Source organism: Liolophura sinensis, chromosome 1 (genome assembly GCF_032854445.1).
Source record: "Liolophura sinensis isolate JHLJ2023 chromosome 1, CUHK_Ljap_v2, whole genome shotgun sequence".
In the NCBI taxonomy this organism is placed as follows: Eukaryota; Metazoa; Mollusca; class Polyplacophora; order Chitonida; family Chitonidae; genus Liolophura; species Liolophura sinensis.
The window spans coordinates 67,849,465-67,974,601 of record NC_088295.1 but is presented as its reverse complement, the minus strand read 5'-3'; the positions used below and the strand labels follow the sequence as shown (position 1 = coordinate 67,974,601).

Genomic DNA, 125,137 nt, shown 5'->3' with positions numbered 1-125,137 from the left:
GAGAGGAAGTAAACCTAACTTCCTTGTCTCAAGTTTGGGCTACACTCCTCAGGAACCAAAGCAGTAATAAACATGCGAGCAAGAAAAAGCTTAGGCCACACTCCCAAGGAAATACGCAATTAGCATACGAGCAATAAAATATGTACACATTTTTTTTATTTCATTAAATATAGTGGTGAATTCAGAAAACAAGTCCAGAAAACAAACAAATCTCTTTATCTCTCCTTATATGCTCATTAATGTGTAATGTCATTAATTAATGTCCCACTGTTGCTGGGCGCTCGATGGCCGATTCCGATAACATACCACTAGCTACTACGTCTTTTGTTACAAGTTACAAGATAGTCATTTACAATTGCCATCCTGTCACTTTCATTAGAATGTACCAATGTATCCTATCTTTTTTGATTTCTTCCTCATGTTTGACTAAGTGTTTTTTTTTGCTGTAGTCACTGAGACCTTAACCAATGATGTGGTGTCCTTGAAACATGGCCCCAGCGGTTACACGAAGCACTCTTAACGTTATACGTTCACTTAACAACCACAGCAACCAGTGCTGTAGGCATTACATCGTCATGGTAGTTGCAAGCTCGTAATGTTAAGGGAGCTTCATGAAACTGGGCACAGGATCACAAACCTTTCTTAAACCTAAATCAGACGTAGTTTTAACATCAAGACGGACTCAAGTCTAAGACAGCTTCTTAATCCATAGGCCAGGTCCCGTACGTTTGATTAAGCTGTGGCTTAAACTCAAGAAATTTGTCATGTATGTGGCGAGGGGCTGTGTTTTTGTTTTGGCTCGATACTGTTCGGTTTCCTACAACCAGTCAACTCTATGCACCTGACCACTGTCACAGAAATTGAAGTCTTGAGTGCGGTGTTAAGCTCCAATTAATATTCCATGACCATTTCTGCAAGAGAGGAAATAGTACTACCTATTATCAATCCTTGAACTTACTAAATGAAAGTGAAAACTCTGGTCTTTGAATTATACAGTTACTGTGACTGGACTTTTCTTTCACAATTTGTCTCATCAACTCCATGCAAACTGATAAAAAGGTTTTCCCAAATCTTACTGTAAACCATATTATAGTATCCTTTTGTGATGATGTTTTTTGGAAACTTAATCTGACAATGGTATGTAGAAAAAATTGTAGGCCTATGTACATTTGGGGTTTGGGGGCTTTCTTCAGTTATATGACAAGAAGTCGTCATTCGGTGTGTGCATGTATACTGTGTCTTCTTCTGGCAGGGTGAATCTATGTCGCTGAAGTGCTGCCATCACCAGACATCACATCCCACCCTGTCACATTATCCTGACATGGCTCTGCTCCCTTGTTCAAACCTCCAGCAATGACATGACTGAGCACCAAACGAGGTACCATATTTTAAGTCTTTGGTTTGTCCCAGCCAAGGTTTGATTCCAGATCTTCCGATTCTGAGATGCACACTCTAACCACAAGTCCACTGAAGCAGTCCTTTACAAAAAAATTGAGTCCCATTGACAAAAAACACACATTATGCATTGTATGGTACCATTACTGTCCCTACTATCTACAGGCCATCTTGATAGACAGTACACTAGTTTACAATTTTGACACTTATTGCGACACTGATGAATTTAGGAATTTTTAAAATAACACTCTGTGATGGACAACCAGTACCACTGACTCAGATCATTATTAGGGCCTATATGATAACTCATATGTAGATTGTCATGTAGTCTGTAGGCCAGTATGCACATCAATTTTAGTCAAAATTTAATGTTTGAATACAAAGCCTTCAGTGAAACTCAACGTTCAAACTCTTCAGACTGCTGACAGAGTGCCAGGAAATCAAGCAGAAATTGAAGACCCCGCACATACAATCAGTTTTGCAGCACACAACCGGAACCACTGCACGTTACTGGGGAGCGGGGAAATGATCATTTGATATCTGGCGCCAGTATTCGTATTTGAACTACAATAGATTTTTCATGAACGGGTTCATTTTTGTCACCACCAACAGAAAAATTGCATAGAAATAATTCATCTGCCTCGACTTAAAACAAATTTTCCATCACTGCCTCTGTAAACTTTGATTAATAACATACGGATTTCTGTAGGCACATGTTCACTTACCAGTCAGTCGATCACGTTTTTCTCACACTCACAATGGAACTGTAAGGGAGATAACTTATGATATAGTTTGGCGCTTGACTTCCTGTTGTTGATTTTATATGCTGAACAGTCGGGTTAAAACTTTTCTACAAATTTATTCAGTTTTGAGCAAAATGTCCACTTTACAAGACCAATGAGCGAGTTTTTAATACTGCTCAAACATGAAGATTACCTCCCCTTAAAGCAATCTTAAGAAAGGGAGGTAGAAACGTGTATGGCGGGAAAAAGCACAGCGTCTCAGCTTGGCGAGAAAAAAAATGTTGCAGGCGGGACTATCGCTTAAATAAGTTACATGTCGAACCCATAAACGCCTCTTTAGATTACAGAAACATTGATCTTAGTGAAAAGTTAAATGTCGGCGATATTCCTAACGCCGTCCTCACAACACCGTACGACTTCAGTATTCAGCCCAACACCGAAACAGACTGGACACCAGTTACTAACACAATGATCTCATTGGTATGGATAAATGGGCCTGTTCGTTAGCAGCAGCGGATTTGAATGTATTCCCCAGAAAGAAATAGAACACCGAGTGAAAGTGATTTGAGACATGGTAAAATATAATAACTTACATGAGAAAACTATTAGTATTCTACATTTATCTGAAGAAAGTAGTGGTTGAACACTTTGATATAGTTTCTGCTACTGTATATGTATTATTATTGCTTTTTTTAAAATCAGAATTACATTTCAGTTCTCAGTGAGATGAAAAATTAAATGTCTATTTTCAGTGTTTTCTGATAAAACTGAGCAGAGTGAGATGTAATCTTTGGATATTAGTGCTGCTCCATTAGTTTGATTGAGCATTGCATTAACTGAGTATAGTTAAAATTAGGATAAAGGGTACATTCTTAAAATTTATTAAGTAAATATTTATTAATATTTTGGAAGATTCATGTAAAAATGAATACTATTCATTTGACAGGAAATCTTGCCAGGTGACACACATGTTCAGGAGTGTCCAGTTTCTGCCACAAGTCCAGTTCAGAAAAAATTCAAGTTGGACTGTTCTGTTGACTGGAGAAAATCTACCAAGGCCATTGACTTTGTAGAAGGATATAATGTTTACAAGCATGATAAGGATACAAAGACAGCCACAGACTTGGTAGATAATGTGGATGAACCTGAAGCACAGAGTCTTCAGGGACAGATAACTCCATTAGATACAGTTGAACAGACGATGCATGGTATGAAAGAAAAGAAACTTACCACCAAAACTGTGGGTTTAAAGGTCACACCAGACTTTTTCTACAGTGACCTCAATATTAACAACTTCGGCAAATTGGAAACAAAATTTAGTGATGTCACAATAAATGCTGTAATTTGTCATGAAACAAAACATTTGGATGTTACATATTCTTCCAATGATCATCTTGGTGCGAAGTCCTGTGAACATTTAGCGATGCAAAATGATTTACTACATCAAGCAAATGGTGAAAGTGACATATTTGGGAGTCATTCCTGTTGTACCAATGAAAGGGGAGATGTGTGCGATACAATTTCACCAATGTCAAATATTGTCTTTGATGAAAATACTGTCAAAGTGTGCCAAGAAGCCACAGTATTGACACATTGTGTGGAGAATGTGCTGAGCAGTGTTAACAAAGCATTAACAAATGATCGAGAGGAATGCAAATTGGATAAAGATGACCATATTTCAGAGTATGTGGCTTGTGAAAGTATCAAAATGCTTGAAACTGACAAGCAAACATCCTTAACGTGTGTTAAAAGCTGTATGCCAGTGTGTTCTTCTGAAGGAAAGCCTGAACAAGCTCCATGCGGAGTGAACGGTTGTAATATTGTGACATATCAAGAGAAACAATCCATTCCAGAAGTTAATCAGACGGGCACTACAAAAAAATATGGCCCAGTGAGAGGTGGACGTACTGTTGTGTATGTACACAGTGATGAATACATGCAACTGTGTGACGCCATGATTAGGGTGCCTGGAAGGGTAGGTATTGTACAGAGGCTCTGTATACTGTGTGACGCCATGATTAGGGTGCCTGGCAGGGTAGGTTTTCTACAGAGGCTCTGTACTGTGTGACGCCATGATTAGGGTGCCTGGCAGAGGAGGTTTTCTACAGAGACTCTGTACTGTGTTACGCCATGATTAGGGTGCCTGTTAGTGTAGGTATTGTAGAGAAGCTTTATATACTGTGTGACGCCATGGTTAGGGTGCCTGGGAGCGTAGGTATTGTACAGAAGCTTCATGTACTGTGTGACGCCATGATTAGGGTGCCTGGGAAGGGTAGGTATGGTATAGAGGCTCCGTACTAAATGAGGCCATGATTAGGGTGCCTGGGAAGGGTAGGTATGGTATAGAGGCTGTGTACTGTGTGAGACCATGATTAGGGTGCCTGGGAAGGGTAGGTATGGTATAGAGGCTCTGTACTAAATGAGGCCATGATTAGGGTGCCTGGGAAGGGTAGGTATGGTATAGAGGCTCTGTATACTGCTTGATGCCATGATTAGGGTGCCTGGGAAGGGTGGGTATGGTATAGAGGCTGTGTACTGTGTGATGCCATGATTAGGGTGCCTGGGAAGGGTAGGTATTGTACAGAGGCTCTGTATACTGTGTGATGCCATGATTAGGGTGCCTGGGATTGTAGGTATTGCGCAGAAATTGTGCTGAAATTTCCATTATGGTATGAAAGTAATGTGTGTGTGAAAGATCAAATTTTATGTTTAAAACATTTTTGATAATTGCATATTTAAAAGGGTTATCATATATTTGTGGCCCGCCTGATATGTCACAAAAAAGGAAATTACACACAAAAACTCACCAAGGAAAAGGGGATGAACTTGCTGGCAAACCTCACTCGAGGAATCTACATCAGTACGTGGAAAGTATTTGTACTTCTATGTAGAAAATTTTATGCAAAGTCTTACATGAGATTACGAAATTTTATAAGCAGATAATAGTGGCACATGTACCCATAAGTTTGTTTATTGTATCAGCATTTTTCTTGGTTGATGGAATGTGATATAATGATGCCTTGTGTTGTAGGCATGCATGGTACACAGGCTGATCGAGGCTTACGGATTACTGAAATACCTCTGGTAACTATGGAAAATTTATCTTTAATGTGAATGAAATTTAGTGTCAAAACTGACGAAAAAATATAGAAAGTCTTAGATTCACAGTTTTGAAAATGGAAGTAGGCAGTTAATATTAATATTGAAAATGGAGAAAAACCGAATTTTTCTTTTTTGTTTTAGCATTGTTCCTCCATCCAAGTTGACCAGAGAAGAAATCCTGAAGTTCCACAGTGAGGAGTATGTGGATGTGTTAGAGAGGCTGGACAGGGATGGAGAGGAGGGTTACGATGAGCAAGCTCAGAGATGTGGACTAGGTGAGGAGTATGTGGGTGTGTTAGAGAGGCTGGACAAGGATGGGGAGGAGGGGTATGATGAGCAGGCACAGAGATGTGGACTAGGTGAGGAATATGTGGATGTGTTAGAGAGACTGAACAAGGATGGAGAGGAAGTGTGAGATGAGCAGGCACAGAGGTGTGGACTAGGTGAGGGGTATGTGGATGTGTTAGAGAGGCTGGACAGGGATGGAGAGGAGGGTTACGATGAGCAAGCTCAGAGATGTGGACTAGGTGAGGAGTATGTGGGTGTGTTAGAGAGGCTGGACAAGGATGGGGAGGAGGGGTATGATGAGCAGGCACAGAGATGTGGACTAGGTGAGGAGTATGTGGATGTGTTAGAGAGACTGAACAAGGATGGGGAGGAGAGGTATGATGAGCAGGCACAGAGGTGTGGACTAGGTGAGGAGTATGTGGGTGTGTTAGAGAGGCTGGACAAGGATGGGGATGATAGGTACGATGAGCAGGCACAGAGGTGTGGACTAGGTGAGGAGTATGTGGATGTGTGAGAAAGACTGGACAAGGATGGGGAATAGGGGTATGATGAGCAGGAACAGAGATGTGGACTAGGTGAGGAGTATGTGGATGTGTTAGAGAGGCTGGACAGGGATGGGGAGGAGGGGTATGATGAGCAGGCCTAGAGGTGTGGACTAGGTGAGGAGTATGTGGATGTGTTGGAAAGACTGGAAAAGAATGGTGAGGAGGGATATGATGAGCAGGCTCAGAGATGTGGACTAGGTGAGGAGTATGTGGGTGTGTTAGAGAGACTGAACAAGGATGGGGAGGAGGGGTATGATGAGCAGGCCCAGGGGTGTGGACTAGGTGAGGAGTGTGTGGGTGTGTTAGAGAGACTAGCCAAGGATGGGGAGGAGGGATATGATGAGCAGGCTCAGAGATGTGGACTAGGTGAGGAGTATGTGGGTGTGTTAGAGAGACTAGCCAAGGATGGGGAGGAGGGGTATGATGAGCAGGCCCAGAGGTGTGGACTAGGTGAGGAGTATGTGGGTGTGTTAGAGAGACTAGCCAAGGATGGGGAGGAGGGATATGATGAGCAGGCTCAGAGGTGTGGACTAGGTGAGGAGTATGTGGGTGTGTTAGAGAGACTAGCCAAGGATGGGGAGGAGGGTTATGATGAGCAGGCTCAGAGGTGTGGACTAGGTGAGGAGTATGTGGGTGTGTTATAGAGACTGAACAAGGATGGGGAGGAGGGGTATGATGAGCAGGCCCAGAGGTGTGGACTAGGTGAGGAGTATGTGGGTGTGTTAGAGAGACTAGCCAAGGATGGGGAGGAGGGATATGATGAGCAGGCTCAGAGGTGTGGACTAGGTGAGGAGTATGTGGGTGTGTTAGAGAGACTAGCCAAGGATGGGGAGGAGGGATATGATGAGCAGGCTCAGAGGTGTGGACTAGGTGAGGAGTATGTGGGTGTGTTAGAGAGACTAGCCAAGGATGGGGAGGAGGGATATGATGAGCAGGCTCAGAGGTGTGGACTAGGTGAGGAGTATGTGGGTGTGTTAGAGAGACTAGCCAAGGATGGGGAGGAGGGGCATGATGAGCAGGCACAGAGCTGTGTATCACAGGGAGAGTTACAAAGCTACTGAAGTAAATCACCTAAAACACTCAAATGTTTCAGGCTATGACTGCCCTGCAGAACCAGGGGTGTATGAATATGCTACCTCTGTAGCTGGAGCCACTGTCACAGCTGCTCAGTGCTTGATGGAGGGCAAATGTACAGTGGCCATTAACTGGTTTGGAGGATGGCATCATGCAAAAAAGTAAGATTAATATTATTTATTTCCTCCTGTGTGTTTGTTGTTCAGTTTGTTGTTCTGTATGGACAAAAAATTTTGACAACATTTTCAATGAAATTTCCTGGAAAATATGATGTGGGTAATATAAGAACTCAAAACAAGTAAATAAATGAATAAATGAAAGATGTTTAATATTTTAACCATATTAGAAGTGTTTGTTTTATGTGGTATTTAAGGGATCAAGCTTCTGGATTTTGCTATGTGAATGATATTGTACTGGGGATTCTCAAATTGAGGGAAAAATACCAGAGAGTCCTGTACATTGACCTTGACCTTCATCATGGCGATGGTATGAACACTTACTTTTTATCCTCACAAATCAGTTTTCTGTATAGGCTGCGGCAGGGCATTGCTTTTGTGTTTTTCTAAGTTGGGTAAATGTAATGAGTTCCAGGTTTAAAACATACATAAATATATGTCACGACATCTAAAAATGTACACAAGTTTTATTATTGCTTCAAATTGAAAGAGCGTTCAGTTTGTATATTTTATGTTGATACAGTTTTTTGTAACTTATGAGTTCCACCTTAGCTCACAGATTTTTAATACTTTTTATGTATTAAGTTCCATTTACATCTGTTTATATGTACTTTTGTGTGTTCCAAAATGCTTAGAACTCATCTGTGGATGTCTTACATATCAGGTTCTTGCTTCCTGGAGGAGCCTGGACCCTCATCTATAATAGGCTGGCATTGTCATTGGATAAAATTATACACACGCTGTCTATTGTATTTACTCAGGAGTTGAAGATGCCTTTTCAGCAACCTCCAAAGTCTTCACACTGTCTTTCCACAAGTACTCTGCTGGATTTTTCCCTGGTAGGTCATTTTAGAAAAAACATTTAGCATGGTTTGCTTTCCAGTGAATGTAGCATTTTTTAAAACTTTTCTAATTGTTATATATTACAACAGTGCTTGAAGATTTGAAACATAGAAAAAAAGTAAGGTTGTTTTGATTAACACACAATTATCATGACAGTCATCATTTCTAAGGGATAATTATGATGCATAAGATGAAAGACCAAGCACTGGCCAGACAGGCGTCAGTCATGTGTGATTGAGTGGAGCATGACTTTTCAGTGAAGCAGTATTCATGAGACTGTGCACTGCTATTATTAGGTGACACCATTGTTTGTGACAGACTTAATGTTGAAAGCAAGTAAACATAAAAGCAGTGTGACACACAGAAATGAATATATGATCCTATCACTGCATAATTTTCAGTCAGAATATTGATGCACAGAAATGAATATATGATCCTATCACCGCATAATTTTCAGTCAGAATATTGATACACAGAAATGAATATATGATTCTATCACTACCTAATTTTCATTCAGAATATTGATACCCAGAGATGAATATATGATCCTATCACCGCATAATTTTCATTCAGAATATTGATACACAGAAATGAATATATGATCCTATCACTGCATAATTTTCAGTCAGAATATTGTTACCCAGAGATGAATATATGATCCTATCACTGCATAATTTTCAGTCAGAATATTGTTACCCAGAGATGAATATATGATCCTATCACTGCATAATTTTCAGTCAGAATATTGTTACCCAGAGATGAATATATGATCCTATCACCGCATAATTTTCATTCAGAATATTGATACCCAGAGATGAATATATGATCCTATCACTGCCTAATTTTCAGTCAGAATATTGATACACAGAAATGAATATATGATCCTATCACTGCAAAATTTTCAGTCAGAATATTGATACACAGAAATGAATATATGATCCTATCACCGCATAATTCTCAGTCAGAATATTGATACACAGAAATGAATATATGATCCTATCACCGCATAATTTTCAGTCAGAATATTGTTACCCAGAGATGAATATATGATCCTATCACCGCATAATTTTCAGTCAGAATATTGTTACCCAGAGATGAATATATGATCCTATCACTGCATAATTTTCAGTCAGAATATTGTTACCCAGAGATGAATATATGATCCTATCACCGCATAATTTTCATTCAGAATATTGTTACCCAGAGATGAATATATGATCCTATCACTGCCTAATTTTCAGTCAGAATATTGATACACAGAAATGAATATATGATCCTATCACTGCAAAATTTTCAGTCAGAATATTGATACACAGAAATGAATATATGATCCTATCACTGCAAAATTTTCATTCAGAATATTTATACACAGAAATGAACATATGATCCTATCACTGCAAAATTTTCATTCAGAATATTGATTCACAGAAATGAATATATGATCCTATCACTGCATAATTTTCAGTCAGAATATTGATACCCAGAGATGAATATATGATCCTATCACTGCCTAATTTTCATTCAGAATATTGATACCCAGAGATGAGTATATGATCCTATCACCGCATAATTTTCAGTCAGAATATTGATACACAGAAATGAATGTATGATTCTATCACTACCTAATTTTCATTCAGAATATTGATACCCAGAGATGAATATATGATCCTATCACCGCATAATTTTCATTCAGAATATTGATACACAGAAATGAATATATGATCCTATCACTGCCTAATTTTCAGTCAGAATATTGATACCCAGAGATGAATATATGATCCTATCACCGCATAATTTTCATTCAGAATATTGATACACAGAAATGAATATATGATCTTATCACTGCATAATTTTCAGTCAGAATATTGATACACAGAAATGAATGTATGATTCTATCACTGCCTAATTTTCAGTCAGAATATTGATACACAGAAATGAATATATGATCCTATCACTGCCTAATTTTCAGTCAGAATATTGATACACAGAAATGAACATATGATCCTATCACTCTATAATTTTCACTCAGAATATTGATACACAGAAATGAATATATGATCCTATCACTGCCTAATTTTCAGTCAGAATATTGATACCCAGAGATGAATATATGATCCTATCACCGCATAATTTTCATTCAGAATATTGATACACAGAAATGAATGTATGATTCTATCACTACCTAATTTTCATTCAGAATATTGATACCCAGAGATGAATATATGATCCTATCACCGCATAATTTTCATTCAGAATATTGATACACAGAAATGAATATATGATCCTATCACTGCCTAATTTTCAGTCAGAATATTGATACCCAGAGATGAATATATGATCCTATCACCGCATAATTTTCATTCAGAATGTTGATACACAGAAATGAATATATGATCTTATCACTGCATAATTTTCAGTCAGAATATTGATACACAGAAATGAATGTATGATTCTATCACTGCCTAATTTTCAGTCAGAATATTGATACACAGAAATGAATATATGATCCTATCACTGCCTAATTTTCAGTCAGAATATTGATACACAGAAATGAATATATGATCCTATCACTGCCTAATTTTCAGTCAGAATATTGATACACAAAAAATGAACATATGATCCTATCACTCTATAATTTTCAGTCAGAATATTGATACACAGAAATGAATATATGATCCTATCACTGCCTAATTTTCAGTCAGAATATTGATACACAGAAATGAATATATGATCCTATCACTGCAAAATTTTCAGTCAGAATATTGATACACAGAAATGAATATATGATCCTATCACTGCCTAATTTTCATTCAGAATATTGATACACAGAAATGAATATATGATCCTATCACCGCATAATTTTCAGTCAGAATATTGATACACAGAAATGAATATATGATCCTATCACCGCATAATTTTCATTCAGAATATTGATACACAGAAATGAATATATGATCCTATCACCGCATAATTTTCAGTCAGAATATTGATACACAGAAATGAATATATGATCCTATCACTGCCTAATTTTCAGTCAGAATATTGATACACAGAAATGAATATATGATCCTATCACCGCATAATTTTCATTCAGAATATTGATACACAGAAATGAACATATGATCCTATCACTCTATAATTTTCAGTCAGAATATTGATACACAGAAATGAACATATGATCCTATCACCGCATAATTTTCAGTCAGAATATTGTAATTCGCTTTGAAGAGCCTAAAATGAAAATGATGACTTTAAATTGACCTTGAATCATGCAGATCTTCATAATTTTAGACACATAAATGATTATTAGTGATAATTTACCTACATCCATGTTGTGTTACATTTCTAAATGGTATCCAATACATTTTGCACCTATGAAAGACATTGGATGACTGCAGTTTTTGTCAAGATCTCTGAAGAGCTCAAAATATGAAACTTATATTATCTCTACCTTTTGTACCAAGACAAACAGCATTAACTGTTTTCTTTTGTTGAAAATGAAGATTTTGGGGTTTCGAGTGTATTGTATGGAAATAGGTTAGAGTGTTATTAATGATATCAATCGTTTAATACAAATTTTCACCTTTTAACTTTAATACTAGGGACAGGCTCTGTGAAGGATGTTGGATTTGGAAAAGGTCGGTTTTTCTCCCTGAACATACCACTTCTAGATGGAATCCAAGATCAGCAATTTTTCTCTCTGTTTTTGAGGTATACTCATATCATTTGTTTTGGATTTGTGACAGATGGGAAATTAGTATCAGCAAATTTGCATGCTGCAAACTTATGCGTATATAATCTTTTGTATGCAATATTAATCACTAAATACAGTTTTTTTACTACAAAAGATTTACATGCAAGTGCTTACAAGATGTGATAATCAAACCCTGTAGTTTATTAGTGGCTGGTTGATCATCTGTTGTCTTAACCCTGATTAACCTGCTCGCTTCAAGTGTGAGATACATTGAACAAAAACTAAAATAGTTATCCGGCCAGATATGAAAGTGTTTTTGAAGTTGGCCCTGCCAGGACACTTTAGGAGCGCTTTTGTGTTTCTGTTTGTCACAGATTGTTACTAAAACATTCTAATGTCTGTGACTTTACTCTAGGGTGGTGGAGAAGGTGAGGGAAGTTTTCTCACCAGAAGCTGTTGTGTGTCAGTGTGGAGCTGACGGCCTGGCTGGAGATCCCATGAATTCCTTCAACCTGACCCACCTCAGTTTGGGACGCTGTGTGTACTCTCTCCTAAAATGGAATGTTCCATTGCTACTTCTTGGGGGAGGTGGGTCTTTGGCCATGTAATTCTTGTACTTCTGGTTTATGTTATGAAACAACTCCAGTTTGTTTTGTTGATGGGAAATATATGATTGAACTTTTGCACCCTCTTGAGAAATGCTGCATATGCATGTTTACAACAGTCTTAGCTAAAACAGATTTGTATAGTTTTCTGAATTCAGTTGGTTTTATATGATGAAAACCATATACATGCACATACAGATGCACTGAATCAATGTAACTACCATGTGATTGGATGAACTGCAGTAAAATGATAAAATCGGACAAGCTAATTTTCTTCTCGGTATAAAAATGGTCTTATCAGTATTATGGAGTGGCATATTATGAAAAAAAAAAAAAGCACTGTACATTAAAATGTAGTCTGATATGATAAAAATGCTTGCAGGTGGCTATGAGCATGCTAATACGGCTCGGTGTTGGACATTTATCACCAGTATTGCTGCGTTCAAGAAGTTACCTGAAGATATTCCAGATCATCAGGTATGTGTACTAAACTCTCGTCAGCAAACACTAAAGTTCAAAGCAAACAGTCTGTCAGTGTTATTTTACTGTGCAATTTAGGAAAAATTAATTGAGTGAAGGATATGTTTGGATCTTTTGCCTGTGATCCCAGAGTAAAACACTTCGCATATTCCAAATAATATGACATCAATTGACCATCGATCCCTTGTCTAGGGTATGGTTAACAATTTTCGCTTTGTTTTTCAAAAGTACTTTACAGAATATGGTCCAAGCTATGAGCTGGCTGTGACTGCTGGGTACAGGAAGAACCTCAACACACCAGAGTATCTGAAAGATGTCTGTCGTAAGGCTTTAGGTAGGTTTATCTAAAGCAGGATCATTTTGATTGTTGGTTGTGCTGTCTGACAGTCTGCCTGTCAGTCCACAGTTCAGATTTTATCCTTGATAGGATTTACAAAATAGAAAAACATGAACTTTGTGTGAAAATGAAAATGAAAATACATGACATAGCTAAAATTTCACTCTTGACCAAGTTGCTGATTTTGACTGATACACAGAATTTTAATGATTGTTAAAAGTTGTTGACATCCTACTTTAAAAATGTAAGTTGCAACATCAAAATAATATTTAATGATGTTCGCTGGCCTCCAGAAATGCATTTTTTTTGGTGATATTTTAGTTCATTCATCCTAGATATCACATTTTTAGGTTATTAAATCAGAAAACTGCATGTGGTTGCATTATACCATGGTTCATGTTGATGGCACTTGTAACCATGCACTTGTAAACACATTCTTGTAAATATTTTGAGGTGTATAAAAATTGTAGGCTGGACCTATCATTGTATCACGGGGCCTCTGTGGCTCAGTCGGTTAGCGCGCTAGCGCAGCATAATGACCCAGGAGTCTCTCAGCAATGCGGTGGCTTCCTCTCCGACCGTACGTGGGAAGGTTTGTCAGCAACCTGCGGATGGTCATGGGTTTCCCCTGGGCTCTGCCCGGTTTCCTCCCACCGTAATGCTGGCCGCCGTCGTATAAGTGAAATACTCTTGAGCACGGCGTAAAACACCAATCAAATAAATAAATAAATAAATCATTGTATCACATATCACACATAATCTGTTAACCCCCTACCCCTCCCTGCATGATGACTGCTACAATAAAGCAGGGCCTTTTTCTGCCCCCACATATCCCCCCCCAAGGGCCGATAATAGGGCCTGGGTAGTCTTTAGTCATATGAAAATAAATGTTTTAAGGTTTTAAGAATTATCAACGTGTACGTAATTTGAACATTTACAATGAATTCAACTGGTTACATTGTACATTTATTGTATATAGGTGGTTGGAGGGGGGGGGGGGGGGGTGCAGAAATGTGTATTTTTAACAATTATTTCATTTTTTGATGTTAATTAACTTTCCTGTTTTTTGACAGTGGGATCTGAAGTGATGTACATTTTTGTATTTCAGGTATTTTGCAGAAAACCTCCAAGATCTTGGCCTATAATGAGGTTGTTTAATGTGTAATCACACCTTTTCCAGTATTACTGTAAGTGAATGTTGGAGAATTGGAAGAAAAATGTTTAATTCAAGAATTCCCAAGACAGTGAATTTATCTGTACAAGTGTGAAAACTATGTTTAAATAAGCTGGTTTGGAGCATGCTGTTTTTGTCAGTTTTGTGTATTGATGAGTTCTAATTTAATTTAAAAGGACTGTTGTACATCTGTATTTAGGATATAATGTTAAATTGTACAAGTTTACGTTTGTCAGGAAATTTAAGCATTTAAATTAAAGATGATTTAATGGCAGGATGGTAAATAAAGCATGACTTTTTTCAATTTTTGGTGAAATATACGATATAATCAGTGAACTGCATGTACAGTGGAATTTTATAAAATATAAAATAAAGTGTACAAGGACAATATTATGTTTATCTTATCTCGTTGATACTCCAGGACCAATATTGGCTTATTGGTATTGTAGCAGTTGCTGCCTGTTTGCCTGTCTGTTTGTCCACCTATCCAAATTGGGGGCGCTAAGCCAAAATCACGTCATTTCCGAACATTCCAATCATTGACACAAAATATGCGTAAAACAGAGGGGTTATTAAGAATTGTAAGCTATGCTTCAAGAAAAGAAATGTTACAGGGGGAAGTCACTACAGTAGCTCACTACTGTACCAAACCATAATCCATATGGTTTGTTAGAAGGGGAAAACACTAGACTTCATCACATACATGTATACATGTACAAAACCATCTTCTGTTTGGTGAGAACGGGAAGCCATTAGTCTCCCACGCATACCATAGAAACTATCTAGTGAAATATTCAGCTGAGCCATGTAGTGCTGCAGTGAAGTAAAATTTCCACAATGTAAGTCTTTTATTGCGTGACACTGGATACAATGGCTTATATGGTCTACTCACCCTGACTGCCCTGTTGAAGCCGCAGTGTCACACTTCAGACTTCTGCCAACATCCCACTGATAGTGTTAAGAGGTAAAAATTCTCGATATTGATAAAAGATTTACCTATTTATTTGATGTATAAATTTCATTGGAGTTTTACACTGTACTTGCGAATATTTAACTGATACGAAAGAGGCCAGCATTATGGGGGTGGAAACGGGACAGAACCTCGAGGAAACCCATGATCATCCACAGATTGCTGCCATATCTTTCCTCTTGACTGGAGAAGAAGCCAACACGAGCTGGGGGGCACCCGTGACTGAGTGGGTAAGCACGCCAGTGCGGCACAATGACCAGAAGCCTCTCACCAATGTTATCAGTGGGAGTTAAAGTCCAGCTCATTCTGGCTTCGACTTCAGCCGCAAGTGGGAAGGTCTGCAAGCAACCTGCGAATGGTCATGGGTTTCCCCCGAGGCTCTTCTTGGTTTCCTCCCATCATAATGCTGGCCGCCGTCGTACAAGTGAAATGTTTTAGAGCACGGCGTAAAACAACATTCAAATAAATAACATGAGCTGGCTTCGGATTGATCACACTGATGTGAATACTCCCGCATCACTGTTCTATGCTAACCACTAAGCCAATTTGCTTTTTGAAAAGAAACGAACCACTGGCTTTACCAAATATCTTTACAAGAAGAATTTATCACAGAACTCAAACTGTTACAATACAATATGAAACAATTTATTGAACATCATACAATAGAACAATTGTAAACAATGTTGGGTTGGCCCCTCATGGGTCATTCCTCAGGAAGACTTTGATTGTTAAAACACATGAGCTTTGTCAATTCATTTAAAATATTACATCAACAATATTCAGGTTTATAAACTCTGTTGGAACAATGGCTCTCCTAAACTGCTGGTACAAGTAGTTCAATTCACTGCAGGGAGCTGTGAATAAATAGATTGTGTTAGCTACTGTGCTCTGCCGTTAAAGTAAAGGGATGATACTCAACTGAAGGCAAACTTATCCCAGCTTACGCAGACATCGAGACATGATCACCAAGATGTTGGGGCTACGTTGGGCAGTTTCAGCTCCTTTGATAATGATCACAGAAGTCTCAAAACAATGAAAACTTCCATTGTCTTCTGCATAAGAATGATCCTGTTCAAAATTAGTGGGTCATACTACTGCAGTCAGGCAGTTTAGACACATGTAGAGAGTGATCAACCAGCGATCAACCAGAGAGTGACCACTATCACCATGACTACCAGTTGCTGTATATGTCACCATTTTTTGAGCTTTTTCCAGAGTGCCAAGTTATGATTACTGAACAATATTATCCTTGACATTACCAGCTCAGTCCCACAAACTTACGTAAATCTATACATGCTGAAATTTTCAATGTGTTTCTCTGATGTCAAGTGAAAAATAAGTACAACTTTTACGTGTTGTGAACAGTTCTACAAGCAGAAAAAATGTGAACAAAATTCATGTACTTAGCTGGTTTTATGAAAATGTTATAATAGACAACATAATTGTATATACAGGTAAAAAAAAACACAAAGTTCAACTCTTACAGATAATGAAAGTGTATGAAGGACAAGTCTGGCTTACATTCTTATACTCTTGACTTCGATGTCAAGTCTCCCTTTAGTCCAGACTCAAGTTATTATCAGGCTCTTAAGTCACTAATTCTGCCTGAAAACTTGCCATTATTGATTGAGCCCACAGCACGAAACCCTCAACACAACACTATACCTGTCATCAGACATGCAAATATATGGCAACAAACATGACATTTTGGCCTTCACCTGTACATGGACCCAATCAACCCACTTAACTGTGACACAGCTTCAAGCTACCCACAACTAAAGTAGTCTTGTCACATTCACCTCATGGTTGTTTAACTTGCCCCAACATATTATCCCTGTGCATTTCCACACCGTGACTGTCACAACATCCAGCAATGGACAACCATGTATACTTTTACATATAGACTAAATTGTTCATGATCAACAAATTTAACTTGTTTTCAGTGTTTTTGTGATAAAGTAGTTATACATGTGTGGAAAAGCTTCAACCTTCTTGATGCAGTAAAGAACATTCCAAAATATTTTAGACTCATTTTTAACTTGTGTGTTATTAAAGTTAAGTTGTAAAGTAAATAATTATTCATGTGCAAAAAGGAAAACTGCTTGTAAAGGCCAAGTACCTTCCAACATATTTTAGACTACTCTTAACTGGTATGTAAAGTTCAGTAGGAAAGAACATAGTTTTTCATGTCTGGAAAACTTAAAATGCTCGAAACGGTCAAGAAAATTCCAAAATATTTTAGATTCCTTTTAACTTGTGTGTTCAGTTAAGTGGTGAAGTAGGCTACATTGTTATTCACGTAAGAAAAACTTGAAAACCGCTAATAACGGCCAAATATTTTCAACTACTCTTAACTTGTGTGTAAAGTTAAATGGTAAAGTTATTCACGTCTGGAAAACCTAACCTGCTTGAAAAGGCCACCTATAGTTTGTTTTCTTCTCATAAATTAGGTAATAGAACCATACACAAGGTCCCGTACCAGAAACAGAGCGTATTCAGGGATGATTCTCCCTCCCACTGTGATATGGTTGTTAGTGTATGTTCAGTCTGACTGATTGTCCCAATATTAGTTGTTTATACAATTAAACAGGTCTGTCAGGATTGTTCATAACTTAATACTATAATTGGCATTACTATAAACAAACAATCAGTACTGTCCATGTCCTTAAATGTACGTGTATGTAACTAATCTTATATCAGCCTTCAACTATGTTCAATTGACACATTTAACAATAACCCACAGTTCAATGATGTTCAATGAGAAGTACAAGAATACAAAATGAGTCCACCTCAGAGATAAGTATATCAGTGTTAAATGCCAGAATAGAAACACTAGTGACCAGTATTTTTTGTGTAACTAACACCTAAATAAAAATGCTGGTCATCATCAGCATTTCAGTTGTGTAAACAGCTGTAAAAACATTCTTCTAACCTTAGATAATGTAAAATTCAGTGAATGACCCTGCTATATACAGGTTAATTGTGATAAGCAATGTGACCTGCAAATGACAATGCCATTTGAAATGTAATTAAACATATGTTTACTTCCATATTTGACCGCTAACACTACTACATATCTTGATGATAATGTCTCTGATTCTGATAATGGTCAGGTCTGTGAGCAAGGGGAAACCAGAGCACTGTGCCAGGAACTAGTAAAATCTACTGACCATAGAAGAGCCAGCAGGAGACTGATAAAAACATATTGGTGAAGCACACAGTTATCCGAACCAATGCAATCTAGTCCACTCTTCCAGCTAGGGCTAGGGTCTGTCTACAACTTAAGTCCAATCCAAACTCCTTACCAGGACTAAAGCAAGGGATTGTGACTTTTGATGTCATGCATTCCTTTGACACGCCACATTCTGATATTTTATAAACACACATTATATACAAAGATGTACAAAAATTAAGTAGAAATTTTAATCATACATACTACATAAGTAACACAACCAAATCATAGGAGAAAGTAGTGCCTGATCTCCAATAAGCAACAATACTGGTACAAGTATGCAGATGTGATGGAATCCATCCTGAAAAGATAAGATGCCTGAAAAAACAAAAGGCCGTATCCAAAAATATGTATGACAGATACTTGGCCACACTATGTTTGTATAAACACAATATACCATGGATGCCATGACACATGGTCACGACTAAAATGGTCTTGTGTTGCTGTACTAATATCTAACCACTACAGCTTATAATGGTGACACACTATGACTGGCCAGCTAATACTTCCCGGGAGACTTTAACATGTCGTTTCATTAATGTAGTGTCTACACAATTCCAGTTCCACCAACCAATTATTTGATTTCACTTCATTGTATACCAATAAGGCAGAAAACACCAACAACAATAATATAATCTCTCATCTTGACATGCCTAAAGCATAAAAATTCCACATGTTGTTTTCCAACCTTACCTTAAAGTCAAAGTAAGATTATGTAAAGAAATAGATTAAAAAATGAAACACTATATACTTAAAAAATTTGATTTACCCTTTGGCTTTAGGAAAAATATTCTAAAATTTTCACAAATTTGGGAAAGTTTCCATTGTTCATAAAGATGTTTCCAAGTTTATCTGGTCATTTTGGGTCAACATTTTAAACACAAGGTTCAAAGCTATCAAGCATCACAAACATATGAAGGACATACATTGAAGGACAACATGCAAAGAACCATATAAACTTGAATGAGCTTGTAATTCATCTCTAATATATATTTATATATGCATAAAACACGAAAGTTTGTACCTTATGGTTTGAAGTTAAATAGAAAAAAAATTATACAAATTAAATATTTTGTACAGATGGTAAATGAGTTACACCCAGGGGCACCTTGATTGTACACATGATAAATCAATACTACAATGTTCTAGAGCTATCTGTACAACGACCAGATAAGTTCCTGTACCAGCTACGTCTGTGATGGTATGTACTTCTAATACCCTTGTTCCTGAAATCATACATGTTAAAACACATGTTTATGTATCAGATGACTTTTAATTCTGGTTAATTCTTTATTTTAATTCTGCAAGTATCCATTTCAAGTCCACAGTGTTTCAGTCTAGTACACAAAGACTGTTACATACATTCCATGAGTGTCTTCAGACTAATATGGCAAAGAACTCGTTCTTGGGAGTGTTAACACACATCATTATGAGTTGGCTTTTCAGTGATCATTTTTTATTTAACTTAGTTTGTTTTTAATTACCGGTGGATGGGAGTTGACAGATTACACAGGTGGGTATGGCAGGTTTCACTGCTTGCACGCCAGGCTTTCGGTTTAATCCAGCCATACTCCAAGGAGAGATAATGAAGTCACACAAGGAGATAACTGTTATATGTAGCTGCTCTCAAGTCCAAGGTCCGCAATGACTTCACAATGATGAATTTGATGAATTCACAACTCCTCTGGATGGATAACATACATGAAATGATGACAATGGACAAGACCACTCCAGGAGTGACAAACTTGGCACTTAGTGAAGAATCTCTGACAGGAATTCCCATACCAAGCTCACTTTTGACAGTTGACACCTACTCCATGCATTACTACACATTACACTGCCTTGGTTATCTCAGTCCAGTTCAACAAAGTCACTCGATCCTCTCCAAGGCTGGATTTCATAGCTTTCTCAGCAATGTTTATGAACGAGAATGGACATGAAATGTGAAGTCAAGCTACAACAGCCCCAGTCTTGACAATGCCATCTGCCGCCTCAGTCGAACAATCTCATTATAAACATCTTTATCTGCAAAATGGAAGAAACAATTACAAAAATTTCACCTTGAACTGATGATAATCAAAGATAATTTAAAAACAAATACAGAAATGTCTCGTTATTTGTTCATTGGTTTAGTGAAAATGGAAGACAGTGAGAGCATGCATAAATATAAATGGTCAAATGTGTGTATCTCTTAACAGACAACAGCTGTACTTATTCCACATCTATTCATACTCCATGTGTATAATAGGATAAAAATTAACAGAAATATACTGTTTTAAAAGTTTTCTCACCTTCACTTTTCACGAGGCCCTGATATATATACCTGATATAGGTATAGAAGTCACACACAGATGCTATCTGTAAGAAAGAAAAAGAAACCTTAATTATGAAAATCCTTCATTTCCTTATTAGAAATATGCTACGATTATGTGACACCTTTTGTTTTGTACCAATCATTGTTTAATCATTTATTTGACAATGCCAAAATTCCTCGACCATTTTTGAACATCCAAGAGCTACTTTCAGCGTGTGATTTATGCTCCTTCATAATTTTATTTTTGAGACAAACCTACAATGATGGGTTAACCAGTTGTGGGCTTCGCTACTAGTATACTTTAATCAGTCTACACAGAATAATGCCCTCAGAGTATGCTTTAATAAAATCATGCAAACATGCAAACGGAATGAAGAATTACAGCATCAACACATGTTTGCTATAAAGAGAAAGTACACCCTCGTACTTTCTTAAGCACAAAGCAGCATGACTTTTTACTGGGAACAGCAAAAAAGTTTCAGCACAAAAAGGAGTGTCTTATTACATCTATATACCTCTAAAACTGGCCTTTTTAGGGTGAAAGTTTATTTTATTTATGGTATTTGAGCTGTACAGACTGCTGTGTGAGATGTGTTGAGTGCTTGAGTACTTACTCTGTTTCTACAGTGTTGTGATATGGGGTACCACCGGGTGTCTTCTCCCAGCTTTATCTTATAATTGCATAACTTAGGAGAATCAGACAAGGAGCACTTTCTGTGGACAAATACACAAAGTAGTTTTATTTTGCATGACGTCAGGCCAATTTAATGACAAAGAGCCTGAGGACATGAAAACCAGCTCCTCTAGTATAAACGCATCAGGGACAAGACAAAATAAAAGTATAATAAAATAGGAGGGATTGAGTGGTGTTGGGGGATGGTAGGTGAAAGGGGACAGAAAAGACGCAACCTTGTCCAAGACAGAATACAGAACAAAGCACTTCAATGATGCTCCTTACTACTACTAGTACTACTACTACATAAGTACCTGGAGCATTTACCTGTCAGATGGAAGTTTCATGTTTTTCTGAACAATTTCAGTTATACAATAAGAGCCCAGTCTATGGGAGGAAAAACAAAAAATGTCTTCTACCACGAATACCTGACAAATTGCCTGATATAACTGTCGTTCAATAAAACCAGGTGATGTAAAGTCAACTACTGTAAATGCCTTTTTATTCGCGGGCATGAACTTTCGCGGATTGGTAAGAAGACACATTCGTGGGAATCAACTTTTGCGGGTCATAACAGAATTTTTGGACAACTGCTAAACAAAAATTAAACTTCAATACAGAAACGTCCAGTTGTAAACCAACTCAAGCATTCAAGTAAAAATGTTATCATTTAAACTTGTTTGTAGCTGTAAGATGTGACAAAAATTCTGTACAAAACAGTAACTTGATCAGACAAAGAAAGTTAATCCTCCTAATCTTTTTATCTTTTGAAGACTGTTAATCTTTATAAGACGAAGCCCTTACCTGCTGTGTGAGCAAATATTCGTGTCACTCACTTTGGGAGACGACTAGGGATTAAATGTGATATAAATAAATCCCACTGTTTAATTCTCATGCATCAGCAGTGTGAGTGAAACTTTGAGTGAACTGTGACAGATTTGAGTAAATTTCTCAGAAATCATCATTATGAAAGGAAGTTTGAAGTCCGGAAACCCCCAAGCGATGTATCTGGTGTGTCGGAAAGGTGATCTTACCGGGAGGCAAATACAGTTGATAAAAAAACAGCCGCTCTCATCGTATGTATACAGTATCACATACACACGCCCAGTACAAATTATTGATTTGTATGTCTCTAAGTGCAGCACATAAATCAACAACAACAACAAGGCCCCAATGTGGCAATACTTAGACGGAGCTAAGCATCCTTAAATGAAAACAAGATTAACTGACGATCAATTTAGCCGGATTTGTGAAAGCCGGAATACATTCTAATTAGGTATTCTAATTAACATGTTTCAAAAAGTATTAGAATGGTAGTGGTTGTTAACAAATTTATAACTGCAACGCATGCTACATTAATGAATTACTTACATGGGTTTTAAATTCGATGACACTTATTTTCGTGGAAATGTGTTTGACGGGAAATCAGTGATTGTTAGTGCAACGCGAATAAAAAGGCATTTACAGTATATAATGCACAGTAACCTACTTATACATGTAATCATAAAGGTTAAAGCTTAGGACGTTTGTAAGAAAAGATGTAAGGTGTTGGTCTCTAACCTTGGGAACGAACTGTCCCCAGAGATGGGTTCTATCGTCAGGGTGTTGTTCTCTACACATTGTTGTACCCTGGCTGCTAACTGTAAACAGGTGAAAGGGAAAACATACATACATGTATATCATTATATAAAAACTGAAAAAAAAATTGGTTAATCAATATAATGATCAATGAACACATAAACAAGCAGAACACAATCTGGTGTGCTTGGTCCAGATTACATAGATTTAGAGTCTTGTCTGACTGGAAACTGAAGTGTGGACATAGTTGTGAAAACAGAGCAGTATGTTCAAGTGGTCCATTATATGAACAAGTTCTATAATCAGTAACACCCTAAATCCTCCACCAATTCAAGCACAGGCACTGCACAGGTGTTGACATATTAGAGGAACATTGTCTGATCTGGACAGTTATTTTATAATTTCTGTGAAGTTCACATGTGCCCCCATCTAAACAATACATTTCAGTGTTCAAAATCTTATGTGTTATGTTTTCAAACTGCATCTTATATTGGTAGATTTTGTTGAAGATTTCGGGTAATGGAAATTAGTAGCCTATATAATCATCCCTTAAAGCAGGATAGAAATGGATAGATTCCATAAGCCTCATGTCCCACAACTCCCTTCTGAAAAGGTTATGGTAAATGATCTAATATTTCATAATGACATTCTTATGTTGTATATCCATAAGAATGCCTTGTCCAAGGTACTTCCATCCCAACTTCTAAATGCCACTCAAACATGTTAATATTTCACCCATGGCTAAGGTGACCATTATGCCTGATTCTTAGAGTCCCATTGATCTGAAAAGGTATTTTAAGAACTCCTTTCAAGGTAGGGTAATACCCTACAGGAAAAATGTAAGTTTGAACATTTATTTGTCTATAAAAAAAGCACTTTTGGAGGCGAAATTTTAGATCATTTACAGCAACTGTGACTTGGTTTTTGATGAAAGCTATTACAGTGCCATCATGGGGTAGAAAAATTGCACATATGCACAATTGATTTGTGATCATGCTGACTATGATTAGTCAAATTCATGTTCTTGAGTGACAGTTCGTAAATATTTATTGCATATATCTACTGCCTCTCACCTCTTTACTTGCAAAGTTTAAGCAGGGAGCAATGTCTTCAAACACAACCCGTGATAAAAACTGGCAGTTTCTGGAGAGCTGTGGACTTTGTCGCCATGACCTAAACTCCAGTATGCAGACTGGATCAACCTGCAGAAAAATACACAAAAGTAATGACAATACCCATACCCACAGAATTGATTCTGGCTTTATTTACGTGTGTTTATCTGACTGATGCTCCAGAATATTTCACTTATACGACAGCAGCCAGCGTTATGGCAGGAGGAAATCTGTTAGTGCCCAGGGAAAACCCACGAAATCTGCAGATTGCAAAAGAGACCTTCCCATGTACAACCGGAGGAAGCCAGCATGACCTGAACTTGAACTCACAGCAGCCACATTGCTGAAAGATTCCTGAGCCACTGTACTGCACTAGCATGCTAACCACCGGACCACGGAGGCCCCAAATTCTCACTTTAATAACAGTGTATATTATCACAATAGCATGTACACATGTATCTATATTTATGTTGATGGTGAAAAAACAACTTATTTTGCATCAAGTGAACATTTACTTAGGCTGAATTGGCAGCTTCTTTGAACTCCTTCTTAAAGTTTGTTTGTCGACAGTATGCTTCTCCATTATGCTGAAGACTAACTCAATTACATAAATGGTAATTTAATTTTGGGTGGAGAAAAGCCAACAGGACCAGGAGGAAGGCTAAGTATGTTGCCGGTATTTGACAAACCTACTTGGTCTAAGGTTATTGGTTCAAAACACATGTATGATACTGAAAGATTACTACAGCTTTTCTTTTTCTGGAAAAACAAGAAACAAAGATTGGTGAGCAGTCACAATCTGTGACAGATACGCTAAATGTACCCCCATGACTAAAAACAAGAAGAACATCTTCCACAATAATTCCCAAAGAGCCGCATGTTAGACATAAAAATAAAATGGCACCTCAACAATCCGTATTGACTCCTGCTGCCTTTCTTCTGCCTCTTGACGTGACTCCTTCGTAAACTCGTGATGACTAGTAGACCTCCTGTGACCTTTCCAGAAGGGGCGGCTCTCCTTCTTCTTGTGGCTGGGCTGGTCTCTATCTGGGGGTGGAGGTGTTTGTTTGGTGTGCTCGGGGTGGAGGTTAGGACAATTTGTTTGAGAGCTAGAACCTCTGCTTGCAAGACTTCAATCTGGAACAGGAAATCAGACCAAATGAAAACTTTCACTGTAACAAATGAAATGGCCAATACTGACAGAGAAAAAAAGACACCAGAAAGGATTCCAGCTGCTTCATAAATCTTCATAGTGAGTAGTTCAACTGTAAATCACAAGGAAAGCCTTAATAATGACACCGATTTTTAATGTGGATGTTTATGAACCAGACTTTATAGCATGTTCTCTGATAACTACTTCCTGGTTATAACACCCAATCCCAGCAAACACAACAGGTTGACCTTGATCTCAGAGTTTTCTTTACAAATCTTTTTTCAGTCAAAAATAATAATAATACTAGGTAACTTGCTTTCATGCCGTTACAGAGACATACATGTATGTATCAACTTCCCTCACCTTATTTGCTGCCTCAGACTGCAATTTTTCAGAATGCATTCTCTTCATATTTGCTTCTTGTACCATGTTGTTAGCCTCCTTAAGAAAGAAATATACAGATCACTTCAATGCATACTGGATTCTGAATGACTTTTTAACTCCTTTCAAAAACGTTAAAAAGAAAATTAAATATTTTATTCTGTTGAAACAGGTTGAATTTTTTTCCTTCTCTTTCTCTATATTCAACTAAATGAGAATGTTGACAGAATCAATCAATAGTCTCATGAACACGAAGGCAATGTTTTAGACATATAATGAGCTAAAGAGTTAAGAAATAAGAATAAAACTTAATGTTAACTGGGTAATATGTACGGGCCTACATACAGGTATATACCAAACAAAGAGGACACTTAGTCAGCAAACCGATAGAGGGATCTAACCTCAAAGAGACAAGCAGTCAGCTCCTCTAGTTCTTGGCACATCTGGTCTCTAACCTTAGCCAGCTTCTCACACTCCTCATCTTTCAGCTTCAGCTCCTGAAAGTACACACACAGATACATGTACAATGTACTTAACGAGTGAGAAAATTCTGTTCATTATTGCGTCAGCTACAAGACAATATTTCCGTCGAGGGTTTCTATCAAGAAATGTTCTGGGATGCATGAACTTGGGCACTCCGGAGGCCTGCCTTTATGAAGGGGCCAAATATAAAATTTCATGGTCGTATTGTATAAGCATTTTGTGTTACTTGAACTTTAAACTTCTGAACAGATTAACTGTAACAATGGATCAAGACTATCAATGATCGAGAATAAATATCTGCTGTCCCTCTTAGCTTTTCTCCTTTTTCTATTTTGTGTAGTGTACATACACATACTCAACATCATATTTTAAAGGGAAATCATCTGCTTGGACAAATACCCTTTCACGAATATGTTACAATAAAGTGATCAATACAAGCAAGTTTCATGAAGTAGAACAGTGTTAAATGACCATGTACAAAATGTGTGATACATAAATTGCCATCCATTCTGTGGAAATGGTAGTAGTCTAACGGGAATTTACAGGTACATACATTCCAATTACAGTGACCAATATTAACACTGGCTTTTAGCCTGAATTCCCTGTACATGACTTCCCAATCTCCACAGGTACAAAAACCATTTAGTCATTAATGGTCTGGAAATTGAATGAACATGGCTGAGTGTGGGATGTGCTATTGCATTAACTGGTTGGCCTGACTTGGTGTCAGGCACAGTTACTACTGGTCTAATCTGATCTGTACTGTATCCACAGCAGGCCACTCAGGACACACTGGATGACTGACAGAAATCCATGCCTTTATAAAAGTGTACTCACGTGAAAAGAAGCAAAAAAATAAGGACAATATCAAGAAGGAAGACTTTCTGAAAAGTAAGTGTTTCCTAAAATTTAAGGGATCTTAGACCCCTTATCACATTCAAGCATGCTGTATATTCACAAAATTACTATGAAATGCACACGGTCTCTCGAATTAGAAGACTCTACAGACTAGATGATCACTATTAATGGTACAGTTGTTCTATACAACATTTATTGTAGCAAATAGTAAGTTGGAGCATTAATTAAAAGCAAAGAAAAACAAAAAAATCAAAATATATGATGCCAGATATATGAATTCTTCTACTTTACTACCATAAATAAATGTTTTTGCAAGTTTTCATCTCCTATCTATTTTAAATCTTCAATAAAGGTATTAAGTGATCCCAGCATAAAAAAACTAGACGTGGATGGACAAGATGCCTTTGTCCTGATTAATCTGACCCTAAGTGCTACACTCTAAGCCAAATACAGGATTATCACACAGCACAGAGGGGTTTTCAGCATAATTCACATCATCAGAGAGGAGACGTGTTTGACAGCAGTGGAGAAATTCAATGACCAATACAATACCAGCTAGCATTTCGTTTTTCTTTGAAATTAAATTTGCCTCACAAAGATTCCAATGAGACTGGGTTTCATCCAGACCACTACAAAGAATTTCCGACCAGAAACTGGCACTTTGAGCTGTGCTTTGATTAGCCTCTCACCCTTTGAGCTTTGATGAGTTCCTCCTGCAGTCTGCCATGGGCCTGCTCCTTCACTTCCATCATTGAGGCACTGCGACGACGGTACAGCTCTGATGTCAGGATCTCAGAGCGTGTGCTCCGGAAATCCCGCGGTTTGCCGTGGCTTCGTAAAGGGACTTCTGTGTTCACAGTGTCCATGGCCTCTCCACTGAAAACAACAAAGGAAAATTAATATCTCTCCAACTACAGGCATGGGTGTATTCACATTTGTGGTTGTCATCTTTTTCTTTTAGCATTTTAAATGTACTATCTGCTAAAATCTCCTCTTCAAGAGTAAAAACCAATATACCTAGTCAAAGTAGTCAAAGTGCAGAGAGATTGTGTATCCAAGGCTTTTAATGCAATGGTACCAGACACCTGATATCATCTATGTGTTTATCTTGTACTTAGCAATAAGTGCAATGACTACTGAAATAAACTTTTGTTTCCCTTTTTGTGTCCACGTTTTGAAGCCCACAATCCTACTGTAATGTGATTATTCTTAGGCTGGTGCCAAAGTGCAAACATTTGATTGACATGTGTTTATGTTAGTAAAAGGATAAAGGACAAAGCCAATCTGTTCTGTTGGCAACATGGCATATTGTAGCCATTACAAAAAGTGCATTCTGAGAGGCAAATAAACCTCATAAAATTGCTGAAATTCATGTTTTCCCACAAGGATATCCTAAAAGTACAAGTACATATACCTTCCAAACAAACCTCAAAACATCTCTTCAAGATCAATGTAACTCTCAGAATAAGCCAAAATGATGGATAAATTTTTAGATCTAATACAGCCAGCATGTTGTTATGAGAAGCCTGATCAAAACACATATTCCAAAAAATTTAAATTACACTTTCTAGGTACAACACAGATTCCAGTGCTGAAAACTGACAGAGACTAACCCTGGTTTGAACCAATGACCTAAGAGCCTTGCACTTGAATATGAGATTTTACACTGATACCTCATAATGTAAGTAAGGTCAAGTACATGTATACTAGTAGATTAAAGTGGCACAAATATGCCAGAAATGAAGAATATAACTTGGGCAGCACAACCCATCAAACTCTACAATAGTGGTATCCTCTCAGGCAATACAAGGGCCAATAAGCTTCCACTGATTCAGCCAGGGTTTGTCAGGTACACTAGAATGTACCAGGTGCAGGGCATTGCCAGTACCTCTGTAGTTTTGTTTGCTAAACTTCATCAACATAAATCTGAGTGCTGTCATTAGCAAAATCTGACTGATAACGACATTCAACTCCAATAGCACATGGACATCACCTGTGCTTCTCGGACATCCACTGAATAACTTCCATCATGCTGAGCACCTCTCCTCAGGAATACATGTATTCTCTATCAAAGTTCTAGGTGTAAAATGTGCACGTTCCTCTCACATATACTAGTACACGTACATGTACATACAGCAGTGGTCAGTGCAGCTGTAGATGTGTTAGCAGTGCTGTATCAGTACAAGGATCAGCTGGACATGACCTGAGTGTAACTAGATCAGACAACAAACTGTATCAGACTGGTCATCAGGGCAGAAGACTATCTATATTTATGAGACAGACAGTTCCTTACCTCCTTCTATTAAGTCAACTGAAACAAACTATTCATCTAAATTTAGGCCTTCAGCCTGGAAAAAGACAGGGAAGGCTTTATTCCAAATAGAGTCTTCCTGGTCAGTGTATATGTAGGTAACTGTACAACATTCCACTGGTAAATTTGTCCTTAATGATTAGCATGTATGCTCACTACACTTCCTGGTCAGACAGATCAAGGAAACAGCCAGGTGTGTATGGTTTGAACACTGAGTCCTGTGACCTTACAGGCATGACAGCTACATGTAGGGGAGTTGAGCAGAGCATGGCAGCCCCAACACATCCTATTACCATGTCCATTGTTATGTGAACAGCCGCCTTTGACATTTTATTTGTTGGTGATGGCAACCCTTAACGGCTTGAGGCAGATCAGGTATCTGATCAACCAAATTAAGCCTACCTTCTTTTCTTCATGCTACCACCCTTTGGCCCTCTGTGGCTCACAGCGTGGAGCAGTAATCTGCAAGCCCTCTCCTCTCACAAATGACGGAGTGAGAAACAATTGCACATCTACTGTCTTCCTAATAACTAGGTGTATATATGTATACCTTGTTTTAATGGTAAGTTGTATGTCCTTCAGAGTATGCATGCCTAATGATAATATAAGAAGAAACACCCCTCCACTGTTGAATATATCACTTTGTATAGCTCTGAGATTGGTTGAACATGTTCCCAGCAAAGACATAGCTTCCACATTTACAGCTCTGAACAGTTACATTCACTAACCTGAAACTCTGTTCTATTGCTTGCAGTGTCCTCATAGTGTTAAAGTTGTATGCAACAAGTGCTGGTTTCCATGGATCTTAAACTATTTTGAATTCAAATCACCTCATTATGTGGGAGTAATAGAGCACAACATTGCAATTAACCCAAATGTAAACCGCCACTTCAACAGAAGTAGAATTTTGCAAGCAGCTCTTTTCAAATCATGTGACTCCATTGCTAGAGTGGACTCTGCTTCTCTTGAAGAAATATAGATCTTCTTCTTTTTTCACAACATGCTTATGTGACCTACAGTTCTGGCTAACTAAGGACAGCAAACCTGAGAACACCAAATTCTTGTAAGAGTACATCTCTGTATTTCTGAAAGATACATGTACATGTAAACTAAGATCATCTTCAAGACCCTTCAACCCAAAAATCTGACAGCCATCTCATAAGTGAAAACTTCTTGAGTATAGCATTAAACACTGATTAAATATATAAATAATAATATTTCCATATACATATAAATAAATGTTTTGCACCTGTATGTATACATAAACAACTCTAAAATATGAAATGAAAACTTACTAATGATTTCAATGCCCAGTCACAAACTACACACGACTGTAGTTTTAAATATACATACATTTGTACAAAGGAAATCATGAAGGGTGGAGTTCAATGCATCATACATGAACTAAAGTTTCTTGTCAACAAAGGAACTAAACAATCAGCCTTTCTCTTTTACATATAAGTACATTGACTCTCACAGCAGCTGACAACAAAAATGCATACACATGCACTGACTAACAATACAAATCTAAATTTTTCTGTAAGAAAATGAAGTCAGTCAAATATTCATGTGCTACATGTACCACATCCTGTATGCTAACCTAGATATTATATATCTCTGAGATTTCCTGTACCTATGTGATGAAATCCAGACGAAGCGTGAATAAAAAAAGCGAGAGGCCAATTAAGAAATTCTGCCTAGAGGCTAAAGTGGAGCTGTGTTTACTGCCATTTCACACCCACTTGAGGTTCCAGCCCATAAGCCTGAGTACAGAGTGTTTTCACAGAGTGCTCCGTCTCCAGTGGACCATAGTAATCAGCCTGAATAAATAATACCCTGGTTGTATCTTAGTCCTCCAATCAGTGACTCAAGCAACGTGGATGGAACTGATCAGAACTGATGTGTCAAGAGATGAAAATGGGGTCTCAATTACTGGTGAATTAGGCCTGTCCCTTTATGCAGTATTGGCCTGGTCCTGAACAGATTTTGGTTCAGGCTACAAGGATATGTGTTAGCTTAGATTTCATAATATTTACTGTACTGGTTTACATAATACATCCCTTCCGAACAGCCACCCTCACAATCAGGATGGTTTAAATGAAACAGGATGGCTTATGTATGTATGTAGAATCTAGATCAAAGTACTGTCACGGCTATTGGATTGACTAACACAAGCAGCCTACTTGTGTGAAACAGTTTTCCTGTGAATGCAGCACACAATTAATCTCAAGTACTTTATCCAATCTTAGTGAGTATATCTCCAAATAATATACCGGGAAACATTTCCTGTATATTTCCTCATTATTAAGTCCTACAATCTGTTTTACTGGTACAGTTTATGTTAGCTTCCATGTAATGCAAGACCTTTCCCCTCCTTCCCTCTCTAACATGTACAACAGGTATATGTAATGGTATCAGTTTCTTATCCCTTTATCATTACAATCTGAGTGACAGTGTAGAGAGTTTTCAAATTCTACTCCCCCATGTAATTCTAACATGTACATATATTCATAGAAATTTACTAGCTGTACGTGGAACTGAACGTGGAGGGGAAGGTCTTATATGCCTTATGCTATTTTATGATATAAATGTATATATAGCGTATACAGGCGTATGCACATACAAACACAAACATTTAGTTCAGCAACAGTTACACTTTGAGAAACCAAAAATTTACATTTGACAATGCACAATGCCAGTCTTTTAACCTTTAAAGGAGATCAGAGAAAAGGCCCTCGTGTATTAATATGTACTTACATGTACCAGCATACATTTACTAAAGTGAATTGAAATTAATCAAGTGGAGTGGACAGATTGTATGAGTTGAGTTACTCGCACTGTTCCCAGCCTTTTACATCAGACTTCTATCCTGGCTAGGACTGAGGCTATAAAAGGTCTCAGCCCTGACATTTGGCCCTGAAACCCAAGCAGAGCTGTCTCCTATGAGAACCAAGTCAACATTACAACAGAGGAGCATGTCAGGGAGGGGAGAGGGGATCAGGGGTCTGGTCAGTTGTGAACAGCCCATCAAACATACAAGTGGGCAGGGATTCTCCCTGTCACATACCCCACACAGCAGCAGTGGTCTGCACCCAGGATTAGTTCTGCACACAGACTCTGCAACTCAAATGTTACATAATCCCAATCTGTACCTGATGAGATTTCCATGTCTTCGTGGATATGTAAACCAGACGTAAAGTCATCTTGATGCATTTATACGAAATCTGCCTCACAATCTCTTACTCTTACACCCTGCATTTACATATAGCCTCATCAGGCCAATCAATCTTCATTCACTGCTTCCTGTCACTTGCCTATACATCATTTCCCACATATTCAAACATTATTTCATGTTTTGCCAGAAACTGTCTGTATTATAAAATAATGATAATGAAAATGGAAAATTGTTCAACTGTACACACTCATTTTCTAAAATATTCTGCCAGGAAACGAGCAATAAATTTTCATTAGCCTTATAGGTGTACAAGCAAATGTGTACACACATTGGAGCATGATTTTGGCAAAATGGAAAACTTCATATCTGTACCAGTGATCTAATTATAACATTTCTACAAAATATCTGTATGTTAATGTACATAGTACGTAAGCTGCAACCAGGTAAACTCTGACATATTCTTGAGAAAGACTAGTAATAGCTTAAGGACAGTCCCACATACTGTACACCTACTTTACTTTTTTTATATGTACCATGTCATGTGTCTTATAAACATATAGAGAACAATTCAACATTCCTACCTTCATCATGTGCATGCTGATCCATGTCGATGGTAGTATTACATCAGAAGGACTCCAAACACATGTAACAACATCAAACACATCGCTACAAATGCCACATTAATCCTCCTTTTTAATGAATCACAGCAATGGTTGTAAGGTTGAAGTCTTTGCAAAACCATCACTTAAGTAATTACCATTTTAATGTTAAAAAGTACACTGCCAAAGCCAATAACTGTAACCTGTCAACAAGCTGCATGCAAAAGTACTGTGGTAAGATGTACCAAGAACAGAGCATGCTCATTGACACATGCAGCTACAGCATGTGTAGCGCCTGTAATGAACAAACTAAAAGAACTTACAATAAATATCTACCTCACTCTGACTGACATGCGCCCACGCATGGATGAATTTTTCTAGCCGGGCCCAGAATGAGCCCTGCTGCTGATAAACCATGGGAAGCTCAAAAAATTCCCCTTAAAAAAAAAAAAAAAAAACGAAACTATGATAAATTTGTAGGCCTAGGGATAATGAAACTTTTCCATTGGTTGCATCAATACATTGTCCTTGCTTTCTCAGGGATCTCTTGATCGGTGCACACCGGCTGATCCATTGAGCCAGAGGCATGCACTGGAATGTTGCAATGATAAATGAACAAAGGCCAAAGGCAAAGATGTAATTCTGTACAGGACTGAGGTAAATGGGATGCGGGATAAAGCCAACATAACAGATAATACAGATGAGCAGGTGACAATTTGGGGAAAAAAATTCTACTAGTCACTGCCACAGCATTCCACAAATTCTATAATACCTAGTCTCTATTATTCCAGGAACACAAGCAACATAATAGGAATGACAAAACTGATATTAAACATACAATTCATAATTAGTAATCACTAAAACACTTGTCTCCTAGATGTACATGAAAGAAAACAGGCAAGGTGTTTGACTGATGTACCGTAATTCTTCAACCTTTTCAACAACAACTGTGACCAATATTTGGGAACATTCTGAGAAAGCTATGGGCAGTAGAGAAATAATCTGCACAGTTTATGAAGTTTGAATCTTTAGTGACACAAACGAATCATTTTCATAATAACTGTAAGCATAAATTCCACTGAAAAAAGTGCTTACGAGGTTGAAAGGTTGAAGATTTAGAGTAATGAAGAATGTACACACAGGTACAGCAGTTTAAGCATACATGCTCTCCTCTAATCACAGATAATGTACAAGGTGAAATAAAACACCTTCCATTTGCTTCAATGATATCAGCTTACCCAAAAAATGACGATGCTCTTGCAGTTAGCATCTTCTCTAAGAGACACTGTGGGAATCGAAGTTGTTAATGACAACAGTAGTTAATGTAGCACATGTGCATGTGCTACATTGGTTCCTAGTACATTTTTAGATCTATACATGATCAGAAATATAAAGGCCTCATATCATATGATAATTACAATTCTAACGATGTCAGTCTGTTCTTCTCTGAAATGACCATCAGTGTTTGGGTTGTTTTTTTTTTTTTAATTTTCTTTTCACTACATGTAATTTTATACACATGCACATGTATTTTCATTTATTTATTTACTTAAAATAAAACTACCTGGGAGCCATGCACAAATCCAAATTCAACATATTATACCAGTTATGAAGAATAACAAAGAATACATAAGAAAGGAAAAATTCATTCATCTATGCCAGGTGAAAAAAAAATTCGACCTGTATTGTTCCATGTTATGTTGCAAATACACGCCCAGGTGTCAGTCCTGCTGATGGGGCACTTTTCCTGAATCCAGTCAGACAAGTGATGTGGAAATATTGTCTGTCTATCATCACACTCACTGTTTACCTCTGAACATTGCTCACCACAGCTGACCTGTTTACCTGACCAAATTAACGAGTAATTATTAATATCTAATTAAGAGCTAAATAGTCAGTTTGTCTTGTGTATCTTGGGCGTTCAGTAACATTAGCATAACAGGGTCAAAGTGGCCAGGTCAGCAGTGTTCCCTCACAAGGCTGTTCTGTATTTGTTTACTGAACACTGTGGCCTAAAATCAGACACATTTGGAGGAAGTACTTACGGCCAGCCATGAAAGTCCAAATACTGTAATTGTTCAACTTTTTCACATGCAAGGTGTTTGTTCAAGTATATTCTGAAGCCATAATTCATATAAAATTATACATTTGTGAAGCCCTGAAACCCTGAAGACCTCCAACCAAGATACATGCAGTTTTGTCTCCACTATCAAATAAATAATGTGTATAAATTGTAGTGAAAGTTGCTCTTTAATACGTGAAAAGGGTGAGAAATTAGGGTACAACCATAGGTACATGTACAAGAATAGGTAAACCAATCAAGAAAAAACTGCACATAAACTGAAATGGTTCACATCATGGCTCTCATAAGTCTCACTTCAGTTGCGATAGATTAGTCCAAGAAAACCATGCTTGTGATGTAGCACGGTACTCTCACCATACCTTTTATTTTTTTTTATAAATGTTGTTTGTTTAAACGTTCAGTACAGGTATGTGCTGTTGCAGTGATAAGTAACGCCTTTCATGCATCTGAATCATAAGGGAGTTTCAAATACATATGTCAATGTACACATGATAATCAGTAGCATAATCTGCATGTGGTTGAATATGGTTGTTGTAGTGTAAAAAAAAAAAAACCCCAAAAAACCCACTAAACTGAGAATTTATATAGCGAACACTACTTTGCATTACAGATAAATAGATATGGACAGCAATCCAGGGCATCTACAAGAACATGTACATGACCATACACATGCACCCTATCTAAACACATGTACATGACAATATACACGCGCATTATCTAAACATATGTACATGTTGGCGAAAAACTGTGGAATACTGAACCTTTCATCCTGTACAGTATGACCACGCATTACTATTCACATCGCCATACATGTAAACACATACTGTTACTGCAGAGTACAGGGGTCATTCAGCGAGCAGGTATTTTCAAGGCAAGCTAGGTGGCGACTCCTCAGCCCCTTTGATCCAATATTTATATAGGTATCAGAACAACAGACAGCCATTTGGTAACAGGTGACATGACAAGCTAAGAAGCTGACAGGTAATGCACTGTTCAAGTGTGCATTGTCTTCCTGACAAGAAGTCTGGCTTTAAAGAGTAGCTAAAGTAATACAAGGCTGGCTAAACCCAATGTGTGTGTGTGTGTGTGTATGCTGAGATTCCTTTTTAGCCAGGTACAGCCTTTACCTTGTCTGACGACCCTCCACAGTCTGAAGCGTTCAAAACAAACAGTCAGCAGATCTGATCCTACAGGTGTCACCTCTGGCTAATTTAGCACCTGTAACAGGGGCATAGGACAGGTGTGGTCAGGTGTAGCATTCAGTTTCCTCATGAAGTTCTTATGTAACAGGGTCTCTGTACCCACAAAGCACATGTACCAGGCACTGGCCCACCCTCTCATTATTTACAGCTTACTGTCCCATTCCGTGTACAACAGTGGCTGGCCAGGTCTGCGTCTTTGACAGGGTCATGGGTTGAACCAGCAAACATACAGGTCTCAGCAGTAAACTTTGCACAGCTCCCATCTCTGCCCATGTGGTTTGTCTGATCGTGTCACTAAAGACCTGACAGCTTCAGTCCTCATACACAGATGTGGCCAATGGTGGGAAAGATCACAACTGTTAGTCTATGTGTGAATACTGAATACCAAATGTAACAGGAATGCAAGGTTTCTTACACCAGGCAAAACGTTGATGGAGATGTAATATGCCTCCTAAACTTCAGATCTGGTATGTGTTCAAGACAGTGACATTCACAATTCAATTACATGTTAAGAACAACATGTACAATAACACGGTACAGGATGAAATGTGCTGCGTAAACTTCAAGCCAAGTGCGCGCAAATATCTGTATGGGCAAAAGCTGATCAACATGTAGCTGTTTCCAAGCAATCAAGGCAATTGCATCCAGCGTTTAGTACCATGGGAGCTCTGGGAATTAGCACATCCCTCAGTTGCTACACATGTATAACTGGTACCTTGATGCATTCATTCACAACCCTGGTGTACCAGCCTGGGTGATACATTCAGAGCACAGGCTCAGTATTCCCTAGAGGAGAGGTATACAGGTCACAGCCCTGATCACACAGACATGATTTCCAGCCCCACCTAGACAGTGGATAATCTTCAGCAGACAAACATGTAGGAATACCCGATAGATGAGGATAACCCACATCATAGGGAAACCATCATTTCTCATCTACATATCTTAATGTAAATCTAAGAGGCATTGATGTCACCCAAAGGGCCATTCCTAGCTCAGTAAGCCATATACATTAGTTTACAAAGGATATCAACATGTCTCACATGTGTAGAGGAAGGCTGAGGGACATACGCAAGTACAGACAGATTCAACTATATAAGGCATCATGTATATATTAAACATGAGTAGATGGACAGAAGATGATATAAATATTATCAGAGGTACAGTACACACCCTGGGACAACCAATTATACATATCAGACATTTGGTTTTCACAGATAAATGCAGAATGCAGGAGATAGACAGATTCATCAAACCCATCTCTTATGTTTGTAGGAAAAATGTCAATAACGTATAATTCATTAGAAAAAAAAAGATAACAGATGACCTCTTTGAGCATTATTTGTATTTCTGTAACAAGACACATCCAAGCATGAAAGGTTACACAAATGTAATTAAATATCAGTTTGACATAAGAAAAATTTTTTTTTTACTAATATTGCTGTTTTTTTTTTTTGTTTTTTTTTGTTTTTACTCATAAACTCTTGTGACCTAAAAACTGTTGTTAAGCCACAGGGAGAATTTCGTCATCAAATGTGCCCAATGAGCCCTGCATACATGTAGTAAGCCGAGGCTGGGGTAAAGGTAAAATTCCCAGCCATAATTTACACTTGATCACAAGTCTAATAAGAATAATCCAATTAACCAGTTCTCAGTGTCCAGAGGTGATTGAGAAATTAAATAATCATTCTGAAATGAGAAAACTATTTATGTTCATGCCAAGTGCTACTGTAAATCTTACACTACACGTCTTTATGCAGTGTATTTTCATACTGCAAAAAGGCCAATGAAATTACAGCTTTCACGAAGCTGTTACATCAGCTAACTCAGGCATTTTACACACAAATGATTTCCTCCAACAGTAAAATCCATCATGTAAGTACACACATGAATAACCTGTGTGAGTTGATAATAAGATACAACATCTGAAAAAGTGCTTAACAACTTAGCCAATGCTATGCTCAAGAAGTTTCCACTTTTAAGATGGTACATATGGGTGAAGGACACTGGAGTGCCTGAATTTAACAACCAGCATTTGCAAAGTACCTGACAAAGCTCTTGACTTAAACCTTACTCAAGTGATTAGTTGGTGTACTTGCTGATACAATGAAAATTTCACTTTTCACTTCTTTCATTTTAACTACACAAGAATATGACTTGAGCAGAACAGAGAGAAAATCTCAAGATACATGTACATGTAAGTGTTACCCATGTACTAGTTAGCTTTACATGTAAATCAGCACTAAGGTTTTGATGAATGGGCTGACGACAAATGAACGACACAGGCTCACAGCAAATTAACACATACATGTACAAGGTAACGCAGGTTTGATGTGAGCAGGACGGACATATGTAATACCTCATCAACACACTTGCTTAAACACAGCAGAGGTGTTTGACTTCATAATTTCATTGCTAAGATCCTCAAAATGTACACAATCCCTGGTGAGCTTTAACACTATTACACAGATACATGCACATTACTTCTACATGGTACATGTATGTTTGTTCAGAAAAGTTTCCAGAGACATAGAGACCATATTACACACATGGGAATTGTGTGACACGAGGATAAGATTACTTTTAATACTTACATATAAAATACTGTTGCCTGCATGGTAAATCAGGCAATATAAGGCTCTGACTCTGACGACTACCAAACCACACAAACAAGCCGCTGGAGATGTATCCCTGCCTTTAGATCATTATCCACATAGAGCCTCTGTTTCTGGTTCTATTTGAGTGCTCAGCTCAGGAAGATATGCCAAGCTCATTTACATAGTTTAAAGTTCTATTTCTGTTGGAATGCTTGGAGGTGAGCCTGTGGCTAGCCTAGAGCCTTTCCCTGTCTCATCCCAGTGATCTGTCCCAGGTCAAATGAGCTGATCATGGCCCCTAAGTCCTACTGACACAGATTGTTCTCTCATGTAACTCCCAAATCTCCACACAATGTCAGGCATTCAGGAGAGCTTCCTTATCAGGTAAAATCATTCCTCAAATCTGACAAACACCACCTACACGCGTTAGTGATCTAGCTGCATACATCATGAAAAACTGGCAAGTTTGGCTATGACAACAGTTTGGCTATGAACAGATAACTGACTGGATATGTATCAATCACATGTAGAGTCTATACAGTACACAATACATGATAAATGCCAACAAACTATGTCTGACAAAGAATGGGCTAACCCTATTAGTACTAATAATTGTGTTAACTTCAGTTTGTCACACCTTAATTCTTGAATGAATAAGTAGACAAAGCTGCATGTTATTACCACCACAAAAAAAATCTTTCTGTTGCCAAGACAATTAGTAAATGTCTCATATTTACATTACAGCAGTATACCACAATTAGCAGCTTACAGTATGAGAACCAGTACATGTACATATAGTTAATATGGCTCGGGATGGTCATATCACTGTGAAGTAAAACTAATGAATAATTTATTATGTATGTTAGGGTACAGGATTGATTCCTACATGTAGCTCTGTCCCTGGATAAAAGAACCAGAAATACACAGACAGGAAAATGTTATTGTAATTTTTCAACCTTTTTTTACACCATGTTTACAGGGTGTTTATTCAAGCATATTCTGAAGTCATTATTCTGTGTAGACTGATAAAATTAAAATTTTTGTGAAGCCCTGAAAATGGCCAATGCACAGATGTAATTCTGTCTCTAAAATCAAAAACCAAAATGTGCATAAACTGCACTGAAAGTTGCTCTTTCATATTCAAAAAGGTTGAGGAATGGGGCAGCGCCATAATGCGTGTATTAAAATACATTCATATGTATCATTAATATATCCTTAATATGCCCATGGGCATCAAAGATGGAACATCCCCCTCAAATTAATTGCACTTTAAATGTGCGGAAAACTTGAGCTCAATACATGCAGTACATTTTAAAATACCACCAGTCACATTTATATGTATCTTAACATTGCTTTAGCTGTTACTGGAGGCTGATACCAATGCTCAGGGCTTAAATTATATATATATTTTTGTAAGACACTCACAAATGTTCATCATCTTAAATTTTCATTCTGCTCTGAAATTTGTCACAGTTGAGGATTTAGCAACTGAGCTAATAGTTCAGGAATGTAGCTAATACCTGTTGTATTAAAGACTTACGCATCAGAAGTTGGTTCTGTCCCATTGGCCTGCAGAACAGCTGATGTATCACACACATAATTAGCATCCACAACAGCCTTGTTATTGTTGTGTGCGCCGTTTGGCAAACAGTTGATGTTGTTATTTTCTCCCACTTTGACAGATCCGTTGCTGGCTGTCTGCAACAGGGTCTGTTTAGCTGCGAGTCCAGATCCTGCCTGAAAGGTCTCTGTAGATTGACCGTCGGGCTCGCTGCGTGGACAGTTACTGATGTCCTTGCTGGAGTGACCAGTCCCTTCTGAGTTACACTGCGGTTGACCCATTGGGGACAAACTCTCCTTTACAGCTCCTGCTGACATTCTCACACTTGATGATGCCCTGTGAAAAATAAAACCATTGTGTGAAATGACAGACAGACACCAAAAAACAAAAAAAAACTGACAAAGTCTACAAAGTATACAGATGTATTTCCTTAAACATAGATAAGCCACTCTAATATCAGCAAAATGATATCAAATGGATGATGCTGACATTACCTGTAATGTACAAAGATCAATTCACTTGTGTACTACATGCATAATCAGATATTTTGGTACATGTATATAATTTGTAAATTCATAAAAACAAAGTAACAGAATTAATGTTTAAATGATTTTGAGAGAGAAAAACGAAGAAACAAAACCACCACAACATATGTATACATGCAGATACAAAAATCGGTGAAAAACACTTATCAAATAAATAAATAAATAAAGTTTTTTTCTGAAGCAAATTACCCTCGAAAGATAAATCATCACATACTACTACAGCACCAGCTTTACTAAGCCATTTGCACTGAACTATTTCATGTTCTGCCAAACATGAACTCCATCACACTCCTGACGTACAAGGCAGTCTGTCATACAATGACTCTACATGAACTTGTATATGTAAATGCCCCTGAACAGATACAGGTACAGTGTATGTCAGTACACTTACATGCAACCAGAAGCAATCCAGTACACAACTGTCTACAATGTGCCTTCGTTGTAAACACATACAGTCTTTATATACATGTACAGTATAAATGCACTCTGTCACATAACTATCTGTTGCCTTACCCTACAAACTGAATCCATTTTAGAAACTGATCTCATACATATAGTTATCTATGGGTAGTACATCGGGCCAAAATCCCATTACAATGTCCACTTCAGCCGAAGTGACAGGCTTTCAGGAGCCAGTATGCATGGTAGTTGGCTTTGACCCCAGGAGACTGTCATCCCAATGTCGCCTCTCTACAAGTTGGGCTGAGTCATCCTGATTGGATCCGTCCCTTATGGTATGCTATCAAAAGTATCCCAACTACCACCATGGTGATATCAGAGTCCTCATACACTACTACTCATACTGTTCCAATGTTGATACAGATGTACATGTATTTGTGCATCTGTAACAAAATACTGGACCCAATGAAAGTATTGGTAAAGGCTATGGTAAGGAATACTGACTTAATACTACAACACCCTACTTAATTCCCATCATAGTACAACAGTGTTCTAACAGAGATTCTATGCCAGAATCTGACCAGAAATGTGACCAGAAGTGATGATATTGAACCATTTGGTAGTTTGTAATTAATACAGGTCCCAAGACACCTACATGGCAAGGTTAAGCATGGTTATTCATGAACACGTGACACCACCTGACCGGGCCAGATGCAGTTACCCTGATAATCCAAAACTGTCATTATTCCACTGGGTGCTCCAATAAACAGGCTTCCCACAGCAAACAGGAGCTCGTAGGGGCCACAGGTCAACTTGAATATGAGGGAAAATCAATAGCAGCCTTACACTTCTGCTGATTCCATGATGCCAGGAAACTCAAAAACCTAAAACACTCGTGGGTACATCCACCAGCTTCAATCCTCCAGATCCTATAATATTGTCACAGATGAACAATAGAGCGACACAAGAGCCTACTTTATTAGATCTGTGCATTCTGTCAGAATAAGTCTGAGTGTCTAATCTACAAACTCCCTCAGCTGTTATCCCGCTGGAATGTGTTATTATCGATCATTTTTGTGTCAACATACGTATCATTATCTTGGCCATTATTTGCAAGCAATGCTTTGCAATCTGCAATATATTTTCCAATTTATACTACAATATAGAAACTTGATATTAATCGGTCACTTTGATATGGTACATGTACATCTAGTATGTCCATAAATAGTTTTTTCCTTGAAAATAATTCACTTATTTTTCCTTTCTATAGTGAAATATCTTCTGCAGTATATCGCTACTTTTCAGTTTCAGAAAAGTCTGAAATAATCACCTGCGATTTTTATATGCATGTTCAGAACTCTTGAAACCACAAGGACTGTTTGCAGTGGATGACAAAAATCAAACAGGTGCTTTTCTGTTGGATTTCAATTTTCTGTGTTCTTTACTGCTGAACTTCATACTACAATGTTGAAAACATACAAGTACATGCACATGTGTACGTCCTCACTGATTCAAATGCAAAGGCTAAATCATAAATCTACGATCTTGACAAAAATAATAATGAATGCTACTAACTCTTATGTTCAATTCCCTTAATGGTTAGTATCATTCATTATTATATGAGTGACACGTGACAGGTCAATCCAGAAAGTCTACACATTTGTCTAGAGTAAATACATGACAAACAGAGGACAGCTACACAACCAAACCTCACAGCAGCCAAAACCCAAGTGTACCATGCACACAGTCTCCTGTAAGGTTAGCAGAGCAATCCCTACCTAAATGACCACTTGATGAGCCTTATAACTCAGTGAGGGTGAGTCAGAGAGTGTCTCTGTGTCCAACACTACCAAAGACATTAACATCAAGGCTTAGCACAACGGCTTGGAGGCCCTCTCCTACAGTGATGGATAGCCAATATGAGGTGTAGAAATCCTTCCTGGCCATCAAGCTCCGAACACCATTCTTGTCCAGCTATTTAGTCCTGCTGGGTTACAAATGAACTTCATTTCCTTATGAATGTGCCTTGTGTCAGTACCAAACAGCTAAAACACGGACATTAACCAGCCCTGCTCCTATCTATTACTTATGAACTTTGTTTCTTCAAAGGATTCGCTGTCTCAGCTCAACAGGAAACAATGTACATGAAACAATGTATATCATGTACATGCATTCCACAGAAAAGCAATATCAAACCTATTGGTCTGTGTACACCTCTGTGGCCATTGTCATGGCTTTCATAATAATTCTGAGTGGAACTCTTACCTTGGAAAAGTAACCGGTTTCATGGAAAAGAATTAAATGGAGTTAAATAGGAGCTTTGAGCTACCTACATGTACACATAATTTTACTGCAGTAACAGAATGCTGCTCACTTGTAACCGTCTTCTTATAAACCTCTTGCTTATATACATGCACATAAATCTGTTGACAAAATTTCAACTGAAAAGAAAATCATGTCTAGGATTATACATATACCAAAGAGACGGTGCTGACGACCAACAGTTTTATATGCTGCCTTCCACACTGCCATCTAAATAAAATACATCCATCAACATCACTTGTCTATTCTGGTAATCACATATCAGATGACTGGGTGCCTAAAGCAGGTGACACTGGTGTTTCTGTACCACATGTTTCATCTCAAAATATGTGCACAATATTCAGCTGAAAAACACACAATTACTCCCTACAATATGCCATACATTTCCCTTCATAAAGCTAAAGCTTTGCGGAACTAAAAACTCTACAGTACAAGACACAGTACTTGATTTTTAAATATAGGCTATGGCAACAGAGCCCATGGGTCAGTCAAATAATACACAAGTACAACGTCAACTATGTACACACAAGACAGAATACAGACTATAGTTGTATTTATGTTAGTCTTTATGGGTTTATTTATTTTATTTGATTGGTGTTTTACGCCGTACTCAAGAATATTTCACTTATACGACGGCGGTAGTCTTTATGGGTAGTCTGTGCCATGTAAGCAGGTGACTTTCCACACTAGTGTATCTGGATTAATACACATGTCCTCAGCAGCTGCACTTAACTGTCACTGTAATACTACACTTGTAAACCAATCACCTTTATCTGCTATATTAATTTTACCAGGATGTCACTCATGATTGAATGCCTGGCACTTCATCAAAATGTACATGTAACCACTAATTTTATCGACCTATCAAGTACAGGTCATTTGTTAGGTACTCTTGAATGGCACCTTAAAGAAAGAGCTCAGCTGAGGTCACGCCTATTTTTGTGACAATCAATCAACAAATCTCTGTTACAGGTGAAACTGTAACAGAACTGTCTCTTTAATAATATACTACTGTACCTGCATACTATTTAAAGATCATAAATTTAACAATTATGCTTCTCAATTATGCTTCTCACTCTACCCTGCAAGACCTCTTGCAGGGTAGAGTGGGTAAACTAACTAAAATAATAAGCCATAATCAATAATAATTGTTTTAATTGTGTATCCTTCATATAAGCAGACACTCCACATTTGTAACCTTCTGCCTTACAATAAAACAAATAAAAATGTTTTAAACATACATTTACATTTGCTGTAAATCTTTCTGTACTAGGATTTGTCCACTTGTTTATATTTACCATAAATCTTCAAACTTTTCAACCTCTAAAGAACAGTTGAATATATGCATACAATTATTGTTAACATGTGTTTCACTAAGAAGGCAAGCTTCATAAAGCTGCATAAATTATTTCACTACACCCCATAGTTCACTCATAATGTTTAAAAAGATTGGTTCCAGACGCAGTTGAAAAAATTGAAGAAATTAGGGTATCCTCATTCTTTTGAAGTGATCAATAAGAATAGAATCCCATACATATTTTTACGGCTATGATGTCATTTTCACAACCTTTAAGTTTTTAAAATTTTTTCTGAATCTTTCTTTTTCTTCTGAACACTTATGTGCCAGCCGCTAATCAGGCTGTAAACAAGTTGACAAGCTCTTAAAATTCTACTGTACATGAATAATACTTGTGTGAAAAATGCTATATGTATCCTCCACTCCTTACCAACACTGCCACTTGTACCACCAGCTTTTGTACTTCATGCTTAGTGTTGCTACAAATAATTGTACTTTTGTACCTTTGCATGTATTCCTATACTGCTTACATCTATCGAACATTTCTACATGTACGCCTACTCTCTACATATACATGTACTGTACAAGTAAGCTGCTATGCTGAACTCTGAAACTAATAATCTACTGGCCCCAGAATCATGAAGCGATCTTGGACTCAAGTGAAAATATCATATCACTTTAAAATTGTTACTTCTTACACAACAAAGTTAAAATACTGCTTGACAACGTATATTCTGGGTAAGCTATTGTAAAATAAATGTCAGCTAAAGTAACAGAAAGGAACAGACCAAGTTTAAAGACTGAAATTTTGAATTAAGTTTGTGATCCCGAGGCCTGTAGTTTAGTCATTTCTGTGCCAATGTCATGTATGTACATGACAGCTTTCTGTAATTCATGCGCATGTAACTTTGCATCAGTCAAAACAATTCCAACAAAACTGAATTATGCGGGGAAACAATTTTGATGTTTTCATGCCAATGTTTTGTCTTCACAACATACCGGTTAGAAAAGATATATACATATACACTGTATGTATATGAGCATATGACTCATGGTAATACAGTTTATTAAATGAACTGTGAAACCCCTACACCCTACACACTGTGTGTAAAAACCAGAAAACAAACAAAAAAACCCAACAACTTATAAATGTACATTTATTCTAAAACTCATATGTACTATATATTAGATTGTTAACTACATGTATATGTGACCTCAGTAGGTGGGGTTAATGCGTCGGCGTCTTAGTCAAACCTGCTGCTGTGAACTTGAGCATGGATGAATGGCTATGAGGGTTCCCCACGTAAAAATCTTGGTCGTAAACAAGATGCCGACATACCAGCTTCTCATAAACAAATCATTATTCACACATGTATAAAAATGAACATTAATTTTTAAATGAAGCCATATGATTTTTAAGAGATATAATTTATATTCTTTCTCCTGCTGATTTCAAAAAAAAAAAAAAAAGCATTATTCGTTCACACTCCATTTACCACAGCCAAAAAAAAAAAAAAAAATTTTTTTTAAATTAACATGAAAAAAGAAAAAAAAAGAAATAAACACATTAAAAAATAACAGAATTAGAGGAATAAAAACGATGGGTCCTGTTAGTTCACTTACACAACACTGAAACACAATATATGTGTCTGCAGATATGTATATATGTCAAAAAATCAAATTTATGTAACTGTTGTTTAACGCCATACTTTAAATGTTTACATTTATTTGATGGCAGTCAGTTTAAGCCAGAGTGCCGGAGGTAAATCACAGACTATTGGCATGTAAGCGACAAACTTTCACACCTGATTTTTTTTTTTTTTTTTTGATTGGTGTTTTACACCATACTTAAGAATATTTCACTTCTGTGACCTTAGCCAGCATTGTGGTGTGGGGAAACTCGGCATTGACACATGATATGTACTGATATGTATGCACTCCATAATGCTGGAAGACATTTTTATAGACTGTGCAAATGACCACACCAGTGTCACTGACCCGCTAAGTGTCACCAACACCCCACAGACAGTGAGTTCAGGGGAATTTACAAATTCCATGTCTAATGTCGAGAATGAACTTGTCCTAATGATTTAAAGGCAAGCATCTTGACCAAAAATTGTACCATATTAAAAGTCACATCAAATACATGTTCAAAAGGCCAAATTTGATGTTATCTGACAATGCCCATGTAGCAGTCTTACCAACATCCCATACGCAGTGAGTTCAGGGTAGTGGATATTGTGTATATTATAGTAACACAGTCTTGCCCCGAAAAAGTCATGATAAATGGCACGAAAATGTATGCATTTACTAATCTAAAACAGACCAAGTTGACATCATGTACTGGTACTGGTGTATTCTGTATGCAATCTCTTAAGAAGAGCAAACTACATGTATTTTCTTCGGGTTAACAGCCTAATACACTGACTGATACATGTACCTGTAAACAGGTAAGCAGGTCAACCTGTAATAAGCTACCTAACTAACAAAAAGTACACAGTGCAAGTGGGACAAGACATTCAGTAGGGAGTTCATCAGTGTCAAAGCATCTTTAATACAGGATGATGCTCAGACTGATGATGTCATTGCTTTAGCATGCACACATACCTGAACACATCCCTGTATAAAGCTATATTTAAACAAGTCCTTTACTTGAGGACAATCTTAATTCACAACTTACTGCTAAGAACAAGTAAGCTGTGTGTACAGATTAAGAAAGACTTGCATGTCAGACACAAAACAATTGTACAATAAATGCACTGTCTACACTGCTAGACTGGGCATGTACCTACATATTATAAATGTCAATGTGCCCTACATAGGTTACAGCCCTTCATTAACATGAATTGGTGAACACCTTATTCAGTTGTAATTTTTATTACAAAAGATGCTTATGTGGGTTCCTGAAAAATTGGGTCAGATAAATTGTGTAAACTGTATTACTAGCAAAATAAATCATTTTTCAATGTCGGATGAAACTTGAAGATAAATCTAATTTGTAGAAAGTGTGGACTATCCCAGCAAATTTTTCTGTAGAAAACTTTATTTACATGTTCACAGAAAAACAAAAACAAAGACGAATTTTCAGTTTTGGATTTATAACTGTCGGCTTGCCCCGTTGAAAAAAATAAATCCGCTGTTGCCTGCAGAACGATGACAGCCATCAAACATTTGTATTTACAGTGCCCCAGCATACACACATGTACTACAGTGTTCCAGCATACATACGTGTACTACAGTGCCCAAGCATACACACATGTACAACAGTGCCCCAGCATACATACATGAACTACAGTGCTCCAGCATACATACATACATATACTTCACACGCTTGAGATCTATGCTTACATGTACATGTACTTCATAGTTCATACATTTTTCTACATATATGTAACACAAAACTGTATTTAACAATATTCAAGTCTGCAAAACCAGTCAAGCAGAACAGCTGGTAAAAGATCGCAGGTAAAAGCTACTACAGAAAGGTGTGGGGAATATGCCAACTTCACTTACAGGTATATGTATACATGTATGTAAAGCAAGTCAGAGATGGAAGGATATGTGGAAGCCTTTCACAATTGGCACAGAGACGAGTACAGACCCTAAGACCATGTCTTATGTCACTACATTTGTGTCAACAATTGAAGAGTACATTTATACTACATTTTATACATACATGTCCATGTTGCATGTACATGTATACATTGTACTACTGACCTTTTGAAACCGCAGTTGATGTGATTAGGATATTATCCCATAGCTTAAACTTTACAGAATGATCATGCAGTAAAACAATGGCATTCTACCAAAAGCAGTCATTCCATCTGTTGTCATACAATGAATCATAACACAAAAAATATATCAATCATATCAGACATTCATTTTTACACCCACCAACAACCTGCGGATGGTTGTGGGTATCCCTCATGCTCTGCCCAATTTCATTTTACAATAATTTTGGTCGTCCTTGTATAAGTGAAAGATTCTTGGGAATGGCATGAACATAAATCAAATCAAATAAATAAACAAAATCAAAAACATACCAGCTGGCAGCTGTGGGACACCAGCTCTGAGATCAAAAACTATACTGTACATGTACATGTGTTCACTCTGATATATATAAAATACATGTTGCTGGTCATAAATAACTGGAAACTTTAGTAACAGTACTGAGTGGATACCATGGACACTATCCAACAAATATAATTTGAGTCTGAGTCAAATGCAAGGTTTTTCATGCATGTAGGCCTATACATACACTGTACACACATCCCTGTTTCTTGCACATTGTACTTCCTGTATGACAGGCCAGCTGTTTCAACTTAAGAAAATTTATATGAAGTTATTACAGTTTCAAAATACACATGTACATACAACTATTCTCTTATCAAGTTCCTCATCATCTCAAGAGCAAGTGGTGTAATCACTACTTACGCCACATAGTGCAAATATTGAGCACAAACACCATGACAAACTTCCTAATCGCTGTACTTTGTACTTTGAATTATCTACTACATGTATAAGAACTTCTGGTATAGACAATGATTTGTTGTTTTGAGCACATGTATATACTCGTGTTGTACACATGCATGTATCATAATGCATACAAAAACCTGAACATGTAACCTATGAGATACTGTAGATAAAATTCCTTGTTCAGGTGCAATATGTAAACACTAAATAGTGACTTTATTATTTGAGTTTAAAATTCCATTCAAATTCTCACCTTACACTGTTTTGTGTAATTTATATATGTAGGTAGAAAAGGTGTTTATGAATGATACATGTATGTCTTGCTAAGAAAGTTAAGCTTCAATGCTGAACATAAACTTCATGACAGCTTTGTTGCCTAGTCATCCTGAATGACCCCAGTAACATCCTGCACACAAACTTATTGTATTTCCAGTTTAGCATTTTATAAACAGACACATTTTGCTTGATTCTCATTAATTTATTCACACTATAAAACAAATTAAGAGGAACATTTAAAGGAGTGAGTGAGTGCTTGGGGTTTAATGTCGTACTTTATCAGTCTGGTAACGACGAAGGGCTCCTTATAGAGTGCATGCACATGTAATGGGCCTTCTTGTTGCAGGATGCATTTCCACTGCTCTTTTATCTAGTGCTGCTTCACTGAGAAGACTTACCGAATGCAAGTAAACCACCTCACCTGAGCCATTACACTGATACCCATCAACCAGCCATTGCACTATCCCCTTAATACTGAGTGCTAGGCGAGGAAGCTTTAAGGTTTTAGGTGTGACCCGACCCAGGATTGACCCTGGATCCGAAGTGGATGCTCTATCGGGGTAACATTTAAAGGAAACATGGCACAACAGAAATCTGCAGTTTCGACTAAGGTCAATGTCATTCATTCTTGGAGTTATCACTACGCACGGTCGAATGGGAGACAACTATATCTAAACGCACAACACCTTTGGGAAATCATTGACAGTGCAGCAGAAACGAGCAAATCAACAGATTATATATCTGTCCAGATGCCGTCTAACTCAATGTTAAAGCAACTGGATAAACATGTATTTATGAAAAAAATTTACTGCAACTGGTCAAGCCATCTAGGCTGTATGTTGCTCGTAAAATCGGCAAAATAATAATAACCCAAACGAAAACAATAGGTCTTCCGCAGCACGACCTGCGTGGACCCTTAATAAAACCCTAGTAACTGAATCCTATTCCACCACTACATGCATCTTTACACATGAATCAACATCAACAGGCAGTACATGTACACCAGACTCTGTGGTGATAAATGACACAGACTGCAGATACACATATAAATGCTAGTAACTATGATGCTGGCATAGATTTCAGTCTCTATGACAAGGCCCATGCATCAAACACCATGTTTATCCAGTTACATTCAGATCTATACTGACAGTGGTACTTCTTAGGTAATGCAAAGGTCAACATTCCTGCATGTGCATTCAATTAAGTATTACTCAATTAACATTCATCAGATATGTGATAAGGCTATGAGCAGCCAGAATCTAGGCTCAGCTGCATAACCTTCAATTACCCTTTATCAATATCAAATGTGTTTACAGTAGATTGCACACACATTATACAACTGACAGTCTCTCCATAACACTGTCACGTAAACACAGTACACAGATACATTTTTAACCAGCATCACGTCAAACTCTAGATTTCCCAAATGTCCAATGAATACTAGTTTATCTTGCATTATACACATACATGTACCAGTCACAAAGAAAAAAAATACACTGTATAACTTATGTCTTTGCATAAATTTACAATGTATTTCCCTCCTTAAATGTTGCTGAAGACAAGCATACTAGCACTATTCAGTCCTACAATAAACAAAAGCGTTGTACTATTTAGTGAACAAGCACAAAAGTTTGTCAGTTTTTGCCCATAATAGTTATTAAAAGGTAGAAGTAATACAAGGGTAATCCTGGGTACATCTGCCAAATATCAAATACTCCTATACATATATACAACAATATACGAAGGCTTTTAAGACAGCTAACGGCGTGGCAACCACGCTATTTTAAATATAACAAGGGGACTTCCCTTAGCACATGCAGATTCAAAGGTCTCCATGTTTTTAAGCATGAACATGTACAATATTCATGAGTACATTCTCAAACAAATCCAGCAGCATGTACAGCACAAACGTGTAGCTGCAAAAGTAGGATGCAAATTATGTAGGTATATATATGTATAGGGGTCAATCAATTGGAAATATACATAGTCACTAAAGAAACCGACTAGTTTAGGACATGAATTATTTATTGACTTTGGGACAAAAGTTAATTTTCACACAAATTCCTACAATAATCAGCTTTATCTCACTCTAACTGACCCTGAAGTTGAACACTGTTATGTTGTACTGCGAGTGAAAGACATCATATGATCTTGTCTGCACACATCACCACATCAGTGTAATGTAGACAAAATTCTTGTACTTACCTGATGCACAAATCAAAAAAAAATAACACTGTTTGAGATTTAATTGAGAACTTCTTCATGTACATGTACTTTAAGTTTGACTTAAAATTAATGCAATAATATTTCATTAATAATATTTAATTCTAATTATCCAGACCTAACTGACACAAGCAGACAGTTTTTTAAAAAGCTTCCTTCCAGAATTTTATGGTTAACTTGTTTGTGGAAACACTTTCTTGTATAAGCTCAAAAGTCTGGGTGACGATATGTTCATTCTTAAGTTAGTCCTCATGTCCTTTAGCAAATGTCTAAATTTTGCATTTTTGTTCCTTCTCCCTGAATGCAACATCAGGAAATAAAATTTATCATAGCTTGTTTTTTTTGTCCGTGACGACACACATAGTTGAACTCCGGATGTCATCGATCAAAGTTCTAAAAATTATGTACTCCATAATAATCGCACAAGAACCACAGAATCTGATCTATTTACCAGTTAACTGATGTGAAATACTTCCTGACACAGTTGCCATGGGATAATCGTTTATCTTAATTAACCCTGCAGTCGCAGTCTTATGCCAGTCACAGTCACTGAGTCAGTGCGGATCTCGACGACTGCGAGTGTCAAAATCAACAGTTTACTCGCAATCGCAGAAGACTGTGAATGTCCCGTTCCCGTCATTATACCGTTGTAAATTAACTACTTTCTAAATAACATGTGTCTATACTGATTCTCAACAGTCAGTTTAACATACCTTGAAACACCCTGATCTGTTTTCTGTTACTTTTATCGATATCAACAAACACAAGCAGCTACTTGAAATTCCTCCATGTTCGCCCATTAACACTGCCCCCTGGTGACATATAGGGGAAACCACTCAGTCACTTTTCAACGATAAAGCTGTTATGCGGATTGAAGAATATTAAACAATTTCTACAAGAAACTCATCATATCGAACTGGAAATTAATATAATGTTTTAGTGCCACATTTATGCTAATATTTTCCTTGCATGAGACTTTGTTTGTTGCATTCGTATATATCAGTGCAAGTGCACCGGCAATTTATAGATCTCATACTTTCATGCGTTTTCCAAAAAATTTTCACCTGAATTGTATAATATCTTTAGAAAATTGAAGACGTTCATATATTTGTTTAGCGGGGTTTTTGGAGCTCCTGTCAATTATATATCAGTAATACGACAGTGGAAAAAAACAGAGTGCCACGGGCCAAACCATACTTATGGAGTGCCAGGAATCGTACGGAGTGCCAGGGGCCAAGCCATCGGGGACACATAGTCACCGTAAAGCCTTAAAAGCAAGCTCAAGTGTATCTAAAGGCCTGTATACAAATACATACAGCTTCATCCTACACTCTGCAGAGGCTATACCGGACATGTTTAGCGCTTGATGAGCGCAAATACAACCCAGTTTCTGCTGGTTATTTTCGATCAGCCCAGATAATTACTTTTCATATAACGTCAACCTCGCCGTGCTTCGAAACTTTTTTTAACCTTAGAACGCCACATATAAAATAGTACAGGTATATTAGTTTGATATTTGCCGAAAGTGAAAAATTTTAGCTGCTCCCTATGGCAAGTACTGAAAATTTAATTTCATTGGCGAGTATGGATTTTTGGCCACAAATCTCGGGTATAGCCTCTTTAAAGTGATGTTTATTTTCGTATGTAGACAAGCCTCATATAGTTCACGGAAGAAGACCTCTATATCCAGTAACTGAAACAAAAAATGACGGAAAAAAATAAAGATTCCCATCATGTATTTTCCTCGGTATATCGCGTATACATATGCACAACCACATGCGAGTTCTGAGTAGGCTACGAATCCATGCATAAAGCCAGCTGACTGAATAGGCCTACTTATTTTTAGAGCCAAATTAACGTATGAACATTTTAACTAATAGGGGCTGAAAATTAAGAATGCTGTACAATGTTGAAATGGTTTGTTGAATCCCCCCCCCCCATAGTATATAAATCATATAGGTCTCTATACCACCGACTAACATGTGGTCATAATGGCTAATTCCGGTTATCATGCGCGAGGCGTACGGCGAATCGGCAGTGTGCATCTTACTGAACAAATATATATGAATATGTGTGTATATACTTCACAACATTATATAAATGAAACCCCGAGGAACAACAAGCATTTCAGTGGATTTATACGAAGAGGAACAAACGTGTTACAAAATGTTACTGTTATATACATTGTATATGAGTGTGTATGAAAATAAATTGTATCAAATCTGTGGTCAGATTATACTGTACTGGCATTTGTTTAACGACAAAATTACACATGTTTGTTAAATATATCCTGCATGTAATGGCTATTTACCTGCATGGTTTCAAATCAACAGGTGTCCTGTGTGAAAGATGATGAAGTATCCTACAAATCCTCAGTCAATTGAACATGTTCTTTCTGTCACTTCAGGTTTTACACAGTCTTTCTAGGCCACTGAAATATTTTTTTTCTAGCGATGCCTATTATAGAGTTGCATTATAGAGTTAAACCCAGTCTCACGGTCGTTCGTAACGGTTTATAGAATTGTTGGGAGGAGGGAAGCAAATAACGTGACGCATAGATGTCACTCACACCCACCCCCCTCCTCCCGTCCGTCCTGTTATTGTACGTATTTGTATGTGTGATGTATGAAATGCGTCGCAGATGTCTTATATGTTGCCGATCTTTACTAGCAACAAAAACAGCAGAAAGGCTTTTCACGTGGATCAGCGTGTGAAAGTGTTTTTTGAGTACAAAAGATGTTCTTCAATGAATGGACGTTAAAAATCATATTATTTATATAAGTAATGTACTATATGTAAGGATAAGTATGGCTGAGCTCTTGCCCCACATATTTGAATGTTTACAAATACAGAAGGTCTTGTATATTAACGTGATAAATAAATGCTAACAAAGGACAGAAAGAGTAAAACTGTACGCGTAGGTAGAGAAACCACTACATGACTGTATATATATATATATATATATATATATATATATATATATATATATATATATATATATATATATATATATATATATATATATATATATATATATATATATATATATATATAACAACTGAGAAAAAAAGAAAGAAAGAAAGTGAATTAAGTGGATAACACAATTAAGAAGTTAATCTATATGTATAGGCCTATATATGTATACGTGCTTTATGTACCGGTATCATGTTTTTATTGTTATATATTGATTGTTATTGTTATATCTCCGTTTGAGTATTTTCTCGTTATATTCTCGTTTTAGGTGGTGTTCTCAGCTAATGTTGGTATTCGTGCCTAGGCTAATGGTGGTTTTAGTTACATAATTTGACATCTTCAGCTTTAGCTAAAGTAGACGTTATTCTCTTGACTAAAACTGACTCTCTGTCCACCTTTTAAAGAGCAACTTCAGTCCTAAGAGGAGCTACGCGGAAATATTAAAATGATACGAAGGATACCAAAGGGAAAAGAGCTAACAACAGGGTTCAAAAAGATTTACGGCGAATAACACTATTTAACTCGTTTAAGTGAATAGTCCTCAAGTTACGCCAGGCGTTCTTGCATCACGTAGGTCACACCAGGCAAAATTGGAAACGACTGAAAACTTTTGTTTCCGTAATATCCTCCGAAACTAGTGACAGCGGTTTTAATACATTGCTATTTTTTAATAATTTAGGAAAGCAATTCGGACTATCTCAATCCTTATCATTTAACCGTCCATTTAATAGATTCAGGTCTTCACACTGTAGTAGCTCTTTAACGTTTTGAAGGCTGGCGAGGGCTGGAATTACGAGTATTCTCCCCTTAAGTTAGAAATCTTCTGGATGTTGTCGCTGTACTAAATATGGCGGTACTCCACACAGCCATGTGCGTTTTCATGTCAGAAAGCTAAATCATAACAAGAGTCAACCTTTGACAGCATGGGGAAGTCTTCACATCACAAGACAGAAAACACTTTCAAGGTGAAACAAGAGTTACTCAACATATATGATTATTTAGCGCACAAGCCTGTCTTGCTTTTACAAGAAATGTAACCGCTGCGGTTTGACACGTTGTTGTTGTCGCCTGTAGTGTTGACATTCATCAAGTGTTAGTCCAAGTGTGAAGTTATTCACACGTTAAGCTAGCTTCAGTAAATTAAGCCATTTGCAAAGTTTGCTGCCCCTGTTCTACAATTAGAGCAAGTATAGATTACAGATTGATTTTATATCATTATGTTTTTCCCGATACAGTTGAGTAGGTATTTCTTACCTGACATGATTAGCAGCAATTTATTCTTGAGTACAGCGTAAAACACCAATCAAATAAATAAATAAATAAATTCACAGCAATTCTAGACTCATGCCTTGTTGAACAGCTCAGAATACCCACAATAATCACAGATTATGGCTTACGGTAATGAAATTGTACATCACAATATTATTATACTAATTATTAGATCATTCATCATTCTCTTTCAGTTCCAATCTTTCTCAGAACGGATTGCAAATGTTAACATTGATGTCATCCACCGTATTCGATACAATGATGATCAACCTGAGGTAAGTGATTACAGGTCAAGTAGTTTATATTGGCCCGAAATTTTGTTCACGTTTTAGATTGTTAAGGTTTTATTATAGAAATTTTTTGAGGGAATGTGAGCAGTGAAGATTTCACTAAATTTCTTTTCATGTAGGAATCTGGGACATACTTTGGAGAAGCACTCAATAAATGGGCTGAATTAAACTGCACCGAGCATTTCAGTAAGTATTTTCTTTTCCTTTCATCTCTTGGTCAATGCTGGGATACAGTAAGACGGGGATAGGAAACGCTTTAGTACACAGTCAACACACATCTGAAAGCTGTTCCTCCCTATTGTTCTCGCTATTCGTGTCTCAAATCCTGAAGTCAATCAAATGTGTCATTCTCGCACAGGTCTTCGGCACAGCAGATTTCTCTGCAGGCAGCTGATTCTCCACAACATTCTAGTATGCATGCGCATCGCCACCCTATCACACCACTTTTAATTTTGTCCTTGTAACATGACATCCAGTGTTAAGGAGAAAGCGCAACTAATACTCTGAGATCAACAATCAGGCTTGTCATTTGCCATGGAGCGTAAGTCCTCGTCTTTTAAAAATGAGTTCGTCAGTTGGGACAATATAGATCTGAGTTGTTTACTTGAGGGTTTCACAGACAACGAAAATGAAGATCCGTGGAACAGTGACGGACCATCCTCAGATAACATCAAGACTATACACTCGTTAAACCCTTTTATATATATATTATATGGCATTATCTTGTAAGACTATGGTGTGCACAAGAATGTGCAGAGCTTCTAAATTTTAAACCTAAATTTTAATGCATACTATGACACAAAACAAGCCATGTGCATCCCTCTGTATTTATATCATTGGTGTTTTACGCTACACTCAAAAATATTTTCACTTACACAATGGCAGCCAGCATTATGGTGAGAGGAAACCAGACAGAGCCATAGAAGTCCCACTCACAATTTAGGAAATTTCTGACTACAGCAACTGTCAAATTACTCATCTTAAATTTACGCTTTGAAATCGGTTACATTTCTTTTGCAGTTTAATGATATAAAATATATTTGTAAAAAGCACAGGTTGGGTGCCCAACCTTACGCATGAGTGTTGTTTGTACATGTATACAAGAAATACAAAGATGTACAGGTTTTAGTCCATGCCATTGGCTTGATGATAATTAGATTAATCTTATTTGCTGGAGGTTTTATATGCGTTTTATGTATTCACTGTTTGATGACTGTTTTGAACCATTTATTGTTGGGCTATGTTTGATACAAACATCAGGATCTGACATCAGGAGACCCCTTATCCATGCACGAAGAATAACAACAACAACATGAATAAATATAAAAGTACTTCCAAGCTCAACTGTCAACCTCCAATATCAGCTAACGTATGTACACTAACGTGCTTGGCTGATTGGCCTTTCCTTACGACGTCATTACTGGATAATCCAAGGCACACAAAAATAGAGAAAAAAGCATTTAAGGGGCACTTCATATCCCTGTAATATTGCATTCCAGGTCAATGCTATATTAATATCTTTCTACAAAATGTGTTATCATATTCTTTATGTTCTCCAAATGTGAAATGATGAGTTGAATTTCTGTTTTGCAGCTAACTTCAGGACAGAAATATCTGCCCAGGTTCAGACCTTCACACAGTTAGTCCATCATGAGGTAAATATAAGCATTAGAGGCATTTTACTGTTGTAAGTAATTTGCCCCTCGATTACAACCCCGTTATTGCATGAAGAAATACATGTCTGTTGCATAAAACTTATTTTATATGCCGTTTTCTCATCAGGGAAAATAAATAAATAAATCACCGTCATAAGATCACCTGGCAATAGGCCTCCTGTGAATTGCCTCCCTTGTCAACAACAGCAGCTTTAAAGTATCATGAGATTAGTTTTTGAGGTGTGAAATTCCGAGAGGTGGGAACTCTCATATTGGAATAACAAGGAAGTAGGTCATGAGAACCAGTCTCTAGGAAATGTAAAAATGATTTCTGGAATTCTAAGAATTCCATGAATGCCAATAAAATTGACATCAGTCATGGAGAGGCGAAGATATGTTGAAAGATCTTAAATGAAGTCGATGTTTTTCAGGACTGGTAGAAAGAGTTCTCTGAAGTTTTCTGCTGTACATCAGTATATTTATTTCAGTAGAAGATTTTGAAATTTTCTCCAAAGAGCTTAAAATTATAAAATGTTTATCCTGGGCTTTTCAAATCAGTTTTGCAAAATTAAAATCTGTCTTGAAGGCAGGTCATCAACTACCTTACGCTGCTTTAGCTTCGAAATTCGACATCAGCCCTTTCCAGGGATCTCATCTAACAACAGCTTGTTCCAAAAAAAATTGGCCTTTTAAATGGGAGAGCGTCCTATAGGGAGGTAATTCAGTAGGCGCCCTATATGAGGAACAACAAATTGTGGAATTTTTACGATGAATTTGTTTCCTCAGTCTTTATACGTGCATAGATTTTAACATAATAAATGCGTGTAACACTGTTGTGGGTCCGCTTTTATCAAAACTTTCAAAATTCTTTCGTGTATATCACCATCACTTTATGGCAACAATGTCATTAATGTAAAGAAGTTTAAGAGAAATTTGATTTTCCAAGATTTGTGAATACGGATGAAAGTTTTTAAATCATGGGCTTAACTTAGTGAATCATCATATTAAATGACAAAATAAACACTTTTTTGATTATTTCAGCCAGAGATTGTTTCAGGCTTACAGAAGCATTTACAAGTTCCTAACAGTCTGGCGTTTGAGCCTTTGTTGGAGTAAGTACATGTTGATTGAATTTATATTGTGCTGGGGAATTTATAGTATTTACTTTTTAACTTTCATATGTTCCAAACACCATAATGACCATAATAATTTTATATAACTGACCACTGTGATTGTGCAATGGTTTGGCCGTGGGTTGGGGTAATATTTGAAAATATACTTAACACAAAACATGTTGTAAATGACCTAAAGTGCATGTACTGATATTTTATTATGATTGAAACTGAAGAAAACTTGAACTGTTGACGGCAGGAGCACAGACTAACCGCTCAAGCTTGTTTATTACATTCATGAACTGTCCATATAATCCCCTGACCACCCCAGATGCTCTCCCGCAGCGCTCAGTCAGTAACAACAACAGTCAAGGCAATGAATCTTGGAATACACTTTCCAAATCCCAGGGCGAAACTTTAGGTCATTTATGGTAGTGGTTATGGTATGTTTGTGTTCATAGGGGATAGCACACTGAGTGGTTAACTGGGTGATTTAACTTTTTCTGAATTGGAGGTTTCATGTCGTGTGTTTTCTCACCTCCAAATTAGTGAATTGATTGAACATTGCTTACATTCAAGAATATTTCACATAGTTTCGGTTTATTTAATAGTAGTGGATGGCAAGTCCTCTCCATTTGAACTACATGCAAGATTACCTAAAAGATTCTATGGGAATGTTGACTGCTTATTGCCTCTATTGCCCTTGATAGGCTAGCATCTCAACCCATTGGTAACATCCAACCATTAAGAACATTTAAATATGAAAGGAGATATAAATATATTTATATGATTGGTGTTTTACGCCCTACTCAGAAATATATCACTTATACAATGGCGGTCAGCGTTATGGCGGGAGGGAACTGGGCAGGGCCTGGGGGAAACTCCATCCGCAGGTTGCTGCAGATCTTCTCACTTACGGCTGTAGAGGATGCCAGCATTAGCTAGACTTGACAAATATACATATACAAAATACAATGAGGCATCAGTGAATATGATGTGTCAGAGCTATGGCAAAGGCTGTACGTTTGTGACACATGAATGTAAATCTGTGTTTCCCACACTCTAGCCTGGGCCATATCAATATGTAGAGCTATTTTGGTGGCGGAAAACATTTGGGCTCCAAAACTGATGAAGCTGTATTAAAACTGAAAAATACATTGATCAAAAATAAGATGATTTACCAATAAAAAGTTTAGTTTTCATACAAATTTCATAAAAAGTAACTTAAAAGCTCGCTGACAGTATCATGAGTTTTTCTGAATGTTTTTTATGCAATATCACCTTTAATGTCTGGGTTCAGAACCTTCAGTCTTTTTTGCTAGATATGGCCTTGATAGTTTGATATATGTATCGTCACAATATGCCCCTGATTATTTCATTTCAAGAACATGGTGAAGGGAAGAGAATTCATGAGAAGGGCATGAAGTACATGAATTGGAGACTTTTCCATCTGATTTGGTCTGAATAAAATTATCGGCCTAATCATTGTGAGAGTACAGGGGCCTCCGTGGCTCATTTGGTGAGCACGCTAGCGCAGCGTAATGACTCAGGAGTCTCTCACCAATGCGATTGCTGTGAGTTCATGCTGGCTTCCTCTCTGGTTGTAAGTGGGAAGGTCTGTCAGCAACCTGCGGATGGTCGTGGGTTCCCCCGGGCTCTGCCCGGTTTCCGCCTACCATAATGCTGGTCACTGTCGTATAAGTGAAATATTCTTGAGTACGGCGTAAAACACCAATCAGTCAAATCAAATCAATTACGACAGTACGTATGATGTTTAATTAAACATTTAATAAAACGTCATTATATGCATGAAAAGTTCTTGAGGATGGTTTTAAACAACAAACAAATCCATAAATGTGATAAAATATTACAGATAAATTTATGAATATTGCAATTGTTCATTTCAGTCTTGTTGTTCAGTTGGCCCGTGACCTTCAGTCTGACTTTTACAAGCATTTCAAGGACTTCTTCTCGATCTTGGTGGGCTTGCTTAATGGCCACCCACAAGACTCTGACCTTCTGGAGAAAATCTTTACAACTCTGTCCTACCTCTTTAAATTTCTGTGGAGATATCTTCTCAAGGATATCAAAAATGTTTATGGGTATGCAACATTTGTGAATTCCTTTAGTAGTGCTGGGTTACGAAATGCTATAAAAATTGGAGGAAACCTTACTGTGAAATGTCGTGAAGATATAGTTTTGTGTACCTTAGTTCATATCTTTCCGATATTAATAGTCTTAAGGATATCAAAAATGTCAATGGATATACAACATTTGTGAATTCCTTTACTAGTTCTGGGTTATGAAATGCTATAAAAATTGGAGGAAAACTTACTGTGAAACGTTATGAAGATAGAGTTTTGTGTGTTCTGTACCTTAATTCATGTCTTTCCGATATTAATAGTCTTAAGGATATCAAAAATGTCTATGGGTATGCAGCGTTTGTGAGAAATTTGTAAATTCCTTTAGTCTTTCTTATGAGAAGTTTATAAAAGATACTGTAAATCTATTGTTCTGTTCCCTTTTCAGTTTGTGAAACTTATTTTGCTTGATATAGTTTTGCTGTTATATTGTTATTTTTTTATGTCAGGATATTTTCAACCTTGCTGGCAAGCCCATACAAAGACTACATACAGAATTTTGCTGCTGAGAGTTTTTCATTCCTGATGAGAAAGGTAAGAATTTAGATTTTGTTTTGTATTCATTTGCTAAAATAGCACACAAAATAATCTGAATTTTGGCAGCAAAGAAAACTGCTCCCAGCTAAATAGACTGTGTTTTAGTCTTGTAATAATGGACATTTTCCTTGTAATGGTGCTTGTAGAAGAACTTAAGTTTAATAGTCCTGCTAGAGTACAGTCACTGTGTGACAGAGTAAGGCAACCCTTGCTGAAAATTTAGCCACTTTTGTAATTTTTAGTTGTCACATTAAAGTGTGATCATATGACGAAGCTTGGAGGTTCTGATTGACAAGCTCTGATATATGTAGGTTGCACTAGAAGGTAGGATCTATTCTTACATTATTAATTTTCTGTTCACAGGTTAAAAAACGAGATGATCTCCTAAATTTCTTATTTTCTTCACTGGAAAGTAACCCAGAGGTGTGTGAATAGGTTTCTTTGTTAATTATTAAAGCACGTATCCATTTCTAGAGTGAATATTTAGATATCAGTATAAGCCAAACCTGAAAAGATTGGGCAGGAGGATCAGATTATTAAATCTGTCAAGGATGTGATGTATTTGTTGGCATTTGTTTGTCTCGCTCTCTCTGACTATCAGCAACTTTATGGAAAAAGTCTTGGATGGAGATATATGAAATTTTGTTCACAGCTTGGCCCAAAGCACCAGTTCATTAAACTTTCTTGTGAACTGGATCCTGAAATTTTTTTAAACCATTCTTCACCATTGCAAGATAATAGTCACATCCAGAGTACTGTTCCCTTGTTTGTAGTGAGGAAATCTGTTAAGTCAGCTGTAGCTGAGAGTTGTCCTCATGGAGTGCCTCTGTGTTAGTTTTAAAAGGGTTTAATTTAAATGCCACCAAAGCAGAATGTGTCATCGGTTTTCACACATTTGACCGATGTTATGCTAAAATTTATATTGCTGAGCCTATCTCATGTGACTTTAAGAGCAGGAATATCATAGTGTTTAACACCACAGCATCATTTCTACCAGATTGTTGGCTAACCTTTGTTGGCCCATTCGGCTAAAACATTGTTGATGCCACGTCTGACCTTGACCTTTGAGGTTCTAAATCAGAAGTTTCGTTGGGGAACTGGTGGATGGCTTTGGTTTACTCAGGGCAAGCTGGTTTCCTACATCCATATTCCTTACCTCTGTCATATTAAATGAAAAATCATTGAGTATTACAATGAAAGAAATATCACACAAGATACATATACATGTGATGTTTTCTAAATTTTGCATTTACAGCAGTCATCTGGTGTGGGAAGACTTCTGTTTGAGATGGTGAAGGGTGTCAGAAATCAGTTTCACAGCTGCATAAATCAGGTATGGTTGACACAAGCTTACATACCAACAGAAAAGTGCTCCTGGCTCCGCTTGCAGTAGACCCCAAAATTGAGGTTACAATTGATTGTAAGACAAGTTGTGCTGCACGCTTAGAGTAATTAAGGCGGTTGTGTATTTTAAAAGTTACGATTGTGATTGTAGGCCAAATCTTGGCTTGTACATAAAGGCAGCCTGTGTAAATGTACAAGACAATAACTTTTCTTGCCTTCATTTTCAAAAGAGGTCTACATTATAATGATTCAGGAGCTAACAACAACACGGGAACATATTCTCATAACGTCTTTTTGAGGTAATTAAATTGCACATCTTTGCAGGTCAAGTCAATAAGCACTAACTAACAGTCTTCTCGGATTCAGAATCTGGACAGTTGGTGTCATTGTCATTAAGAAAACTGAATAGTCTTGAATAATTACCCCAGTCATATTTGCCACAAAAAAGTCTTGTTTTGAAATATCTTATGTCAACCCTGGTAGGAGACATACCAAGATTTGTTACTTCCTTGTTTGATTGCTCAGTTGGTAGAGTGTCTGCTTTGGAGGCGGTAGATCCAGGTTCAATTCTGGGTCAGTTTACACCTAAGACCTTGAAAGAGGAATTTGTAGCTTTCTAGTTTGGTGTTCAGCATAGGTAGAGCCTCTGCTTCAAGGGCAGGAGATCCAAGTTCAATCCTGGGTTGGTCCATACCTATAACCTTAAAAGAGGAAGTTGTAGCTTTCTTGTTTGGCGTTCAGCATCGAGGGGATAGTGCAACCACTGGTTGACCCGTATCAATATAACGGCTTGGGCGGGGTGGCTTACTTGCCTTCGGTAAGTTGTCTCAGTGAAGCAGCACTACATAAAAGAGTGGTGGAAATCTGTCCTGGGACAAGGAGGCATATTACATGTACTCATACGGACGCCTTTGTCATCATATGATTGAAAAATTGCTTAGAACGATGTTAAACCCTATGCACTCACTCACTCACTCACTCCTTGTTTGGTTCCGATCATAAGGAAGTTGATAAAGTAAATGAGCCGCTTTCACAAAACTTCATAAATCCAGCTTCTCATAATCTTTTTTTGAATAGGACTTTCTACGTTAGCATGACATAAGATTGAGTGAATTTCAAGAAAACCTATAGAAAATAGATTAAAGTTTTCACATGGCCTTTCAGTAAGGCACACTATGCTGACTCTAAAAGAGATAAAAATTGGTTTACAAGATCAAAGTTATATTTTGAAGTTATGATTCAAAACTGCTATTGATCCTTGCAGATTTTTCCTGTAATCCTGGGGAAGCTTGGACCTGTTCAGCACCAACAAGAGGGGGAGTGTCCAGTATTACCATGGCAACTGGTTCAAACAGCTATAGGTCACATGATGATGTCAATGGCAGACTACTCTACAGTTGAATATCTAGAAGAGCCTTGGAACTTTCTATTGGTATGTGCTTTACCACAAGAAGTATGCAATTTGGAATAAGAGATTTGAGTTCTTAAAGATGAAAACTGTCAAAGAGACTACAAATAAGTTATTTAAGATTAGAATGTTATCTGATAATGCTGATATAAAATTATTAAGCTGCAAATGAGAATTTTGAATTAGTATTGAGTGAAATGTCAAATCCATGTTAAGGCCTGTGAATTCACTTTCAGATGGAGCTTGAACGACTGTATGAAGTTTTTGCAAAGGGAGATAAATCTTGTAGTGCTGATGCTGCTGATCAGATAACGAGACTTCTTCATCTCGTCCATGGTTGGTTGACCTACCACAGAGGAAAGATCATCTCTGATCCAGACCATATTGCCATGGTAACTTTTTTACTCTCTACTTTTGTGATGAATTGATACTCTGTGATGAGGGTCACTCACAGACCAAACACACCCTAATTCTTCAACCTTTTCAACCGTCTCAGCAGCCAATATTTGGAAACATTCTGAGAGAACTATGGGGTGTAGAGAAACAATTTGCACAGTTTTAGGATGCTTGCTTCCTTAATGACACAAACAAATCATTTTTAGCCTTATTTTCATAATAATTGTATTTATAAATTCCAGTGAGAAAAGTGCTTTGTTGGTCGTAAAATTTGAAGATTGATAACTAACATGATTAATTAGTTCTTTCAGAAGATCAATAGGCATGGATCAGTCAGGGTGATTGTCCAAATATAGCTTTGATGTGGGTATAAATCGAGAGATTTGTGACATTCCTGTCTGGTTTTCTCCATTCATAAACTGATGACACTTAAGTGAATACTTTTGATTATGAAATAAAACTTTCGAGAAATGTGAACCATTAGGCCACAAAGGTCCTCAATAACATATAAGTCTCAGTAAACAATCAGTTTGTTTACCACTGTATGCTTGTTTCAGTGTCTTATCCGGCTACTGAAGGGCCCATGTCTGCCGGATCAGGCTGGAGAGAAACTGTTGAAGGACATAGCACAGCTTGTGTTACTGGCTTACTCCAAGCTGACCATGGAAAACACAGCGAAACTCGTCTCTCTGGTAAACAAGCCAAACGTGTCTATAAATGATGTTTTGTAAATAGAAACCAGGGCTTGTACATTAAATACTTTGGAAATGAAAGAAAAGTTAAAATCACTACATGCCATATTTCAGCCATATTGTATGAAGAAGAAATAGAAAGTAAATATCTTATTTCAGAAACAAACAGGTTTGAAGCGCATCATGAAGAGTCTTAAAAATATATTAATTTAATTTCAGCAATAATGTTGATAACAGATCTAAGGAAATATTATTTTGAAGAATTCTGTTTCAGGCCTTCAAGACAAAGTATAACAGCAGTTTGTTGCATGCTTTTACCAAAGACTTATTTGACTTGCCACTTTTTGAAAAGGTTAGTTGATGTTTCACTTTTTATATTTTTTAATCATTTATCGCTCTTGAGTAAAGTGTATGCTCTGCTGAATTACCCTTAATTGTTCAGACGGGAAATGATGAGATGGCTACATGTATTTCAGCTAACACTCAGTGTGAGAATAATATGTTCATGCTCCTCACCTCTATCAATAATATTTTACCATTTTTTACTTGCGTACTTCGAAAATATATCATTTTTTAACAAATGTATTTAGTCCTGCTGTTGAACAATCCAAAAACTAATTTTTTCCTTAAACTGCAATTGCGTGAATTACTTTCGTACTTTAGAAGAGGTCTTTATTGCATGTGTCTTTTACTTGACCATGACTGGTTTGTTTCCATCAGGATGTGTTGCCTAGTTTACTAGTCCACTGTGATCGCCAGATTGGGGTTCCAGAGGAGGGGTGTCACCAGGCGGCCCTGTCCCTCCTGACAGAGCTGGTAATGAACAAGTGCACCATGCCCAGCATTACTGATGACAGGCTTAATACCAAAACTTGCATGCTTGACTTCTCCTCATTTAAAACCACGTAAGTCTAATGTTAATTTGTTAAAATGAGTTTCGTTGAATTTGGTCACGTATAATCAGAAAGAAAAGAGAATAATCAAATCTCTGTAAAGCTGTTCTGGATGATACATATTGTTTTCTTCTTTTTTTGGAGGGGGGCTAATTTTGGTGTTACACAATTTCTTGACTTGCTGAAATAGAGGCTTTTCCAGGAAAGCAGTGCTTGATGCTGTGAAGGGTTTAGAGTCAACACATGTGGTGTCTTATAATTATTCTCCACAAACATTGTTAATTGCCTGAAACTCTTGTTTATTGCTGATAACTCTTGTTTATTTCTGAAAACTTTAGTTTATTGCTTTTCAGTAAGAAGAAGTCTAGTGTTCCCCAGTACTTCATAGAGTTATTGACATCTACCAAACTGACCAAGTCTGTGAGTGACCAGGCCTTAGGTCAGCTGTGGTCGGCTTTTGTGTGTTTGCCTCATGTCAGGTGAGTTTACCTGACCATGTGTGTGTGTCAGTTCTTTCAGCCTTTCTTCCAATCAGTCTGTATCAACTTAAAATAAGATTAAGGTTAATATTTTATTTTTAAGGGTTATTATATTTTACACATCTTATCTTATCCTGATCAATGCTGAATATGTAAAAGGTATCTTTCTCAGGATTTTCATGAGTTTAGAGGGGAAATAAAGTTTCCAAAGTTTTGCTGAGTGTACAAACAAATATTTAACGATAGGCGCAAAAATTTTTAGGCATGGTGTTAAGCAAAAATAAATCAGTCAGTTATTTTGTCCGATATGTAAAGCCGATGTGTTATTCTTGTTCCAGACCCCTGGACAAACAGAAAGCAGTGGAAAATATGCAGAGACTTGTTACAGAAGCCATCAAACTGGCAAAGTCTGACCACAGAAAAGGTAATGCACAAGTCTGGTTATCTTATGATTTAATGCCAATGATGACTTCGATTGAGTTTCTTCATGACTCATTTGCCAAGGAAATAATGATCTAGTCACTCTGAAACAGATGGCCAAGTGCTAGAGGGAACATGCGTTGCCAGCAGAAGATCGGGGTTCAAATTTTAGTCAAAAGCTTAAAAATTACAATTTTTGTACTTACATGTATGTTTATAAACAAGGGTTGTTAGTTGCCAACAACAACCAAGAAAAAAAGCTTACCTAGACAAACACAAAAAAAGCAATCAATGGTTTCTTACCTTTTTTGACTGGAATAAAACATTTTCTTTCTGAAGATTTCCTACTTACACTGATAATATCAGGTGAAAATCTCATATTTGAAAAGAAAAGGCCTTCCATGTTTTATTGTCTTCACTGATTTGTAACCTTCCAGGTGCTCTACGGAGCCTGCTCTTCCAGATGGTATATGCGCTCTCCCTGATACACGAAGATGGGGAGCTGTTCAATTGGATCCCCTGGAAAACTGTGGAAAAACTTGTGTGGTATGTATTTAAATTGTTCAGCATACATGTATATGAATATTTTTTTTGCTCTCAATGGGGAGAGTGACACTCAATGGGGACATTATCAAGAGCACGATCCTGACATCATTTAAATAACATTTATATGTCCCTTTCCCATCTCATCATGGTGATGTCACATTAAAGTACTGTACAATGTTACATTAGAAACTGATACTTTGTAACATTGCAGCAACATTGCGGAACAGTCAGTGTGTGATTTAACTGGCTTGGGGTCTTGCTTCACCTGAGAGGAATAAAAAATATACCACCGTCCCTTTGGATGTGCATTTGGTATTTAACTCAAGTATTGATTCCACTCCCTCTCTGAAAGCAATGAACTGGACGTGCATGTTATGTTCAGCAAATTTATATTCATTTTCCTCAGAGTTCCTCTAACAAATGAACCCTGAGGTAGTCGTCCACCCCCCACCCACCCCCCCCAAACCCCCCACCCCAACCACCCCCACCCCCCAGCCTGACTACGCTTATGATATCGAAGTAAAAAGTATTCAGATATGCCAAATATATAGAGCAGACTTGCTGACGGCCTTCTGCAGATGAAATGTGGTTTTCTTGCTTAAATCATTTTTATAGTTGTCAGGCATATTTGTTGGTGTGATTTCAGTGATTATCCAGACAATGTACCAGTCTTACAACTTTGTGACCTCTATGTCTCTATGGCAACAGAGGAAGGACACACAGACATTTTACAGCCGTCTGTTTTTGAGAAACTCTTCCCTCCCCTGAAGAAAAACCTGAGCTCGTCACAACGTGAGGTAATAATGTGACTGTAGACGAATTAAAATACAGTTTTATACTGGCTTTTGATAAATCTGACCTCGAACATCTGAATAATAAATGTTTGGCATGAAGCTTTTCCAAAAATAACACTCGTAATCTGAATTTGGTGTAAACCCTCAATCAAATAAGTTACCTGTAGAGTTAATGGCATGCCGTCATTTTCAAGAATACATGATTAACTCGAACGTACGCTGTTACAGTAATTGTCAGTGTAACTTAAATGTAGCAAATGTGGTGGTATTTAACGAAAGCATTTGTTTTATGAACAAAGTACTGTCACAGAATGTCTGTAGGAGAATGTCATATAAGCTGGACAAATTTTAAGGAGCTATTGAATTTCTGCATTTATTGCAATTTGTAAGCATAAAATACACATATTTATCATAGTTTTTCTCATGCTCTAGGTGCGTCTGCTGACTTTGAGGATCTTCACAAGATTTGACCTCCCTCTGCCAGAGGTTGAGAACAGAGTAAGTTCCTTTGCTTTGTAAAACTAATGTTTGATTTATTGATAAAACTTTCAGCTTTGAGGCACCTGCTTTTTGAAAATTTTTTTTACTGTTATTCTCTGCATCACTTAGCAATGTTTTTAATAAATTCAAAACTTTATTGGCTTGAAATTGATTTTATCCTGTTACAACCATATCAGTGCTGGTATAAAATTTCATCTTGACAGTACTTTTCTTTTTGATTATCTTTTCTGCAGATATGCCTTTGAGATTTTCAATTTCTGCAACAGTTTTTGAGTATTCTTGCAATATTTTGGTTTGAAGTCAAGTAACTATGCCTTGTATTTCTATTTTTCAGATGTCTCTCCCGGTCAGTGTGTTTCAGATCTGTCATAAGGCTGAGAGTGTACCTCTGGGTGTTCAGGAGTATAAACAGAAGCTCATGTACCTGAGAAAATTAAACTTTGACATTGTACAGAACAGTATACCTGTAGGCGGTTATGCAGAGGTAAGTTCTTGTTATAAGCAGCGATGAGGTTACATTTTGGATGATCTGGATCTTTTTCTGAATGGTTTTCATGATACTGTTGCACGTAATGAGGAAAGTTTTGTTGAATTCATCTGATTTTTATGGGGACATGTTTCTGGGCTCCATCTTACACAGATCTGTGTTAGAATGGTCTACCATAACGGGTTCCATCTTACACAGACCTGTGTTAGAATGGTCTACCACAGCGGGTTCCATCTTACACAGACCTGTGTTAGAATGGTCTATCACAACGCTTCATTGATCCATTTTATGTAGTACCCAAGCCACTCTGTCATTCCATAGAATGTCAGTTTACATGGCTTTGGTGTTGGGCCCCTGAAAAAGCTCTTCTTCACACGCTGTAGCGTCTCAGGAGACAGTGATTTTATATATGGTTAGTATTATGTCATTGCTTGTGTAATATTAATGTTTTAGGTTCCCTTGAGATTTCTGATTGGCTCTCTTTACAACAACTTTAAATTGCTATGGGAACCGTTATGTGACCTAATAGCTAGCCATGCTAATGGGTTAGAGAGAACACAGTTTTGGGATATTTACAAAGAAGAACTAGTCCTGGCCTCTGAGAGAACAGGTAAGGTGTAAAGGTCAAATAAAAAGTCAGCTACACCTTGTCATACAAGTGTGGAGGTGTTGTATTTATAATATGGATGAGGTGAGAAAATGTTAATGAGATGATTTCCTGATTTTGCCTCCTGATCAGCAGAATAAAAAAGCTGCCAACAGTATAACATCAGAAGTTTGGATAAGGTTGACTGGATTATGGACTTGCAATGCCAATCGCGTGTAACTTACTGTAAATGATAATTTTTCATAAAATCATGCGTTTCTCAGTGAATATGTTTTAATGTAACGTCAGGCTGTGTATATAGACACATATATTGTCATAAAGTTTTCTATACACGGGCAGACTTCAAACTGTGGAGTAATTTCAAAATCTTACACATTTACAAATAAGTTGAAATGTTCACTTTTCCAGAAGCCAAGACACAAGGTAACACACTTAAGACAGATGTTGACACTTTTTGTGAGTTACAAGGTGACGAGGAAGAACTGGTAAAGATGTTCAAGGAACATATCAGAAATCTAGTCTGTAATAGCACAAAGCCTGATGCGTTCAACTTCAGACTTCAGCTGTGGAAGGCAATGCAGGGATTTGCCGACAAATGTGAAGCAAAATCCCGGGAACTAGTTCCTCTGCTGATGAGATTTCTACAGTAAGTTGCATTGTTATTGGTCAGTTTCATAGGTACAGTTCTCATTTGTGAAATTATAAAGAATTACAATTACATAAAACTCATTATTGAGGAAATGTATTTCCAGAAATTCTCCATCTGCATTATTAGATTTTTTATGAGCATTTTTTTAACATCTTTTTAGGGTTCCATGTTGGATGAGAATCGATGTCCCTGAGCATTACTCATTATTTTTACAATGTAAATACAGACTTCTTGTTCCAATTCAGAAGAGTGTTCAAGAGTTCCTTGTTTTTGCAGAGAAACTTACATGAGAGTTTGATGTTCTAACTCAAGAGTTCTGTACAAGAGTTTGTTGTTTTAGCGGAGATAGATGTACAAAAGTTTGATGTTTGCATTCAGAATTGTGCACAAGGGTTTGTTGTTTTAGTTGAGAAAGATATATGAAGGTCTTTTTGTTCTTTGACAGGAATGAGTATTACCCAGCAGATTTGAGTGCAGCTCCAACTCAAGACGTCACATTGCCGGAAAGTCAGGCGAAGACAACAACTGATACAGATGTTGACCAGGAAGATTTTGTGTCTCAGAAAGAGAAAAAAGGCGGGGGAAAGAAGAGAGCACAAAAGTAAGTCACCTATAAGTTTGTGTTGTGGAACAGGCTATTCATGCAGGTTATCTTGTCTAGGCCATGAGCAGTATTTCACATGATGTTTGTTATTCTTATTACTGATATGAATCGGCAAAAAAAAAAAAGTAAAATATTCCTCACTAGAATTTTGTCTGTAGCACTTTCCATATGTGGATTCTTGCTTAAGTGCATTCCACTTAACATCTTCAAATGTTGTCTGATTTTGAGTGCATTGCGTGCAGGCTCATGTTTTTGAGCTCTGAGATCAAGGTCGAAAACCAGCTTGATTCAATTTGAACTAGATTGGGGTTAAGAAACCAACCTATCCATGCATATTTTCCTTGTATAAGGGATATATATATTTGTGCAGCCTTTGTCTCCGTGTGGAGCCTTTGTCTACCTGATTCTAAAGCTGTGCTTTAGGTCTGCTACCCAGGAACTAATTTGTCAGGAGATGCATCCTTGACTCGATGAGGTATTAAAGCGGCTTGAGTATAGGTAGAAACATTCCCCCAACAGTGGTTTAGAAGTATGCTGTTGTCTTGAATTAATGTTCACTCTAATTGTACATTTATGTGAAACATGTTACATTTCAGAGCCCTTGTTGTCCACTTGGAAGTGTTTGCTAAATTTATTAATCCTAAGTCTGTGTACATGGAAGAGGAACTACGGCACCTGTATTATCAGGTAAGTGTATACTGTTTCAGGGTGTGTGATTGATAAAGCATGTTGGAGTACCTTAACGTCTCTGGCTTCAGGATTTGAGTTTGTCAGGTACCAGTAGTTGGCATGTTTTCTACACAAGTGAGGGCGTCAGTGGCCCAGTGGTTAGGTAGCCAGCGCAGAGCAATGATCCAGGAACCTCTTACCCATGCAGTTATTGTTAAATCAGGGTAGCTTCCTCTTCATTCGTTAAAAGGTTTTACAGCAACCTGCAAATGGTAGTGGGTTTTCCTCAAATAACTAAATAAATTTCCTTCACAAGTCGTATAACTGATATATACAAAAAAATTTATAGAATAAGTACACAAAACACCATACAAGATACATTGAATACCATTAACATTTTTCAGGTGAAATGTCCCATATGGTGCGAAGTGTTCACTGGATTATCATTTTCACCTTTTACAATTATTTCATATTTTGACACTATCAAAATTTTGTGTATTTGAATAAGCTAAGCTATAAATTATTTTTTTTTTACATGTTACACAGACCTGTATATAGCATGACTGAGCTCAGATTAGAATGTCATGAAACAAAATGTTTCTCTTTCACCATCATAAGTACGAAATAACAAAAAAGTAACAACACGATGTCACTTTTATCACGAAAGAAAGTGCTCTTATGTCAACTATGTGTAACTCATAAATTGCTCTGTCTGCTTGTAGCTGGCAGGGTATTGATGTTTTAAACATGAGGTAGTTTGTATTTATATTATTGTGATTTTTCCTTTATAGAAAGGACATTTCCACATCAGTCTATCTTATGGCCTTAAAAAAAATTAGGGTGAAATAGTTGAAAAGGAATCAAGTTGCTGTAGGAAAATCATTTCGTTTATTTATTTGTTTGATGTTTTATGCCGTACTCAAGAATATTTCACTTATATGACAGCGTTATCGTGGGCGGAAACTGGGCAGAGCCCAGGGGAAACCCACAACCACCTGCAGGTGGCTGGCAGACCTTCACACGTACAGCCAAAGAGGAAGCCAGCATGAGCTGGACTTGAATTCACAGCGACCGCATTGGTGAAAGGCTTCTGGGTCATTACGCTGCGCTTGCGCGCTAACAAACTGAACCACGAAGTCCCCTGAAAATCATTTTGATGATTTGACTATTTTTCAGTTGCTGTTACATCAAGAGGAAGAGATTCAAAAAGTAGCCTTCAGTTGTTTGCTGACTTACAGATGGAAGTACCTAATGCCATACAAGTTAGTCAGATTTTTTTGTTTTTTTACTTCATATCATTCTTCTGTTATTCCATTTATAGATTAATACCGTACTGTATTATGTTAATGTAAAAGTTTGAGCTAAAGTGGCCAGTGGTAAAAAGTTGTAAACAGATAATCTCACATAATGCGATGACCTGCATGTGTATAGCTGCTTTGATGGCGGAGCTTTGTAGCTTTCCTTCTGAAAGTAAAAGCACCTGTTCTCTCGTTCCCTAGTTTACTCAGTGTGTGATGGATTGTTTTGTTTTTTTTTATCATCAGGGAGAATTTTGAGCGGCTGATGGATGAGGAAACGTTTCGTGAAGAGTTGGTGCTGTTCAGTCTGGATGAACAGTCCAGTCCTATAGACCAGGGACACAGGCCTCAGCTGCTGCCTATTCTCTTCAGGTAAGGTTGTGAATTTAAGGCCTTTGGGGGTATAAAACAACGTGAATGTATGTATTTAATACACCTATTTTTTTTCCATCAAGGTCCTGATTATTGCTTAAGAAAAACTAAAAAAATAATAATGCAGTGTTTGCTAATTATTTCTTTTGTAATATGGTGTAAATGAAAAATGAATTTTCACATTCAGTGCATAATTTGACTTCCAATAAATATGTTCAGCTATGTGATACATAATATTGACAGTAATATGATTCAAATTTATTATTCAGTAAATAATTTTACATTTGAGAGATGCTTTTATACATTAGTATTAATGCAGAATATAATTTTACCCAAACATTTGTCCATGTTGGCTGTAATAATGCTGGTGTGAATCCAATCTTTTCTCTCCTGGAGTTGATAGATATACACAGTTTTATGATTTGACGAATCTACCCTTTCCATGTTTTTTCAGACTCCTCTATGGTAAAATGATGGGTAAAGCTGGCAGTGGATCAGTTGGTAAAGGAAACAGTAATCTTCGTCGTTCACTTATCTTCCGTTTTCTGGCAGGTTGTCGTCAAGATGAGCTGAAGGTCTTTCTGGACCTTGTGTTTGAACCCAGCAAACATTTCATTTCAGGTAAGGATAAACATATGCTTTTTGGTTTTGCCCCTATTATTTATCACATTGTATTACTCACTTAATAAAGGCAGGGTTCGCACAGGTCCTTGAAAACCTTGAAAGTACTTGAATTTTATTTTGGTAATTCAAGGACTGGAAAGTGCTTGAATTTGACCACATTTATTTGGAGATCCTTGAAAGTACTTGATTTTGTTTGTGTCACATGAAGAAAGTTATTCGGTGGTAAGAATCTGTGAATTAAGTGGCAATGGGCATGCACCTAAAGCTTACATCGCCACCTTTTGGTTTGGCGGTAAGAACTTACGATGTAGTCATTGAGAGTGATTTGGTGCGTGAGAAAAAAGTATTAGAGCGACGCCAGCAGTGTCAGTTAGGCATACTGCCGATTGCGTTTCCGAAGCATAGATGTCTTCAGTATGGGCAAGTCCGCCCTGGACTACTCGTGACTGACAGTGGTGCTGTTTACAAACACATGCGTTCTGCGGAAATATTTTTAGCTTCGCTTTTTATTCTGACGGAGAGTGGAAAATTTATAAGAATCAATGATGGGTTGTCTGATTATCAGTGATGTCTGCACCGACTGAAGGTTATGGCACCAACACAAGGCTGTGTACCGGTCAAATGCTACGGCATGGCTGTACCACACTTATGAAATGACCTAAAAAAGTATTCAAGCTGCGTCGCCTTCAGGCATGCAAACACTGTAAAGGATGCTTTTTTTCAGAAGAATATTTATTTATTTGACTGCTGTTTTACGCCGTACTCAAGAATATTTCACTTATATGATGGTGGCCAGCATTATGGTGAGAGGGAACTAGGTAGAGACCAGGGGAAACCCACGACCATCTACAGGTTGCTGGCAGACCTTCAAACACACAGTACCATGCTCAAGAATTTGCAGTTAAGCTCAAATGGCAATGAGTTTTGCAGATGGAGGAAACTTGACTGCCCAGATTAAATCAACAAACTTCAGCAATTAACTGATCATTTTTGTCACGTTTGCCACTCAGATTGTTACCTTTGCAGAGCAAGCTGAACTTGTATGCTTTGTTGGTGGAAGAGAAGATATCTTAATGACCTTCATCTAAAGACCACCTGAAAGGCCTAAGAAGCTTTATCGACTTCTTAGTCTCATTGTCTTGATTACAGTGGAGGCGGTAAAGACGGTAAATTTTGGAATGTGAAAATATGTGAAGAGTAAGAAAATTTTAAATTTTTTTTACAGTTTTTTTGTTGTTTTATAGTCCAGATGAATTTTCTTTCCAGATGATCCGGTAAAAAAGCTGTCGGAAATCCAGGACAGTCTAGACTTGACAAAGTTAATACCTCTGAAGAAAATTCAAGGGTAGGTTGTTCTTTGAAGGTAAAAACAGCAAGACCTTTATACAGCTCCTCAAGTTCCAGCAGAAACAGAACTGTTCTATAGCATGTACAGATGTATTTGTGATGTAGTAAAGTAATACTTATTATCTTGATCCTTTTCTTGTAACCTTTCCTTTACACTGCAAATGCTGTGGAAGTGCAGTGATCTTAAAGAATGAACATATCATAAAACTTGTACATTTTTCCACACTCTGTGCTGGGAAGTTCCCTCTTGTATTGGAAGGGGTTGGGGAGTGTGTATCTTCTAACCTGATCAGGATTTAATCAAAAGTTCACTACATGTGGGCATAGGATGATTATTTTGAAATTAGGCAGCAGCAGAATAATTCTGATATGAGATACATATCCAGCTAAAAGCTATGTTTTGAAGAGAACTTGTTGGCCAAAGCTTGCCTATATTTAATAAAGAAAAGTAATCTTATAAGTGTATTTATGAAAAAATTAATATTTGTAAGTCAACTGATTATGTTGTTTTTAGTAACTGGGAGTCAAATGGTGTTTGGTGTCCAATGTTTGTTTTTGTTTCTTCTTTCACAAGGATTTTAAACACCATAGATATACTATGCAAGAAACTGGGGCACCTGTTGGAGGGCTATCTCCCCTGCCTGCTGCAGATTCTCCTGGGCCTGTCTCAAGTGTGTGCTGTGTGTTTGACAGTGAGGGAGAAAATCAGGCCAGGAGCTGTTAACCTACTGAAGATGCTGAGACAACTCACCACTGGTCAAATCACACAGGTAAGTAAACTGACCGGCTGAGTGTTTGACTGATTTAATTGCGTGATGCACCCAAATGCTTAGAAACCGAATCCGCCACAGTCGCCTTTTCAGAAAAAAAGAAAATTTTTTTTTCTTTCATTCAGCTGCACATTTTCGGGAGCCAAGGATGTGTGTAAACCAAATTCAACCAAGACTTGATAAAACGGAAGTAGCTGTTCACATTTGTTGTATTGTGAGATGTTCAGTGAAAACATACTTAGGCAGTGCCAGCTGGGTGATGACTATTTATAAACATTATATATTTTTGTTTCTTTTCAGTTCTTTCATGAATTTGAAAGTTACAAGTTCTCAAGTAAAGATGTGGATGCTGTTTTCACAGTGGCAGTCTGGCCTCAGGTAAGATACAAAATCATCTGCTTTCCTCCATTCATAAAATGAACCACCATCATAGTAGTCCAAAATTTTGAAATATGCTATTAATAAACAGTGTAGTAAGAATGATTAAAAAAAAATGGTTAATTTTCAGCTGGAAAAGTTACCCTTTGAAGGTGTATACCACCCAACACCATTGATGAAACTCTTCCTAGCTTGGTCCAGACATCCAAGGTAAGTTTCACATTTATATGTGTTTTTTTTGGTGGTTTTCAGAAGGTTTATATGTCTTAAGGTAAATGCCCTATAGTTTTGTTCTAAGATTGACCTCCGACGATTTCTTTTTTTCTGCTTGTAGATGGATGTTAAAGAGTTACAGAATCGACGCTGATTGGCTGAGTTTCCTGGGTTTAAATCCTGCAACCTTGGTGACCATTAAATAAATGGACCATACCTAAAATTCAGTTTAGGCAAGGCATAGCCTAGACTTGCCTATCTCTCACCAGCCAATCAGAATCGATTCTTTTTCCCTTTAATACACTCAGTGATTGTATTTCCTATATTCTGATCCACATCGTCATTATAGGAATCTCTCCTTACATGTTTCTGACTGACAAAATTTAGCCTGGGCGTTCGTTTCTTTTCAGGTATATTTGTCTACTAGGAAAATGTCAAAGGTCTGACCCATCATGTAGCCCTCTGCCATTTGTGTACGCATTGTTGCTGTCCAAGACCATTCATCATTCTGTCGTCAGTGTAATCATCGAGATAACTGACAACCTTCTGAGCATGCCCAACTTTGAGCCTACAGCTGATAATACTGCCATCCAAGTGGAGCCCTGTGTGAGACCTGATTGTGGCATGTCAGGTAGGAGAAGTAGTTTTATCTCAGAAATATGTCTTTCTTTCAGTGAAATGGTTGTAACACGTGGTAAGGTTTTTGCTCTACTATGTAGCCAGTCCCAGCTATGTGGCCTAAAGTCTATTTATGAAACCACTAGTCACTGAGGAAAGAGACAGTACGTAGGAAAGTTTCCAAGTGTTTGGAGATGCTTCAGCCAGAGATCTTCTTGATATTTCTGCACCCATGTGCCTGGTGGCTCTCTTGCACTTTAACTTTTGCTGAGTGTAGAATATATCCCCAACCAAATAAACTAGCCAGAACTTACTGCTTCTTGTTGCTGTAAATAGAACTTGAAACAGCAAAAACTTAAATGAAGAACGAGTAATTTGAACACATTTTTCTTGGATTGGTATTGATCGTTGTGACTTCTTGATGTTTGTCATATGCAGAAACTCTTGGCACACAGCTGCTACTTCCACACATTCCTGCTCTGCTACAACACATAGAGGGCGCTGTTAAACAACTGGCATTGGAACAGAACAAAAAGTTCGGTCAGATCACCGAGTTGAGGATACTGTCCAGGTAAGCAGCCAGTAACACAGTTGTGTCCGGTATGATTGATACCAGAATTTGGTTGTATGAGATGCAAAGCAACTGGAGAATGTCATGGTACTTATTTTTGTAAAAATTTTCTTTATCATATCGTTACTTTGCCATTTGAACGCTTAGTTTACATGATTGGTGGGCATAGATGACTTGTTCTTGAAAATTGTAGAACACCAATCAAATAAGTAAGATAAAGAAATGGTTGGTAGTAATTAATACTATAACCAGTACTAAACCTTATAACAGCAGTTATTAATTATCATATTAATCCAGGTAGTTTTATTCTAATTGATTAATTTGACATAAAACATGAATTCTTGTGACATGTTTTTCAGAGTGAGTAGTTTTGTGAAGGATGAGAAGCAGTGCGTTTCTTTAATCCACCTTCTCCTGCCATTCTTGGGGAAATTGTCGTCTAAATCTCAGGTAAAAACAGTCGGTTTGACCTCTGCCGATTGTTCTATTTTGATATATCGTAACAACAGCATTATTTCTTTTTTGAAGAAAATCACAATCTATTCTTAATAAAATGTGTCCTACCCAGATATGTAATTTCAAGACTCTTGCGGTTCACTTATTGTTGTTTTTTAAGTTCATGTGAACCATATGATTCTGTAGCTTAACTCCTGATAATGTACATTGTTATATCTCACTGATTTTACGCTAAGTTTGTGATCTCCACATATTTAGGGGTCTCCGTGGCCGAGGTGATTAGCGTTCCATAACAGCACAATGACTCAGGAGCCTCAAACCAATGCGGTTGCTGTGAGTTCAAGTTCAGCTCATGCTCGCTCCCTGTACAGTCATATGTGGGAAGATCTGTCAGCAGCCTGTGGATGGACGTGGGTTTCCCCCAGGCTCTGCCTGGTTTCCTCCCACCATAATACTGGCCGCTGTTGTATAAGTGTAATATTCCTAAGTACGGCGTAAAACAGGAATCAAATAAATAATGATGGTAGCTGCCATCGTAAAAGTGAAATATACTTGAGTGAGGTATAAAACTCCAATCAGATAAATAAATAAGTACACATGTTTGTGTATTTATTTTAGTGCCTTTAGTATTTCTATAAAGATTTTGAATTATCTGTATATTTTACCTAGGACATGGAAGCTGACATTTTGCGAAGTATTCTGAACCTGATCAAGTCAGTGAAGGATCCTTCACAGTTTTACAGGTAATCTCACGCACTGAGGGTCTAACATTGAATATTTTTAGATTAAAGTATAAAATTTTAAGTAATATACCTGTGTGTACATGAACTTTTAAAATTTTGTGTGAGATGTTTTTATGAATGATGTGGAACAATGCAAAATTGTCACCTACTTATCAATTGGAAAAATGATGTTTTGAATTTAAGATCTCTTTTGCAGATTTAGAATGTGTGAGGCTTTTGATAATTTACTTGTATTGTTTTTTTTTTCAGACCAATCTCAAGATTGTTCTCCACTATTGAACCAAGATTATCTCGCCAACTTCTCTCTGATATATTAATGGTGAGGTTCAAGAGTTTTTTCCTGTGTTCTGTAGAAGATACATGTATAAATAAAGAAACCAGTTTTTGTTTCATTCTTTTGCTTTTTTTTAATGAACAAATATTTGACAATTTAGCCCAAAGTAAATATTTACATAATACATATAACTGTGAAAAGATATAACAAGGTATATTGATGTGACTTTTTTATTACCATCTGTTAGTACTTGTGAAAGGTAATCATTTAAAAATATTGGATACTTTATATTTTTGATGTGTAAACACTTTTTATTTTGCTTGGCAGGTTTTAGGAGAGAAAGTCCCATCTTTATCTAATGTAGCTGAATTGGTGACCCAGGTGAGTTGAAAACTTTGGCTGATTAACTATGACCATTTCACTGTACCAGTTACCGCCTGTTCTGCAGTGGAATTGTACATGCTGATATCCATTCTCCTGATGTTCTTACCATTTTTAAGATCCTGGTGATGTGAAACAGACATCGGTCTGGTCTTTCAGTCAATATACACAAGTTCTGAAAAGTGAATGTTTTAGTTACTGACCGTTTTTCATTGTAAATTTTACATTTTGATATCCAATCTTGTAATGTATTTACCCTATTTAAGATTATGATGATGAGAAACAGACATCCACCGAGCCTTGCAGTCAATATACATTCTTTTGCTCTTTTACAGTTTATTTTTTTAATATACACTGACAGTTTCTGTTTTTTTTTTCTTTTTTGTGGCATTTCAGTTGAACAGCTGGGATAAACGTCGGATGGAGGAGCCTGACTATAATATCCGCCTGAGCGCTTTCCAGACTATAAACACGACTGTCAAGGAAATGACAAAGATTGACACAGATTTTCTATTTCCCATTATTCACAACAGCTGTTTTTTCATCGTCAGGGTAATTCACTTTTCTCGAATGTGTATCTGTTGTGATGAGATTTGATTTCTTTTTAGTTCTGTTGCGCCGGTTACATATGTGTGACTGAGCTACTTTTCACATGTTAATGTGTTTGTATGAGTAATTACCATTTTGCGATTTCTTTGAAAATTTGGTTTTATCTTTGAATACTTGCACAAACAGTATCATTATTTGGTTATGTCCACAGTGTTTTTCTAGTCATCGAAATGAGAGTAGAATTCAGATTAAGGCGGTAAACGTTGAAATATTGTAAATGTTTGAACATGCTGATTATCTCCCCCTGTTTGCAGGTGGATGATCTATCTCTGAGGGACAATGCCACACATTGTATGGTTACCATGGTGAAGCAGGTGGCAGCACTAGAGGTGGATACTGAAACATTCCGTGATGTCATCACACAAGGTCTTCTGGTAGAGGTCAAAGCTGGAATTCGCCACAAGAAGGAGGTAAAAAGCCATGTGTTGCAGAAAATTGCAGAAATAAAGTTCATCAAATTGAATTCCATACTATTTGCTCATACTTGTTTTGATATTCATTTGTTGTTTAATGCTATACTCAAAAATCGTTCATTTATACATTACACTTTGGAGAGAGTTTTATGGATGGAGGAAGGTTGCCTGGGCAAAACAACCAACCTCGGCAAGTCGGTGACAAACTACGTACAGACTTGTGCACCATAATGGTGGGAGGCAAATTGTACTCAATGAATATGCAAGAAAATTAAAGTTGAATTCTTTTAACACAATGGGGTAGAGCATGTCCTGTCATACGTGGGAAGGTCTGACGGCATTCTGCGGATGGTTGTGTGTTTCCCTAGGGATCTGCCCGGTTTCCTTCCACCATAATGCTGGCCGCTGTTGTATAAGTGAAATATTCTTGAGTACAGTGTACAACACCAATCAAATATAACTAAAGAAAATACAGCATGTCGTGCGTACCAGACACATTTGACAAGCTGTTGTGACAAGTAGCGACTTGTGGATCAGACGTTACGCTTCATGTAGAGCATTGAAATGTCATTGGAGGGTCAGGGTTCAGAACATAGCAGTTGTATCGTATGAATTGGTTTATTCAGTTCATTGTTTCCCTTGCCTTACAGGCCGTTAGGCATGAGTTTGTGTCCCTCCTGGCTGTGTTAGTGAACTCATTCCCGACCTCGCCGTGCTTCTCAGACCTCACAGCGCTCACAGACAAGGACCCAGAGGCGGATTTCTTTGAGAACATCAGACACATCCAGGTACAGTCTTCATCTTTCAGTTCATCAGAGTTTTTGGATTATTCAGTAACACTCTCCTTGGATGATAAACCTTACATGACATACAGACTGTATACCATTATGAAACGAGTTAAGTTTCATAATGTTTTATAAAGTTTTTTTATAAAGTTTTATAATGTTTAATATCTTTTATTTGATAAACAATTTATCAATGACTCTGAAACATCAGGAACATCTTGAACGATATCAGAACAAGTTTTAGTGAAATGTAAAATTGAACGCAAATTTCATTTTCAACTTCACTTGCCCGCCATGTAAAATGGTTTTTTGTGTTATATATATGACCTAAAGTTGTATCAGAGTTAAATATTGACTAAAGAGAAAAAATTTCTCGGAATTCATGAAATGTTTTGGTGAATAGGTGAGAAGATACGTATTTGAAATAAAAATATTAGAGGTTAAGAGAACAAGCTAAATTCACAACCCCAAAATAGCCTTGTAATGTTTGTTTCGCATGACTTCATTCAGGCTCATAGAAGAGCTCGCGCCTTACGACGCCTCATCAAGCACCTCCAGGGCCACCCAATGAGCCTACACTTTATCAACACTTACTTCCTGCCGCTAACGTCCGTCTTCCTGTTGGATGAGTCGTACATCAAATTTAACAGTCTTCAGGATGCTGCGGTGGATGCCATGGCAACTCTTTGTCGCTGTTTAACCTGGAGACAGTACAGTGTTCAGCTGCGATATTATTTGGGATTATTACCCAAGAAGCTGCACATTCAGAAACTGTTGATACGGTAGGTGCTGACGGAAAGGGTGTTATAGTAATATTGTCTAATACCATGTATAATTTTGATACTTCTTTGATTGTGTGAAATATACATTGTAGGGGTGTACTGAATGGAACTTATCCCTGCGTCAGTTTGTCCATCCTTTCGTCTGACCTTCTGTCCATCTGTTCCAGTATGTCTTCATTCAGACTTTGTCCGCTTCAGGAGCGGTAGATCCAGGGTCAATCCTGGGTCGAGTCACACCTAAGACTGTAAAAGAGGAAGTTGTAACTTCCTCACTTGGCATTCAGCATGAAGGGGATAGTGCAACGACTGGTTGACCAGTGTCAGAGTAATGGCTCAGGCGGGGCTGTTTACTTGCCTTTGGTAAGGCATCTGAGTGAAGCAGCACGAGAAAGAAGAGCGGTGGAAATCCGACCTGCAACATTTTTATTTAGGTTCCTGCATTGCCTGTGTATTATCTCACATTTTCACATCCGTATGATACATGTACATTGTACCTCAATTGAAACTTGATGGATTGACCTCAGATTTGGTTTGTGAATCCATTGTCATGAAACTAGGTTTGTGATTGTATTTTATAAAAAGGTATTTACATTATTATAGTGCTCCTGCCAATAATTATATTTATTCTTTTCAGTGTGATAGTGGCAGTTCTGGATGCTTTCCACTTTGACTTGTCCAAAAGCACATATACAATCCGTAAAGTCCCAAAAGCCATTGAAAAAGAGGCAGTTGCTGATGGCGGTAAGTTATTATGCCTAGTACAGATAAAGCTCAGCAAGGGATTGCTTCATTTACGAAGTACGCAAGATCAAACAGTCTGTGACAAAAATTCAGATTTTTAAGTGAAATGAAAATAAAATTTAATATTCTCAAATAAAGTGATTTGAAGTTTGAGTCAACATTGCATATTACCATAAAGGTGCTTGCAGAGAACGGTTAGCAAACTTCAATTATTCAAATCTGAATGTCTTCGTCTGTATAATGTTCAGTCCAAAACACTTTTGTACTAGCCCTAGACATTTTTGTTTTTATGATGTGTTTTTTTTTTCTTTAACCTGAATTTGATTTACATGTACTTTATATAGCTTTGTTGAACTTTTAGTTGATGGAAATTTGCATTTATATGTTGAATTTTGTTCACTAACAGCCGAACTGGATATGAATGCTGACACTGGTGAGATTGTCGATGAACAAATTGATGTGGTGACAAACGGACAGATGGACACACAGTTAAATGAAAATGAAGGGCATAGGATATTCAATTTTAAAGAGAAAACAGTGTGTACTGAGGAAGTGGCAACAAAAATTCACTATTTGATTCTTCAAACCATTCTTCCCCAGCTTCACAAATGTCTGACGGAAAAGGTAATAAAACTGTCTTCAAAATGTGAATATAACTAGTAACATCTGCTCCCAAGCATCAAAAGTGTCATTTGTGAATATATACCAATAAAATAAATAAATATTAAAAAAAAATAAATATGTGAGTAAATGAGGAAATAACATTCTTAGGTATAGCATTAAATGCCAATCAAATGAATAAATAGATAAATAAATACTTAAGTAAATGGATAAATGCAATATTGTATGAATCAGTGGCAAAGTACAGTATAGCAAAGTTTGCCCTGTATACAATAGAAATATAACAGTATAAGCAATATTTGATACCTGTGTTTATTTGGGTTCTTATCCCATTAAGACACATTTTTTCTAAGGCTCAAATTAAGCCAAAAGCAGATAAAAGATGACTATGATTTAAGTTCTTGATGTCAGCATGTGCTTCTATGCTAACACAGGTGAAAAGTGATGGAGAACACAAACTGGCAAAGAAGAAGTATGCTGAGGATGATGAAGTCTTAAGAGTACCCATTGCTCTGGCCATGGTGAAATTGTTACAGAGTCTGCCTCAGGGGTCACTTCATCAGAACCTTCCCAGGTAAGTATGCTGAAGATGATGAAGTCTTAAGAGTACCCATTGCTTTGGCCATGGTGAAATTGTTACAGAGTCTGCCTCAGGGGTCACTTCATCAGAACCCTCCCAGGTAAGTATGCTGAAGATGATGAAGTCTTAAGAGTACCCATTGCTCTGGCCATGGTGAAATTGTTACAGAGTCTGCCTCAGGGGTCACTTCATCAAAACCTTCCCAGGTAAGTATGCTGAAGATGATGAAGTCTAAAGACTACCCATTGCTTTGGCCATGGTGAAATTGTTACAGAGTCTGCCTCAGGGGTCACTTCATCAAAACCTTCCCAGGTAAGTTTGCTGAAGATGATGAAGTCTTAAGAGTACCCATTGCTTTGGCCATGGTGAAATTGTTACAGAGTCTGCCTCAGGGGTCACTTCATCAAAACCTTCCCAGGTAAGTATGCTGAAGATGATGAAGTCTTAAGAGTACCCATTGCTTTGGCCATGGTGAAATTGTTACAGAGTCTGCCTCAGGGGTCACTTCATCAAAACCTTCCCAGGTAAGTGTGCTGAAGATGATGAAGTTTTAAGAGTACCCATTGCTTTGGCCATGGTGAAATTGTTACAGAGTCTGCCTCAGGGGTCACTTCATCAGAACCTTCCCAGGTAAGTATGCTGAAGATGATGAAGTCTTAAGAGTACCCATTGCTTTGGCCATGGTGAAATTGTTACAGAGTCTGCCTCAGGGGTCACTTCATCAGAACCTTCCCAGGTAAGTATGCTGAAGATGATGAAGTCTTAAGAGTACCCATTGCTCTGGCCATGGTTAAATTGTTACAGAGTCTGCCTCAGGGGTCACTTCATCAGAACCTTCCCAGGTAAGTATGCTGAAGATGATGAAGTCTTAAGAGTACCCATTGCTTTGGCCATGGTGAAATTGTTACAGAGTCTGCCTCAGGGGTCACTTCATCAAAACCTTCCCAGGTAAGTGTGCTGAAGATGATGAAGTTTTAAGAGTACCCATTGCTTTGGCCATGGTGAAATTGTTACAGAGTCTGCCTCAGGGGTCACTTCATCAGAACCTTCCCAGGTAAGTATGCTGAAGATGATGAAGTCTTAAGAGTACCCATTGCTTTGGCCATGGTGAAATTGTTACAGAGTCTGCCTCAGGGGTCACTTCATCAAAACCTTCCCAGGTAAGTATGCTGAAGATGATGAAGTCTTAAGAGTACCCATTGCTCTGGCCATGGTGAAATTGTTACAGTCTGCCTCAGGGGTCACTTCATCAGAACCTTCCCAGGTAAGTATGCTGAAGATGATGAAGTCTTAAGAGTACCCATTGCTCTGGCCATTGTGAAATTGTTACAGAGGTCTGCCTCAGAGGTCACTTTATCAAAACTTTCCCAGGTACTCAGACTGAAATATTTGCCTCAACACAGTCAGTGTGCCTTGATCCATGAGATTACCTGCTCTAATGGCTGGTTTGACTGTAGGTCAAGCAGCGTGGCAGGTATCTGGTGCATGCAATGGTTTACCCTGGGGTTTCTAGTATGAGTGGAAAATTCTCGAGTGTGTCAAACACCAATCAAATAAATAATACTGCAAAGCTGAAAGTAGTTGAATGTTAATGATTTTTACCAGATTGGACTAAATTTAATCATTATAGTTTATTGCAACTTTGTCATTTTATTTTGTTACAAAGCGCTGTTAAAACTTTTTTTTTTTTTTTTTTTTTTAGGAACCTGTCTTTAGTGGATTCTTTTAACGTGAAATAAAATTCAAAAGTTACAGTACATGTAACTCTTGGTTTATGTGTAAATTTGTATGTCAAATCACATATTATCTTTTTTCCATTTTGATGTCCTTGTACCAATATTTTGTCAGCATTCTGATGAAAGTGTGCCACTTCTTAAAGTCAAGATCTAAAGATGTCCGTGAGATCTCCCGGGATACGCTTGTCAAGATGTCCATGTCATTAGGGGTACAATACTTCCCCTACATCCTCAAGGAAATGAGATCAACTCTGAAGAGAGGCTACCAGGTCAGATTTAGCTTTGAATCTGAACATTAATAATTTTCTTAAAATTTAATAACGTATGGAAACCTGTAAATGTTCTACGAAACAGAAAGCTGTATAACCTGTTGGTAATTGTGTCCTGCAGAACTAACGTATTACTTAGGGACCGTCCCCATAAATTGTTTGCATTTGTTAAGTTTTTTTTCCCCGAAAATCCCAACTCGATCTACATCGTTCATTTGCTCATTCGGTTTGAACGATTTAAGGGAATCAAACAAATCCCTGTATATCTCGGCCACTGCGTAGTGATACGTTTAAACATCGTTGTATAAACCGGCAATCGGTAAAGAGGCTTTCAGTGTGAGTCTACACAAGAAACAAATCCACAGAAACAAAGCAACAGTAGTGGTTCCACTCGTTAACCTTTTCAAAAGAAAGCTCAAGTTTAGCACTTAAATATTTTGACGATATTACCGAGTCTACGGATACGAAATATATAGGCCTAAATATGTGGTTGGACATATATGCCAGAAACTCGCACAGGCCTAGGCTGCACCACACAAGTACACATGTGTAGAGTCATGCCAGGTCCTGCAGGTTTCGTACCAGCTGATATGGAGTGCTGACAACTGTATTGTGAGATGGGTGTTTGTCCAAATCTGTGCTTGACATCTAATGAACGATATTTAAATCATTTAATGTGAACTGTACGTTATATCCAGCCTCGGGACTCCAAGTGTTATTGCCGGGCCATCATACAGATGTTGAAGATCCCTGCTGATCAATCCCTGCTTTCCGTTGATTAAATGTTTTAATTGTCATATATAACCAAGTGTCAGCATCTAGTCACACCAAGTCTTCTTGAAACAAAATGTGCATATTTCTTTATTTCACAGTAGGTAATCCTTCATTCACAAACATAAGCAGGTTTACTATTGGGCATACTGGTGATTACGGAAAGCTGCCTAAAAACCTACGAAGGCTAGCTACAAAGCTGTCAACAAGCTTTTGTCTGAATTCTCAAATAATATTTTAATACATGAATAATAATATTTTCTTTGTTTTGTGTTTATCTGATGATGATTTCTAAATTAAATACCTGTACCAGTTGTCGTTCAGTCTGATGTAATCCATATATACATTGTATAGTTTGTGTTGTTGAAATTGTTTTATAGGCAGAATTAATCTTTTTTCATTGTCAGAAGATGGTATGGAAATGAAACTTCTTAAATTCCCACAAATGAGATGATTTTTAAGTTTCATTTTAAGGCCTGTCCCTACAGTTCTGTCCTGTTGAACATGTATTTATGTGACTGGAAAGTTTTGACAGAACAGGAAAATCATAAAAATATCAGGATTGAACAAGTAAGATGGAAGATTTTAAGTTCTATTTTTTATTCCATTTTTGCATTTTTTAGTGTCACTAGCCCGTATAACATAAACTAAGACTGGTGTTGCCTTAGCTTTGGAAAGAGGTTGATCTTTTAACTGTAAAAACATCATTATTTATTTAGTTATCTTTGAAATATATTCCTATGTTGTTAGCTCCATGTCCTGTCCTACACTGTGCACACAATCCTGAGAAACCTGAGTAGCCAGCTCACCCCTGGGGCTCTTGACCCCTGTCTAACCAGCCTGCTGGAGGTAAGGACTAACATACAAGAAAACATGTGTTAACTGGGAAGAATGTCTTGGTCTTGAAGTCTTGCAGTCAGTACTCTCACATTTTATGCGTACCTGGTATCTTTAATATTATTAAAAAATCTGTTACACCGGAAATTAAAGTTCAAAGTCTATGTCCATATGGCAACAAGTTTTGAATTTTTTTTTTCTTTTTTTTTTGTGAAAGGCAGCAAAGACACAAAAACAAGTGAAAGCTGCACCTCTGTCTATGTGTACTGCCATTGTGTAAGTGAAATACTCTTGAGTACGGCATAAAACATCAAATCAAATAAATAAAATAAATAAATCTTTCCAGGTGGGCATATTGTTAACATATAATTAGATGTGGCATTTGTGGCAGCCATGAATGTCACTGGTTTGGTTGTGCCGACAGATTGCTTAATGCCCTTTTTTATAGCCTGGTCAAGTGCTGAAATCTATTGAAAGCTATGCAATCTCACCTCCAGGTATTGAAGAGCTCAGGGTACCACCACATGACTAGTTTGTGTACATGTACTTCAGCCAATCATGGCAGTGCCTGTATATCTATACTGTGTCTAGTAAACAGTTACATGCATATGAAAATTTATATAAAAGCATGATTATGACTAACTTCAAAATTCATATTTTTTTGTGGTGAGTCAGGATTGTTTTACAGATATGCGACTTTTTTTCTTACAGGTTTTTAATGAAGAAGTATTTGGTCAAGTGGCAGAAGAAAAGGATGTGGAGGGCATTGTGGGTAAACTCATGGAGGCAAAGAGCAGCAAAAGTTATGACTCGTATGAGCTGATTGGTCGATTAGTCGGCCAAAACTCTCTTACTCTGCTGATTCAACCCCTGAAACAGGTATGGAAATGATCTTTACACGTTATTTTCAAGATGCAAAGTTTTTCCCCAGTATGTGACCACCACCATTGTCCTTCATTCTTTTGAAGAATTTATTTTAGTCCCAGCTAATCCACTGATTTTTTTTTTTTTTTGATTTAAGATATTGGACACTTCACGGAATCACAAGACCTCTAAGAAAGCGCAGGACATTTTACAGAGGGTCAGTAAGGGGTTCCTAGAAAACCCTGGCCTCACAGAGGAGAATGTTCTGGTGTTCATACATGGTCTGACCAGTGAGACGCTTCCTGTACTGTTCTGTGACAAGCAGACGTAAGTTTATTGTAAAGACTTTCCTGTACTCTTATGATATGTACATAATTTCACTCACTCAGGGCCCCCATTCAGGATAGCCATTTTTGGCTTTACATTACCAAGTAAATTGGAACTGGAGATGCCCATAATTTTTCAACTTTGTGTCTGTTTGTATGACATTTAAATAGCGCATTAGAATGAAATAAAACTTCACCCAAATATGTTTCAGGTTGAATCTGAAATGTCTGAATTTGTGGTTATTTTTTCAGCAATGGGTGTATGATTGGAAACTGGTGGCGTTGTACATGTAATTGAGAACATTTTTGAGCTGGATCCCCTCTGAAGCAAGCTTGCTGGCTTTCTCACAACCGTTGTCTCTTAATGGAAGACAAAAACTCTTTCAAGGGATTTTCTTCATAACTCTTTAATCAGGTTATTGACTGGCTACTGTTGAGCATGTTTGGTGAGATGAGATATTTTTGTTTTGTATTTTAAGGATCACTTTAATAATAGTGTGACATTAGGATGTGATCAAATAAATAAAATAGCTCCTTGGGGCCTTTTCTGCAGGGATAAGAAGAAAGTCCTGGAAGAGCAGAAGCCTGGTGAACGACCACCCAGTTGTCTCCTCTTGACTACAGCTGCTCCTAGAGGGGGAGTCAAACCAAAAGGCAGCCAGAGGACCAATGTTCACATTCTGGTGGAATTTGGTTTGCAGGTATGATGTCATCATCTTCCATAGAGGTGCTTGTGGCTGTCATTACATCTTTCTAAAATTTGCAGTAACTTTTGTTCAGTACAATTTGATTAATTTGCATTTGAAATGGTTCATAATATTTTCTCTCATCACAGTTGGCCGAAACGTCCCCAATGATTCAAAACTTTAAATCTAGCCCCAGCTGATATGGCTGCGACTTTGTCAGGACCGTTGTTAGGTACTTAGCAGTTTAATCTGGGCTTTGCCCAGTTTCCAACATCTTCAAACCCTTTGTGGCCGTACAAATAAATTAAATGTCTGCGACAGGTGTACAGGAGGGAAAGTTGGAGTTGACCAGTTTCTGTTGTCGTCAGGATATGATGCATTTGAAGTGGAAATTTGCATAATTAATTAAAATAATGAATTTTTTATTACCTCACCTGTAAGGAGAGGTATTGTGAGTGAAGGATCAGATGCTGGCAGCGGTGGGGGTGGTGGTGCTGGTGTCAGTGTCAGTGTCCAGTGTGGTTACAGTTTTTGGCCAGTCATAGCGTTGTAGTTGTAGGTAATGCTTTGCATATCAAAGACCAAGAAATCTTTTTTATCTCATAGCTCAAGATTTCCTGGGCCATTGTCAGGGTTGCATTTGCCGCCCATAATACATGGATTATCAAATACAGTTCACAATTTGAATATAAAAGACCTCTGCACTAAATTTGTGCACGAACTCCCCACAGTGTCTATTACCATGGCAGTTATTTACAACTCCATAACATACGAAGTCCCTGCTTTGCAATCCTTACACATACATGTACAAGCAACAGTCATTGTTGTGACAGTATAATCATTTTGGCCTTTCTTATCGATTTCATGGCAAAATCTTAGCGCTGTCATGTATCATGTAATAGCATGTAATATCTGTATATGACAGTGTCAATCATTCTACTTTATTTTGGTTTAGAGGTCAATATTTGAACGTATCGCATGGCTTGAACATTATGCAGTTTTATTAAGTGCTCAATCAGTCGAGCAATATTCTCTGAATGCCTAATTGCATAATATATTAATTGTTCTTAGATCAGTATTTCTTGGGGGTGGAGAATGTTGCATTATTGGGATCAGTCAGCTGTGTGTCATATATGAGCATTACAACCTGAGTGTCTTACAGCTGTTGATTTAAGGAATCATCTTTTTCAGTTACTACATTTATTGCTGAAGAAATCTCGTCTCGTCCCCTCAAATCTGGCCAATTTACAGATGTTAGATCCCTTCATCAGTGTATTAGCAGATTGTCTCACCTCTAAACATGTCAAGGTAGGTACATCCAGCAGACTTCACTCCTGCTTCAAAATGTTTTGCTAAATTAAGCTTCTCCGGTACCAAAATCACTTTTTACTAGTGTAATTCTTCAACCTTTTTACATGTTTGCAAGGTGTTTATTCGAGCATTTTCTGAAGGCATTATTTGGTGTAGACTGCCAATGTTGTGCTTTTTGTGAAGCCCTGAAATTTGCCAATCTGACCAATGTAGTTTTGTCTCCCAAAGCGAATTAAAAATGTGCATAAATTGCACTGAAAGTCGAACTTTCATATGCAAATAGGTTGAGGAATTACAGTATGTTCAACACATTCAACCTTGTAGGCACACCTTTAAAGGCACACCATTAATGGGTTTTAGGAATATGTATAAATCTTATCCGATCACATGCTTACGTGTCTCACCCATGGAAATGTGCGTTGATTTTCAAGCGTTATGATTCATAAACCCTTTGATATAAAATTGATTGAGTCAGCAAAAGTCAGAGTTGTTTTCTGGTGAGTACATTTGCATTTCTGTTAAGTTGATGTGAAGTCAAGCTTTTACCAGGTTAGAGATTGCACTTTTTTAGTGAAAGATTTGATGTTATGATTGGTAAGATTAAAAAAGCAGATTAACTTTCTCCTTGTTTTCTCCAGATGACGTGTGTATCTCTGCGATGTCTGTGCTGGCTGTTGAAGTTCCCTCTCCCCTCGCTGGAGACCCAGGTAGAGAGAATTGCCAGCTCTTTGTTTGTTTTATTGAAGAACTACGCCACCGCGGGCGCAGCCAAGGGAGATAACAAAGAACTGGTCTCCATGTGCTTTAAGGTAAACCCCAACATTTGCTATGACTTAAGAGGAAAATAAATTGCTTATAACTTCATGGAATTTTTCACGAACTTATCATCCTCCTGTATTAAGTTGGTGAAGATTAATAGGAAATTTTATGGGTACACCGAAAATCATAAGTAAATCCACATGATGTCCTGCTTTCATATAGCAAGGTGATTACATGTAGTTGTTAAAAAATAACATGAAATAACTGGCTGCAGCTCTGTAATATCAGGTGTGCTTTAAGTGGGTGTAGGTACAGTCAGGGAAATTCTTCACCCTACATGCTTTCATGATTTACCTGCTGGTTTCTTCTCTGGCCGTACATGGGACGGTCTGCCAGCAACGTGCGAATGGTCATGGGTTTCTCCAGGGCTCTGCTTGGTTTCCTCCCACCATAATGCTGACTGCCACTGTATAAGTGAAATATTCTTCAGTACGGTGTAAATCACCAATCAAATAAACAAATGAAATATCTGATTCATTCTGTTTATATCGATTCGGCATGTTCACTATTCCTGATAAAATAAATGTGCGCATTTACATAAAGTTATTCTTGATGACACTGTCTTGCATGTTGTGCCAGGGTTTTCTTTTTGTTGTTTTTTTTTATTTCAAGATAGCGAGCATTGATATTTATTCTAAGTGGTGATATCATTCCTAGGAATTCACATGAGTATAATGAGAAGTAAAAACGTTTGTAACTTGTAAACCCTGTATCAGGACAACAATCCTCGTCAGAAAATCTGTAGCATTAAAATTCAGCATTTTTTAAGGTTGTTTACACAGTGTGATTTTGTCCTATCTACTTATTGGTATGCAATTAAATAAAGTTTTAGCATCTTTTGCTTTATGGTGGAAAGGTGCGACATGTGTTGAATAGTGTGCATCATATATTCATTCCACTCATCAAATTTAGCCTGTTAATGCATTGTACTTGTATTTTGGTGTGTTAATATTGGCAGACTGTGACTGTACTTGTACGAGATGTGAAGCTGTACAAACTGGGTACGGACCAGCTGAAGGTTTTGCTCAGTTTCTGTGAGGAAGACATCCATGACTTTAACAGACAAGGGACGGCTTTCACCTTGCTTAAAGTAAGACCATGCTCTTGAGACTTTCTGCTAATTTCTGCCAACCCTCGCCAGCAGTGTAGAGTGCTCTTACTGAAAACAAGTATGGTACCCGTTTACGACTTATATGTCCAAATCCAGCAGTATCTATGTTAATCTCAGTTTTGGTGTAGCATTAAACTATATTTCTAGGACCCAGTAGGCTGTCGTGTTTTTCTGCAGCATATACCTGTAGGTCAAATCTTTGTAAGGATAGGGTTACACACGAATCAAATCAAAATCAAACTACAGGTGAGCATTTTCAAAGTCAATGTGACTTTTACAGTAGACTACATGACTGAGTTTTGTTCAGTTCTTCTTAGAGTACTGTTTTTGCTTCACAAGTACGTGTTTTGTATTGTATATTCATTTAAAAGTGCTGTCTTAAACAATAATGTCTTTCTGTTTTTATAGCTTATCTCTGGCTTTAAGATTTTCTCACCCAAACAATGTTGCTCATATTCTATATTTAACATAGGCCTGACTGCGAAATAACTGACAATTAACCCTATGTACCTGTATTAACCCTATGTTCTTGTAGGCCATACTATCCAGAAAGGTTGTGTTACCTGAGGTCCATGAACTAATGCTGAAGGTGGAGAAGATGGCGTTGACAGGGGATTCCCCTCATGTCAGGCTACAGAGTCGGCAGGTGCTTTACCACATTTCATAAATGTTTAAATCCTTTTTTGGGGGGTTTTGGGAAAACATTCCATAGAGGATATTAGTGTAATGGATTATCATACTGCAGTAATTGATCTAAAATTTCACCCCTGACTAAAGTTACACATTTGGCTTGATTCGGAGAGTGGTTTAACCATGGACAAGTGTTTTAAGTTTTTTTATCGAAAAATGCAAATTTCACCAAAAGTAAAATTATATTTAATGATATTTGGTTTGCTCCTAAAATACCCTTTTTTTTAGCGAAATTTTAGGTCATGTATTTGAATTTGCGTTAAATTTAGCCCTGAAGCTAAAACGGCTCCCGAAAAGTATCATGTATATAATTTATTCCATTCTTCAAAGCTGGTGAAAAAAGTCGAAGCATAAAGAATAGTTACTCTACTGCATTTAAGCATTAGAAGGTTGGAAAAATGTATGTGTATAGTAGTACTGAAGTGGAAACTGCTTGCTAATAATAGCAATTCTTAGCAGATCATTCTTGAAAAAAGATTGTTTTGTACATGTACATTTACTATGATTTTCCTTTGATTCTCAGCTCACCCTTCAGTACTTGATTGATTACCCACTGGGGAATAAACTGCAGAAACACCTAGAGTTCTTCGTCACTCAGTTGGAGTATGAGATGGAGTCGGGCAGAGAATCCACACTGGAAATGTTGGCCACCATATTTTCCAGTTTTCCACAGGTATTAGTCGTAGGTTTTTTGGCCAGTAATATCTCTTGAAATTCAAAGTTGTTATCCAGCATTCTGTCTGGAGTTGCGATACATGCATGGTAGTAGTGGACATTAGAAAATATGTAATTTAAATGTGTATGTATCTTTGGGCTATTATATAATGTATGTTATTTTAGGCTGACAAATTGCATTATTCTTCTCTTTTTGTGTTCTAAATTAGGTATCCGTGCAGTGAATTAAATAATTAAAATGACGTATTCTATAAAATGTACATGTTTATTCCAGGTATAATTTGTCTTTATTTTTTAAGTACTTTTGCATTTTCTATTCAACCTCTTTTTTGTGATAAGTATCTTCATGTTTTCACTTGTAGAATGTGTTGATCAAGTTTTAAATTTGTGTTTTCACTTGCCAAATATCTTGATCTAGTTAATATTTTTTCACTTGTAGAATGTTCTGATCAAGCTCTTTTGTTTTCATTTGTAGAATGTCTTGATCAAGTTTTCTGGGCTATTTTTCTTCCCCATGGCAACAAGCCTGGCTAATGATGAGTCAGCAAAATGCAAGAAACTTACAGCATTGGCTCTCAAGTCTCTTCTAGAAAAAGTAAGTGAGAAAACCCTGTTATACGTTAAAGCTTATGCTTGGTTTGAAAGTAGTGAGATTTATGATAGCACAAAATATTCATCCGATGTTACTTAATGAATTTGGATGTACCAGTAACTTTTTTCTCTCAAAGAGAGCAGCGGTGGGGAAAAAGTGTGTATGTATGTTCGTGATTAGTTACATGTAGGATTCATAAGATGCAGTGTATGTATATATATATATATATATATATATATATATATATATATATATATTTAATATTGTGATGTGTTTAAATATTTTCCTTTGTTCACCAATCAATTGTTTTATTCATTTTCAATAAATTACAGATTGATCTCAATACAAGGAATGAGCTCTTTGCTGTAACATTGAAGTGGTTCCGGGATAACAAGGTATGTCATTTCAGGTACTCACGTACATACTCAACCTTTTGACATGGAGATCACTTTTGACGTGGAGATCACTTTTGACCTGGAGATCACTTTTGTCAGTGGAATTTATGCATACAGTTGTGACGTATATGGCCCCAAATATGATTTGAAAGTCAAATATGAAAGATACAAGCTTCATGAAACCGTGCAGATAATTTCTCTACACTCCATAGTTCTCTTTAGTTTTTTGAGAATGTTTTAAAGTATTGGGTGCAGTTGTGGTTGAAAAGGTTGAAGAATTAGGGTACATGTCATACTAATAGAGCCATGAAGACTGTCTCTCTATAGCTCAGACCTGTCTTACAGACCTGTCTTACTGTAGCTCAGACCTGTCTTGCTGTAGCTCAGACCTGTCTTACTGTAGCTCAGACCAGTCTTACTGTAGCTCAGACCTGTCTCGCTGTAGCTCAGACCTGTCTTACTGTAGCTCAGACCTGTCTCGCTGTGGCTCAGACCTGTCTCGCTGTGGCTCAGACCTGTCTTGCTGTGGCTCAGACCTGTCTCGCTGTAGCTCAGACCTGTCTCGCTGTAGCTCAGACCTGTCTCGCTGTGGCTCAGACCTGTCTTACTGTGGCTCAGACCTGTCTTACTGTAGCTCAGACCTGTCTCACTGTAGCTCAGACCTGTCCCGCTGTAGCTCAGACCTGTCCCGCTGTAGGACAGACCTGTCTCTCTGTAGCTCAGACCTGTCTCACTGTAGCTCAGACCTGTCTCGCTGTGGCTCAGACCTGTCTCACTGTAGCTCAGACCTGTCTTAATGTAGCTCAGACCTGTCTGGCTGTAGCTCAGACCTGTCTTAATGTAGCTCAGACCTGTCTGGCTGTAGCTCAGACCTGTAGTCCTTAGAGAATTGTTTTTGTTGACATTTAAAGAAGCCAGATGAAAGCAGCATGTGTGGAAGCTGACAGAATTTCCTGATCTTGGTTTATCCTGATTTTCACAGTAATTTAACTGTTACAAGAAAATGTGAGGATCTGTATATGTACATTTCCTTTTACTGTTACATCTTTCTATGTACTGGTTCTATTTCCCCTTTAGGTCCGACATAGAATTTTGGGAGCCCAGCTGTGTGGGTTGTTTGTGGAAGTGGAGTCGGCTAAGTTTGAAAATCATCTGGAGGAAGTTTTACCTGTACTACAGGAACAGATAGATCCTGACAGGTACAAACAGGTAAGCCCTTGACACGTCCTATAGTTTATGACCTGCTGGTGCATGTACTGTGGTCTTTAAGAAACAAGACAGGAACAGCTGTTGAAATACCATTAAAAAAATGATACTTTTTTGGGGAAACTTGAAACCAAAAACATGATTTCACCAGGTATAGTGCACTTTATTCACCTTTCTTTTATTGAGTTCCTAAAGACTGTGGTAAGTTTATCGGTTGGTATGATCAGAATACATCAGATGCATACAGAACTTAAGTTTGATAGTTATTATACAGTTTAAAATTGAACCTGCCTTATTAACTTGAACCTACCCTTCCTTCCATGAACAGAATACACACTCGAGGCAATAGAACAAGTAAATTTTAGCGTAAGGATAAGTAATAGGATAGCGGCTCTTAAATTTGAAGGCCTGGGTCCAGTTGTTTGAAAGTGTATGAGCTAATACTGGTATTAAGTCATGTTTTATATTTAAATTTTAAGCCAAACTCAGCAGCCAATATAGTTCTCCATATTCAAATTATATTCATATATATTATATTCAGCAGTTTTAGTTCATATTTAATATAATGGTACAATGTCTTTATTTTTTTAGGGTACATGTAAGTACAAAATTGAAGACTCGGTTTAAAGTTAAATCTGGTATTAAATCTTAAACCATTTTTGAACAACATGGCCCTGGGTTTTTGATGCTTACGTTTGTGAGACTGCTCTTGGGATTATGACTGCAGTGATTGTTAATTGTTGATCCTCAAATCCGTCAAGTGTTCTGATGAAGCAGTAAGAGCTTGACCTCATTGGCTGAATGTCCGCAGCAAAAACATTGATTTATCCAAATGGGCCATGATAATCAAAATTTCAAGCATACATGCATAAAATGGTATAGTTTGCAGACGAAAATCCCTGTATGATGTTTTACTAATGGTACTAACATTCTCTCCTTGCCTTTAGGAGGGAGTGACACAAGGTGAAGAACAGGAACTGGACCAGCTGTTGTTCAATTGTCTCAACTCACTGATGAAGATTCTCAGGGAATGTAATGTTCTCAGAAACCCGAAATGGACTCTGCACTTTTCTGTCATATGGGGTAGGGAAAAAATGCCATTTATTATTATTTTTTCTTGAATAACAAAAATATACAAGCTTTGGTACAATACAAATTTTTGTGTAGTTTAATAATAATAATAATTTTATATGAAACTATATGTGTATATGAAACTACATTGGACATGTTAACTAATTGTATATTCAAGGTTATAAAAATAGTATCCTTTTATTCATCTATATTAAAGTACATTTGGTTCTTGAATATGTCCAAGCAACTTGTGGAAGGCTGTGGGTTTTCACAGTTTCCTCCAGAATGCGTCGTATTGGTGAAATATTCTGGAGTACAAGGTCAAACACCAATCAAATCAATAGGACTTAAAAAAATATGTCAAAATGTTAAAATGAGAAGTTCAACAAATAATGCCATTAAATTCATAATAACTTCAAGGTGATAATCAATAAAGATTGAGCAGAAATCAAGTCAGGTAATTTTGTGTTTACATTTATATTATGTACATTATTTTCTGTCAAAACTGGATGAGAAATCACGTACAAATCTCCTTGTAATGACATACTGTGTATCTGAGCTGTTCACATCATTAAAATATTCCGCATTTTTTTCTCAGATCATATTCGTCACCATCTGACGTATGACCATATGTGGGTCCGATATGTGTCCTGTCAGTTGATTGGTCTGCTGTTCTCAGCATGGTCACCTGATGAGCTTGTTTCCGCAGTAACCACACCTCAGGAGACAGAAGAATACCTCCTGAATAACACTTTGTCAAAGGTAAGATAAAGATATTTTTCGTGTAACTCGGTAGTTAGAATACCATGTTGAAATTTTAATAGTGTACTATATAAAAGAAAACATTAAAATTAAAAAATGGACTAACTTTAAAAAATAGTCTGCTTTGTGTTCCTAATAGTTGCAGATAGCTGAAGTGATATATTGGTAAATGATGTATCTGTGTGTGCAGATACGTCATTTACCAATCATTTCCCCAAAGGACAGGCTGATATTTGATATCAAGTCGCTGAAATACCATGTGAAGACAAGGGCCAAATAATGTTCGGGAGTTACATGCTGTTAGGCTTTCATTTCATATATGTTAATGACTCGACATTATGTCTTGTCTTATTTGAGTATAACTTTTACTGCATGTTTGCAAGATTTTTGGATCTTCTATATTTTGAAAGAAGAAAATTGTGTGAAAGAATGAGAATGGTCCATTACATTGGTCACGAGGAGTTTTTGTTGTGTGTCTTTGTACATGTATTTGTTATTTGACATCTTGATACCATTTTATATGCAGTGGATGTTTTTATTTGTTGCCAGCTGTCCACTTTGGCCACAGATCTTTGTTCTCAGTTACAATCAACTCTGCTGGATCAAGATCTAGCAGAACAAGTAAGTACACATATTCCTGGTAAGATTTGGCACATACTGTGACTGGACAGAATTTCTGTCACATATGCTAATTCTTTAACCTCTGCGACCACCACTGCGACAAATATTTTGAAACATTCGGAGAGAACTATGGGGTGGTTTTTCTTTTGGGCATCATTTTCATAGTAATTGCATGCATAAATTCTGAAAAAAGTGCTTTAGTAGTTCAAAAAGGTGAAGATTTACAGTACATGGCTTGTGAGGCTCTGAGATTAGTGTAGTTTTCATACATTTTTTGTGATGGCTTTAAAACAGATACAGTAATTAAGACTTGCATTGTAAGTTATGCTTCAGTACCATACTTATACAATTAGTGAATTAGTGAAGAAATATAATGTGTATTTGTCCAGGGGACAATTCCACAAAGCCAGTTTTGACTTTTGCCAAGATTTGAAATATGATTTAATTACTTTAGATTATATGGAATAAAATTGGGATCAGTGAAAGGATGTTATACGAGGATGTATATATCAAAATTTGAACACAAAATATATAATATGCGTATTGTAAATTAAAATATTTAACTGTTGACATGTCAGAACATTGCTAAGCGTTATGGGTTTCCTTGACGGAATACTCTACGGCATCTTGCCTGATTTTGTTTGAACTACAATAATGCTTATCGTTCTGATTTCTGGTTTCTGAAAAGTTAGAAAAAGCCTTCAGAAATTGCATGACTTTCAGTATGTTCTTTTGCAGGTCATTAAAAATATGGTATTTATCACAAGGACAGCAAAGCTCATAACATCCACTGTGAAGCAGAAAACAGAGAAAGATGAGATAGAGGATACGGATGAGAGCTCTGTAAAGGGAGACAAGTCTTCAGTGCTTTCTCTCAGATGGCTCGTGAAGAAAATGGTGCGAGAAGCCAACCATGAGACGATAAATCAGCCTAAAGTCACAATTAAGGTGAGATTTGTAAAAATCATTATTGGGCTTTATAGGCCGCAACAATTTAAATTGTTTTTTTAAAGGGCAGAATAGATGGTTTTTCCATGTCAGAACAGGGTATAAAAATAAAACTTGAAGGTCATCTGATTTATGGAAAATTTGGACTGTCCCTACAATTTTTCCTGTTGAAAACATATTTGCAAGATATGAAACGCAGGAAATTCATAAAAAACAGAAGATTGAACAAAATAAATGTGCATTACTTTTATTTCAATTTTTTATTTTTTAGCCCATAAAAGATAAAATAAAATCGATATCGCCTTATCTGGAAAAAATTGCTTTTTCCTGACAGAAGGTTTTATTTATTCACCCTGTTTATTGTACTTTATGTGTTTTGCATATTCTGTGAGTTGTTTGAATTTATATTTTGAATTCGTGAATATTCTTGAAAGCTGCTTGTATTTGATGAATCTGAATTTTTTTAGTGGTGGTGAATGATATACCAGCCACATTGTTTAAAAACCACAAGTTTTAAAATTTTTCTTGCTCACAGAGGAAGAACGTGTTTAAGTGGCTGGCGGCAGTGAGCCTGGACCTGGGAGAGCCCATCCTGTCAGGTATCCTCCCACTGATGTTACCTCCTTTGATTAGAGAGTCCAGTGAGAAGACTAACTCTACAGGTGAGTGGCAGGGCTCCAGTGTGTCACGGCATCATAGCGAGTATAATTTGAGTGCCCCTGCCTATACCATTTTAACTTAGATTATCCCTTATGTAGTTTACCAACATGATGTGCTTGAAGATTATAATGGGACGTACCGCCGAAATGAATTTAGAAATGTTAAATTGGTTAAGCTAAATACAAAAATGAGTTGCATTTATCTCCTAACTAAACCTCGTGTGCATACATTTTCTGACAAAAGTCAGTTAAGACAGTTTTAAGGGAAAGGCCGTCACTGGTGTAATCTGTCCGCCCGATGAGATAACTTGCAAATGAGGCAGCACGAAGATTTCACAATGCAACATTCGCGCGTGGATCGCACTTGTAAAGAATATAATAGACTGAAAACGAATTTTAGGTCTAGTAAACCAAATGCAATCTTCATTTCAATTGATAATGTATTGTAAAGTAATTCCGAACAATCTGTATGGCAGAACAGAAGTTACGTGATAGGCCGCATTATTACAACTTATTGTCTGACATTTGAAGTTCGCTGAACAACTCCCTTCATCTAGACAGCAAGGGGAGGTAAACCAGTCAAAAAAGCCAGTCATCGCCCATGTTTCTTTAAAAAAGCGACTTGAATGAGTTGATGGTTAATGGAAAACCCTGGATAAAACTGAACATGTGATCGTTCACTCAATGTCAGATAGTCAGTTGGTTAGCGCGCTAGGCCCAGTAGTCTCACCAATTTGGTTGCTGTGAGCTCATGCTGGCTTCCTCTATGGTTGTACGTGGGAAGGTGGGGCAGCAACCTGCGGATAGTCGTGGGTTTCCCCTCGGTTCTGTCTGATTTTCCTCCCACCATAATGCTGGCTGCCGTCATATAAGTGAAATATTCCTGAGTATGGTGTAAAACACAAGTCAAATAAATAAATAAATAAACCAAATTCAGATACATGTCAGCAGACATCTTGAAGTCTCAACTTTAAGTAGATGGTGTCTAAAATAACAGTGCAGTTTTTTCACTGTGGACAATATGTGTCTTTAATAAAAAGTTTAAAGCTCTTGTCAGTGTACTCTGCATGCTTACTGTATGATATGTGTGGGTTTAATGAAACCTGTAGTTTTCAAATTATTATAAGTCTCACCACAAAGAAAAACCTGGTCACTGTCTTCGCATTATCGTGATCCAGTCAATGAGCAGAATAGTTCTTGGTCTTAGGCAGGTTAAGAAGACTTGTTAGACATTGTGATGGTTCTCATATAATTACATAGAGCGATTTTCATGTCTTGTAAGTTTCTTTATATGTTGGTAAAAAGGTGTTCTATTTAATTATAACCTACATAACAAGCAGACACATGTAGGAAAACTCATGGTACATCAGACCAAGAACTTCTCAGGCTCCCCTCGTAGATTTGAAACCTGTTTCAAATGTGTGTTTTCAAATGCCTTACTAATCAGGTCACAGGTTCTAATCCAGCTGCCATGGGTTTGGCTGCTTCTTGTCAATGGCCAATGGGTTTAATGATGTTGGAAACTTGTCTGCGAACACTAAACCATCACCCTTCACCAAATACTCAACAAACCCAATGTCTTACAGTGGCAGTGGAACCAGGCTTCAGGATCACAAAGCAATCTTAAACTTGGGTCAAAGTTTAAAATCACTTTAAAATTGTTATTTCTTATGTAAGAAGGTCAAAATACTTGCTTGAAAATGTAAATTTTGAGTAAGTTTTTGTATAACAAATTTCAGCTTAAGTAACGGAAAGGAACATACCAAGTGTATTGATTGAAATTTGGACTTAAGTCTAAGATTGCTTTGTGATGCTGGGGCCAGTGTGCTAGATTAGAGCCTATGATCCCAGTCCTCATTTATCATGGACAGATTGGCATCAGTGGGAATAGCACACTTGGAAAGTTGGTATCTCTCTTGAGTCTTCTTGTAACTGGTTTACACATCTTTTAAACCCAAAAAGTTATGTTATCAATCAATACAATAAAATAAAAAAGCAGTTTCTTAATTAGATGATTGTGTTTCATCTCCTAGATACAGCTTTAAAATCTCTGGCACTAGAAGTCTTGGAGCTGATCAAGGGGATTGTGGGTGTGGAGATTTTCACGCAGTTGTACACAAAGGTCCAGCGTGTCCTTCAGGAGCGCAGGATCAGCAGAAAACGACAAAGGGCAGAAGAGGTAGGCTTTACCAGTCAGATTAAAATCTGTATTATCGATTTAGTTTTATTGTTCAGGTTACATGTCACCAATATCTTGTTGGTACTTCACTGGCCATACGTGGGAAGGTCCTCTAACAACCTGGATGATCAAGGGTTTCCCCTGGTTTCCTCCCACCATATTGTTGGCTGACATGGTATAAGTGACATAGTTTTGAGTATGGCTTAAAACACTGATCAAATAAATAAATAAAACAAAAGTATTCAGGTGTCACTAATTGATTTGACTAATTGGCCCTTTGCAGAAACTTGGAGTAGTTTACAAGATATAGGCCAGATGGAATAGAATGCCAGGTGCATTTGGAACAGAGTGCAGTATTTTTTTTCTGCCTTTTCTTTTTCTGCTTTTTTTCTTCTGCCTTTTTTTTTTTCTTATTTACTTGTTCTGCAGATTTAAAATCTGCTGCCTATTTCACTGTAATAACTCAGCTTCTATAAAAAAATCTTTAATGTTTTTTAAAGAGAGGATTACAGTAAATAAATGACACATGGGTTTTTATTTCTTAACAGGCTGTCACCAATCCAGAAATGGCTGCCAAAAGAAAGTTGAAGAAGAATCTTAGCAAAAAAGAGGCTAAGAAAAGGCGAATTGAGCAGTTCCGACCTGCTAAAAAAGTGAAAAAGAGAAAACTTTGACATGCTTGCATAATAAGGAGACGATTTAATGTTGGACCAGAAATTGAGAAGTGTTGATTTTGTGTTAAGTCATCAGAATATGACAGCTCCGTGTATGAGCTGTTGGATCTTTGGGGGATGAAGGAGCCTTGTGATACATTCATACAATATGATTACAACTGTAAAAATGGAAAAATATTAATTTCACTGTGTGAAATAAAAATTTTAAGCTAACCCTGTCTAGGCTGTTTACTTGATATTTATTTGATGAGAAATGACCTAAAATTTCGTGCATGACCAAGTTGCAAATTTTGTATGATTTTGAGGTTTCCATTTGTCTTTATAGAGAGAGGTATTTTGATGGTTTTTTGGGGAATGATATCTTAGTGGGAGAAAGTAAATTTCAGTACCAAAAGTGACAGTTATTTGCTTTTTAAATTGCACTCTTTGTGGCGTCTTTTTATGTCATTTACCATCATTAGTGGTCAGTATTTGGCATATGCCGAAAGTTCAAACCCAGGCTGTGTTAAATGGTTGATTGATTGATTGATTGATTAATTCCATCTTCAAGACCATGGTTATATGAATTTGTTTAGTACATTACCTTATCTGACATCAAATAAATTTTTTGCAACTGAGTCCCTTTTTTTGGTATTACAGCAAGAGATGAATGGTAAAATTTAAGATTAAGTGAACATTTTGTTGTCTTTACTTGACTGATGGCTTGATTATGATGTTGAGGACGGCGGAGTGGCTTCCCGTTGTGATAAGGTGTGATTGCCTCACATCATGTCATAGTAGAAAGCTACTTATGGCATATTTGCTGCACATTTGTACTTGATTTCTTTTCAAGGCCACTGAAATAAATATTGTAAGAGGTTGTTAATTTAAAGGAGGGTTAAATGAATGAATGAATGCTTGGGGGTTTAACTCAGTAATTTTTCATTCATGTGACGAGGAGTCATGAGGTGTGTGTACATATACTGTCTTCTTGTGGCAGGATGAGTCCATGCTGCCAATGTGCTGCCACTACTGAAGTATTAAGTCAAGTACACCAGGCATGACACCCCACCCTGTGACATTATACTGACGCCAGTCCAGTTTCCTTAACCTCTCTTTGCCGGCCCGGATAACACAGTTGGTAGAGCGCCCGCTTTTGGAGCGATAGATCTGTTATCAATCCTGGGCGAGTCACACCTAAGATTTCAAGAAGAGGAAGTCATAATTTCCTCGCTTGGCGTTCAGCATGAAGGGGATAGTGCAAAGACTTGTTGACCCATATCAGTATGATGGCTCGGGCAGGGCAGCTTACTTACATTCCGTAAGTGGTCTCTGTGAAGCAGCACTAGATAAAAGAGAGGTGGAAATCCACCCTGCAACAAGGAGGCACATCACATACACCCTAAAGAATCCTTCGTCGTCTTATGACTGAAAAATTGTTGAACACAACGTTAAACCCCAAGCACTCACTCACTCATCACTCGCTTGGTGCTCAGTACTGAGCACCAAGCGAGGCAGCAACAAGTACCATTTTTAAAGTCTTTGGTGTGACCCGACCTGTAAAGAAGGGGTGAAAATTGTGCAAAAATTACAACTATTTATATAGTTACGTGTACCAGCTTATATTAACCTCTTGTTCCTTTCACTGTGCTGTAGTGTAACAAAATTTGTCACAAAAGTACACTTTTACTATTCATAAAGTGTATAACAGTGTTGTAGCTTGGACTGTTGGTTTTATAAAATCCTAGAAATGAAGTCAGTAATCTTTAACATTGAGGTTGGACTGGTGTATTAGTTGACCCTCACCATGGAAATGCTCTCCGTGTCTGCCAGCCCGTTCCATCTGTCTGCTGTATCTGTCTTTGAAAGTCGTGAAAATTTTAATTGAAAAGTTCATGCATGTAGATATACAGGGGCTTGAGGTCAACAAAGAAGTGGCTGTGATTGATTATCATTAGTCTCAACCAGCTTCAACCAGCAGGGCTGAACTCCTATGTAGTAGACTAAGCTAGGAAAAGTTTTTGTGTAGGCTCTAAATACTGCATGTATTCTGCAAAAAAAGCAGTATTTTTCACTTTCTAATGAATGAAGAAGTCTTTTGAATATTGTTCTTTCTAGATCAAGGGGCCTCCGTGGCTCAGTCAGTTAGCGCACTAGCGCAGTGTAATGACCCAGGAGTCTCTCACCAATGCGGTCGCCGTGAGTTTAAGTCCAGCTCATGCTGGCTTCCTCTCCGGCCATATGTGAGAAGGTCTGTTAGCAACCTGCGGATGGTCGTGTGTTTCCTCTGGGATGTGCCCGGTTTCCACCCATTATAATGCTGGCCGGCATCGTATAAGTGAAATATTCTTGAGTACGGCATAAAACACCAATCAAATAAATAAATAAATAAATAGCTTTCTAGATCAGCTACAATGTCATGTCTGGAGATTTCTTAGAGACTCGACCTTGTGCAGTGGTTTCCCCAGATTCTGTCTATCTTCTTCCAGGTTATATGCAGTTTCTGTCCAGTTTTCGCCTGATTCTGTGCAGTTTTCCCTATGTTCTTTCTACATTCTTTCTTGCTTCCCCCAGATTCTGTCCAGTTTCCCCCAAGGTCCTGCCGATTTCCCCCCTCAGGTCCTGCCTATTACCCCCCCCCCCCCCCTTCAAGTCCTGCCCAGTTTTGCCCAGGTTCTGTTTAGTTTTTTCCCAGATTCTGTCTAGTTTCCCCCAAGTTCTGTCTAGTTTCCCCCAGGTTCTGTCTTGTTTTCCCCTGCCCCTGTCTAGTTTTCCCCTGCCCCTGTCTAGTTTCCCCATTTTCTGCCCACTTTTCCTTAGGTTCTGTCTAGTTTCCCCAGATTCTGTCTAGTTTCTCCCAGGTTCTGTCTTTTTCCCCCCTGCTCCTGTCTAGTTTCCCCAGATTCTGCCCACTTTTCCTTAGCTTCTGTCTAATTCCCCCAGATTCTGTTCAGTTTACCCTGTTTTCACCAGGTTCTGTCTAGGCTTCCATAGTTTCTGTCTAACCCCCACCCCCCCACCCCCTACCTCTAGTTTTCACCAGGTTCAGCCTATTTTTCTTCAGGTTCTGTCTAGTTTTCTCCAGGTTCTTTTTAGTTTCCAGTAGGTTCTGTCTAGTTTTCTAGGGGTTCTGCTTAGTTTTCTAGAGGTTCTGATTAGTTTTCACCAGGTTCTGTCTAGTTTTCTCCCAGTTCTGTTCAGTTTGTCCTAGGTTCTGTCTAGTTTCCGTTATCAAATGATTCAAAACGATTGAAACATTTAAAGAAAGGGAAAATGTGCCTGTTGATTGTGTGGCTCAACAAAAATTGACCATGTCTAGAATTTTATTGAAATTCCTTCAAAAAATGTGTATTTTGATGTTATAAGGCAGAAATTTTGGTAAATTTCATTACGATTGAAATAACCCTCATTGCAATTGAAAACCCTCGTGTGTTTGCTGAATTGGGGATGTTAATTATGGTTTTTACCATCCTACATATCTGTGTCACCGGTTAAACTCAACTTGTTATAGTAAAACCAGCAATTCATCAAATGCAAGTGGGTTATTCCCCAAAGAGCAGGATATAATACCATTACAGATGTAACAACAATACCTGGAGTTATCTTTGAGGTCTTGAGGTCTGAATATTGATACTTATAACAAGTGTATTTTGTTGGCTGACTTTAATGCTGATGTAAAAGTACATGTATTTTAAAGTACCCTGATGTTTAAATCAGGTCAAGGAACAGTTTTTTCCATAAACTTGTTGCACACCAGTAATAATGCGTTTATCACAGCCTAAATTTGCTTCTGCGTCTGTTCAAACGCGGCCCGGATAGCATTCATCATTTACAGCGTGTGTTTGCAAGAGTTGAGTGATGTTACTGATTCCTCTCACATCAAAGGTAAACTGAGGAACTGTCTTTCCAATGTGAACGAAGCCAATCGATCAATTGCACACCTGTGTTTGCATCTTTTACGCATAAACTGTCGCAGATTTCACCTCATCATTTTTCAAAGCATTTCCAGATCAGTTGTTCTTTTCCCAGAAGTCCCAGGAATTTGAATCTTTTGACTCAGATTTAGTTGTTTACTTGGACTGTTGGTTTCTACGAAATCCCAGAAATGAAGTCAGTTTTTGGAGACTAATGTCGAGGATTCCAATGACAAAACCAGGTAGGAAGTCATTTTACCATTGTCTTCTGTCTCCCAAGAGAAACAAATCCATTTCCCTGATATGTGTCAACAGAAGCTTAGGGAAGCCTTTTGATGTGCTTGTTATGAGGCTAGTTCGATTAAATGTAAGATGATCGTTTTATGTATTATCGCACCAAAAATAGTCGGTTATGTTCTTGGAAAATCACATATTTTGGTTTATATAACTTTAGTAAGAATTTGAAATTGTCTTTCTTAAATGGTAAACCCAACTTGCTCTTGACCAGTGGAAGACAGTTCACATTGTTTTATACCACACTGTAAAAAAAAAAAAAGAATAAAATGGTTGCAAAGAAAATTACAAGAAAAAACATGTACATCTACCTGTACATGTATATAGTTTCAAGAGATCAGCTTGTGGTTATAAATGATGATTTGAAATGTCTTCCTGAATTGGTAAACCCAACTTGTATTTGATTGGTGAGACAATATGCTTGAATCTAGCTAAACCTGGAACCTAGTATAGACCTTTGTTTTCTCTGCACATTACATGTGTGCTTGGTTTCGAGCGTGTACATGTATGCTTGGTTTCCTTCATATACATGTATACTGGAATTCCTCTGTGTACATGTATGCTTGGTTTCCTCCATGTACATGTATGCTTGATTTCTTCCATCTACATGTATGCTTGGTTTCCTCCATGTACATGTATGCTTGGTTTCCTCCATATACATGTATGCTTGGTTTCCTCCATGTACATGTATGCTTGGATTCCTCCATGTACATGTATGCTTGGTTTCCTCCATGTACTTGTATGCTTGGTTTCCTCCATGTACATGTATGCTTGGTTTCCTCCATGTACATGTATGCTTGGTTTCCTCAATGTACATGTATGCTTGGTTTCCTCCATGTTGTTGGTGTCCATTTTCATTTGTTGTATAAATCCACCTAAACTTGTCCACTTTTAGTATTCTGGCAGTAAGGCCTTTCTGATGGAAAAAGATACAAGAATGTCCACAGAAATGTCAGTCATTTTGTTTACTAAATGAAGAAGTTATCCTTATGTGGCTTGGTGACATTTTAGCAGTCCACCTTTAAATGCCACTGAAAGAAGACATTAGTCAATAAGTCAGTATGATATTTTTAGAGTGAAGTGTGCAAAGATCAGTTGTCTGTCATTGTCACTTTACTGATACATGCTAATAGTCATGTGGATGTTTAGCCTGAGAAGACTTCACAGCTTCTCCCCCTAACAACTCCAATAATATAAAATCATGAGTGTGTTTGTGTATGGCATTATAAACTACAGTGAATCATACAGTCACCAAGAGAAAGTTTCCAATTCATTCCATTGTAAGCCCTGGCCAAGCTGACACTTTGTTTTTGCTGAAAGTTTCATGCTTATTGACCAGTCAGGTCACAGTAGTGAATCCATCATCCTGCTGGTTCACTCACAGCTTTGAGTAAGCAGCTGTGATCAGTACCTGCTGAGATGAAGTGATTTTTCCTGGACTCTGCTTGATTTTGTCAGCTGTAAACCTTCCTGCCTAATCAGTCTACTGACCATATATTCACCAAATTTATTCCGTTTTATTATATTATGGAAGGACAAGAGCCTTTTGGATGACGGTTACGTTGACCAATATCGCGATGTGGCTGTTTAGGTAATTCTTGCTTCAGAGACCGTTCACTCTTTGATAGCTGTTGGATAGAAAGTGTAGTACCCGTATATTATTTAATCAGAAAAATACATGTACATATTTAAAGTCGAACTCTAAATTTGGTATACTCTATTGCATCAATAATTATAATACAAGTATGTACAGTAGATCAACTGATGGGTAACATTGGGGACTTTTGAGCAGGTCTCCTCTACCGCCATTGGTGACAAATACATGAAAATTTACATGTTAATCTGGAAGGAGTTACCTATGATCATCCAGGTGCTTTGAGATAATGTTTCTGCCTTCCTCAGTTACAAGTGCAATATTCAGGAGATTCCTTTTTGACCAGCTCTGGTTTCTGTGACCAGTTCTGAGTTAGGTAATAGGCATCATCAATGGTTTCAAAGCCACTGTGGTGTTTAAGCTCTCATTCTGTTCCATGATGTAAGCAATCTTTCCAATGGTTTTCCTGGCGAGACTGTGACTGATTGCTGCTCTCATGCCACTTATACATTTGGCAGAATGTCATATTATGAACAACTTACGAAAGATGGGTCTCCGTGGCCGAGAGAGTAAGCACAACAATGCGGCACAATGACCCAGGAGTCTCGCGCCAATTCGGTCGCTGTGAGTTCAAGTCCAGCTCAAGCTGGCATCCTACTTGGCCGCACATGGGAAGGGCTGCCAGGAGTCTGCGGATGGTCGTGTGTTTCCCCCAGGTTCTGTCAGGTTCACTCCCACTATAACGCTGACCGCCATTGAAATATTCCTGAGTGCGGTGTAAAACACCACTCAGATAAATAAATGAACTTATGAAGGATGGAATATTTACGTGTGTAAATGTAATGCAGATTGTGTGTTACAGTTTTGTAAGAGCATTATTCATTTCATTGTTCAACCCTCACGGTGTAAAGTTCATATACATTCTTAAGGCACACTAATTTGAATTGTTTTATGGCCAGGATAGGTCTTTTTCTATGTCAGAGGAGGGTACAAAAATAAAAATAAAATTTAAAAATCATCTGCTTTGTGGAAAATGTGCACTTTCCTGGCAATTTTTCTTGTTGAAGACATATTTACATGATCCAAAAGCCTTGAAAATCAGAAAAAAACATAAAACCAAGATCGGACAAAATAAAAGCGTGCATTTTCAGTTTTACTTCAGTCCATAACACAAAATAAACTCAATGTCACCTTGTACACATATTTTAGCTTGATTTGATTGTTACATAACACCATATTCTGGAATATTTCCCTTTTCGTATGTTGGCAGTAAGTTATGTGGATAATAGATGTACACACAATTTTGGTGGTCTCCAACAACCTTTAGACTGTGGAAGCTACGACATCTAAGCTGCTTGCCATCAAGGCTCCAAGAACAGCAACAACGGGATTATCCACAAAGTCCCTGTCCAAGGCTGGGTTTGAACCCACTTCTTGTTAGTCTGTTATTACATGTAGCTTGGCTGTATGGTTGTGATTGAAAAGTTCAACTGGTGACAAATTGTGAGTTGCTCATCTCATACTTGGAACCAGTTCACATTTAGATTTTGAATTTTACATGGCTTGTACTCATTAGCATTAATGTTGGTCGATTTGAGAAACAGCTGGAAACAGATATTAATTAACACACCCTATTCAACTGTTTAAGATAATTGTTGTTACACAGTGGTTATCAGTACAGTCGGGGTGTAATATAGTTGTAATTTTGATGTGTACTGGCCAACAAGAAAATGTACAGGTACATGTACAGTGTATGTGATGATTTAATAGCCTGACAATCTAGCACTCTTGGTAAAATGATAGATGTTGATGTCTCACTGGATACATAGATTATAGAAAGCAAATTTTCCCATGTATTTGCTAGCACTTTTATTGTGTGTACAATGTTTTATTTCCATCTGCTGGTATTTGGAGAGCAGGTTGAGTTTCTGGATTTTCCAGCTCTACTTGTTTGTGGGGTAATATGTGGCCCTTGGAGCTTTTGTGTCTGTTTGTACAATCTTGTATGCATTGAAAACCACTCGTCTCCCTTAAAAATCGCATATAAGCTTGTCACAAATGGGAAAGTTGGTGATTGGGCGTAAAAGAATTGCCAAAAGTTGTTGGTTTATGCTAGCCGGCCTAATTTATTTATTTATTTGATTGGTGTTTTACAATGTACTCAAGAATATTTCACTTATACGACAGCCTGCATGATGGTGTCCAGCCTAATTTAATACCTCCACCCATCAACATGTTTGCCATCATAAAACTGAAGTATTACAGAATACGGTGCAACACAACAATCAAATAAATGAATAAGTGCACGTGCACCACCATGGTGTATAATTAAAAGCTGAGGCCAGCTGTTTGTCATTTAATGAAATACGGTGAAAGGTTTCATGTTAAAGGTGCTCATGATAAGAGAGTCAACATACAAGAACTGAGAACCATCACACATAACCATGCGCTAAGATTACTCTCATGGGAATCAGTTATGTGTCATTACCTTAGGAGGTTAACTGTATTAGCCTGTCCTAATCTTTGCCTTTGGATTAATGAAAGATAGAGTTAGTACTGGAAAATTGTAGCATACCTTGTTCAGTAACCAGGTATTGATTCATAGTTTAATCCCAAGTCTATATAACACTATGAAGAGTCAAACTCAGTAATTGCTTTTTTTTTTCTTTCATGCTTTTATGAAAAAAATTATTAATTTTTGTCTGTCTCTGTCTCTGCAGATTCTTCTGTCAACTTTGCTTTTTATGCAGTAACTGCTCCAAATATTGTACGACTTGGTAAAAAAAAATGTTTTTTGAAGTCTCAGATTAAATTAAAAATACAACCAGATCTGAAACATGTTCTTTATTTCAAGGAAACAACATGTAAATTGCATGGTTCCTACCAAATCAACCAAATTTAGGCCATATATTTTCGACATGTCAAACTGTTTTGTGCTGTAGAACACATAATCTTGTATTTTTTGATTCATACTCAAGGATGTTTTACTGGTATAGTGATTTACAGGTTTATTGTTGTGGGGGTGTGGGGGTGGGGTGGAGGGGACGGTGGAAGAGGGTAGTGCCCAGAGGAAATAACTGAAATACCTTATCAATCTCCAGACCCATGTCAGGATGGACTGAATGTAAGTATGCTTATCTTAATTCCTCAACCTATTCATATGAAAGAGCAACGTTCAGTGCAACTTGTGAACATTTTTAGTTTGCTTTGGGAGACAAAAATTAAAATTTTATTAGTCGACACGGAATATATCCTTTGGAATATGCTTGAGTAAGCAAGCATGCAAAAAGATTGAAGAATTACAAGACCAGTGACAACTGAATATGATGGCTTTCTGCATCGTCTTTGAAACAAGTTCATCTTACACTCATACATAATACATGCCAAATGCCACATATTACGGTAAGCTGTTTGACATTCTTAGCACATGGCATGTCATACATAAAAATGGTAGTTTGAACATCAGCTTTTATCACCTGTGATCTGATAAAATTTAACTACTTGAAACGTCTCGCCTTGACTTTTTCATGACATTAAGTTTGCAGACTTTGGATATGCTTTATGATATCATATTCTGAAATATTAGATGACCTGTTCTGCGTACGTTTGAATCCGGCCTTAGTACAATAGGATGTTGCACCTACATCTTTCTTCATTACAAACGGAATCCTTTAGACATTATTAAAAATTTATATGTGAAACGGGAAGGAAAAACATTCTGTTCAGCCTGTCTGTGAAAATCATTATTGATGAGATTTTATAGCCTTTAACCAAGCCACAGTCAACTTCGATGAGAAAAAATGTCCAGATGGTTCATTTATTATAAAAGTCTTTTCTATGGTATCTGTTGAAATATTAAGTATTTGGACATTCTGTCAGTTGTTGCCGGGCAGACGTGGTTGGACCCTGTAATCGATGCCGTCAGAGAGATTTCTCTCCTTGTTGCCCTGGGTATACTGTGAAGGTATGCCATTTTGTTTTTGATATCATTGCTCCTGCATTTCTTCAGGTTCCTAGCAATGTTTTTGCTTCATCTTGTTGTTGTCTTAAATCCACATATTATTATATACATCTGTTTTGATTTCATGCAAAGATGCAAAGTTTGATATACACAACCTAATCTTTGGTTTTCTAGTTAATAATTAATCAAGATGTTTGATAAAACCTTGTTTTCATCTCTTTGATCCTAACAATTGTAAGGTTGTGCATGTATTTTCCTGTGAGAAAATATTAGAAAAAACAAAATGAACTTTTTGGTTGTATTTTCTTGCTCTCTGTATATTGCCGCATAAAAGCAGGATTAACTGAAGGTGCCAAATTTTCATCAATTTTCATTTCCCCCTTGTAGACACGAAGAGTTTTACTCATATAGAATTACTGTGTAATTACATTTATAACCATTTCTTTGCTGATAACAATATTAATTGTAGCCATGTACTGAATCTTTCTTCAAGCACAAATTTACAATGGTTATGACATATCTCACAGTAATCTCTTAGCCTCTTGCTCATCCGTAGGTGTACTAGGGCCAATGTTAAAATAAGGATGCCATAGGATACAGTTTACAGATACTGAGGCAAGCATCAAGGACAAGCTAAAAATACAGAATTACTAACTTCTTAGCGTCTTAGTTCCAAAATGTCATGGATTTAAATGTTATAAGTGTTTGTTAATTATAAAGACTAAAGTGTATGAGCTTTGTTATGATGGAAGGGCCTTGCTGGCTCAGATGGTACAGACTCATGTGGAGTCATGTCAGGAGGCTTTTCTGGTACCCGGTCTCCTCCAACCATAAACAGAACTGCCGTCACGTAAGTAAAAAGCAAAGCCTTAAGCACCTATCAGGAAATCAATTCTATTACCATGCTTGAAGTGATTACAACTCCTCTGTTTTCTCAATTGTCCGTCTAATCTAATTAACTTACAGTGTAGTAAACTTAATGCCTTTATTACAGGGTATGTAATAAAAAATAGTTGCCTAAAAATGATTGAGTATGGTGTTAAATAACGACCAAATAAGTAAATAACATGCATCATGTATAGTGAACATATGTGTATATGTATATACATTGTAGATAAGTACACCTGGAACATCTGAGGTATGGCATTAAGCAGCAATCAGATGAATAAATAAATAAATCAGATTTATTCAGGGTGTGATATATGTAAATCCACATATTTTTTTATGTTGTTGTTGTTTTGTTGTATATCAACCTGTTTGTAAAGTGCACTTTCTGTAACTTTGCCCCACAGTCCTTTTTACAAGTATTAAAGTATCATATACTAACACCTAAGAGGCTAATAATGCTTATCCACAAAGTAACTGATGGTGTACATTGTCTGCATTGTGTTCTATTACTGCCAGAATGGTCACTGTAACCATTCATCTTTTGCTTTCTACTTCTGTGCTTGTAAACCAAGCACCCAGCACACATCTCCTGTACTCTGGCCTCCCACGGGGCATCTACAAAGATACATAAAACATGGCATTGTGGTGTCTTGCTGCTTCGCACTGGGATGTCGTTCATTCGTCACACTCTCAGTTATTCAGCGCCAAACCGTGCCTTTGCAGCTCTCTCTGGCAAGGGAGTATCATTGTTGTCGCTGGTAGCGGCATGGCTCGCTTAAGCGAGAAACCAATGAATTGGGATCTCTGAACAACTCTGAGCAGTGGATGGTAATGGCTGTCAACTGAAGCTCATAAATTAGATCAAACTGGTAGGGGTCAGTCTCTAAGTAACCTTTAACTTTCAATTCGAACAATAAAAAAAGCCATAGAGGTGATCTTGAGTTACAGTCAGATGAATTGTAGGTCTGTACCTTTGACCTTGAAGCAAAAGTCACACAATAGGAGGTCATTAGGTTTGAAATTGCCAAAATACTTGCTTGTTGTTATACAGATATCTATTAAAACCAAACGTGTGGAAATTGTTTCCTTTTTCAAGGCGTCCTTTTAATGACTTAATCTCAGAATTATTGGATGCTCTTGCTAAGTTGACCCCAAAAACTATCTGGAACTTTTTTTCATAGCATGAAAGCTCATTTTCACGTTGCCAAACTTTAGGTGAAATATACCGTAGTAGTAAATTATTGCTTGCATGTGCTTGACTATTCTCACAGCTCCATTTGCATGTCTGCAGCCAGATTTGCATCTGATTGCTGATCACAGCTAGTACAAAGATCATATCAAAAGAATCAGTTCTAAGTGCTTGTCATTGTAAAATACTAACACTACATGGCATTATTGATTTCATCTCAATTATCTGCTGATTGTAGTAATGCTGACAATTTTGTTTTGATGGAGATGGATGTGTGAAAAGGTTTGATGACCTGTACTCTGAACCCATCTTGTTGCTGTTGTTGTTGTTCCCTGCAGGTTTATTAATCTTTGTATATGTCCCAGCACTACGTTAGTCGAGAGCTCATTCAGCAGGAAGCAAATATTCCCTCTTGTCACTAGAGATTACCCTTGTCTGCGAGAGTAAGCTGTGGTCTCGCAGAGGTGCTAAGGTGTTAGACTTCGTTGGAACAGCTCAAAGCCTCTACTGCCAGTGTCATTGATTTTCAGACGCCCTATGCTTTTATCTCATCCAGGTAGGTTGCTCTATTTCATTATCAACGTCTGTGCCTCCCCAAAGTCGTTAGCTAGTTTAAATGTCCCTGGAGGGAATTTGAGCCTACTTTGTTTTCCTTATTTGCTTTAGAAGACACTGTATCTTCCCAGTGGACTTTGATGGACTACACATACATTTGCATGAATGTTCACAGACTGGATTCAAGCTTTTTAAATTTTTCAGATGTTTTCTTGACCAAAATGATTTGGCTGTAATCCCTTTGCTCTAAGTCTGTTATTATATGTTAGCATCATTATGTTACTAGTGATAGGGCAGAGAAAATGTTTTGGTGATTGCTTTGATTTAGCATGGTGTCCATTTCTGCTTTAATTCACTCTGGTTTTAATAGGGAAGTTTCGAGTTAGAACTTTTTTGTTGCAAAGGGTAAAAATAGTCCTGCTGCATCATGCGAATTGTCAAAAATGTTAGGAAACTTTGGTTGACATTAATTGACCAATCACCTGTCTCCCAATGTTCTGGATGCATAAATGACATCACTTTCCTTTGGGACTTCATAAGTTCACAAATGGTCAGCCCATTAACTTTTTCCATTCTTAGTCTATTCGAAATAACTTATTGTGAAAATTTTCACTGGGGCTAATGTTATAGTAAATGTAATCAGACATAGCTGAAAAAATTTTCAGAGAGATCATATGGTACATTATGGGACATTATTTCATACTATACCTGTCAATCTATACCATCCCAATTCCTAAATGCCTCTGAAAGAAGCCATTATTTCATACTTTCAGCAATAAAAGAGTGTGAACTGAAACCTCCCTATTGCAGTGTTTATGTCAGACTGAGGTACTTAAATGGCTGAGCTCAGGTCAGAGTGTAGTCTGGGAACTTCAGAAGGATTTATGTAGTCAGTCCCATTGAAAACTATTGTAATTTTCACATGACATTGTTGATGTAGTGATTGGCCAGGCGAATCCTTTATGATTTGGTTATTACAAGACTGATTCCCCAGCCATGTAGTTTTGGTTCAAGTCATAATTTGGAATTCAGCTTGCAGTTAAAATTATCAACACACAGTTTTATTCCAAGACAAATGTGTCCAATTTAAACTTTACTTTTTATTGGTATGAAGACTCACAAAATGGTTATTTTCAGATTTTACAGAATGTACTAACTTTCAAACAATAACATGTAAATAAATTCAAATGCTCTTTAAGAGGATTGCAGTGAAACTGGTGTTGCCACAAATCAATATTCTGTATTGATTAATTTCCGTTTGAAGACTTGTTCATCAACTTTGTCGCTGGTATGCATTTTTCAACAAGCTGATATAGACTGCTCTTTGGTTGGCTGCTCAGGCAATTTCCTGCTGGATTGGCAGGTAGAAAATGATCAGGAAATTAAGGACAGAGTCATTTTTTGTAGATCATTAGCTGCTGTTAGCCTTAAAAACCTTTGTGCAGCCTTTGTAATACATTGACCAGATTTGCTGATCCTTTTGATATGCAGATTTAATGATTGAAAACAAATAGTGTTTATTTTGATTTACTTTTGTGTTAGATTCTGTACACCTTGCAGATTTCACTTTGTGTTCTACAACTGGCAGCATGTATGTGTATATTAGATATTCATTTAGGAAGTATTTCCCTGGAAAGGGTTTGATGGTCTTCAATCTAACAGATACTTCATTTTAGTGTTCTCTTTGCCATGGCGGAGGAACAGAACAGCAGTTTTTGGCCAACTGTATATTTTGTGGGAAAAATCACTGCTGCATAGTCCTTAAATGTAAATATCCGGTGAACATTAAAGCATTTACAGTGTAAAAAGTAGGTTCCCATGGGAGAATTACAGATATGTCAAATGGGGAAAAAGTGTATTTTGATATCTGAATGGGTTTTCCAACAGGAAACCAATTTCAGATGTAAAACAACCAAACCTTAATGCCAAAATAACAAATTTCATAAGATTCCATCAATTTTTTGTCCATTGATTTTTTTTTATTGTTCTTTACATGAGGGACTGTATAGAGAGACTCTGTTTTGGACACTGACATACACAGTTTGTTACATTGTATTGCTTTAGGTCACCTTGACACAGTGCTAATTATGTTTTTTTAAACAGGATTTTTAGCTCGCCAGTACAAATTACAGGTGTAGCTCATGTCACGCCTTAGCCTCTTTGTCAGCGTCCAATATCAGGGAAAGCCATGTTGAACAAAATGTAAGGGATAGTGTGTTGAAACGTACTGCAGGTATTGAGCTCAGGGTTTGCACACCTGTAGAGCAGAATAACATGAGATGGATATTCAGTCGTTGATTTGGTGTGTACATATTCACTGCCGTAAATTACTAACTTCCTGACTTAGTGTATTGTGCATTAGAATCCACGTTAAACAAAATGTTAGGGGTGGTATCTTAAAAAGTACTGCTTGTATTGAGCCCAGGTAGAGCAGAATAACACAAGGGGGATATTCCATCCTTGATTGAATGTGTGCATATTAAATACTGTCAAAACTCCATTACCTGGAAGTATGCAACTTCCCTGTAGCTAGTCTCCGCAGCAGCTAACATTTGAGAAATGGCTGATGCATAGTGGGATCCAAATGCGTTTGTGTTGAAATAGACTTGTAGCAGCCATTTACAGTTAGGTTTCCCTTGATTCAGTTCACAATTTCCACCCAAGAGGTTGACATATTTTCTCCACCAGGTAGCGCTAGTTCTACAGATGACATAACATGTGTACTGTGGTGTGGAGACTAGCTATAGGGATGTTGTATGTTTTTAGGTTCCTGTCATAGTGTATTGTGTATTGTAATTGGTTATAATTATTGAAGTTATATAATTATAAGTTTAACAAATGTTAATTGGGGTGGCACTCAAATATATGTGCTTTACATGCATATAAATCAGAATGACCCAAGAGGGATGTTCCACTGTGTGCATGTTAATTAATGTAAATTACTAAATTCACAATTTCAGTATGTTATGTATTGAGGTGAAGTTTCACATTCATTCACCTCCTACAGGTAAGCTGTATAGTAGCCTTGCTAAAATTTCTAAGTCTACACGAAGTGATTAGAATAAGCACAAACCTCACACAAGGTATCGAAGCATAAATTCAGAGTGTCCAATCATGATTTAGCTGGATCAGTACATAAGATTGAAATTCACCATCTTTGTACATGTACTTCTTGACCAAGTGCACAGCATTTAATATAAAATGCATATCTATATATTAGATAGATATATTCGCAATATGTTTGTCTACAGTACATGTACATATATGTTGTGTGTGTCGTGTTTGACAGCTTCAGCATGGTGTTCCAGTGAGGTAACAAAATGTATATAGGCTTTGTTGTCATTGTACAATACATGTCCATATATGTTGTGTGTCAGTGAGGTAACAAAATGTATGTAGGCTTTATGTCATTGTACAATACATGTCCATATATGTTGTGTGTCAGTGAGGTAACAAAATGTATATAGGCTTTGTTGTCATTGTACAATACATGTCCATATATGTTGTGTGTCAGTGAGGTAACAAAATGTATATAGGCTTTGTTGTCATTGTACAATACATGTCCATATATGTTGTGTGTCAGTGAGGTAACAAAATGTATATAGGCTTTGTTGTCATTGTACAATACATGTCCATATATGTTGTGTGTCAGTGAGGTAACAAAATGTATATAGGCTTTGTTGTCATTGTACAATACATGTCCATATATGTTGTGTGTCAGTGAGGTAACAAAATGTATATAGGCTTTGTTGTCATTGTACAATACATGTCCATATATGTTGTGTGTCAGTGAGGTAACAAAATGTATATAGGCTTTGTTGTCATTGTACAATACATGTCCATATATGTTGTGTGTCAGTGAGGTAATAAAATGTATATAGGCTTTGTTGTCATTGTACAATACATGTCCATATATGTTGTGTGTCAGTGAGGTAATAAAATGTATATAGGCTTTGTTGTCATTGTACAATACATGTCCATATATGTTGTGTGTCAGTGAGGTAATAAAATGTATATAGGCTTTGTGTCATTGTACAATACATGTACATATATGTTGTGTGTCAGTGAGGTAATAAAATGTATATAGGCTTTGTTGTCATTGTACAATACATGTCCATATATGTTGTGTGTCAGTGAGGTAATAAAATGTATATAGGCTTTGTTGTCATTGTACAATACATGTCCATATATGTTGTGTGTCAGTGAGGTAATAAAATGTATATAGGCTTTGTTGTCATTGTACAATACATGTCCATATATGTTGTGTGTCAGTGAGGTAATAAAATGTATGTAGGCTTTGTGTCATTGTACAATACATGTACATATATGTTGTGTGTGGTGTTTGACGGCTTCAGCATGGTGTTCCAGTGAGGTAACAAAATGTATATAGGCTTTGTTGTCATTGTACAATACATGTCCATGTATGTTGTGTGTCAGTGAGGTAATAAAATGTATGTAGGCTTTGTGTCATTGTACAATACATGTCCATATATGTTGTGTGTCAGTGAGGTAACAAAATGTATATAGGCTTTGTTGTCATTGTACAATACATGTCCATATATGTTGTGTGTCAGTGAGGTAACAAAATGTATATAGGCTTTGTTGTCATTGTACAATACATGTCCATATATGTTGTGTGTCAGTGAGGTAACAAAATGTATATAGGCTTTGTTGTCATTGTACAATACATGTCCATATATGTTGTGTGTCAGTGAGGTAATAAAATGTATATAGGCTTTGTTGTCATTGTACAATACATGTACGTAATGTTGTGTGTCAGTGAGGTAACAAAATGTATGTAGGCTTTGTGTCATTGTACAATACATGTACGTATATGTTGTGTGTCAGTGAGGTAACAAAATGTATATAGGCTTTGTTGTCATTGTACAATACATGTACGTATATGTTGTGTGTCAGTGAGGTAACAAAATGTATGTAGGCTTTGTGTCATTGTACAATACATGTCCATATATGTTGTGTGTCAGTGAGGTAATAAAATGTATGTAGGCTTTGTGTCATTGTACAATACATGTACGTATATGTTGTGTGTCAGTGAGGTAATAAAATGTATATAGGCTTTGTGTCATTGTACAATACATGTACATATATGTTGTGTGTCAGTGAGGTAATAAAATGTATATAGGCTTTGTTGTCATTGTACAATACATGTCCATATATGTTGTGTGTCAGTGAGGTAATAAAATGTATGTAGGCTTTGTTGTCATTGTACAATACATGTACGTATATGTTGTGTGTCAGTGAGGTAATAAAATGTATATAGGCTTTGTGTCATTGTACAATACATGTACATATATGTTGTGTGTCAGTGAGGTAATAAAATGTATGTAGGCTTTGTGTCATTGTACAATACATGTATGTATATGTTGTGTGTCAGTGAGGTAATAAAATGTATATAGGCTTTGTGTCATTGTACAATACATGTCCATATATGTTGTGTGTCAGTGAGGTAACAAAATGTATATAGTCTTTGTGTCATTGTACAATACATGTCCATATATGTTGTGTGTCAGTGAGGTAATAAAATGTATGTAGGCTTTGTGTCATTGTACAATACATGTATGTATATGTTGTGTGTCAGTGAGGTAATAAAATGTATGTAGGCTTTGTGTCATTGTACAATACATGTCCATATATGTTGTGTGTCAGTGAGGTAACAAAATGTATGTAGGCTTTGTGTCATTGTACAATACATGTACATATATGTTGTGTGTGGTTTTTGATGGCTTCAGCTTGACGTTCCAGTGAGGTAACAGATACTGTTATTAGATGTCCAAAATACTGATGAAAGCTTCAGTAAACTCCTAGCAAACAAAGCTATATATATATATATATATATATATATATATATATATATATATTGTTTTAGCTTGTCCTAAAAATCAGCTCAAATTATCCTGAGGTAATTATGGTATTGACCCAGAATTGTCATAGAGTAGCTCTTATATCGAATACCTGTTTTAAAGCGAGTGACTTTGTAAACAAGTTGTCTGTCTGAAGTGGTCACTCCTCTGTGTCAGCGCGCGTGGACATGACAAGAATAACATTAACTCTGTCTTGTCAGGGTCGGCTGGCGGCGACTAGAATTCCGGTCGTTTTTTTTTTGAACACTTCATTTACTCTCCATTGTTATCCATTTTGTAATTTCCTGGTCATGCATTTGACTGAAGGCTTCTATTTAGACAACTCTGCTGCTGTTTGATCGTGCCATTTTTCTTCCTTTGATGGTTGGAATGTTTGTTCTGTGAGAATTTTGTTTTGCACGGCATTGTTATACGTGTCATTCTTCTCTGGCTACGAACTGTTTTCAACTGTAATGGTGTACGTCTTCTTTTATGGAGGCTACATTGCAAGATTTGACATTCGTGAACGCTTTGTGCCTACATGTGTTAGTGACAATGTAAACAGTTGACTTAATTGCTGCAGTTGTCTGGTGTAATTTGCTTAATTGGTGGTGCTAAACGACTAAATACTCCAGCCCTCTTTAATGTACAGATGTATAATTATCTTTATAATTAACATCAGGTAATTGCTCAGGGCTATGGAAGTTCCTTAGCCTGGCCATCTCCCGGCTGTGTTACGCTGACATGGATTTAGGAAGACTTTCAAAATTTGTTATTTTTCACCAAGATCTGACTACAGGCAACAACTTACATGTTCTCAGTTTTGTCGCTGTGAACTCTAAAGTGTATGGCATCATAAGCTGAGTAGCACTGAAAGAAATCCACTTTGCTAATGTAATTACGGGGTATTCTGTCCGGTGGCATGGTTGGTTGTCGTTGACATTTGCCAGGAACCTTGGGGATGGCATGTGGAGCTGATGGGAATCCTGTGGGCAGGGGACTATCATGGGAATACACAGGAGACAATAACAGCATGCTATGCGAAGGCTATAACTATCTGCACTGATTTCACCCAAGTCCATTTATACCAGCTCTTTGAACATTGAAGGCAATGGCATGAATCTGTCTGTAAAGTTTGATTACACAGTGCTTCATAATGTTTTACATAGTTAAGATCTGAACCTTTGGTTTGGAGACACTTTGGTTTGATTCTTAGAACAGCGCATTTTGCAAGTGCTGCCTCATGAGTTGGTTTTGTATGGCTCTGTTCAGTGGAAATTCAACAAATAAAATGAAGCGTTATATTTTTCATGAACAATTACAATTTGGCTGATACCAAGCTATCAGCATAATGTGAGTTGGAGTGTAGCGATAATATAAAAAAAAGTACATTGTCATGCTACGTAAACATGACAGAGTTACATGTACATAATCAGGCATGGTTGTTATCTTCTGACAAAGATCAGATTGAAGATAAATCAATTTCAGTATCAGCAAAGTAATAGCTTTAAGTCAAATCTGTTTTATTGATGTTCATAATGTTTTTAAAATAGAAATGCCAAAAGAAAACAAGATATCGACATCAGGATGTTTATTTGGTTTATTCATGTTACCTAGTGGTACACTCTACTCGAAAGTTGGATGAGGTGGGGACTATGGCTTTAATTATATTCCATTTGTCACTACGTTAACCTGCCACAAAACACTTGTCTGGACTTGTTTTACAACAGTTTGATATTTATGCATTGAAACTTTGTACATGGCGCTACCACGTTGCGGATAAATTCTGAGTATTGTGATGTTTTGTGCATTTGAGATGAGGTTTTGATATTTTTTGTCCAATTTTGCACATAAAGAGTTTGATGGAGTTGGTTTTCAAAGCAGTACTTGATATTTGAGGAGTTTTTTCTGAATTTTGGAGAACTTTATGGCTGTTTTTACACAGTTTTTTGGCATGTTTGACACTGAAAACAGTTTTATGTATTTGGTTTGCTAAACTGCTCTTAATATTTACTTATGTTTGAGATCATCTTAACATGTAGTTCTTCTAAGTTAAAAGCAAGTAATAGCATACATGTAGTGTTTTCAGTGCGTGCTATTGTATAGAACACACGTATAAAATATATGTGTAATTGGTATAAACCTCATTGCTTAGACAGAGCACATTCTAGATTCCCCCACTTGCATTGTTTTTGAGGCCTTGGTGGCATAATATCATTGATGGTGTTCCCAAGTTTGGTCTTTTACAGAGTTTTCCAGAAAGTTTGCCAATAACTGGCTAAAGGTGGGAGATTTACTCTGGGCACTTTGGTTTTACATCATACAACTTGCTGTCATCGCATAAGTGAAAAAAAGAGTCTAGAATGGCTTTAAACAGCAAATCAA

The 125,137-nt window shown here is 37.3% G+C and overlaps 3 protein-coding genes across 3 annotated transcripts; 2 read left to right on the top strand and 1 right to left on the bottom strand.

Moving 5' to 3' along the window:
* Positions 1 to 3,502: 3,502 nt before the first annotated feature.
* On the top strand, positions 3,503 to 14,836 carry LOC135474666 (histone deacetylase 8-like). The gene is made up of 11 exons (XM_064754207.1): positions 3,503 to 4,113; positions 5,170 to 5,222; positions 5,382 to 5,515; positions 7,167 to 7,308; positions 7,521 to 7,633; positions 8,085 to 8,162; positions 11,769 to 11,877; positions 12,276 to 12,448; positions 12,848 to 12,942; positions 13,174 to 13,279; positions 14,391 to 14,836. Exons 1-11 carry the CDS (start codon positions 3,562 to 3,564, stop codon positions 14,438 to 14,440), a joined length of 1,605 nt encoding a protein of 534 aa, XP_064610277.1. The 5' UTR covers positions 3,503 to 3,561; the 3' UTR covers positions 14,441 to 14,836.
* Positions 14,837 to 16,049: 1,213 nt separating this feature from the next.
* LOC135482162 (guanine nucleotide exchange factor for Rab-3A-like) lies at positions 16,050 to 53,066 on the bottom strand. The gene is given in 12 exon segments (XM_064762017.1): positions 16,050 to 20,683; positions 20,950 to 21,016; positions 21,587 to 21,686; positions 23,206 to 23,285; positions 24,297 to 24,425; positions 25,240 to 25,370; positions 25,373 to 25,472; positions 25,852 to 25,929; positions 26,271 to 26,366; positions 27,900 to 28,086; positions 40,718 to 41,074; positions 52,987 to 53,066. Coding segments are annotated over 11 exon segments (1,377 nt in total). The 5' UTR covers positions 41,056 to 41,074; positions 52,987 to 53,066; the 3' UTR covers positions 16,050 to 20,612.
* Positions 53,067 to 56,122: 3,056 nt separating this feature from the next.
* On the top strand, positions 56,123 to 104,831 carry LOC135463542 (small subunit processome component 20 homolog). Its single transcript, XM_064740805.1, has 64 exons — positions 56,123 to 56,211; positions 56,710 to 56,790; positions 56,925 to 56,991; positions 58,399 to 58,460; positions 59,502 to 59,572; positions 61,480 to 61,674; positions 62,163 to 62,247; positions 62,614 to 62,673; positions 63,506 to 63,583; positions 64,859 to 65,026; positions 65,239 to 65,394; positions 65,956 to 66,090; positions 66,365 to 66,442; positions 66,811 to 66,995; positions 67,337 to 67,462; positions 67,801 to 67,886; positions 68,320 to 68,428; positions 69,075 to 69,225; positions 69,655 to 69,720; positions 70,058 to 70,207; positions 70,664 to 70,820; positions 71,226 to 71,463; positions 71,912 to 72,067; positions 72,667 to 72,757; positions 73,916 to 74,001; positions 74,284 to 74,409; positions 74,864 to 75,030; positions 76,300 to 76,378; positions 76,955 to 77,150; positions 77,451 to 77,528; positions 77,659 to 77,738; positions 78,152 to 78,372; positions 78,798 to 78,930; positions 79,290 to 79,380; positions 80,056 to 80,129; positions 80,379 to 80,448; positions 80,731 to 80,784; positions 81,181 to 81,336; positions 81,648 to 81,803; positions 82,457 to 82,594; positions 83,102 to 83,373; positions 84,008 to 84,114; positions 84,521 to 84,738; positions 85,170 to 85,309; positions 87,164 to 87,320; positions 88,842 to 88,940; positions 89,640 to 89,807; positions 89,950 to 90,119; positions 90,672 to 90,819; positions 91,996 to 92,112; positions 92,754 to 92,924; positions 93,893 to 94,024; positions 94,581 to 94,691; positions 95,259 to 95,408; positions 95,886 to 96,005; positions 96,335 to 96,397; positions 97,475 to 97,606; positions 98,551 to 98,686; positions 99,273 to 99,436; positions 99,986 to 100,057; positions 100,796 to 101,005; positions 101,541 to 101,667; positions 103,698 to 103,843; positions 104,392 to 104,831. The coding sequence occupies exons 1-64, from the start codon at positions 56,170 to 56,172 to the stop codon at positions 104,515 to 104,517; spliced, it is 8,154 nt and encodes a 2,717-aa protein (XP_064596875.1). The 5' UTR covers positions 56,123 to 56,169; the 3' UTR covers positions 104,518 to 104,831.
* Positions 104,832 to 125,137: the final 20,306 nt, after the last annotated feature.

Coding starts and splice junctions, on each gene's coding strand:
- LOC135474666 (XM_064754207.1), top strand. CDS start 3,562: ATGCAAAATGATTTACTACATCAAGCAAATGGTGAAAGTGACATATTT. Junction 7,634..8,084: donor TGACCTTCATCATGGCGATG/GTATGAACACTT, acceptor GTATTTACTCAG/GAGTTGAAGATGCCTTTTCA. Junction 12,449..12,847: donor ATTGCTACTTCTTGGGGGAG/GTGGGTCTTTGG, acceptor AAATGCTTGCAG/GTGGCTATGAGCATGCTAAT.
- LOC135463542 (XM_064740805.1), top strand. CDS start 56,170: ATGGGGAAGTCTTCACATCACAAGACAGAAAACACTTTCAAG. Junction 56,992..58,398: donor AAACTGCACCGAGCATTTCA/GTAAGTATTTTC, acceptor TCTGTTTTGCAG/CTAACTTCAGGACAGAAATA. Junction 81,337..81,647: donor GCTGTTTTTTCATCGTCAGG/GTAATTCACTTT, acceptor CCCTGTTTGCAG/GTGGATGATCTATCTCTGAG.